At 55.4% G+C, this 134,447-nt stretch overlaps 7 protein-coding genes across 14 annotated transcripts; 4 read left to right on the top strand and 3 right to left on the bottom strand.

The window, feature by feature from the left end:
- Positions 1–21,562: 21,562 nt before the first annotated feature.
- Positions 21,563–32,482, bottom strand: MFNG (MFNG O-fucosylpeptide 3-beta-N-acetylglucosaminyltransferase). Its single transcript, XM_076338198.1, has 8 exons — positions 32,129–32,482; positions 26,690–26,738; positions 26,114–26,216; positions 25,868–26,021; positions 25,317–25,402; positions 23,788–23,953; positions 23,154–23,239; positions 21,563–22,305 (listed from the first exon to the last, which is right to left on the bottom strand). The coding sequence occupies exons 1-8, from the start codon at positions 32,474–32,476 to the stop codon at positions 22,239–22,241; spliced, it is 1,059 nt and encodes a 352-aa protein (XP_076194313.1). The 5' UTR covers positions 32,477–32,482; the 3' UTR covers positions 21,563–22,238.
- CARD10 (caspase recruitment domain family member 10) lies at positions 32,172–54,059 on the bottom strand. Of its 3 annotated transcripts, XR_012995384.1 has the most exons (22): positions 54,013–54,059; positions 51,862–52,080; positions 51,365–51,502; positions 50,719–51,044; positions 48,744–48,926; positions 48,258–48,413; positions 48,005–48,130; positions 47,637–47,831; positions 47,392–47,538; positions 46,500–46,612; positions 46,199–46,239; positions 45,377–45,497; positions 44,710–44,890; positions 43,771–43,894; positions 43,180–43,420; positions 42,804–42,873; positions 42,354–42,453; positions 41,723–41,881; positions 39,423–39,544; positions 38,665–38,780; positions 38,148–38,438; positions 32,172–32,208 (listed from the first exon to the last, which is right to left on the bottom strand). XR_012995384.1 is itself a non-coding variant. In XM_076338176.1 (21 exons), exons 1-21 carry the CDS (start codon positions 54,017–54,019, stop codon positions 38,231–38,233), a joined length of 3,093 nt encoding a protein of 1,030 aa, XP_076194291.1. In that variant the 5' UTR covers positions 54,020–54,059; the 3' UTR covers positions 37,578–38,230. The 3 variants fall into 3 exon arrangements, 2 of the variants coding, with proteins under 2 accessions (XP_076194291.1, XP_076194302.1); XM_076338176.1 differs by lacking the exon at positions 32,172–32,208 and having other exon boundaries at positions 37,578–38,438; XM_076338187.1 differs by lacking the exons at positions 32,172–32,208; positions 48,258–48,413 and having other exon boundaries at positions 37,578–38,438.
- Positions 54,060–69,342: 15,283 nt separating this feature from the next.
- On the top strand, positions 69,343–77,399 carry CDC42EP1 (CDC42 effector protein 1). 2 transcript variants are annotated; one of them, XM_076338160.1, is made up of 3 exons: positions 69,343–69,557; positions 72,988–73,894; positions 74,934–77,399. In XM_076338160.1, exons 2-3 carry the CDS (start codon positions 73,453–73,455, stop codon positions 75,734–75,736), a joined length of 1,245 nt encoding a protein of 414 aa, XP_076194275.1. In that variant the 5' UTR covers positions 69,343–69,557; positions 72,988–73,452; the 3' UTR covers positions 75,737–77,399. The 2 variants fall into 2 exon arrangements, with proteins under 2 accessions (XP_076194275.1, XP_076194283.1); XM_076338168.1 differs by lacking the exon at positions 69,343–69,557 and adding an exon at positions 70,960–71,012.
- Positions 77,400–78,709: 1,310 nt separating this feature from the next.
- On the bottom strand, positions 78,710–95,072 carry LGALS2 (galectin 2). Of its 3 annotated transcripts, XM_076338148.1 has the most exons (5): positions 85,298–85,417; positions 83,439–83,673; positions 80,466–80,548; positions 80,015–80,174; positions 78,710–78,918 (listed from the first exon to the last, which is right to left on the bottom strand). In XM_076338148.1, exons 2-5 carry the CDS (start codon positions 83,625–83,627, stop codon positions 78,772–78,774), a joined length of 579 nt encoding a protein of 192 aa, XP_076194263.1. In that variant the 5' UTR covers positions 83,628–83,673; positions 85,298–85,417; the 3' UTR covers positions 78,710–78,771. The 3 variants fall into 3 exon arrangements, with proteins under 3 accessions (XP_076194263.1, XP_076194255.1, XP_076194251.1); XM_076338140.1 differs by lacking the exons at positions 83,439–83,673; positions 85,298–85,417 and adding an exon at positions 95,055–95,072; XM_076338136.1 differs by lacking the exons at positions 83,439–83,673; positions 85,298–85,417 and adding an exon at positions 81,014–81,080.
- Positions 95,073–95,097: 25 nt separating this feature from the next.
- Positions 95,098–104,598, top strand: GGA1 (golgi associated, gamma adaptin ear containing, ARF binding protein 1). 3 transcript variants are annotated; one of them, XM_076338126.1, is made up of 17 exons: positions 95,098–95,172; positions 95,827–95,911; positions 96,218–96,293; positions 96,808–96,906; positions 98,208–98,331; positions 98,818–98,918; positions 100,013–100,093; positions 100,511–100,648; positions 100,791–100,872; positions 101,305–101,412; positions 101,715–101,870; positions 102,647–102,711; positions 102,854–103,032; positions 103,142–103,425; positions 103,711–103,880; positions 104,128–104,238; positions 104,428–104,598. In XM_076338126.1, exons 4-17 carry the CDS (start codon positions 96,823–96,825, stop codon positions 104,536–104,538), a joined length of 1,794 nt encoding a protein of 597 aa, XP_076194241.1. In that variant the 5' UTR covers positions 95,098–95,172; positions 95,827–95,911; positions 96,218–96,293; positions 96,808–96,822; the 3' UTR covers positions 104,539–104,598. The 3 variants fall into 3 exon arrangements, with proteins under 3 accessions (XP_076194241.1, XP_076194226.1, XP_076194233.1); XM_076338111.1 differs by lacking the exon at positions 95,098–95,172 and adding an exon at positions 95,293–95,312; XM_076338118.1 differs by lacking the exon at positions 95,098–95,172 and adding an exon at positions 95,373–95,488.
- A 3,767-nt stretch (positions 104,599–108,365) lies between these two features.
- SH3BP1 (SH3 domain binding protein 1) lies at positions 108,366–118,322 on the top strand. The gene is made up of 18 exons (XM_076338014.1): positions 108,366–108,549; positions 110,434–110,476; positions 110,859–110,963; positions 111,848–111,924; positions 112,220–112,331; positions 112,430–112,506; positions 113,196–113,331; positions 113,984–114,052; positions 114,449–114,539; positions 114,830–114,972; positions 115,057–115,168; positions 115,264–115,345; positions 116,047–116,127; positions 116,235–116,351; positions 116,789–116,886; positions 117,067–117,196; positions 117,364–117,479; positions 117,967–118,322. Exons 1-18 carry the CDS (start codon positions 108,488–108,490, stop codon positions 118,320–118,322), a joined length of 2,007 nt encoding a protein of 668 aa, XP_076194129.1. The 5' UTR covers positions 108,366–108,487.
- Positions 118,323–119,511: 1,189 nt separating this feature from the next.
- Positions 119,512–121,919, top strand: PDXP (pyridoxal phosphatase). Its single transcript, XM_076338067.1, has 2 exons — positions 119,512–120,100; positions 120,390–121,919. The coding sequence occupies exons 1-2, from the start codon at positions 119,515–119,517 to the stop codon at positions 120,713–120,715; spliced, it is 912 nt and encodes a 303-aa protein (XP_076194182.1). The 5' UTR covers positions 119,512–119,514; the 3' UTR covers positions 120,716–121,919.
- The last annotated feature ends 12,528 nt before the right edge of the window (positions 121,920–134,447 follow it).

The following is a 134,447-nucleotide window of genomic DNA, read 5'->3' as shown; positions in this document are numbered from 1 at the left end:
ATCAAGTCACCACATGAAAATATAACAGCTTCTAGGAACAACACAGGTACAAGCAAGAGCTCCCGAGGAGCTACATACACGCATGTATGCATGCAACAGCTATACGCCTACTGACACAGGTATGTGCAACAGCTGTGGGAAACTACACCTTGATACACGCCCCTGCAGTATTTGCTAAGAAAATCGACACATAAAAATGCAACAGGAGGTGGGGGAAACCTTTCATCCACACACAAACACACGCATGCGACTGCTCTGGAGAGACTGTCTTTCATACACCTCCTCAAATCACCACATAGAGATGCAACAGCTCCTCAGGAATCACCTGTAACCACACACCCTCACGTACATGCAACAGCTTACTGGAAGACCTTCCACCTCCCTATGCCCAAACCCACGCATGCCATCACTGATGGAGATGTTGCCTACAGTCAGAAACAAACATTCATGTGCACCAGGTGCTGGGGAGCCAGCCACAGCACAGCCCCCAAATATTGCACACAGGCAATAGCTGCTAGGAAACCACCTTACCAAACAGAGGGTGACTCTTAAGAAACTACTCCCCAGCCCCTTCACAGGAAGCACAGGCACACATGACAGCTGGACATAAATAATCCCTGCACAGACATGCAGACACACAGACCGCGACTGAAGGGACACGATGCATCCCTCTCACTCACCGCAGCTGTGGAGGTACTGCCTGTCTCACTCGGACACGCGCAGACATGCAACAGCTGCAAAGAAACTTGGGAACATAGGACATTGGATGGGAGCTGGCTTCCTGGGATGTGCAATCCAGTCTCCTGCTATTCCAGGCAACCACATCATATAATCTTGCTCAGAAATGTCTCAAGGTCCATCCTAGTGCTGTGAGACTATTTGCTCCCTGCTCGGAGGCTGTTCTGGCCCCTGGCTGCTCTGATGTTAGAAACCTGCCCCAACGCCTACATTTACTTATGACCAATTCACACCCACATGTTCCTGTGCCAGTTGACTCTGTCCTTCACATGGGCACACACAGAGGTTGCAACAACAAATTGTTCTGAAATGCTCTGAAACCTCCACTTGCAGCTGAACAGACACCATCTGCACCCCTGCCTCACACAAACATACACACACGCAACAGCTGGGTGAAGACATTTCCCTCAGCATAAAGATCAACATGCTTGCAACAGCTTGTAGGAAAATAGATACCTAACCCTGTCACCCGCAGCACTCACGTGCACACGGGTACAGACACAGAAACGCGTGTAACCTCTGATGGGAAACTGATGACTTTCTTCATGCAGTCCGAGAACAGTAGAGAAATTACTCTGCCACATACACCCCACTGCAAGCAGCACTATTATTAAATGTGTTATATTGTGATGTCCAGTTGCATCTAAAGAAGATCACCTGTGGCCCACCTCCCCAGCCTGCTAGTTATTGCTTAAGTACAGAACAATGTAATTACCCCATCTATCTCACACCTGCAGATCTATAGGGGGGTGGTGAGCTTCTTTGACCCCCCTGCACATTTTTCTCTCTGTTGGAAAAGAAATAACCTCACGCAAATCCAAACCCAGCAAGTACGGGACTGCCCCTAGCCTTCTCACATGCATACAACAGCCTCGGGGACAGGACACCAAACCCACACTGTACATGGCGGAGGGCAGGGGAACAAGTGCAAAGGACCCATCTACAAAACTAGCCCCAGGCATCACACACACCACTTAGATGGCACAAAGAAACAACTTGGTCCACCAGGTACAAACACACAAGGCCCTGTTGAAAATGACACATAGGAAGCTTGTATCTTCTTTTACTCCAAACCTGCAAACCCAAGTGGGAAAAAACACACACACACAGACGCGCACACACACTCCTCAGAGAGGCAAGAGGTGAGCAGCTCTGAGGACACCTCTGGATGTTCCCTGGACCATCCGTAGATGTCTGTTCCCAGTGGATTAAATGCCAAAGCTACTCACTCCACCTGGGATGAGAGGAGAAGGAAGTTTGTCTTGGCAACTACAGACTCTAGTTTCCTTGCCCTTATCACTTTGGGGGGTTATGACCATGGGTTTTTTCCTCCAAGCTCTTTTGGAGCTAAAAGCTAAAGGAACAGAGACTTGCTTCTATCTTGCTCTACCTCCTCCAAGGACAAACACTATCTAATCTTGGAGGGTGTTGAAGTAGGAGAAAAGGTTTCCAACTCCAAATTAATACAGGATTTGGTCCTGCTTTGGTCCTGTTCCTCCAGGATCATCTTGCAGTTTGTTTGGGATGAGTCTCCCAGAGGCTCTCCTGCTGGCACAGATCCGTTCTGGACTCAGAAGTGCTGGGGCAGGATCCTTGTGCTGCCAGGGCCCATGGGGTCAAACGGTACTTGCTCATACTCCCACTGACTCAAGAACAATACTTAAATCCAGCAGAACGGAACTGCCCTGAGAGACAAGCAGAAGCAAGCACCACATCCTAAGCGGTGTGGGACATTTGGGTCCTCAATCTGATTCGAAGCCAGGCCCCCAATGTTTATTCGTCCCATTGCAGATGATCATCCAGAGGGTACAGAAGCTCACCCCCATGTTTATTTTGCAGATGCTCTGACCTTGTCAAAAGCCCTGGAAAGACTCTGTTGTTTGTTACTTCACAAGTAAAAAAAAAACTTCACCAAGGAAAAAAACCTCCTAAGGACGTCATAGATACTTTAAGTCAGCTGCAGAGGCACCTCATTCTCTATGTCCAGCACTACAGAAGAAGAATCACCTTCTAATTCTTTTGTGCCAATGTCTCTGAGACCACCACCCTCCAGCGAGGCCTGACCTCTCTGCCCCCTTAGCAGGGATGGAAACAGCCCTGAGAACCACCTTGGTTTACACCTTTCTGCTCAGCTGCTGCTCTGTTGGGCTGCTACATCCTCTAAGACTGGAGATGCTCTTAGGGGTGAACAAGGGAGCTGACCTTATTAGAGCAATTCCCTAGTGTTATTCCAACATATGCCAGGGAGCTGTTAAGTCCCGGAATAGCCCAGAATCTGGGAGTCACAAAGGTGATGATAAAACTGATTTTTAACCCTCTGTGCTCAGACTGGGGAATACTGGAGGTGATGTTCAGCGTGGACGGTACCTCTAGGGAGTAGGGGCTGGGAGCACAGACAGCCATTCCCCCCGTCTCCCCAATCACCTGGCCCTTCACAAGGAGGGAAGAGTCAGGCAGGGAAGGCAGCCACGCAGTCTGCCTGCGCTGCCTTCGGTGTGTGCTGCCAGGGAAGGGAGTCTCGCTGGGAGCATTTCCAGCTCACGGAGCCAGCAGATCAGCCCTTCTCCCTCTCTGCCTCTTCCCTGCCCGTCTGCCCGTCTCCCCCAGGGGTACAACCGGGTCCCACGGCTGGGGAAAATGGGCCCCGGGAGGAGGCTGGGCTCTCCCCGAGCTGCAGTCAGAATCTCTCCGCTGATCTATACTGCGGTGAGCAGTGACAGATTGATTTTACAGCTCTGCTTGGAGCCGGCCGCTGGCCCTGGGCTGTGGATGAATCAGCTTTCTCTGGGCCTTGGCTTTTATTTCATTATTCCTGCAACTTCCCTCATAGGCAGCTAAAGAGAGAGTGAGAGGGAGAAAGACGAAATTGGCAGATTTCCTTCCCTGCTCGTGTGTTCCCAGCCTCCCAGCTTGGCTTTGGGACTCTGGGAGGAGGGAGGGAAGGGGTTGTTTTCCAGGGACTGACAGCTGTCAGGAATAAAGACGGGAGGCTCCTTCTACATGGGTAGCTGCACATTGCAATGGCTGTGGGAGACGGCAAGTACTGCGTAAGCGCTACGCAGCATGACTGGTTCCTGTACTGTTATGCCGATGCCACGTTCTTTGCTGAATGGAGGGGGGACCCATTTTTCATTACAAGGGGCAGCATGTTTGGAAATAACATCCCATGAGTGCATTGGACATTAACTTGCTTACAGCCTCCAGGGTGGAAGTGCTTCCAGGTTCTCCGCTAACAGCTGTGGACCTAGAGGAGGGGCAAGGGCTGTAAGCCGCTGTCTCCATCAGGCTGAGAGGTCTCTGAGCATGCCACAGCTAGGAGGTTCTCCTGGGATAAGGTAGCACCTCCAGGCAGGGAATCGACCTTCTTCCCTCTCCTGGCTGTGGATATTGTAGACATTGCCTGGAGGAGCCAGGCTAAGTCCTAACTCTGTTGGTTACTGTGCCACCAAGAAGATCAGCAGTGAACTCAACCAAGGAGGGAACAGTGAAATTAAAGGGCAGAAAGGCATTGGGTTTTCCAGCCAATGTCTGGAACCACAGTGGGACAGTTCAAGCCCTCAAAGGCGGATTAGCAGAAGGCAGTCTGGAGCAATTGGTGTCCCGAGGAAGAGCAGAGAACAGAGGGACCAACCCAAAGTGCAACAGACACGTTCCTCTCCACACCCCCAACATCTTGGGAGTGAACAGGAGCAAATGTCTGCTCTATCAGACTTGCTGCTGAAAAATCCCTTTGTCAGAGCTGAAGATCTACTCAGGGGTTCCCTCACCTGTGCTGGCACCTGCCCTGCAATAACCAAGGGAACCCACCGCCAGTTTGGTCTGCTCCAGCCTTCTTCCCACGCGCGCACCTCCCAAGAAGGGGTTCACATCACCATGAGTGGTACATTCATCGCAATGGGTGTAGGATGCCTTGGAGCTTTTTCCTGCCTTGTCACAGAGCCCTCCAACCATATAGACTGCCTGGGGTAGGAAGGTTCCTCAGAGAAGAATGCTAGATTTACTGAAGATGGACAGCTAGGACATTATGTCAGTGGCTCCCCCAGACTCACACATATCCTTTCTCTCTCCACCTGCCCTTGAACAAAGATCAGAGTGGCCTTGAAGATGGTCAGAAGGCAAAGGCCTTTTCATCTGTAAAGGTCAAGGGGTGGGAGGGGAAAATGAGGGGAAGGGAAGGAACATGGGAAAAGCAGGAGAGAGAGGTTTCCCAGAGGTCTGTCCCAGCAAGAGGGAGGGAGAAAGCAAAGTCCATCTCATCCACTTTGTGTAATCTTTTAATCTCTTGGGTTTTAATCATTCACATCAGGAATGAGAGACATCATTAAGAGTAGAAGAAATCCCAGTTGGAAGGGAGATGGGGATGGTGAAGGAGATAAAAAGGTCTCTTATTTCTAGGCCTTCCACCTTGTTCCTTTTCTCTAAGTCTCTCTCTCCCCCCCCTTCCTTTTTCCTCTCTGCTTACAAGCAATAATATAGGTAGTGACCTGACAGACACAGAAACACGCTGGGGGCCTTGGCACCTGGAGAAAGGTCAGTGCCATGGCCTTAGTGCGATGCAGGTCGAGCCCTCCCATAGTGACAGTCAACGGCAGCACAGAGGCACAAGGCTCAGTGCCCCAAGTCATCTTGAAAGGCTCTTTCAGAGCCAGAGATGAACATCAAACATTGCCAGCAAGGTCTCTTCTTGTTAGAGTCAGTGTGACCTGAAGAAGCCAGCCCACCCCTTACCGGGAGAGGAGAGACAAGTTTTTGGAGGGCAAGGGAGGACCTGGTGGCATCTGACTGCCTCGTCCCACAGCCTCAGGCTGGGCGCTCTGCATCTCAGCTTCCCCATCTGTCCAATCCTGTGGATAATAATCCTCACCTCGGAGGGTGATTGTGAGAGGTTAATGAATTAACATTCGTAAAAGCTTTAGATAAAGGGCTAAGGATTATTACTGTTGTTATGCATGGAAACAGCTCCTAACAAGCATTTCCCACCTCCTCCCTCCTGCGAGCCTGGGGGATCATCTGACACAGATCCTACCGCACAGGAACTCCCCCAGAGATGGAATTACAGGGAGAGTAACGGAGAGGGCTGCAGGCTGCCAGAGACACTACTCAGGGGAAGACAAATTGGGGGCACTCCATCAACCAGCAACCCACGCCGGGCTGTGGGGCCGAGAGCCCCTCCACTCACTCTCTAACAGCGACAGGTCCATCCCACTCCCATCAAAGTTCAGCAGAAAATGGGACGCTGATTTCTGACCATGGCAAGCCAGCCCCTCCTCTTGCCCTTTCAAGGCTGTCGACTGACCTGAGATAGTTGTGCAAGATACATTTGCTTTAAGGAAATCTTAATCCCAAAAGGAAACTTCTGTGCTGCTGGCTTGGGGCAAGATTCAGAAACAACCCAGACAGACACTCCCTTCATAGGCATAGGAAGAGGCTAGGGGGGATCAGATTTTGGTGTCTTAAATCTTGTGCAAAATGTTTTCCAGGCTGGGGATAGGAACTAATTCAAAGCAGGAGTCTTAACATTATACATCTCTCCCTTACACACAAGCATAACCTTGAGAGAGAAAAGCCCTCCCTAACTCACCTACTATAAATACACCAAACCACTTAAAATGGCTACGTTAAAAGAGAGCTGGTAATTTGATAGTGGTCTCCACTTAATTAGATTAGGCTCTTCTTGAACTCAAGGGCTGCAAGCAGCTGATCCTCCTTTCTTTTTCAGTATTATCCTGTCAGCTGCCATGCTGACGTGACCATCGAGCCTCTCTCCATGCTTGGTCCTCAAGGGATGCTGAAGAGGGAAACCCTGGGGGACCAAAAGCTGTTATCAGGCAGTGACCCGGCAGAGCATTTAAGTATGTGCCCCTAACCCTGCACTGAAGTGCCCACTTGATGGAGCAGGGGCAAAGTGTTCCCTCAGTCAGGGAGAAGCTTTGAGGCCTGCTCTACAACCGGGGTCCAGGGGATGCAGCTGGAACGAGGTTTCTGCTGAGACAAGCTCTTATTCAATGGTCAAGCAATGCTCTTCCTGGCTTTTCTTGCCATGTTCACATGCCTTTTGCCTTCACTTTCCGAAACCTGTTTATCTATGGCAAGAAAAAACGTGAACTGGAGTATAGCAATGAGTATGAAGGTCATGAGCACAGAGAGACCGACCAATTTTTGGCCAAGGTGACTGGCTGAGGGCCTTTACAGAACCACACGTGAATGCACATTTCCATGACATCCTATACGAACAAAGAGGGAATGGATGGGTTAAGGGCAAATCATGTGGTCACTGATGACTGGAGATGAAATAATGGTCCTGACCCATGGTCTGGGCAGTTGGATCACCAGCCCTGCCATGGACCACATCTGTGCCACACAGTGCAGAGCTTCAGATCCCAGAGCAGAGTAGCTGCACCCATACAGTGCCCTGCCCGGCCTGCTTAGCACTGCTGAAAATAAATAGTGCTGTGCACAGCTTGGTGACAAAGTTTTTCAATCACATCTGGGGTAAAAATCAGCCTCTCTACACTGCAATGCGTGGGAATTTGCACTTGAGCTAGGCAAATAGCAAACAGCACAGTTAGTCTCCCCTGCAGTGAGAGACCAGAGGACAGCACTGCCTTGGACTTCTCCTCAGGAGACTAGAGCAGATGTTAACAAACCATACACATAGCCAGAAGCTTTTTTGAAATAGCTTGTTTTCCTGATTTCTCACCTGGGGGGAAGTAAGTGACCTGTGTGTAGGTTACTGGGGCTAGCTGGCAGAGTCTGTAGCCTGAACATCATTGATAATGACAGGAAGTCACCTGGAAGGGAGAGATGAAGTTGTTCTGGTCTTGGGGCAGGGGACAGACTTGGTCAACTCTTGAGGGCCAAGAGCACTGCAAGTGCTGGTCTCCCTGGAGTCTGATCCAGTTCTCGCTCAAATCCAGGCTAATTGTGGCACTGCTCTTAAACTGCTGGATTGGATTGACACTCTTCCTACATCCCTGCTCAGTGAACTTTATTCTGTCGCTAGCAGGGCTGTATTCTGCACAAGTTGTCCCCTCCACAAAACATCCCCAGATTTGGAGAATTAAAATTCCCAGACCTTTTGCTCTCCATCAACAATGGAGGAAGTTGGCTTTAACAACAGACAATTTGCTATTCAATATTTTCTTAATTAATATTAAAAACTATGTCAGGTTGTTTTCTTGTGGTTTTTTTTTTTTAAATCCACTATCTCTTTGTTATTTATTCGTTTAGATTTTTTATTTTACCTCGTTAATGTAGTGGTGATTTAGATGCAGTTTCCTCTCTCTGCTGCACTTAATGAGTCGTCAGCTTTATTCACTCTCACCCACATCCTCATGGGAGCATGCTTTGATTTTCTAGTGGGTGCATGAAAACACAGATTAAAGCAATTAGACAGAAATAATCTTAGGGAAAGGGGAGAGAGATCCAGAGCGCCTAATTATACCATTTTAATCAAGACACAATTATGCAGAGACTTTTATAGATTAAAAATTAACCAAACTCCAAAGGCAGAAAAAATATCATTTTAAATATGGTGCATTACGCTTGTTGTTTCTGCCTTGTGATCTCTCCCAAACTGGACTTCAGGGTTCATTTAGAAAAAGTTCTGGACGGGGCTTTGCAGAAATGGAGGAGAAATAGACTCAGGAGACCCTGCTTTCTAGGACCAGGGTCTGGAAATGGTCTCTGGGAGAAGGTAGGGAACCACAGCTGCATTTCTCACTCACTGATCTCACCAGTCTTTTCCCAATGAACCGATTAAGTGCACCTGCTGGTATGTCAGGCTTGACTGAAGACCTCCAGCTGCCTGCATGGGTCAGGTAAGGAAAGACCCAGTTCAGAAGTCTGGGTTTTGCTTTGCCCTAACAGGCTACGTGGAGCTGCCAGCGAAGCACTGTGGGTACTGTAGTCTAAGAAGCAATTTCCCAAGCTACAAACATTCCAATTAGAAACGCAATGAGTGGGCAAACAAAACACATCAGGCTGGATGTGTTTTCTTCTGAACCCTGGAGGAACTTAAGCCAGCTGCTCCAGATTTATAGCTGCTCCAGATTTATTGCAGCAAAACCACAAGGTGCTCTCAGAGCACGTAGCAAGGTGCTCTGCTCCTGCGGTCTCTGCAGAGGAGCCAGGAGACACCCCCGCCCCCCAAGAGCTCCAGGGAATCCCTGTTTCCCATGTAGCTGTCATACTACTTTATGATGGGGAAGGTGTCCAGAGCTCAGGCAGAAACAGGCGGGCCAGTTCAGGCACCTCCGATTTTGTGGCTGCAGCCCAGCCATGTCTGTGAGGCATCGCGCTGCTGCCTTTTGCTGTGAGTGCAGCACTAGCAATCCCTCCTGCACCGGCATGCGGAACTTCTTGAGCTGTTTGCAAAGAGCTTCCAGGTGTTAAGGAGACAGGAGAGGGCTCACCGCAGCGATCCTCAGCTTCCTGCGAGGTTTGCCAGCAAGTCTCCTGAAAGGTTTTGCTGCACTGTGGCCTGCACAAAACTCTTCTCCAGAAGAGTCTGCTGCCAGGCACCTTTCACAAGGATGTCTCAACCCATCAGAGCTTCACCAGGCCGCTCTCCATTGCCATGGCCACCCCATGCCATGAGCAGCAGTGCTGAAATATCTGCTGTCCTCTCCGTTAAGGGCAATCCTCCCATCTGCCAAGGGACCAGCTTCACCATCTTCCACCTTCAAGTCAGTCCTGGTGACACTCATGCAGGTTGTCTGCAAGGTGGGGATGGCTGGGATATGCCCAGAGCTGGTCTATCCGAGCGACAGGGGCACCACCAGGATAGGCAGCTGGGGAAGGAGGGACAGTGTCAGCATTAGGCACGGGGGACCGATGGGCATGCAGCTATTGAGCCTGAGGCTCAGCAGTCCTTCCAAGGAGTGAAAGGCAGTGCCTTCCCTCAGCTGCCCTGTGCCAGAGCCACACTGCAGCCATCACCTCAGAGGAGAAAACACGGGGCTGTATGTACTTCATTCACCATCCATGTCTGAGCAGTGGGACTGCTGTGAGCTGATGGAGGTAGACATGGGTAGCAGGGAGATTCCTGGGACATCTCTCCCTTGCAGCCTCCTCACCCATTTTCTCCTTCCCCTTCCCACAGTGCAGAAAGCAGGGCTGCAGGCTGCTGTCCTTGATCCCCGTTGCCTTCTACACCCAAGGCAAAGCCAAGAAGGGCTGTAGGGCTTTGGGGGTGGCCCTGTTCCCCATCTGAGGGCTCGGTCCGGTGGGTGAGCGGTGGTATCGGAGTGCCCTCTGCTGGCCCCATTTCTGGACTATTTGGACTGTCCAAGCCTTGCACACCCCCAGTACCCCTGGAAAGTTGGGTCTTGGCTTGCCCACGCCAGGCCGTGGCACCCCCGCCATGGCAGGCACCACTCCAGCAGCAATATGAGCCAGCCCACAAGCAGCATGGAGTCCTGTCAGTGCTGGGTCACATCCCCAGAGGAGCCAGCATGATGGGGAAGTCAGGACAGAAACAATTGTAAGTCAGCGTTTGGCCCTGCGTACGTGGGTGGGTGGGTGTGAGGTGCAGGCATCGCTCTCACGCTTACCGAGTGTTGCTGCGGAGATGTGGCGGGGACTCCCAGGGGCTTTTTGGATATGTTCCCAATTCTGTGGGAGGAAAAGTCCACCCCCTGCTCCTTTGCTCCAAGTGGCAAGAAAATCAGAGGTGTGGTGAAAGGGGCCAAGGAGGAGCACAGTCTCTCCCTTGAGGCTTGGTGCCATTCAGATGGCTGACCCTGTGATGGGAGAGGGTGGTCTGGCCACTTTGAATGAGTGGCGCTCAGGGACATGGTTTAGTGGTGAACTTGGCAGTGTTAGGTTAACGGTTGGACTCGATGATCTTAAAGGTCCTTTCCAACATAAATGATTCTATGATTCCACAGAGCTGGGCCAAAATATCCTGGCCATTCACTGGCTCTGGGTGGCTGGGAGCCTCCATCACACTGGGATGTGCATGCCTTCATTCTTCATCCTGAATTTTCCTCCAGAGCTCCCTGTGTTTTGACTATCCCAATCTGCCATGGTGAAACCAGCAGGGAAGGCTGGGATCATTCTGCCTGGACCCAGGACACCCGGGTTCAGACCTGCTGGTGGATTCCCAGGTTGTGCTAAGAAATCTCCCAAGACGGTGCACACAGAGTGGGGGGTCTGAAGTCTCTGTGACCTATGCTGATTTACACCAGCAGAAAACCTGACACGCTATCTCTGGGCTCCAGAACTACAGAGGTGACCTTCTATTGCTGTCAGCAGAGGAGAGGAGACAGCGAGATTACAATCCGAGGAGTTCAGGTCCCTCTGTGGAGCTGGTCACTTTGTGCTTTGGTATCTAAGTCATTCAAGCAGGGGTAACACTGACCTGACAGATAAGATGTGAGCTAATTAGCAGTGCTCTCTTCGGGCTCCTTGAAAGCTCAAGTGCTGCAGAAATGCTGAATACCAGGTCTGGTTACTTTTCAGGGCAATTTTTAGTTGGAAAGAGTTAATGGAAACTGGATTATCCAGGAAGATGGCTTGGGTTTGAGACTGGGGTGCTGTGTTGAGGTATTTGGGGGCCTATGAGGGAGAGATGCAGTGAGGTGCTGGACATGCCAGTACCCAGGGGGCTGATGGAGCAGAGAGGAGTCCCAGACGAGTCCTGGAGGAGAGTCCCTGAGAAGAAACTTCCTCCCACATGTCATGGGTAGGCAGCTGAGCCCTGCGAGCACTTCCATCAGGAACTGCCTTTTGTAAATATTACAAAACAGCGACAACAAAAAAAAAAAAACTATGCAGGGGAAGGAGTTTGTTTTTAAAGGACCAAACAAAGGTGTCCTGCAGCCTCAGCAAGTGGAACAGTGCTGTGTCCTGCACTGGAAGAAGACATTGAAATTGCTTAGACATGCAGTCCATCAAAAGACTTCAGCATGGGACTAAAACATAGTGTAGTCACCCTCACTGGGATTGCTTGTGGTCTTCAAATGCCATGCATGGCAGCTCTCTGCCACGGAGGGAGCTATGAGTGAATATCATTCTTCCCTGGCCTTGGTTAGAGTAATGTAAAAAGTAAACTGAGAGCGTCCTATCAAAAAGAAGCAAAAACTTTACTTTCCCTCAGCTTTTCACTAAACACTGCTGAAACCACTGCCCTCTCTCCCCCTCTGACAGTCATCTAAATGTCGAGCCACAGACAATGCGGAGCCAGCCTCTGCTCCTATTAACCCAAAGTGCTGGAAGAATCGCAGGCCAGAAAAACTTTGTCTGGTAAAAATGTAAATGTCATTTTACAGAGGACAACTCCAGCTTGACAGAAAATCCAGTGCCTCTTCCAAACAGTTTGTGAGCTCTTCTGGATGCTATGCTGTGGCTTGTTGAGCAAGCAAGGTGGAACACAACTGCTGTTTTTCCAGACCCACCTACTCAATCCCCAGCTGCTGCAGTCCTTTAACTTGTGGATGGGCCTGTCACTGCCACAAGGGCTCCCATTTTAAAAGGCACCAAAAAAAGTGAAAGGCAGCCAAGACCTCCTTCCTTTCTCCTCACTGCTCAAATCCAGATGCATAAGGTGTTGGCATGGATCTCATTCTCCATGGTCCCCTGGCTAAATCCCAACCAAAGTGGTGTCAGACGGGGAGTTCCCTGGGCTCCTGTAATTGAAAATTATTTTCTGCAACTGAAACTGAGATCCCATTATCCCAAACTGGATCACTTCCAAGTATCACCAAAGCCCTCAGCCTGTTTTCTTGCCCGCTAGGTACCAGCTTCTACCAAATAAGTCAATGCACGTTACTGGTGTCCCGCAGCAGTGTTGGAGACCTGCTTCAGGGACCTCTCACGGTTTGCAAAGCTCCCAGGGGGAAGCCAGGGATGATTCCTGTGCCACCCAGGCTGGACTCTGAGGAGAATAGCGGACAGAGAGAAATCCTCATTGGATTCCTGGAACGAGCCTTGACTACAACTCTTCTTCTTTCCCTCCAGGTCTCTATGGCCTTCTGCCCCATTTCTAGGCTGGTTGTTCTGTGTGGGCACAGACCGTGAGGGAAACAAAGACCAGAGTTCTTCTGAGATATGGGAAATGTTTTTTATCAGAGCCCTACCCAATCCACCCATCCATCAGCTAGTGACTCCAACTCTCCTCCAGACTGCCTGTAGCTTTAATTCCTTCTCTGTGATTGCTTTCTGCCTCCACCACCCTGGAAGTTCCTCCTCAGGTCAGCCGGAAGGCAAGGGGCAGTGTGTGAAACAGTTAAGTCCCCTGCAGAGGATGCCAAACTCCATCAGCTGTAGCAGGGTCCCCAAAAAAAGCACCTACTAGGTATTTTGCACCTGCTGTCAACATGCAGAACTCCAGGGCAGAGAGGGCTCTCTGATAAACTCACAGCACTGTGGAAATGACCACAGAGGAACAACTAGTAGAGGGAGTGAAAAAAAGAGATACAGAAAGGAAAGCAGTAAAATACATACATTTAGGGGCAGCGGAGACGCGAAGAGTAATGTGGAGATGCAGAGATGCAGAAAGTGAGCAGATGAAATTATATTCACAGAGAGCTGGCTATAGGGAAAGAACAGGGGAGGGAGGCATATAGGGGGAAGGGCACAGATGCAAGGAAAGAGAACTCAGGGCAGGAACAAGAAGGGGGAAGTCAGACAAGGAGAAAGGGAGGGATCTGGAGGGATTGCCTGATGTCAAATCTGATAGAAAAGAGGATTTATCTGCAAAAAATAACCCAGATCTAAGCCACAGCTTCAGAGCAGCTGCGTACAGAGCCACAGCACTGTGTATTTGTTCTTAAGCAAGAGCAAAAAAGGGCTGATGCAGGTTGTAAGCCAAAGCAGGGTCATGCCATACCAGAAGGCTGCCCGCCAACCTGGACCAAGACAAAAGGAAGGAACGGGAAGGAAAGACAAGGCAAGGCGGAGGAAGGCAAGACGAGGCAAGGGAGGGGGAGGCAAGGCAGGGCAGAGGATGGCAAAGAAAGGCAGGGGAAGGCAAAGAAAGGCAAGGCAGGGCCAGGCAAGGCAAGGCAGGGGCGCGGCGGGCCCGTCCCTGTCCAGGGTGCTGACCGGAGCCTGCCGCCTCCCAGCCCCACAACCCCTCTCCTCCTCCCGCCCCCTTCCCGGCACAGAGGGCAGGGGCCATTCCGGGGGCTTCAGACAGTTACAAAAGCAGTGTGCTTCCTGGGGCGAGCTGAGCAAGGGAAAAAGAAACACGGACACCTAGATGTAAAAGACTTTTTTCCCCTTCCTTTCTCCTGCCAATAATTTCAGCAGCGGGGCTGGACTCCCTAAGGCCAGGACTGGATGACTGTTCGTGAAGTGTGTGCCCATGGCTGGGGAGCTGAATGAACATGAGTCATCTCCAGAGCTGCATTTCTGACCTGTCTGGATAGGTCATTGTAAGGATCAGCCATCCTCTTAGCCTCTCTGTGCAGGACAGACCTCACTCCTCCTCGGGCTAGGCTCTCAGTACTCCTAGCCTGTGTTGCCCTGGATGTGTCTGGGTGCTCTCTGTCCCCATTGCTGCTGGATCCCAGGCTTTCAGCATCCACACTGGAAAAGCAGAGATTGAGGTGGGAGGATGGATTTGGCTGTCCCACCTGCACTTGATCTGTCCAGATTGTGTGACCAGGAATTGCCAGTCACACAAGTGCCGTGTGAGTTGGGCCACATTCGCCACCAGGGAGCTTTTCATGAGGAGATTTCTCTCCACAGCCTTGAGGCTTACAAAAGGCTTAGTCTGAAAAGTGGTCTTAAAACCATGGTCCACCCACAGGGTGGACAGGTGCTCTGTCTCCACAGCAGCTCAAGCCCCTACTGTGGACTGCCAGGTCATTTTGCAAGATGAAAGGGCTGAAAAGGAGCTAGCCTCCTTTGTCCTCAGCTCTAGTATGTGTCTCTGCCTCTTTCCAAACGTGTCCTGTCCTCACCAGACCATTTTTGTTCCACAAAATTGCAAATCATCTGCCCTGCAGAGGAGAAAGCAGTGCCCAAGACCCTGACAGAATTGCTCCATGGGCAGCTACAAATCGGTGTTAGCACAGAGTTGCAGAACAAACCTGTCTTTCAACGATCAACCTGGTACCAGTGCTTTGTTACCAGCAACCCGGTTTTCCAATCTGATGCCAATAGTTGGTTGGAAAAACATCTGACAGAAGGGGTGTGAGGTGGCTGGCCCTGCTGCAGGACTAGATAACCTCCCGGCAGCTCAATAACACCATGTCCTTAACTCTCTGTGATTCTAATATGTGACCAAGTCAGAGGGCAAAGTCTCCAATCACACAGACCCTTGTGTTACCAGACTAGTAACAACACAAACAGTTCTTTCCAACACTGAAATCTTGCTCATACTTGACAGGTAGCAGGAACCCATAGTGATTCCTGCCACGACCATATAACAGCAAACACGACTTCATAATCACCATTCTCCAGATCACCATGGAAGGCAAAATGCCCTTCAGGGATGCAGATGCGGGGCAGCAGCTGGGCCCCAACTCTCCTGTCAACAGAGCAAATCAGGGAGCCTCTGATCAACTGGGCCCACATTTCATAGGGATGTGCTGCCTGCCAGCACACCAGCCCCATCTTTTGGGATGACTGAAGCAAGGAAAATGCATGAGGAAGAGTCAGAAGAGAACGGCACAGTCCCAGGCCAGCCAGGATGAACTACCTGCCTTATGGCATCTCCCCCAGTTCTGCTTTCCTTGGCTGTGCTGTGCCCAGCAGCTGGCTGGCTGAGTAGCTGTCCCTCTCCTGTGGGCCAGTGCCACGTGTCTAAGTTGGAACATTATTCTCCAGTTCTAGGAAATTGGATTAAGGGTCAGAGAATACCGACTGTTATTTACCTTTGATTAAAACCAGCCCTCCTCCCTCCTGGGCTGGAGAGGCCAATGTTGCTGTTATTTATTCTTCTGCCAAACCTGGAGTTCAATCCCTGCCCTGCGGCACTCAATAAAAGCCAACGTGGAGGGGGGGCGGGCACGGCAGGCAAGCAGGCAGGGCTGTGTGGGTGGAGGGGGAGTGATTATCCAGGCCACTAAGTCCAGTTTGTTTCTTTTGCAGTCAGGCTCTGGCTCAGCAAGGACAGGGGTGCTGGAAGTGCCTGCCCCTGTGGCTCGCAGCACTGACAGGGATCCAGCCAGGGTGATCCCAAGCAAGCCCTGCTTGCCCCCATGCCTGTCTTCTGGTCTTTTCCCCTCACCACAGCCCCACCTTCACACAGCTCCCCTTTTCCTTTACCTCCTTCTCTATATCTCTCCCCTCAGCCTCCACCTTCACCCTCCTCGCCCCGCCAATGACCTCCCTGCCTCCCCTTTCTGCCTTTTCCTCTCTTCTGCTCCCCCTCCTTCCCACCCTCTCCCCCTACCTCCATTTCTCATTCCCCTCATTCTCCTCCTTCCCTCTCCCCCCCCCTCCAAGCCGCTATTCCAGGACAATAGAGCAGATGGCAGGCTGTTTGTTTTATATGTCCCTTTGGAAAATCAGCTCAGCTGTTGATTCTGTGATTTTTTTTCTAAAAACAGACACCATCCAACACTAGCTGAATGCTGGGGGAAAGGGAGTGGGGTATGGAGGGGCCCTGCTCTCCCTACCAGCTGCACAGAGACTTTGTGTCTCTGCACCCCACACCATGCCTTTGGGAAACAGGCCTGTCTGAGAGCCCAGAGAGGAGTGCAGGAGCACTCTAGAAGAAACACCATCACAAGCAGAGAGAGCTTGGCCAGCTTCTGCAGTCAGCCTCTCTCCAGCCAAAGCTGATGGCAACATGGGGAAGGTGGGGCAGTGAGGAAGGGGCAGAGTCTTTTCAGCACATCCATCAGGCACATTGCCCCAGTCTGCTGCTTCTCTGAGTGTTCATGAAAGCCGAGTTACATGTGGTCTCCCCAGGCAGAAGACAGACAGCACAGAGTAGAGGTTGATGCTCCTTCCAAGCCCCACACCTCCTCCTATGCTACTGGGATAGCCATGAGTGAGAAGCCACAGGCCAGCGTTGAGTGTGTGGGTAGGGGAAGACAGTCTTTGCCTTTTTCTTTCCAGTTTTCCCCTCTTTTTGTTGAACCCCTAAGCCCCAAGGTACCAGTCCTCAGGCCAGCATTCATCAGTTGCTAACACAGCCATGAAGAGGATGTAGATTTTGTTCTGGTCCTTTCGCTTATCCAAACCACTTTCTTCATCCCTCACCTCTCCCTTTCCCACGTTCTTATATCAGCCATCCTTCAGATCTGCTGTTTCATGGTATTTCTGGGTGGAGAGGGATCTTTGCTTCTGAACTCTTCCCCTTACTGTCCCAAAGACCATCTTGTTCCCCCTCCTTAGATGTGACAATACTGTCCCACTGATCCTGTAAGCCCTTCCCTCCTTCCCCACCCTGTCTCTGCTTGTAAGTGCTTCGGGGTAGGCACCGTTTTTCTCTCTGACCAGCACCAAGCACAAGCTGGCCTTGGCTCACAACCGGGGCTGCTGGATTCTCTGCCAATGCAAATGCTGGATATTTCATGGCATATCCTTCACCTGATACACTGTGGCCAAAGGCACCAGCTGCAGATTCTCTCTGTGTCCCACTTCTAGGGGTGGGATGGGGAAAGCAGAGGTTCAGAATAGCAGCATCTCTCCCCATCCAATTGCCCTGTTTAGTTGTGCTTTTTCTTATGTTGCTAAAATCAACACTGTCTTCTTCTCAAGCAGTGGCAGAAGGGTCAGGGCCAGCAATCCATGTACAAAGCACTCAGTTTAATTTGTTTTCAAACTTCACTATGAATCAGATGCAGCTCCCAGCAAAACCAAGGGAGGCTTGACCAAGGCACAGTCAGATGTAACATCTGAAGAGGCTCCTTAGCCTTGCAAAATCCTGGAAGATAATTTAAACATGAGAGAGAGGCAAGGAGCCCATTCTAGGGGTCTGTAATTAATTACATACAGTTCAAACAGGGAGAGAGATGAGTTCCCAGCTTTCTTGGAGTCCAAGCTGGATCAGAGAGCGACAAAAATCTCAGGCTGTCAAGGAACAGCCTTAAAGAGGCAAAGCCAGCTGAGCAACAGCAGCTCAGCCCTGCACTCCTTTAACCTCCCAGGTAATTGGGCAAAAAGTCTAGAGGAAAAATTCCTGCATCAGCTGGTGAAAACAGACAGTTATTTGTACAGTTGTGATGCTGCTCTTCTTCCTGGCCTTGCTTATGCCTATGGTAATGCATCCTCTTCAGTGTAGCCATAAGCCCAGCAGTATTTGGGACAGAAGAAAGTCCCAGTCAGTATGAGATCCCATCTCTGGCACCAGCTGCTAGCAGGTGCCTTGAGGAAGAACATAAGGATGGTCCATGTCTCTCTCTGCCTATGCAGTTACCAAATGGAGGAGTCGGTCACTCTCCTTCGCCTTTGCATCCACCCCAGAAATGTGCTCAGGTGTGTACAGCCCTGGTAGCCAGTGGTGCAAAAGGGCAAGCTAGCTGTCTTGTAGGGTTTTTCAGGGATTGAAGACAAAAGAAATTAAATAAATGAATGACAAGAGCTGCTGATCCCACCCCTGGACTGTCTGAAGAGCCTGCATTGCAAGCAAGGGCAGAGGAAGCCCTGAAATTAAGAGGCCAAATCTGCTGTAAGGACTGAAGTATAACTGTCAGATGAAAACACATTGACTTCTCTGGAGTGTTATTAAAAAAAAAAAAAAAAAAGAAAAAGAAAAATAAGGTTTGGGGCCAACCAGCCTGATCTCACCTCTTCCAAGGTGAACTCTGACTCACAGGCTGGCATCTTCTCTGGCACTGGTGGGCTAAACTTGTCCTGATCACAAAAACATCCAGAGCTGGGGGTGCAGGCAACACCGCCTTTCCCACTGTTGCTGGGCAGCTCCCAAACAGCACTTTCAATGCACAGCTTAAATAACCCTGCTGTCCTCCAAGGCCCTGCTTGGTGGTTTCTTTCCTTCCAATCTCCTTTCTTCTTGTTCCTATTTCTCACCTTTTGGCTTCTGTTTAATAAACTGCTCATCTTTTGAAGGCTGCATCTTTAGCAAGAGGCCTGGGGAGAGAGCTGAAGGCTGCGATCTGAGTACGAGTCGGGTAAATCCCACAGTGGCTTAGAAATCTGTTTTTCTTTGGCAGCAGAGTTGCTAAGAGGAGTTGGCACCAGGGACAGAAGCATTGTCTAGCGTTGCTATTCTTCTCTCTCCCCTTCAAGCCTTTAGCAACAACTGCAGTTTCCCACCTATTTCAACTAACTTCTCTTTTCCCCCTAAAGAAAGGATAGTCATTAGCATTTTTTTGCACTGTCAAATAGGGGTTTCCTTAGAAAAATTCTTCACAGCTAAGGAGAAAGTGAAGAAAGGATATTGTTAACATGAAAGCCTCACTTAATACTTTACATTTCAAATACTGTAACTGCTTTTTTTCCCCTCCTTCTCCTTTTTCTGAATCTTCAGTATACAGCTTAAACATCATTAATAGTGTTGGTTGCTATGGTGTTGGTCAGGCGAAGGCCTCTGTACTTGAAACCTTGAACTACACTTAATGTTGTACAACAGCAGGGTCACACCAACACCTTTTGACTTTGACCCCATTTTTCCCAGTAAAATAAAAAGACCACTTCTCCATCCCTTTTCGTTCTTGGGATAGGGTTTTTTTCCTGCAATGAGAAAAGGGAGTGTGAGAGAGAGAAGGAGAGAGAGCGATATAAAAAAAGAAAAAGAGAAAAAAGAAAATTTAATAGACCCAGTGGAACCTTTCCAAAAACTTTAACACTTACATCGGAAAGTCCTGAAGGAGAATAAAAAAAGCCAGTCCCCTGAAAAGTTTCACGTGAGGTTGTTTCTCATTTTCCCCAGCAGCTAAACATTTTAATAAACTAGGAAAATGAGACTGTAAAACCACAACATCTGACAGCAAGCCCCAGGGGCAGGAACCATTCCTGAAACTAATTTTAACTCAGGTTTTAACGTTGATCAGATTTCATGTGGTGAATGTCCCCTTAAGCTGTCTCTCTGTTCTTAGAGAAAACCTGGTTTCTTTTGTCGACTCTGAGAAGCTATTTTCTTTCCAGCGCATTGTCGTCACAGGCATAACAGGACTTTTCTGTCATTCGTTTCTCTACAGCCCAAGAGATGCCCTGCCCCAGACATCTTCTCATCTGTTCTCGGTTTCCTTATGAGACAAGACATTTTCCACAGAAGTGGCACTTAACTGCTCCAGCAATGAAGCCCAGTCTTAAACCGGTCCCCATGCAGCCACTAAAGGACTCAACCCATTTAACATCTGATCTTCAGCCATGCAAAAGGCGCCAGGCCAGTTCAGACCAGCTGAGGCCAGGATCCGAAGCAGGCTTCCAGTTTCTGTGCCTTGCTTTTCCCCAGGGAAGGGAGTCCGCTCTGCCAGTTTCTTCTCCTCCTCCAGGCACATGAATCGCATTTTGCTTTGACTGCCACCAGGACATCTACAGATAGGACTGGCTTTTTAACTCAAAGACTCAATAAACAACAACAGCTGAGAATTTGAATGGGAAAAAAGAGAAGATATCCGGGTAGTGTAGATTTCTCTTGAAGACTCTCACTTCTCATGGAAGCATTTTTCATCTTCTGGTTAAGTACAAATCATTTGCCCTGTGGGGTAGGACTTCTTTATGCTGCACCTCCCTTCCAATAGTTGGGTGTCTCTGTTTTGAGCCGCATGGTTCCTAGGTTCGCATAGCTGTGTGAGCCAAGTGCTTTGCATGACCCAAGGGATGGTCATTGGCATTAGCTAGCTCCTGTCCCTGCTCAGGAAATTCTTCCTGTGCAAGAGAAGAAAGCAGGGCTCGCTGCTGCTTCACAAGCTGGTTAAATGCCGGTAAGAATGACCAGGCTGGAAAACAGCTCTACAGGCTCCTGCTTTCTGCTTCTCCAGAAATTAAAGTGCTCATTCATTTCTAGATCCCCCTTTGCAGATGTGGAAGGTCATTCTGATGCCTTTCCTTTAAACCTCGTGTGTGCTATGCTTGGGGGTCGAGGGGGAGGAGGCGACAGGGTGGCCAGTTTTCAAAATGGTAGAGGCACAGTGATAGTTGCCCTTGGCTCTTCCAGCCCACCAGCAGCAGGCTTAGTCACATCAGCAGCATCAAAGCTAAGCAGCTCTTCGGAGAAAGGGCATTTGTCCTTTCATCTGGAGATTACAGGAATCTTTCACAGATCCCAGCAGTGTGTTTTGAAAGGCTTTTTGAAGAGAAATACCTGTTTGTGGCACCACCTGCCATTTAAAAAAGCCTCTTTGCCTTCCAGCTTTCCCTGCAACGCTCTCCCCCAGCCATTTAACCATGTGTACAAGGATAAAATGGTGCCCAGATTCATTACCCAGCAATCAGAATTGCCCAGCTTTCATGCCAGGCTCTGTACTGAGAAAAGGACTCTCCACAAATGTGCCAGAAAGCTCATAACCTATTTGGGCCTGCTCCTTCCCCCTGTTGTGCTCAGCAGGGACAGCACGAAGGCAGAAAGCTGCTCTTAGCATCTGGAGGAAAGAAACGCAGAGATAAAAAGCTCTTTGCCTTGCTGTTTCCATTCCTTCATGACTTAATTTTTTGGTTGGGGCACAGAGAAGATTATAAAGCTGTAACCTCTAATCTGCTCCTGAGCGCTCCTTCTCCATCTCTTCTTTTCTCCTCTCTTTCAGCCAGTCCTAATCCTTTATGTCTCCTCTCTCACAGGTAGGAGTTGGAGTCTAATCTCAGATGACAGGTTGGTAATTAGAGCAAGAGATTATCCTGCGCCCGTATCAAGAAGGTAGAAAGAGAGGAATAATGCAGGGCAATACAAGATCAAGCCTTCAATGTTCAGTGCAGGAAGCATCCTCATCTCGGTCTGTCTTTTCCTGACTCCCCCACCCCACACCCACTCCTTTGTCCCAGCAGATGGGGGGATTCCTGATTCTTTGTACTTCCTGCCCATCTCCCCTCTGCCAGGCAAGGACTACGCTTTTCCAGCACTCATTCACCACAGAAATGGTTACATTTTCCATTTCTATAGACCTTGATGAAGCAGAAACTCAGCCAAAGGGTTGTGGCTGGGAAGAGTGGGCGGTGGGGAAAGCACAGGCAGACACGGAGGAAGAGGGCCTGCTCAGAGAGGCTGGAGCCACGACACGCTATCAGCCATCCTCAGTTGGGCACTGGTTACCCATATCCAGGGCCCTTCTAGTCCAGCAAGATGAATCCACAGCAAGGAGCAGCAGCAGGTCCCCATCTTTACCCAGATGCCCAGCAGTCACCACCCACTCCTTGATCTGCTCAGGAAGGCATACTGTTCCCATCCCTTGCATGTATCCCAGCACAGATGGGAAGCCCATCCATGTGTCCAGTCCATATTACCCATCTTTGGCAAAGATCCTGTCTCTTGTCCTGTGTCACCGGTATTCAGCAAGGACCAAAAAAGCCATCACACAGCCCCAAGACCACCACGGAAAAGGGAAAGTTGGGAGCACCCAGCTTCTTCAGTGTCCCAACCCCCACATGTACAAGGTGAATGAAGGTCACCAGGACCCACTGTAGCTGAGGCTCAGGCATCACCAGCTGACAGCCTGCAAGCACCAGGAGGTGTTGGGATAGAGATGGCAGTGGAGTGATCGAAACCTGCTGGGGAGAGAGCAAAGGAAGGTCAGGTGACAGTTTTTACACCAGTGCACAGCTGAAGAATGGAAGACCTCTCCCTCACGTCCCATCCCACATCAGGCACCCACCCTGCACTACAGAGCTCCAGGACTGGTTGTTCATCTCAAGATGTCTTTTCTCAGCAAAGCTAAGCAGCCAAGCCTCCCTCCGACACCTGAATCCAGCTCTGCCCATGTAGCCCAAGCCCATGGCTCACCCTGATCACAGGCAGGGAGATGGGTGCTGCACCAGCCCCCGCTACATGGTTCTGTTGATGCTCTTTTCGTTGCCTAGCTGCTTCCCACCCCTGCTATCTCAAGCCAGGAGCTTCCTACCCATGCTCTGCAAATAACAACTTTAGGTTTTTTCACTGAAAGCAGAGAAGGTAAATCAAAGAACACTTTTGTTTGCAGTCAGCCTGAAGTGAACCTTTTTCTTTTTTCCCTTCAGTTTTCTCAGCAAAACAAAAAATGAAAAAGCAAGCAGAATTTCCTTTCCTGAGTTTAAAAGAACATTTCTGCTCCTGTCCCAGAGTTAAAAGGTTAGCTTGTTCAGTCTCAAAATGTGAAATAAATGGCAATACTTTTGGCTCAGGAATTGTCCAAATAAAATGTTTTGATACTCCTTTTCTTCCCACTCATCCAAAAAGGTTTGCAAAGTTTGTAAGCGTTCACAAGCAGCTTAATGCTGGTGTGCTCCTCACCCAATAAGTCATGTGACTGCAAGGTTTCTGTCCCTCATTCTAGACCTCCTGCACCCCATTTGGCTGCCTCCCCCTCCCAGCCTATTGTCTGAGAGCCCGCAACACCGAGAGCACTCATGCCCCGTACCTTGAGGGATCCTCTTGGGGTGAGAAGGGGCCGCTGAGTTCAATAACGTTGAGCTTGTTCTCAAAGACACCATAGCTGAGGGTGACCTGCAAAGAGGGGTGGTGAGAAAGGAGCAGGGAGGGTGAAATGAGTTCAGGAGCAAGGAACTTGCTTTGGGCGACAGAAGGTGCCATTCTGGTTCCTTCTCTGCTGGCTTGGCCTCTGCCTTCCACCTCTCCTCTCTTCCTTCCCATGGTGGTCCACCATGCTAGTCCTTTGCCTCTCCAAGCCCCCTACACCCCTTGTTATCTCCCCCCGCAAGGCAGACATGGTGCCATGTCAAAGCCCCTTCCCCAATCAATCATCATTTCTGCTTGTCCTTGTGCCATGTTCCCCCAAGGATGCTCTCAATCCTCGCATCACTCCCCACACATGTGCTCCCCACCACTGACCCCAGGGGCATTGTGACAGGCATCCGTGCTGCTGGCAACATCTGCTCCTTATCTCAAAGAAGCATTTGTCGGGAAAGCCTCCCCAAAAGAGCAGACGATTGATTCAATCCACGTCAGTGCCACCAATGGGGCAATGTGCCTGTCAGCTCCCCTCCTTCACCTCTCCTCACACACCTCTCTCTTGCTCCATTTCCCCTCCTCACCTGCTGTGTGAGCCGAGATGGGGGGATGAGCTGCAGGTTCTCCAGGTGGGAGTGGAAGAGTGCGTTGGGCAGCAGCCGCCCACCGACTTTGCACTCAATGATGTAACCTATGGTGCAGTCGTCCGGCAGGCGGATGAGCTCTGAAGTGCTCAGGAAGTTCCTGCCACTGGGAGAGAATAGGGCTGCATGGGTTAGGACAAGGGTAGGGGGGAATATAGGCATCCACTTGGGTGGGAGATAAATGAAGGACTTAACTGAAAACCAGAGTAGATCTTGGAACTAGGCAAGAAATCCCTGAGTTCCACCTGCAAAGATTTGGGCATGTGTTTGCTCTTTGACCACTCCCAGCCATGCCGTCCCACCAATTGTCCGCTGCTGTCCCTGATATCCAGCTCCTTGGTGAGCTAATGCAGAGAGCTGGCAGACTTTGCCAAGTAACTTTTCCAGCTGTTAGCTGAGCTGCACTGAGCCCCTGAGGGGTCAGACAAGCCAGCACAAGAGAAACAGTGGGACCACATGGCCAGGACCAGGAGGAAGATGAAACAGGACAGTCTCTTGCAGCTTGAATAAGCCATCCATGCCTCCACTGTAATGTAACACTACACGCTTGGCCATCCTTTGATGACAGGCTAAACCCAATTTTAAGGCTCCTGTAACTGGAAGCAGCCACACAGCATGAAGCACTGTCTACTGTAACTCAGCTAGTTCAAATGTGTTTCAAGCATTTTAACAGTAGTGGCAGACTTTATGCCAGGTTAGGTGTTATCTATCCATGCTCCTTTCATTTCACCCTAGATCACAGATCATCCTCCTGTCTGGGTCTACCATAAAGTACATACCATGGGCTTCAGCTAAACCAGCCACCTGGTGTGGATCAGATCTGTCTTTCTGGGTATGCGCAGATCTGGTTAAGGCTGGCACAGCCATTGCCTATCAGAGTATGTGCATATAGCCTGTGATAGAACCTCGGACATCCTGGAAAACATCATCTTCTTGTAGGCTGGACTAACACAACACCCCAGGGCCTACCTCTGTTCTCCATGCACCAAGCTGAGGAAATGACAGCGGCCACTGTAAGAAGCTGAAGAGGGTTTGGGGTGGGGGAATGGGAAATCAACTCAGGAGGGAGGTACAGGAGGTTGGAAAGAGGCAGATTAAGGGGAGAGGAGATAGGCAGACAGGGAAAGCACTTAGGAAAAGAGTCAGAGGAAGCTGAAAAGGATGGGAAGGAGTCTGGGGGGATAACCAAGAGCTGAAGGGAGTTGGGGAGGGAGGATTGTGTCATCCTATGATCATGTTTGCTCTCGTGCCTGCTCTTGCCTCTTTTTAATCAGGTGGCAGACCCACCCACTACATCCTTCCTCCAGTCCCACATGCTCGCAGATGTGGAGCACATGGCACACTGCACCCTTGCAAACATCCTTGCAACAACCACATACACAAATCCAGATCTGACGCTGCCAAGAATTAATGTGCGTCCGAGTTTCTCGTCCCCAAAGGCTCCCGTACCCACCAGCTGCACAGCTCACCTGGCCCAAGGCACCATCTTGCTTGCCAGCTTGCGGCTGATGCAGAACCCAGCTCCTCCCGTGGCAAACCAGAAGTGCACAGATTTCTGGAGAGAAACAGCAGACAAAATCAATGGCAGAGGCTCAGACAATACCATACTTCCCGAGATGGCAATGCTGGAAACCCAGCTTTGATGCCAGGATAAACACAGCCCTATTGTCACCCCAGACCCCTGACTGCTGCCCAGAAGGAGTTGCCAGCAGTACAGCATGGATTTTGACCTCCTCATATTTGGAACGGCCAAGCTCCTGCAGGCAGCAGCGGGTGGGCTGCCCAAGGCAGGCTTATCTCCTGGCAGACAGGTACCCAAAGGTGCAGCAGCACCGTGGGACCCTCCCTAGGTAGATTGGATTGAGTCAACACCTACAACCGTGTTCAGACAAGACCAGCGAGTTTTCAGCTGTTGCCTGTTGCTCTTTGGACCTGTCTCTCCTTGGGGTACATCTACAGCCAGTGAGCCAGAGCACTAAAAACAACCCATTGGCCCCACCACCACCACTACAGGCTGTACCGTCTGGTTGTTTGGCAGTGTTTCGGAGGCCCAGATGGGTCGGTTCAGGCTGGGTTTCCCCAGGTAAACATCCCACGTCGCAGAGTAGGAGGACAAGAGCTTCAGGAGGGCCCGAGGGTTCAGGTAGTTGTCGTCATCCAAATGGCAAAACCAGCTGGGAGGAGAAGGGAATGAAGACACAAGAGGTTTGCAGCAAGGAGGGTGCCTCTTGCTCTTAGGGGTCCCTCCACGGCAGCCCTGTCTCACCTTCGGCCGCTGGCCAGGAAGGCATCGAACTCGGCAGCCATCTTGCAGGAGAGGGCCAGGTGGCTGTGCTCGGCAGAGCAGTTGGTGAAGACCGCGTGGTTGCCTGCCAGGAGAGAGAAGGCTGTGGCTTGGGGCTGACCTGCTTCACACGGTCACGGGGAGGACCTCTAGGTGGGAGGGAAGGGGTTTGTTCACAGCCAGCCTCCTCGCAGCCCCCCGAACAGGCATCCGAGCCCACGGTGACATGGGCTCCATCCTTCCCCCTACCAGCACATGAAACCTGGAGAAAGCCAAACACCTTGGCCAAGACTAGGACACCTGCCAACCATACTTTCACCCTGCCCACGGCCAGCCAGGGTGCAGGGGCTGAAGGGCTCTCTCTCGGGCTGCTTCCACCCATGGATGCTTTAAGGCAGACAGCGCCCTGCCTCCAGTCGGCTGCATGCCCTGGGTTAAGCTAACTAAAACTAATCATCACTTGGGGGCTTCGTGGGTGCCAGACCCCCTCCCAAGGCCGTGACAGTTCAGAGGCTGAAAGCAGGGAGGGGAAGGTGGTGTTATAGGACAGGTCATTACCCATTCTCCTTTTCAGGGCATCATCTTCTTCATCGGTGAAGACGTAGGTCTGGAGAAAGGAGGAAAGGAAGTTACTCTCAGGGCTGGAGCTGGTGCTGCTCCTGGCCACCCACCCCTTCCTTCCCGCAGCCAGACTCGCTCGCTGGGGTCACCCCACTCCATTCCCTGCTGCCGTGCCCCCTCCCAGGTGCCAGATGAGCAGAGGGACGGACGCGCTCCCCCTTCCCGCATGGCACTGTCATCAGCGCTTGTGTGGCTTCATTTCCCCTGCCCCACCGCCTTGGGAACAGGGAGAAGGGGACCCGTGGCACCGAGTGAGGGGGTGAGGGAGCCCTGGCTTAGATGTCAGCTGTAGAAAAATGAAAGCACCGTGGCTGAATGACGCTCGGGTTAAAAGGAGAACATCTGTTTGTGTATTAAGTGTGCACAGCCCCCTGCCACTTCCCACCTCCTCCTCCTCCTCTTCCTCCACCCCCATGCCTCTCTAATCCCCCTTGCTGCCATTATGTGGCACATCTCCCCCTTTTCAGGGCCAGGCGGGGATCAGGGCTGGTGGAAAAAAGCTTTCCTCAGCCAGAAAATGAGCTTTCATGAAATCAAAAAGGAGTCGCGAGCCGTAAACAGTCTCTCCACCAGCTGCCCACAGGCTGGTTAAACGCAGCACCTGGCCAGGGACAAAGGGGACGAGCCAGGCAGACAACAGCTCCAGGAGCCATCACTGGTCCCAAAGGCTCTGATGAGGAGATGAAAGTCTCTACTTCTCCCCACACCCACCCAGCATTTGGGAGATATGCCCCCATCAGGAGGATGTGGCACACGAAAGGAAGGCAATGAAGGACCCTCAGAGACCACCTGGCTTGAGCAGAGGCAGCAGGATGGTTTCATGATCTCAAATGTATGGGTAATTGGTGAATTACCCTCCAACAGCTGAGCTGCAGCAACGGGCCATGCACACATTCCTACCCCACCCCCCTGGTGAAGTCTCTTAGTTAAAACCACTTTCAAGGTGATCACGGGACAAGAAGCAATTAGCTAAGTCTCAGGTAAAGGAGTCGCTCTGGGTCAGGGGACCGTATCACAACCTTCAGGCAAGGCAGGGATTGTCAGTGGCACAGGATTTCCCTCGCTAGCGTGTCAGAGCCAGAAATTTCCACTATGACAAATATTTCATCTTAAGAAAAATGTTCTGAAACCATTGAAACTTTCTGACATTTTCAAAAAAACAGAAATGTTGTTGCTGGAAATGACTTGCTTACAGATATAAAATCAGCTAATAAACATCATATCTGATTGACTTAAAATGAGAATCTGTATCTTTTCCCAGATTTTCTACCTGTGAAAATATTCCAAGGTTCCCACTTTCCTCTTGATGCAAGGTGGGAAATGCTTTTTTGCAGACATCCGACATGTTTCTGTGGGAACCCACAGATGAAGGAGCATTGTCACCACAGGGAACGCCAGACTTCCCAAAAGAACTGGAAAAAGGGGCTATGAGTGTGGGGGCTAGGCAAATCTCATTTCTCTGGCTCTCCCAAACTCTGATCTCGGTGGTACACCTGGCTGCAGTACTCCAGAGATGCTGGGGGTGTGTGCCCTGGCTCTGTCCTGAAGGAGACCACAACAGCACAGGAAGCTGCCTGCATCCTCATCCCTCCATCCCTCATGCCTCCGAGAGCAGGAAATCTGGACCAGCAGCTGCTGCTGGAATCTGAGCGACTGCTGCCGTGTGTCCCTCAGCAAAGCCGCACTTGATGGCTGGGATGGGAGAGAGAGAGGAGGGCCCCGCCTAAAAACCTGCCTGAAAAGCATTTGGCCCCATTACACAGGTCTTTGTCAAGGAGACACCAGCTGCTGTTGTTCATATTAATGGAGCCTGGAAGAGACTCAGAAGGTCTCTCTGGCCATGCCAGACCTACTCTCCCCATTGGGGATGTGCAAGTAGGGAACACCCAGTGTCACTTGTGTCCCTGCAGGCAAATGGAGTGGACAGAAGCAGCCTCCCCACTATATCCATCCTCCTGTTCTCCACCAGACCATCTATGGGGCCATGCAGGATCTCCTGTCGTGGTGCCTCAGTGCTCACGGGCTGCCTACTCTGGCAGGCAGCCTGTGGGCTCGTGGAGCAGCCATTCAGCCACAGCTTCCCACTCGCCTCCTCCACCACGTCGCGCCCAGCACGGTTCCTCCTGCCAGGGGTGGGGAGAAATCACAGAGCCCGGCTCCCATCCACACTGAGAGCAGCCTGGGGTGGCTGTCACTGCTGCTGCAGGGCAGCTGATCTGGGCTTGAGGAGGGATGCAGCACGGAAGGCATCCCTCCATTCTAGAGCGAAGATGGCTGGATAGGAAAGGATGTCTGCTGGATGGCAGTGCCAGCAGTGATATGGAGCCACTCGTGTCCAACGGCTTTGCCTGGCAGTTCTCCACTAACATAAGTGCCCATGCAATTGGTAAACACTAGATGTTGAGGCCCCCTCACCCCAAACTGGGAAAGTAGCCTAGCAAGGCAAAACTAGGAAAAGGGAATAAAGATGTGGAATCTGACAAGCCACGACCACATTCATCTCCCAGGTTCCCAGGGTATCCCTCCTCCAGGAAGAAACAGCCTCCAAAATTGGTTATGGGTTATTGGTGCGGCTGGGCAGGAAGCTGTTCCCCTGCCCAGAGAAGAGATTCGAAATCTATGGTGTGTTCACAACACTGAAAAATGTGAAAGCCAGTTCAGGATGGGTCATTTAAAGGTTTCATTTCAATCGGTTGGATGTTTGAGTTTCTGAAAGGAGGGGAGGTGCTAGCATTAGTTTACATCACCAAACAAAATTTCAGACCAGAAACCTAGACTTATCTCCATCAAAACTACTGAGGCCAAGAATGTAAGCCACTCTAAGATGCTGTCCAGCCTAAACAGTCATCAAAACCGACACTCCAGTTTAGATGAAGCCTTTTCTGAGGAAAAGGCCTTTCGCTGAAATGACTTCCACATCAAGCTCCAGTGGAAAGTTTGTCATGGATCAGTTCTCAAGAGGCAGAGCATGGTCCAACTTCCAGTGAAGAGCACCCACCCCACACTTCCCCTTCCCCGTCTCCCACCAGCTGCATATCTTCTGTTTAAACAGTGCAGTTTCAGGGAAAAATGTCTCTTATTGTCTATCCCAACAGAGTCCAACATAGAGGATTTTTAATTTGGCTCCCATACAGTCTGTTCTAGCCATAAAAACCACAGCTGTCCTGCCTCCTGTTACAGTCACCGAAGCCTGACCTGTGAGGTCTGGGTTGCTTCCTCCGGGAGGACACCATGCAGGTAATCAGCTCTGAAACCAGGCTTGGCATCAGCAGCACGGCCAGCTGCTACAATTTCCCCGCTGGCCACCTGCAGAGAAGGACCCACTGAATCCGTCTCCAGCCATGAGTAAGGGCGAGTGAGACAGCAAGACGGTGGGTCAGCCCTAGGAGGAGGCAACCTCTGAGACCTGGATCTCTCTGAGACTGGCTCATAAAGCCTATGCCTCTCCATAAAGACTCAATAATAGGAGGTCTAGTGCCCTGTCCCTGTCCCCACAACAATTAAATGTCATTTGCAAATTGACAGCTCTCTTTTTTTTGCTAAGCGAGGTTTCTATCTTGTCAATTTTTCAAAACTAACCCTTTCCCCTACCTCCAGAAAACCCCTCCAGCAGCAGCATATTTAAAAAAAAAAAAAAGGCTTTTGACTTTCATGTACTTCTCTTTACCTCCCTCCCCACCCCCGCTCCCCTGCCCTCAAGGCCATTTAGTAAATAAAAGAGAAGAAAAACATGGGAAATTGAGGCGGTGGGGAGGAAAACACTGAGCTTGCAACAAAAATTGAGAACAATGAAAAAACAGTTTAAAAATGACTGATGCTCCCGCTCCTTCTTTCCTATTCTGCTCAGTCTGTGAAGCTTTCCTACAGGCTGGCAGCAGCATGGAAAATTCAACACCTCTTCCCAGCTTTGGACATCATTTGCCTGCCAAACAGAGAGGGTCAGATGAACCTGGGGAGCTGGTATCTAATTCCTGTCATCAGCAGAATGGCCAGGCACCTATTTCTTAAACACACGAGGAGGGAAAGGTGAGCTGCTCCTTAAAAACCCACTCCAAAAGCCCCAGTCACAATATCTTAATGCCAGTGCAGCCATGCGGTTGGGTTTGTTTTCTCCAAAGAGCTGCTGGGCTGAGGTCGGGCGGAGAGGAGAAGTGCATCTGGAGGAGGAAGCAGGGCATCTCAGATGCTGAGAGGGACGAACAGACAGGAGAGGAAGCGTGCTCAAAATAGGACATGGCTTCCTGTGACGACCGCAGCAGACCAGACACTTGCAGCACCATGAAGTGGAAAACCACCCTTACCCAGAAAACCCTGCATCGCTTCAAGCGCTCTCCTACCCAATACCTCCGCCCCCGTCCCCCTCCCTCGCTGAGGCCTGAATTTGTCTTCTAGGTGCCCATCACACACGGGCGCAGAGGCAAAAAAAAAAAAACCAACCCTTTGGGGGCAGCCACAGGATTTCTTCTTTCTTGAGGAGCAGCTCTGCGAGGGAGGGAGAGAAGTACCCAGGCTCTCGGGAGTACTTCTGCCCACCAGTAAGCCAGTCTGCACAGCACCATCAACGTGGTGCCCCACATCAGTTCCTCTAACAGGAAGGAAACTCTCCAAACTCTGCTTTAGCAAAGGCTGAGAACATCAGACCCCCAGTTAAAAAAAAAAATTTAAAAAGTCAAATACAGACGCACATCACTTCAAGATCGTGCACATGAGGGGATCTGCCCAAGAAAGCAAGGCATGGATTGTACTGATGTGCTGGGGAGTGAACAGGGCTGCAAACACCCCTCCTGCACCCACGTCCTGCAGCCTCGCTCTCCTGCCCGCTGCACCACACCGTCCCAGGGCGAAGGGTGCCCAGGCGCAATGTGGGCATCCTGACGGAGGGCCAGGGGGAGCCATTCAGCTCGAAACCTAGCTAACTCATAGGACTAGGGGGTAGAAACCCACCATTTCATACAGACCCAGGACAGTCTGCGCTCTCAGTCTGGCGTGGCCCAGGCAGTCTGTGGCCCCCAGTGTTACTGGATAAAAAAGGGAAATTAAATCCCCTCCACCTCAAGCTGAGTCAGGCTTAGGTTAGGGGCAGGTGATGCCTGCTAAGAGCACTGTCCTCCCAGCCTTCATGGGAATGGCCCACACAAGCTCTTCATCCTCTCTGCCAGCCTTTCCCATGAACCAGCTACCGGTGAAACATTTTGCTGGGTAGCATCCCCCTTTCAACGTGAACAGAAGCAAGAATTAGGGAAAACGAGGCAAAGTTCTGAGTGGGACTGCAGTGCCCAGCCTCCCCTTCCTTTGGCCTTTATCCCCCCCCCCCCAACACCCCGTTTCTGCCCCGTTACCAAACACCCCCTCTCTAGCCCAAATCCACGTGCTCACCTGCTCTCTTGCTCGGGATATCCACGTGTCCAGGAGCAGCTCCATCCTGCTCTGGTGAAATCTCTTGGTTGTCTTCACGGCTATGAAAATGTCGCCAAGAGTCAGGCTTCCCTCAGTCCTGTATCCCTCCGGAGGGTGGACTTGCAGGTCCTTCTGCCCCCTGCCACCTCCTCCCATGGCACCTTCTGGGCTCACTTTGCTCCATCGCTCCGGCTTCTCCCACATCCCCTCCCTGAGCCCTGGGTACTGAGCTGTTTCCTGAGCCCCACGGTGTCGCACGGAGAGGAGAGCCACGCTGACAAGGAAGACTGCGGCTCCAGAGAGACCATGGATGAGCCGACGGCCCATGGCTCCCAAATTGTTCCCGCTGCAGCCAGTATCCTATTAAACAAGGACAACCTCTGTCCCTACCTCCACGTGAAGCTGGCCACTCTCCTCAATGCCTCTGAAGGGGCAGGACAAGCCGAGGGCGAGGTCTGAATAGGATGTGGCCAAGGAATAGGGTGGGTGAAGACCAGAAAGCCAAAGAGACAGCAGCCCCGGAGGATACTGGTGAAGCCGGGGGAATTTTCACAGACTAAGAGGGCTCGACGACCCAGCGAGGCAGGGACACGTGATGGAAAGATACTCCGAGCCGACTGGCAGGTGGCTGGCACAGCCTTCCAGGAGGAAAGCGAGCATCCCCACTCCCGACAGAGAGGCCGAGGGTCCCAGGCTGGGGGTCAAGGGAGCAGCAAAGGAGATCAGAGCCATCGGTGGGGAGTCTGGACCGAAAGCATCAGTTCCTCAGAAGACACCAGACCGCACATCCAAGCCAGGGGCTGCGGGGCGAAGGCGAGTGGCCGGCGCAGGGCTGCAGGGAAGGGGCCGGGTGCCATGCATGCGGCGGGGGGCCTCTCCACCTGCTCCCTCCGTGCAGCTCCCTCTTGCTCCCTGCCAGCCCCGGCCCCGGCCCCGGCCCCGGCCCCGCCTCCAGGCACGGGGCGGGGCGCCAGCCCCGGGGGAGGAAGAGGATGGAGGGTGATGGAGATGGGGAGGAGATGGAGAGGGGGGAGCCCTGGGTCTGACGGTGGGTCTGCCTCACCAGGGCATGGCCGGGCTGGGACATCCCCGAGGTGACAAGCAGCTGATCTGGGAGGACAAACCTGTTGCTTGACAGTTTTTCCTGCTCCTCTGTGACAGTCCAGCCCGATCTCTGCAGCCCTGCTCAGCCCTGCGCTCTTGCAGGAGGGGAAGGTGGCACGGATGTGGGCTCGGGTGAAGTTAAGGCGCGGAGTCCTATATTGTTCTTGGGAAGAACGATGTTTCCCCAGGAATTCCCCCAGCCTCACTTTTCCTGTGGGCAGTGCTCTGAATTGCTGCCCCTGCCCTTTAACCCCACCCTGCCTCCCCAAAGCAGGACTGTGTGTCCCCTCCTGCCCCCCCCGATATGCTCCAGAGTCTCCCATCTCCCCAAACCATGACCGCAACCCTCTCACTCTTGAAGGTCCCTTTCTCTCTGCCTCCAGCCACCATCCCTCCACCCCCCATCTCATATCCCCAGCAGGGATGCCCAAGGACAGTCTGCTGCCCAGGTGGCTGCAGAGCCAGGGACACTCACAGGAACAGGTACACGGGCACCAGAGAGTGTGAGGGAGGGCCTGCCACCTCCCTTTCAGTGTCCATGGCTCAGCATCACCATTGGGTTTATATCCCACACAGGTCCTTGCCCCCTGCAGCAGGGCTGAGCTCAGCAACTTGTCCCTTGTGGCTCTTGTGCTGTCCAAGATGATGCTTCCTTTTCCCCTTCCCCGCGCAAGGAAGGGAGTGTCCTCTCCCTCTGTGGAGAACCCCAGAGAGTCCCACAGGCACAGTAGTGAACTGGCATCTCCAGCTCCTTCCCCACCACCACCACCTCCCACCGTTGGGCATGGCTGTACATCTTCCCTGTGCCACCTTCACTCCAGCCCCCTGGCTCCCAACAAGGCCAATGAGGCCAGGAGAGCAGTCTGGGGCCATGACACAGAACAAGTGAGCATAGCTGAGCAAGTCCTGCACAGAGAAGGCTTTCCCTGGGTAGGGGGATGTCAGAGACCCTGAAAGGCATGAAAGACCCCCCCAGGGCAAAGACCACTGCAGATGGGAAATTTTGGGGTCAGCACTGCAGATTGCTGCGTGCTGTTGCTGGTTCAGTCAGATACAGGGTGGATGACCATGAAGGTCCCCCTCACACTACCTCTAGGCCACTTTACAGAGCAGCCGGGGAGTACAGAGAGGCAACCAGCCCAGGAGGGGGATGACACCCGCACCCCCACCCCAGCTTCCCTGTGGCAGCGAGCGTGGGGACAGCAGATGGTAGTGCTCTACATAAGCTGCTGAAATCAGAGCGCCTCCTCAGGGAGCTGCAAGCTGTGGGCATCCAATCTCAGCATACCAAAAAAATAAAAAGTAATAAGATGGGGACCTGGGGGAAATGGGGGGGGACATGGCTCCATGTGGCAAAGGGCCCCCCCATGCACATGTCAGATTATGGGAACTTAGAAAAGGGGGTCAGGGAAGGGATCAGGGTCCCTCTGTTCCATACTCCCACCATGTGTCCGGACACTGACACTTTCCAGGCACACAGGGAAGACCTCCCTGCAGGGCTAAAACTGTGTGCTCATGCACACACGTTCACCCCACCCCAGCCCTGTCCCTTTCTCTTGTAAGGAAGAAACCACTGAATCCACTTCTCCTCCCTCCTCCCATGTATTTCTCCCAGTCTCCAAGACTCCTAGCCTTCCCCTGAAGCAAGAACACCTCCAGAGCGTCTCCCATATCCCTTTGGAGGGTCCCTGCAGGTTTTATATTTAGATGCCTTTGAATAGCAATGCTTTCTTACACTGATTTGGGGCAGGGCGGGGGGAGTCATTCACCTTCAGGCCTTACATTACTGCAGGGATGTGAAGCTGGTATGACTGATCAGCTGCCTTTGTGCTAAATACTGGGATTGCTCCCATGGCTAGCCACTGCTCCTGAAGCAGAAATTAACCTCTCCGAGTGCCTCAGCCACACGCCGGCAGCCCCAGGCAGCTGTAAAGGCAGCTTCCATGGCTCCCAGGCATCCTGCAGCACCTCCTAGCCCTGGCCTAGAAGATCAGCTGGGAGGGAAAGGGGGACATAGGCAGAGGATCCTTAGCGATGTCCCCAAAAGACATACAAATACGATTCAAAGCTGCCTTGTACAGAGCATGGCGCCGGGCAGCAGAACAGGTCAGACCCAACCATGTACAAACCAGAATATGCCCAACGCTAGAGGTGAGCACAGCCTGCTTCTTGTGCTGTGAGACACCTTTTTCTGCTGGGGTGCCAGGGATGGGGGGGGCCATTCAGTGCCCAGTCCTGTCCCGGGGCGAGCTGGCTGACCCATCCTCGGGGGGGGCGGTGCATGGGACAGAGACCCCAGACTGCTGCAGCTCTGCCAGGCCAGGGGGGCAGCGTGGAAAGGGCTGGTGACTTCCCAGGGTGACACACACGCCGCCTTGCCGATCCCCTCCCTGGAGGGAGAAATCTTGCTCTCAGTGACTCATTACAGGGGCTTGCACAAGGCTGTTACAGCTGGTAATTGGTGCCCAGGGCTGCTAATTGCATTCTGCCTGTTACCTAACCCGTGACTCATTCCTCCGAGCAGGCAGCCACCCCCCAAGAGGTACAAAAAAGGTGGGCTGGGGGGTGTGCAGGGCAGTGGGAGGGTCATTAATGTTTGCCTTGGAGCCCTCTGCCCTGCTTCTCACCCGTGTCCAGAACGATTTGAAGCTGGGTTTTGAAAGCCTCAGGGGAGACAAGACGGATAAAGAGAGGACCTGTAAGAAGCCTGGGAGCAGGCGAGGCAGTGCCGCCTGCTGCTTGGAGAGCTGGGTACTGCCAATCTGCCTCCCAGCAACCTTCCTCTGCGTCCCTTTCCCTCCTGACAACACCGATGGCCTAGGGAGGTGCTGAGGGACGTCTGTTTATTTGGGGGTGGGGGTTAGCAGGCACCAAGCTGGGAGCGCAGCCTGACTACCCAAAATGTGGGGGCTTGCTCTTAACCACCCTCAGCCTAGGCCATAAAGCTGGGGATGGTTCCCAGTGCCAGCAGGAGCAGGAGGAGTTGTCAGGCCCCGAATCAGAGTGCCTCACGTGGAATATTTTCCCTGGGTACTCAAGCGCTACTTTTTTCCCTACAAAGATGTGGGTTCTAATCTCCAAATCCAGCCCGGGGTGGATGGGAGCTTGCTTTGGGACTTGTCTTCTCATCAGCTCAACAAGAGTCCCACTTTGTTTGCCTGCAGGGCAAGCACCCTCCCAGGGCGCTGGCTGTGCCTGGATGCTCGGGCTGCATCCCCTGGAGTGGATGTCATTTGGGAGCTTTCATCTGGAGCCATGTGTTACACCAGTTCCCCCATCCCGGGAGCAGAGCTGCATTGCTCCAGGGCAGAGCTGGGTCTTTGCTCTACATTTGAGTGACTGCAGGTTAAAATCTTTTCATTTTCTTTCCTCCCCCCATTCACTCTCGTCCTCATAAAAGACACAGGCAACTGGTTTAGAGCCTGAAATAACACCACACAGGGGACCTGTGAAGATAACAAGTTAATCTTTGCTCAGAGCTTCGAATGTGCGTGGCACTAGCAGTGCCCTAATAGCAGGGGCAAGGAAGATACAGAGAGGACTTGACTCTCTGGGACTGGTTGCCCATCTTCTCCCATTGACCCCAGGAGCAGTGGGCTCAGCCGTCTGCCAGGGCTCGTGCCCCACGAAGCCTCCCAGAGCCACAGATTCCATTTTCCTCTTGCATGCCCCAGGAAAGACCATCTACCACCACAACCACCACCTCTCCATGGCGTGGGTATCCTGGACCCCCTTTCCCACAGCAGGGCTAATAACAGCAGTTGGTTAGGAGTCAGGACCGTGCCAGGGTGGGTGAGCACGGCTGCTGATACCCAAACCCTCCATCTTCCCTCTGCCAGAATCTGAACCCGCACTCGGCCCCATGTCACGGTGAGAACAGCCCCCATTGGAGGGGCAAGAGGATCTCCAATCTCTTGGCAGTGTGGCTGGGCTCAGTCTCACTACTGTCCCCCAGGAGGACAAGGTAGCTGGCTTGTCACTTCACGATAACCAGGGCATGGAAGGATGCGAAGCTCTAGGCACCTCAGCCAGACACATCAAGTGAGCTTTTCTCTGGCTTTCCCAGAGCAACCTGGCCAACATCAGCACTAGGGAGAGGCAAGGGACTGAAAAACAGGGGGCAAGTAGAAATGGGACGGAGCTAGGTCTGTGGCACAACCCACCTGCCCTCTCCCCACACCTCTTGCTGCCCTATAACAGCAAGAGCAGTGCTCCCTCCTTCCCCTGGAGGCCTGGGCCGTTGGGCCTCAGCTAGACGAGGAAGAAAAACACACTGTCGTGCATCGCCTGAATCCTCCCAGTAACACACAAGCCCATAGCCTGCCACCCATTCCCATGATGAATGGTATTTAATTCTCCTTTATATGTGGTTTGCCAATAAAAGGCTCCATTAATAATTTACAAGCAATAAGGAGTACAGCTCCTATAAAACGAGGGTTTGTTGCAAGCTTAGTGTCACTTCAGCCGCGGCAGGGTGTTGGCACATGAGCTGTGCTCCCTGCACCGTGGGGCTGGAGGCGAGGTAGACAGGGGAAGAGGGGACCCAGAGCACACAGTGCTGCAGGGCAGGAGAGACGGAGGTGATGGGGGAAGGGCTTAAAATGTTTGTGAGATATGCTCCTACACAGCCTGATCCTACACAGTTCCCCCACATTCCCCATCTGGTGATGTGACCACGTACCAGACAACGGCAGCCCAAGGTGATGGGGAACAGCTCACAAGGGTGGTTTCCACCATGATGGTGGAAGACATCTCTCCAATAAAATACAGAAAGCTCAGACTGGGGAGGCAGCATGTGTTATGCCCCGGCTCTTGGTGGCCTCAAAGGGACCAGAAAGGCTACCCCTGTGGGCCTTTGCTGCCGGCATCCCCTCGGGGAGGAAGGACACGCTACCTGGAGGAGCTTGGGGAGGCAGGGACCTCCGAGAATATCTCTTGGGGATGGTAGCTGGCAGTGCCCGCTCTGCTACCCCCAGCTCAGTCGTCGCCCTCCTCGATCCACAGTGGGCGGGTTTGCTCCTGGAAGATGCATCCCCGAACCACCTTGGGCAGCTCCTCAGCGTGGCTCCAGGCGTGGGGCTCCACGCGGGCCCACGAGCACGGCAGAGTGTGGAGAGCCTGCTCCGCACTGCGGCACACCTTCAGCACCTCCGAGTCCCGCTGTCCCACCTTCCCCAGCAAGCTCCTGGGGAAAACACAGGGACAAGTGTTACCCTTGGCATAGAGAGACGGCATGGCAAAAACACCCAGGAACTCCCTCACATGCACACAAAGCCAATTTTTCTGCCCTTTTTTCCCCTCACAGCGGCCCACCCCAACACACAGAGCTAGTGCTCCCACCCCAGTCCTTGTTTCTCCCTTCTCTCTCCTCCTGCAATACCCTTCATCCATGCCACTCTGTCTTTTCTTACCTGAGTCCTCTAACGTTCTTCTCTGTGACCTCGACATGGATAACGACGGGGTATATTTCACTTTTAATTAGATCCCTCACACTCTGAACTCCCAGCTCTAGCAGGCAGTGTTTATTCTGGAAGGGAAATTGAACAGATTTACTGATTTAAATGGAGAAAAAATAACCCCAGCCCCTGACAGTTACATTAAATCAAACCCCATACTGTGAAATATCATTGCTTTTCCAATAGTAATTCCATTAAATGTGGGATTTACAGACAGGGCCAAGAGGGAAGGGGAGAATGAAAGAGCAGGGTCACCCAATCCATCACCACCAACCCAAGAGCCCACCAGACCCCTCGCTCAGCCACAGCCCATCTTCACATCCCCTTTGTCACCGTTGTCACCTACAGCCCCATATTTCTCCATCTGCCCTGAGCAGAGCTGTTGCCGCTTTGGTGAAGATGAGGAATGTGAGAGCAGGGAAGTCAATTCTGTGTGTGGCATTTCCCACCACCTCCCCCATGAATCCCCAGTTGCCATTTCTTTCACCTGAGCTCAACAGAGACTCAGGGAAAAGTCCGTATCTGCTGCTCCACAACCCCACAGCACCTGGACCTAAAAAACCCTCCAAATTACACAGTCCCCAAGCAAGCAGCTCCTTCTCTATCACCACACCGCCCTCCCTCTTCCCCTGCTCCGCTGTCCCCTCCTCTCCTCCAATCTGAATGGGGTGCCCCACCCTGGCCCTCTCTCCCCACACCAAACAGCTCGGCACCTTCTCCATTGCCTCTCGGATCATGCGGATTTGCCTGCTCTCTCTCCAGTCCTGGGGGGCACTTCTAGACACAGGGTGCTCCTGAGCGTGGGTAGCGCTGGGATCCCCTTCTGTCAGCTTCTCTGCGAGCCAAGAGGAGATATGAAAAGGGAAACATCAGCCCCTTCTCCCTTTTGCATGCACTTTCTACCTCAGATCCTGCACGTTTGCTGCCGCGCTGATGCTTATCGAGTTCACTGTTTATGGATTCTGGAGAGTGAGTCTAATTATACAACATTACACATTGGCATGGATCTCCTGCACCTTTCTGTGTACAGAACAAGCAAGATATCACAGCTGAAGACACCTTGCAGGGCAAGAGCAGCACTTGTGTTGCGGTACCGCAGCAGCCTAAGCCAGCTCACAGCCATTATTCCCCCTTCCCCACTGCCACACTGTCCCACCCTCTTCATAACAGAGATGGCAAAAAAATAATCACTTTAATTTGCCAGGTAGGTTTTCTGCAGGGTTTGTGAGCTGCATGGGCTTGTAGATGGCTCCAGTGAGTGGCAGGGCTGGGGAAGCAAGGGGAGCACGCAGGAGAGTGAGAGGAAGATTGGGGGCAAGCTGAACCTCCTTTTGTCGGAGCCTGAGCCAGCTCCCCCCACTCAGAGGCAGAACGACAGCACCCAGCAGCCAAGGCAACACCAGGCAGGACAGGAGCAGAGGTGATGCTGAGGGAGAGAACTGGGGGCAGAGCTGGCAGGACAGCGAGGTCCGGCGTGGTCGAAGCAATGACTGCCAGGTGCCGCTGGTAACTCCCACCAGAAGACAAGACAATGCACGCACAGAGACCTCACTTGGCAGCCACAGGCTCTGCAGCCTGGCGTGGCTGAAGCAGGCGCCGGGCTCTACCTGCTGACCATGCTGCTCTAGGCAGCTGCCCACACTGCCACTGAAACACAAGCAGGGAACCTAACAAGGCTTTTAGGAGCTGCTCACCCCTAAGACAGAAACAAAGTAATGTATTTAGGAAAAGGCATGCCTGGAATTGGGTCCAGAGCATGTTCCAGCTCTCCCAAGCCCCAGGCTGAGTGGGCATCCTCTGCTACCTCTGCCTGGTGACAAAGGGTACTTCTCAGGTAGAGCTGGATACCACAAAGCCATCTGTCCTTTGGGAGCAGCAGGCTCTGCACTGGCTGGGGAGTTCTCCAAGGGAAAATACAGGCAGCGAAGAAAAGAGAAACAGCTCGGGGCTCCCAGATCACCTTCCTTCCCTCGCAACAGGCAAAACTGGCAGAGGAAAACAGAGTTTTTGCCCCCGGTGTAAAGTCCCCAGCCGCAGTAATGGCTTCAAAGCATGTCCCCATGCAATGTGAGGAGGACCCTGCAGAGGGCTCAGTAGGACAGGATATATGGCCAAGTCACTCAGATAAGGAGCCCAGTGGCCAAAATCTGCAGAGCCGTCCTTCTTCAGCAAACCAGAGATTTTTCACTACCTCCATCACCACCACCCCAAAAAAATATACCGACTCATTTTTCAGTCCTGCAGTTGGCAAAGGGAGAACTCTAAACACGGGGAAAGGAGACAGATGGAGAAGGGAGGAGGAAGGGGGAAAGAAGGAGTTGTCCTCTGTGAAAATTCCCTATGGGAAAAAAGCCCTTTCCCCAGCAGCCTCTGCAGCAGTGTGTCAGCCTCACGCTGCTGGCAGAAGGAAGGGGACAGCAGCACTAAGGCTGGGTCCTCTCATTCCTGGGAAGGAAGAACTGGTATGAAGTCAACCTGCAGATCCCACCTCAGCCAGGGGTTTCATCTCTGGGAAGAGCCACCCAGAGCAGCAAGGCAATGCCACCGCCACCCGCTCAAGGGAAGAGAGAGGATCCCCATGCCCCAGGAGACCAGAAGAGAGGGGTGGCTTCCCTGTGGGCCAAAGGGATAGGACACAGTTAAAAATAGGAGGGAACATCTTGAAGATACTCAGCCCAAAAAGGTGACCTGTCAACGGGTATTGTCTAGGAAGACTGAGAGACCCCCACACTTAGCCACTGAAGAGATGCCTCACGTCCTCTCCAAGAGTCCCATGAGACCACGTCTCATACTTCCGGGACTAAAAGCACCTCTTCCCTGAATTGGACTCACCAAGGCCTCCGCAGAAGTGACATACTTGAGCAACATCTTGGCTTTCCACCGTATGGCTAAGTGGCAGGAGGTAAAATGGGAAAGCAGCCCTGGGAAGTAGGAGGCTTGTGTACTCTACCTCATAGGTAGCCATAGGCTCCTGAAACAGCCTTGGACATGTCAACCACTCATTGCTGCCTACCTGCTGGGCACATGTGGAAGTCCAGGCGAGAGGTGGGCAAGTCCAGCAGGTTCCTGATGAGCCGTGGTGCAATGCAGTTAGGTGACAGCACCACAGGACGGGGTGTCTTGACCACCACAGGGCGCACCAGGCTGTAAGGCTTCAGGCTCATGTCCGGGTCTGGAAGACAGGAATGAAGAAGAGAAAGCCAAAGGTGAGAACATGGGAGATGAGGCTGCCACTAGCCCACAGACCATCCTGTTCTTCCTCTACCACCACCTCATCCTGACTCATGGAGGCACCTATCAACCATCTTATGTCCCAGGAGAGATCCTACCCTGGTTACAACACTCACCCACAGGCAGATACCCTGGCTGTAGTCCCCCTTGCCCATTTCCTGGGACTCCCTTGAGTTACACAGTGGTTTATTCTCCACAAAAAGTTAGATGACCCCAAGAACCACAGAAGCAATGCAAAGCCCCATAAAGCCTAGGAAAAGGAGCATGAGCTTCCCAAAATCCCATTAGTAGGGTTATTAGAGGGATCCTGGGCAAAGAGACTGAGGCATCCCAGATGCCAGCGTCCCTTCAGTGCTCACAGGGGACGACTGGGTCTCCAAAGGTGATGGGGCAGGTGCAGGGTAACAGCTCACCTGAGCAGGGGTCCAGCCACAGCTGCTGAGGGGGCTGTTCTGGGCTCCTCTGCGGTTTGGGTTTCACCAGGCGCAGTTGGTCCAAGGCCCGTTTCTTTAGCTGAGGAGAAAGTGAGGGCAATAAAGCTGAGAGCATAGACAATTTCAAACACACACACACAGAGCTGGCTGCAGAACACCCGCTGTCAAAGGGGATGGAGCACACATACAAAAAGCACGGGACCAGGTCTGCCGCCCATCAGGTTCAGTCTGGGAAGTGGGGAGGGGGTAGGAAAGCAGCCACAGAGCAGTAACACTGCCTGGGCTATAAGCCCCTGCTCTGCTTGCTAACCCAGCTGCCACCTCTATACGAGTCGATTTACCAACAGAGTGGGACAGATTGTGTGCCGAGGTGGTGGGGTGGCCATAGGCACACACACATGGTGCTCATTGCTGGCTTCTTTGGCTTACGTTATTTCTGTGGCCCCTCTGCTGCCCAGGCATCTGGCCCTTCTCCTGGATCTTCAAAAGCTGGTGAGCCCTGAAAAGACAGAGAGGTTGCACTCAAGCAACTCTAGAGCCCCCAGGGATCGTAGCCTGCTGTGACCTCTTCGCCAAACCAGACAGAGACGCGCTGAAACACAGGCATATCAAAGCCCTCACTCAACCTCCCAGTCTCTCAAAGGCACCCAAATACTACCACACTGGTCCCCCATACAAGGCTTGGGCAGCCCACACTATGAAGAGGCGAGTCTGCACCCCTCACGACTCCTAGGGGATGCTCACCACAGATAAATGGGGTAGGTACCCCAGGTACCCCTCCTGCCTTCCTCCTCGCCCTGGTTACCTGCTGTAGTTGGGCACAGTCCCCTTGTCCAGGTCACGCATGGTCAAGGGATCGACGCGGGAACAGTACCACTCCAGCCGCCCTTTGTGCATGGTGTCTGTGACATGGAGGATCTCCCGACACTTGACGCACAGTGCGTAAGGGTCTGATGGCTCCAGGAGGGACAGGTTGGTGCGTACATAGAACGAGTCTCCAGAAAACTTCTTCCCTTCTTCTAGGGCTTCCCGCAGAGGCTGGTATCCTGAAGCAGGAGATATAGGTCATCGGTGGGGACACAGGAGACAACCGTCACCGACAAGATAGGCAAGTCCCCAGCACAGCTGTGATGCTACAGATTGGGATGGGGGGTGCAGAGGAGGCAAACAGACAGAAGGTCTGTACCTCCATCCTGTAACTCAGAGGATGCACATGTCACACGAGACAGGGAAAGCTACCGGAGCTACGGCCAACCCCTGTGTCACACATGGTGGCCTAGGACCAAACAGGAAAGGAGAGAGAATAACTGAGATTTACCTCCAGGGCTGGGTGGAGGATCTGGAAAGGGAGGCAGAGAGCTCAGACTCAAAGGAGACCCAGCTGCCAGGGCCTTACCTTCCAGGTCCAGCTGGAAGACAAGACTGGAGGGCTCATCCCAATGCAGCAGGCTCAGGTAGGCGACCTCCCGCGTGCAGTTCTCCAGGGAAAGCACCTCTTCCTTCAACGACGGCACCCTCAGCTAGCAAGGACCTGATGCCGTTAGACCTAGGGGCTGGAAGAGCAGGCTCTGCCCCCAGCTACCTCACCCATCAGGGTTACCCAAGAGACGTTACAGAGCAAGGCAGGCCCAGGGAAAGCTCTACCTGAGGACAAGGCATCCTCAGTCTGCCTCTGGTTCCCTCCTCTGCCTCTGAAATACCTGCTGCCAGCCACCACCCAGTCCGGATGCCAGGCTGCTGTGAAAGCAAACGTGTGTGCATGAACACATGTGGGAGTGGGGGCGGGAGAGCTGGTTTATTTTCAGTTACAGGTGGGATATTAATTCAAGTAGCGTAGCTGAATTTCAAGTGGTGTCATTCTTCCCTCCCTCCAGGAGCTTACTTCAGAGCAATTATTCTCTATAGCTCAGAGAGGTCATGAAGGCCTGAGAAATGTCATTCTAGAATTGATCACTTCACAATGGACATGTGCAGGATGCAGGATGCAAACTGCTCTGAAATACTACAAGGTGACAGACAACTCCAGGGACATATAGCCACATTGCCATCTTAATCTGTGTGACTCCTTTTTGTTTGTCCCCCCCCCAGAGCAGAAAGAAGTGTTTCAGAAGGTCTCAGCATTTTTACATGCACAGGTACACTCGAGTGCCATGAGACCTGGATGGGTGTTTGTGCTGCATAAAGCTCTAGGCAGGGAGCAGTCCTGGGAAACAAGAGAAATGGAGCTGGACTTCAAGCTGGGTAGCTGCCAGCTTGCACTGGGGCTCGCTCCGCATTCCTTGCATCATCCCAGATGCCTTGCAAACCCACAAAGCGAGCCCATTCCCAGACTCACCTCAATGAGCCGGCACCCTTCCCTGAGTCCTGCATCTTCGGCCCGTGAGCTTGGCTTGACCCACTGGACGTAAATCCCTGTCCTGTTCCCTCCAAGGATGGAGATGTCTGCTCCAAGCCTCTTCTCCTGGGGTGGGGGGTTGCTGGGGTGACCCACACTAGTGAGCTGTACCACCAGTGACCTGGCAAAGAGAAACACCAAGTCTAGCAACTGAAGTTTGCTGCCTTTTCTAAGAACCGGTCCCCCACACCTTGTGTCAAGCTACAGGGTGTTTATTGTACTGAGGGCCATGAGGTACAGAGCTCACGATTCACAGCCATCACCAGGGCACACACACGGAGCTTATGAACCCCCATGACCCGTTCCACCTCACCAGCCCCAACACCAAAGCCAAGCTGGGCTCCCCTGGACCTCTCCCTACCTAGACAGATGTGTGTCCTGCCCAGGGCAACATCCCCACCCCTGCCATAACATATGGGACAGGACAAAAAAATGGCGTCCTGCTAGGAAGCAAGGACTATAGGATCGTCATTTCTCTCCTCTCCCACTAGCAATAAAGAGCCCGCAAAGCAGTAAGGAAAGACCTCCCAAGCGTGGTCCCCCAGCACCGCAAAACGTCCCCCCAAGCAGCCGGTTCAGAGTGCCTAGCTCAGAGAGCAGCAGTCACCTCCTGGTGACCTCCTCATGGCTGGGAAGCGTGGACAAGCAGATCTCCGACTTCACCCTGGCGTAGGTACTGCTGGAAGAAGAGGAGAAGGCCCCAAGCGAGGCGCTAGCAAAACCACTGCCTAGGAAAGAGAGCAAGAGGGAGAGAGGGGGCACATCACCTCTCCGAGCGCTGCAGGGAGCTCACGTTCTCGGGGTGGCAAGGGTCTGTCACACCCCTCCTGGGCATTTTCTAGCATCTGACTGGGAAATTGAGGCTGCAGGGAGGCTTTGAATGGTCACCCTCCTGGAAAGGGTTTCCTGTGTCTCCTGAGAACAAGCAAATCTTTGCTCCCTTCATTAGCGTTTCGGTCAGAAGGCAGCAGCAGCCACGGCCACCTGGATATGCCTGAAGGAGATCAGCCACCAGCACCCACCACAGGACCTGCCAGCACCAGGAGCTCTACTCCAGGAGATTTGCAACCCATCACCCAGGGTTGTACAACCCAATAACACGCCAGGGCAAAGGCATTTCTCTCTTCTGTTACCTACTCCCTCAACTCCACATCAAGTTCTCCATCAAACGCAGCTCTCCATGAATTAAACAGAGCTGATGTGAATAGCTACCTGTTCTGCAGAGGACAAGCCAGCTTTTCCAGCTGCTGTGCCTGGCATAGCAGCGGAGGGGACGTGTGGGTCCACAGCACCCTGCTACAGGTGCGGAGCCCTCGCAGTGAGCTGCACAAACCAAAGGCGCGAGGGAGGGTCAGTTGTCCAACCCCTCTCCCCACAGCCACCACTTCTTTTTAGCTAAGCCCTTTGGGGAAAGCCCCCACCCTGGTACCTGTTGCATCTTCAATGCTGCTAAAGGAGCCACAGGACAAGCTACAAAGGAGACACAAAGGTGAGCTGTGACGCAGCAGCTTTTCCAAAGCCTGTGTGCATCCTGTTCTCAACCCTATCCCCATAGCCTTCCCCCACTCCCCAGAAGCACCCCCCCAGCCAGCAGGCAGCTCCCAGCCAGTCTTCCCACTCTCAGTCCCAGTCCCCACTCCAGGCTCCCCCCTCCCCTGCCAGCCTGCTCTCCCTGGCCCCTAAACCCCGCCCCAGAGGAGACACAGCCTCAAGCAGCCCCCAGTAATCACCTTTTGTAGGGCATGCACCTGTCTTCCCGCTGCCGACGGAGGATGGAGCCGATACAAGGAGGAAAAGGGAAGGTGGAAAGGCGGTTGATATCCTTCTCACTGTCGGGAGTCACCTACTTGGGCAGAGTGAGAGAGAGATGCCTGCTAACACCAACACCCACCACCTCTCCCCTCCCTTTGGGAGAGGTTGCAAACAGCTCCTAGGGTACCACATGCCTCTTCAGGGATCATCCACCTCCCTCCAAACACCCAGGGGCATCTTGTTTTCCCAAGGAGAGAGCACGGATGGAGATGCACAACACTGCATCCCCATCTTTTTGCAATGTACAAGCTATAGGAGTAGTAGCAGATGAAAGGAATAGCCAACCTTGTAATTGTATTTCACTTTTAGCCACCGCACACCCTGAGGTGTGAGTAACCTGTAGGACTACCCACTTGAGAATGCTCTAGGATGAGGGCTCAAAGAGTCAAAGGGAAATTGCCAAGAACCTGACTCCATTAAAAACAATACGGTGCTGCTACAGGATTCAAAAGAGCTGGGATTTCTCCCCCAGCATGTGTAAACTAAACAGTTTTTTGGGGAGGATAACATCTTACATGGGGCTGTTGATCTCTAGGATGTCATATGAGATGAAGAGAGTTTCACTTCCCCCTCTTTCCCACCCAGCTGAGTGCTACATGCTTTGGTGCAGCGTTGGCCGGTTTGTTAGAGACTGAGAAGAAAGCTTCGCACCTGCGACCTGCTCCCACCTTACACACCACCCCATGCCCAGTCTTCCACCAAGTCACAGCCCCATGATGAGCCCACTCTGATGCCTCTGTGCCCTTCTTGAGCAGCGTGGGTCCCCACTGCCCTCAGCTGAGGGTCAGCCTCTCATGATCAAGTGCTCACCATGCTCTGAGTGGCCGAATCCCCTGGGAACGGGATAGCAGAAACCCCCAGTGCATCCACAAGTCCAGTTGTAAAGCTGGTAGGGTTGTCTACAAGGCTCCAGGTGCTGCTAAGGTTGGAGCAGAGGGAGTAGGAAGAGCTGCACATCTGGGAGAGAAGGGACTCCATCATCCCATTGCATCCCCCAGAAATCAGTCCTAACCCCTCTGCCTTCTCTGTTCTCCCTTCTTTCTAGCCACCCTCACCTTGCCCAGGCTGCGACTGCCTTGGCACCGCTGCAGTTGTGCCTGCAGCGTGCTGTTCAGCCCTTCTGCCTGGCTCAGCTTGCTTAGGAGCTCGTCCCTCTCCTCCTCCAGGGCCCGCACCCGTTTGCGGTACTGGTCCTTCTCGATCAAGCTCTGGGAGTATTGTAGCTGCACCCCATCGCGGCTCTGGATTGCCTGCAAGGAGCCAGGCTGAGAGTGAGAAAAGGCAGAGAACTGCACTACTAACCCCCACCTCCCACTCTGGCATGGATGGGGAAGATCCACTGGGGAAGGAGGGGGTATCCACGGCAGAGACAAAAGCCCTGGTCCTGCTGGGAAGTGGAGAACTGGCGGGGAGAGCAATTCACCTGGTCCCGCTCTTTTTCGATCTCCTCCAGCTGCAGCAGCACTGTGTTCATACGATGCTTGTAGAGATCACAGTCCTTCTGCAGCGTCTGGTATTTCAGCTGCAGATCTTCCACCTCCTGGAGGTACTGGCAACAGCGAGCAGCGAGCATTAGCCCTCCTGGAAGTGATTGCTGTGGCTTCCAGCCCCCTCCCTCCCCTCGCTTCCAGGCCCTGCTCAGTGTACAGGGACGGGGGCGGTGATGGATGCTCTACCTTATCCCTCAGCTCTTCGGCCCAATGCAGCTCGTTCTGGAGGGAGTTGAGTTTCTGGCAGAGATCCTGCCGGTCATCTTGGGCTTCCTTCCAGTCATGCTCCAGGATGTCCAGCAGGATCTGCTCAGAGCCTGGCACTGGGACCTCACTGGGTGTCTAGGAGGTGAGAGGGTACCCTCACTGCACCACAAGCACCAAGGGAGCACCAGACCAGGGCAGTGATGACTGCCATCATCACTCCTGCATTAATCTACTGTGCGCTCCAAGGCACAAAGTCACACTTGTGAGCACATCCAAGAGTGACAGAGCTGGAAACAAGGACCCATCACTGCCCAGACCCAGAAGCAATGGCAGCCACCACAGCCAAGCAATATGCTCAGAGGAAGGGACAGCGATGTCCCCCATCTTTCCAGTGCTCATGTCACCAGCACTGGGGGGTCACCAGGACAGGAGGTGACTTGGAGCCTGCCCTGCCCTGTCAGGTACCTGCAACATGCCCTGCAGCTCCTGCAGCGATGCCGTGAGCCGCTGGTTCTCAGCCCACAGCTCAGACACAGCATCAGGGTGGCCCCGCTCCTCCACCTCTCGCTGCGACGGCGGAGGCACCTGTTTCCGCAGCAGACTGCACTCCTCCTCTAGGCTGGTCACTTTGCATTTCAGCTGGTCCACCTGCAACCCAGGGAAGAAACATAGTCTGACACACACAGCCCTGCACCTCTGCCTTAGCGGGAGAGTGAAGCAGAGAAGACGCTGAGCAGAAAAAGGGTCTGGAGGCAAGGAAAGCGAGGGCTGGGCAACCACGCGAAGCCATTGGACCAAGGTTAGCACAGCTGCGCACAAAAGCTTTTCCCTGCAGGGCAACGGAGGAAGATGTACTTGCATAAGCGCATTCAGTCCCAGGATCCTCTCTTGGTGCAACAACTTTCTTGCTACCTTGGGGCATCCTCAGTGCCTTGACCCTGGGTGGACCAGGGACCTCTGGTGCGCTGCCAGGGCCAGCAGCTGTGAGTCTCTCAAAGGCTTCCCGGCTCCTAGAACAGCTGAGAAACAAATTTGCAGCAGAAAAATCCACTAGAGGCTATCCAGTGCGGAGGGGTCACCTCTGGCCTAGGAAGCATTTGAGGCTCAAGCTGCTGGAAGCGGCAGGGTACCACAGATGCATCATCACACCCTGGCCTGCTCTCACACTCCTCCACCAACATGTCACTGGAGACAGGGGAGGTCCATTACTTTTAGGAGTAAGGGAGGTCCTCACAGACCTGTAACAACTGATGGGGTTCATCAAGTGATCGGGGACCGGTCACTTCTGGACCCTGGAGCCAGGAGGGGAAGGCAGGCTGGGACCTGGTGGCCCACCCTGCTTCCAGCAGGATTCCTGCACCCCATAGTCACTCACAAGAGATTCACCTCCCTGCTCAGAGGAGGCCCAGGGGAGCTGGCATTGGCAGGAATACCGCATAAAAGGTAGGAATACCGCATAAAAGGTAGGAATACCGCATAAAAGGTAGGAATACCGCATAAAAGGTAGGAATACCGCATAAAAGGTAGGGGAGTATCCCAGGGCTGGCAGAGCAGGATGAGGAATGAAAGGTAACCACGGGGCTGCATGAGAGGTCCAGGCCCAGACTGGTGGGGGGAATGCCAGGAGGCAGCAGAGCACTGAGGAAACTGGGTTATTAATAGGTTCAAGGTGGGGCTGTCCTTGCCCAGGCAGGAAATGGGCGCATGTTTGCTGGAGGTGAGAACTTGGCAGCTGGAGTGCAGTGTCAGGAATTCCTTCAGGTATGCAGTATGATTCTCCCAAACATCATGAGAGAGACAAGGAGGCGGTGGGGAGCAGCGGGGGGGGTGGAGATGAAGGCTGGGCCAAAACGCTTCTATGAGCGGCAAGGTGGGCTGGGCAGCTCTAGGCAGCATGCACGCACCCAGTGCCCCGTGCGTGGGTGGCTGCACAGCCACCATCCTCACTAGAAAGAGGAAAATGCAAGCCCTTTCCCAGGGAAGGAGTAAATACAAACACACAGCTTGACAGAATCAGCTGCCTGCTGCGTGCCTGTGCTGCCCGGACACAGCGCAGGCGCCCATCAGCAGAGCAGGCTGTGCAGGGCAGCAAGAGCGTGCAGAAGCAGACAGGGCATCTCATGGTACCAACGGCCAGGCTGAGAGAGCTGAGAGATGCCGGGGAAGGCATCGCCCTGGCAGCTCCTCTGAGGAGTTGGTTCTGTTTCCTCTAGGTGATGTATCTTCAGCTGCCCCAGGGCAGCAGCGAGTCTCCCATGCCATGCCCATGACTTGGATGCTCTGCCCGGCTCAGGGGGCACGCACCCTGACACCCGTCCCACCTGCCATCAGCTCCTTCACGCTCACGGACCACCACGCATGGACATCTGCATGCATCTCCCTCGGCCGTCAGACCCCCACCACCTCCCACCACCAACCCCTGCACTCCCCGGGACCGTACCACCAGCTGCAGGTCCCGGCTCCGCAGCACGGCCATGTTCTTCTCCTCACAGAGCTGTGCGTAGCGCATGGCCATCATGTAGTTCTCGTCCTTCAGCCTCAGCAGCTCCATGCTGTTGGTGTCCCACTCCTCTCTCAGCCGCTGGCAACGTTCCTGCACCTTCAGGAGCTCCTGCAGCTGCTGCTTCAGCCGGGCCTGCTCTTGCTCCAATGCCTGGTTTTTCACCTGGAGCTGGTGCTCCTTCAGCAGGTGCTCCTTCCGTTGAGCCCTCACCTTCTTCACCTCCATCATCAGGAACTGAGTTAGTCCCTCAGGGCCTTCCTCATCTGGGGGAGACAAAGGAGAATCAGGTCCTGGCTGCTGAGACAGGTGTAACCCCAAAAAAAGCAACCCAATGCTCTGTTTTCCATCAAGGGGTGCCAAGCTCTCCTGTGGGTTTGCAGCCCTTCTTGTCCCAGGCTTACAGCACCATGGTCCATCACACATGTACATATGGTCCCCTCCCTTCCAGATCCAGTGCACAGAGCTGTCGGGGTTCCTCACACACAGGTAGCATGAACCAGGGATTTATACATGCACATGCACAGATTTCTGGCCCTTCTCATGTGAGCAGCGGCTGAAGGGAGGACGGAGCACCTGCCCCTACCCAGGATCATAGAGCAGCGCTGGGCTGGCTCCCTCCCTGTTAGCCGGGTGTAGTGCTCTGGGTAGTAAAACTCTAAAGACTCCAGGAAGGCTTCATAGCCTCGCTTCCCACGGCGCCGGAGGATGTCCATCAGGTAACCTGGAAGAAGGGATAAAGAGCTAGGATGAATTCCCTGCAAACCAGAGAGAAAACAGCATAGACCAGCTTCGTGATATGAAATAGCATCTCCACCAGTTCTGCTTGGTGGAATGGCTGGAGGAGGGAATGGGGTGGGAGCACTGCCCTCGTCTGTGTGCACCCAGGGGGAGGCCCACAGAGGATGAGAGGGACGTCTGGCTGCAGAGCATCTCAGAGAACAACAAAGCCGGGGTAGCACTGCAGTGGGAGGGACCAGGAGGCCACAACACCACATGCTGGGTAGCATCCACTGCATGTCAAAACCACACTGTCCCCCACAAACCAGGCCCATCTAAGTTCAAGTTTGTGCTTTCTCCCACCTGTCTGGTTGCTTTTGCAAGGGAATCGGCATGAATTCAGCACCTCCTCCTCATCCTGCTCATCTATCACGCGGCACTGGCGCAGGTATGGGGTGAGCTTCGCAGGGTTCAGGGAGCGGGTCAGCTGGTGCCGTGCACTCTCAATCTTCTCCCAGATGGTGTCTTCTTCCTCCTCCTGCTCTGAGAGGCTGCAGGCCTGGAGAGGGGCATTCTCCAGGGCTGGGAGGATAAAAGGAAAGAGAAGGTCTGAGGAATGATGGAGGAACACAGGGTAAAAGGCATGAGTGGGCATGGGAGAACATGAGTCGAGGTATGATCCTGCAAATGATTCAGTAGTCTTACAAATGGGACTCAGATACATCAGAAGCCATTTTACATACAAATCAGTCCAGCAGGATCTTGAGTGTCCACCCAGGGCCTTAGATATGCAGGAGGCAGAAGGCAGTGGTACATAAACGAGTGAGGAGCATACACAGTAGGAAGTCTAGGGAAGATGTCATCTTCATCCCTGAAGCATTCTTCAATCCCCCCGACTATCACACATCTTCCCTTTTTCCCCACCCCTGACAACGGGAAACTCTGAGGACCAAGAGTTTTCACAGCCCGGGACATGCTCTCTGATCCTGGGGTGGGAGAGGAGGGTTTCCCTGGGGATCCATTTGCCCTGTGCATGCCCCAAGCATCAGTGACCAAACTGAAGTTCTCAAGGGCACAATCCCATGGAGCACCTTGGCTACAGGTACTGGAGTCAAAGGGGAATCACAAAAGCGTATCTTCCATGTATCTTCCACACATCCATGTGGAGCCCTGAAAATACGTTAGCAACAAGGCAATCTCTCTGTCAACCAAATAAAGCAAGAGGGACCCCCCTGAAGTCAACGGACTGAAAACCCTTAGAGCAGTGGTGAACCTGCTCCATTAAGTCCTACAAGCTGTGATGGAGCAGGTATGTGCAAGGAGCTATCTTCCCAGCTGTGTATCAACTCAACCAGCGTTACCTATTTTCACTTGAGAAATAAAATCTGCTTCACAGGCCAGCACAAATCCTTTTAGCTGGCAAGGCAAAGCACAGCAAAAGATCTTCCGAGACCTAGAAGCCATCTCTCCTCCCCAGTGTGCACCGTTACCTGCCGCTCTGGTGCTGGCATAAAGTCCAGCTTTCCTACCCCAGCCACACAAACATTCCCAGGGGCAGCGTAGAGGTTCATGTTGCATGAAGGCAGAGGGAAGGAAATCTCCCACTCTTTTTACCTTCCTTTGCATTTTGGTTTTTTTTTTTTCTTTCTTGTGGCGAGAATGATATCATGCGATTTCAGACAGCCAACTAGCACAGCAAGGAGGATGGCTGAGAGAGCTGTGCAGAAGTTAATCCTCCAAGCAGAAATATGGGAGGCTCAGGGTCTGCTGAATGAAGGATAACAGGAAAAGAGAATTGTTGAATCCACAAGAGATACTCAAGTGTCTGATTTCCAGCACCAAAGGTCTTAGGAGCCTAAATACCAATACAGATCTGGATCGTGCTAGGTTGAATAAAGAAAACAAACCGCATTTCTTGCAGAAACTGATCTCTCTCATTTGGGACTGGCTTGCTTGCCACAGGGACACAAGTATGCAGATGAAAGACGCAACAGCAGGTCACAGAAGTTGCGCTGTTTTGAGCTCTGCTCCTCGGCAGCAGATTTATGCCTTTAAATCAAAGTGTTTCCCCAAGGAACCCAAGCCGGCTGTGCAAGCTGCAACCAGCTTCTCGGCAGGCAGGCTCGGCAGAGAGAGAAAGAGAGGGCGAAGGGGTCTGGGAGCCGGTACCCCTCCTCCCGCCCGCCTCGGCCCCTCCAGGCCGGAGGGCCAGGGGGGAGGCAGCGCTTCCCCTTTCGGCCAGCCGAAAGGCGCTCTTCGAGGAATGGCGAGCCAGAGGCCAGCCCCGAGGAGGTGGCTGGGAAAAGAGGAGGAGAAGAGGAGCAAACACCCCACCACCACCCCCAGAGCCCGTGCGAAACCCACGCCCCCGGCCGCCCCGGGGCGATGCCGACGGGCGCGGCAGCAGCCTCCGCGGGAGAGAGGGCACAGCGGGGCTGCGCCGCCCCCGAGGGCTCCGCAAGGCCCGGGGAGAAGCGCCCGTCCCCCGCTCCCGGCCGGGGGCTCGCCCCTTACCCGCCATCCCCGCCTCCGGGCGGGCTGCGCCCCGCTCCGCGCCCCGCTCCGCGCCGCCGCCGTCTCGCCGCCCCGGCAGGTGTGTCTGAAGCGCTCTCCCCACCCCGCTGCACCTTCCCTCCCTCCTTCCCTCCCTCCGCTCCCTCCTCCAGCCGGCTGGGAGGGAACCGGCAAGCCCCCGGGCAATGGGGAGCCCAGCCCTGCCCGCCCCCGGGGGTCGCGGTGGCACTCACCGGCGGGGCGGGGGCGGCCCCCTCCCCCGGCCTCTCACGGTTTATGAGACCCTCCGGCTGCTTCTCACCTGGGCGAGCCGGGGAAGGGTTTTTCTCTGCGTGTGTCCCGTCTTTCTCCCCCCACTCCCCAGCCCCGGGGTGGATCTGCTTTCCGGAAGGATGTGGCTCGCCAGCGACTTCTCTTCCGAAACGCACCCGGCTTCCCCTCCCGACAGACCGGCGGGGGAAGGGGGTGCCCGGCTTGGCCTCCCAGCCGGAGCCCTGCCCCGGGAGGGGGGGGTCCTCTCCTGGCAGGGCGCAGCCTCCCCAGCTTTGCCTGCAGAGAAGAGGTGCATAAGGAGGAGCTTTTTTGGTTTAAGGGCTCCAGAAATTGTAGCCTGGCCACCCCAGGTGTAGGGCTGGTTCTGGATGGAGGGAGGTTTAAGCAAGGGAAGAAAATGAGGGTGGTGGAAAGAAGCACTCTCCAGGCCAAGAAGAGGTCCCACAGGCTTAATTTTGGCCCCCAGTCCTCAGTAGTGTCTGTGGGTGGAGCTGGGTGTGGAGGCACCCTTGGGGCAGCAGCATGAGTGAGCCATACCCCAGGGCATGCAGGGGCTTGCACCAGCCGGCCTGACCAAGCGCTGAGTCCCCCGGCCCAAGGGCAGATGCTGGGAAGCCTTCCTCCTCCCCCGGTCCAAGTGGCCACAGCAATCCCAGGAGTGGATCTGTGTGTCCACACAGCATCCCAAAGAGCCTGCATAGGGTAACCTCCACCCCTGCCATGTACCCAATTGCCCAAATCTGTGCATACCGCTGGGACTAGGAGGGGTCTGGGAGAGATGGAATTGGACACCATGGTTTGGTCCCAACATCATATGTCTCCCCCTCCAAGGCTAAGGTGTTTTTCATTTTCTCTAGCAACCCCATTTCACTCTCATTTCATCACTCTCAACTGTGTCAAACCTCAGACCTCAGTGGCCAGGATAGACAGCGCAGGCTCTGTACAAGAGATTCCCAGTGCAATATCAAGCTCATAAGAAATTGGAGTTCATCTCATTCCCCCCAGCCTTGGGGTCAGCCCACAGGGTAGCCCAGAGTAGTGCTGTGCATCCCTCCAGGGCTCTGGACACAACATGAAGGAGCCCTACATTGCTCCTGCCCCTGCCAACACGTTCCCAAAAGGGAGATGCCCTCAGCATCCCACCACTGCAGCTTCTAGACCCCACCTCTGCATGGAAACCTTTCTCTCCTCCCTCGGACAAGTGAAGAAACCAAAGTGGGGGGACTATGAAACAATCTTGAGGTATGAACTGGGCCCCCTGCCCTAAAGGATTCCCGCTACACTGAAAATGAACATCTTCGTTTGTTTCTTCTCTAGGGCCAATGGCAAACGCATCCCCTCTGGTCCCTACAGGGCTCCTGCACTGGCGTCAGCAAGGTGGTTTGAGGGAAGGGAGGCTTTAGCAAGACCCTTTCCCTGTGCTGCTATGTTCTCTTCAAGATCAAGCACAACCACTACCTGGGAATTGAGACTGTATCTGTGTGATGCACAGAGCATCAGCATCGTGCCACCGCGACCCCCGGGGGCAGGCAGGGCTGGGCTCTCCATTGCCCAGGGGCTTGCCGGTTCCCTCCCAGCCGGCTGGAGGAGGGAGCAGAGGGAGGAAAGGAGGGAGGGAAGGTGCACAGAGCATCACACAGATACATAGCCTTTTTGTTGCAAAATATACACAGGTATTGAGCAAACACCAGGCACTCGTGCGCACGCAGGGCTTTCAGCAAACACCACCTCCTCTTGCATGGCATCTGTCCCAACAGGCACCGGTTGACACCTCGAGCGTATGAATTTGCTGCTGACTCACACTCCCTGCAAGGGGTCCCCACTGCCGCCTTCCCCTCCCTTGCAAGCCCAGCACTGGACGGTTCCCTCCCAAAGGGTACGTGCTGACCCAGGACCACCAGCAGCAGGGTGCAGTTCCCATCTCCAGCCCTTACCTCCAGCCAGAGGCATCAAGTTGAGTGATCAAAAGTACAAGTACAAGCAAGGCTGCCTGCAGGGAACCCGTTCTGACTCAAGCCATGTCAATTTTTGCCTGCTAGTTATTCTCTTGCAAACAACCCAGGTCTCTCTCTCTAGTGAAAAGATTTCCTGAGCAGGATATTATGTGGTGATAGAAGATAAGATCTTCACAGTCACAACAAAAGCCCCAAAACAAGGGTTGGTTTCTCTCATTCACCCAGAGAGAGACAAACTCAAGGCTGATGTCAAGGAAACCTCTGCCTCCACCTGCCCTGACCCCACAGGCAATGGCTGTGGTGCTTTGTGACTCAGAGTGCGCAGACATGAGACAGGGCAAGACCCACATCAAGCACCATCAGTCGCTCTCCTTCATGGAGGGTCTCTTCTGAGCTCAGCAGGTACGCCAGGTGCAGGCAGACCACCCCTGAAGGCTCTGGGCTGGGCAGATGATCCCAACAGATCAGGCAGACAGCTCCTGAGAGGAAGGAGATGGTCTGTCCCTGTTTTTTTGCTAGGGTATGGAGGCACAGAGATGAAGAGCTTGCCTTTAGGAGGGAAGCTGCGGTTGTACAAGGCACCCCCAGTTCATCTCAGATGCACAGTCCCACCGGACTGCACATGCTCACAGCCAGGCATTACATTTCCAAAATAGCTTTACCGGTAGCAGCTACTTTTGTGCTGGCACACTTGAGTTCACACTAGGAATGACATTGGGGTGTTTGGGTGGGGTTTTTTGTGTGGGGTTGTTGGCTTGTTTGGTTTTTTTTTCCAAATCCTAACCAAAATAGTCGCACTGGTAAAACTTTCCAAGCCACACCGGCTCGCACAGGAAACCTATGACAGGCCAGCAAATGGTGAGCCACGCGTTGTTTCCACCACTGGAGGAAGGGCTTAGCACACATGGCCCACAGAGCGTGACAGGCAGCTGGGTCTTCTGCAGGACCTTGCGATGTGGGTCCAACCAACGGTGCTAAGAGGTCGGCGGGATCCCTCAGAGGCAAGTGAGCCTGTGCTGCCTGGGCTGGGTATGCCACAGCACTGCATCATTTGCCCCCTCCTGGAACCAGCTTTAGGAAGGTCTGAGGCAGGGAAGGAATTTGTTAAATTCCCGATCATGTGGCTAAAACGCCATCAGTATAAAGCTCAAGCTGCGGTTACAGATGGTGAGCTTAGATGTTTTGTAAAGTCCTGCCCTATGTTTTGGGAAGTGCGGTATCTTTACAAACCTGCCCTGAAACCTCCTACCCATGCAGCGTCAGTAATGTGAGCTGGTCTTCAATAATATATTTCTTGCTTGGTCCTTTTTTTTTCCAATCAAAACAGGCGATTCTTCTCGCAGCCCAGTGATTTGCAAAGACCTACAGCTTCCAATGAAATTTTAGAGAGGAGGTATGCTAAGGTCCAGGGTGGTCTCCCTAGTCAGGTCAAGGAAGAGAGTTCGAAATAACCCCCCTAATAATAACTTCCACCCTGCAATAGTTGTCCCAACATGATTTGGTGCCGTGAAAAAACTCTCCAGTTTTTGTTCCTGTGTGGAACAAAAACAAATGCTGAAAACGTGAAAGAGGTTGTGAAACAGAATTATCGACTCCAGTCTGATCTAATCGGCTCATACTCTGGTTCACACCAGATTAGTTAACACACACAGAAAAAAACCCCACTTTTATTTTCCTAATGACACTCATCAAACTCGGTGTTTATATTAACAACCTTTGCAAGGACTTTGACTATCTGCTCATCTCCCCGACGCTTTTCATAGCGGATATAAGACTGCCCCGGCACGCTGACAGTGGTTTGTTCCCTTCACGGTGGTGGTGATGACTGCAGAAGTGGAGCAGGAACGAGCCCCCCCCAAAAAAAAGGGACGAGTGGCCTTCATGGCAGGAAGGAAATGCATGTATCTGTGTGTGGAGATAGCAAAACAAGTGAGTATTTCCTTCAGCATTCCTCCCCCTCACGCACACACCCATTGCCTGGAGCTACAGGAGGCAAAAGCGTGTGGGAGCCTTTTGGTAAGGTATTGGCAACACATCTCCATCCTTGTTTAGGGCATTGAGGTGTGCAGGGTGGTAAGGAAGACCACAATTAGAGCAGACTCACGGGATTCGAGTCACGGGCATTGGGCTTCCTCACTCCAAAGCTGCCCCTGGCAAAGAGGCTCCACCTCAACAGGGCTGAGCCTGGAAATCTCCTCACGCTTGGCTCCCACCTCAGCCTTGCTCACAGTTGCCTTATTCTTAAAGCATTATCCCTGTGAGATCGGACCTAGCTCTTTTTTTCCTCTCCAGAAAACACACCAGCTGAGACTCCATCTTGCTGCTCATTTTGAATGCAATTTGGTCGGCTGCTTCTGCATCAGACTTTGCAAGGGGACCATTAAAGTCTACCCTCCGCTGCATAAGAAGGGTCCAAACACTGACTGTACAGAGGTTATAGTGAATTCAGGGGAGCAGTATCTGCTCTCCCCAGGTATGACCCACTCTGTCTAGAAACTGGGAGTGAATTCAGCTCTCCAACAAAGGATCCACCTTTGGTTTTTACCTGTGTACGTGCAAACAGAATTTGACTCTAAGGGAGGAGAACCACATGGACTGAAGATGTACACACAAAGAGGGGGTAGATCACACCTGCTTTGGGCAGAGAAGAAATGACTGTCCAAGAGGCAAGGCGATGGGGGAGGGAGCCCCAGGAAGGAAAAAACCCGACTGCATTTTCATTGCAGCAGGCAACAGCTCACCAAACCCACCTGCTTTTCCTTAGTGCTTCCTTGCACTCTGAGGCTGCAGCCACCAGAGGTCAATGTGACCACGTCAACCTCAACCAGCTGTTGTTGGGTGCTGCACAGAGTGCCCTTGAAACTCTGGGACGGCAAACAGCAATATGAAGTAGGTAGTTTTTTCCACCTCTCAGGGCATAACTTTGGGGTAGATTTGCATGTAAACCAACATTCAAAGCATTAATCACAATGTGACCTCAGCACTATCCTGGAAAAAAGGGCTTGAGAATGACAATGTCCCCAATTAGCATCCTGCAAACACTCTTAATTGAGACCCTGTTACTTGCCCATGGTCCTACAGGACCTCACAAGTGCTCCAGTCACTCTGGACATCTCATACTGCTGGTTTCAGTGTCACTCAGGTGTTTTCATGAGTCCCAGACCTGCCCTGTTAGCAACAAGTGGAAATGGGCTATCTGTCCTCCCCTGAGTCCCATTTCTGCTCCCTGGGGCGTAAGGTCTGTCACAGTGAAGGAGGTCTGCCACAGATCCAGGCTGGCTGAATAAAACGAGTAGCTGACCTGCAGCCAGAGGAAGGCAAATGGGTTAAATGAGCAGGGTCATCAACCTAGATTAGAAGTCAGACAGGGAAGATGGCACTGTGCAGAATGGAAATCAGTATGTCTAGATAGCTCTGTAGCATCCAGCCATTCCTCTGCACTCCCACATATACCAGTTACCTTCTCCTCTCCATCCCACCTATGTCTTCCCCTAGACCTCCTCAAATAGTCACAGAGAGGCCATTTCCACCCTAGCCTCCCAACCCCTTTATCATCTATGTGGACACCCACCTAGTCAGAGCAAACAAAACACTCCTATTCCCGCTCCAGCAGAGCTCCAGCCTCATCTCAAGCTTTGTGGAATGTCAGGTTTCCCTAGATGAGAGACATCTTCTTCTCCAAGAAGACTCTACTGGACTACAGGATCATCAGTGGTCCTCTGCCCAAAGCTAGCCAGCTGCCCAGACCAAGCATGTTTCCACCATCTCGTATAAGCTCTAGCTTAGGATGGGAGCAAAGACAGACCAGAAGGCAAACCCCGCCTTGTGTTTGCAGGACAGCTGAAGTCGAAGACACTGAGACAGTGAGATTCACCAGCACCAGCTCAGATGCCATCATATAGAAAAGCAAACTGACTGTGAGCAGTTTGAATTCAGAAGAATATATTGCCACCAAGAGATTAGCTACTTAGCTGGGAGCCCTGCTCTGCCCACTTCAGAAATGCCCTGGTCCCTCATGCAGCTTTGACAGGAGGGAAGGAAGGAGCTTAGATGGAAAACACCACTTCCATCTTCCCTTCCTCCTCCCCAAGATGATGAAAGTCCTATATGGCTCCTCTCCTGAGCTGGTACACAAGCATGGTCCAGGGTCTCTGGCAGCCAGAGTCCCTAAGAGTCGCTGTCAGGCTGAGACTGGCCAGATGCTGATGGAAGAGGAGCAGGAGAGGGTGATACTGTCCCCTAACACCCATGACACTGAACATGTGCCGTATCAGGGAAAGGAACAGAGTTCATGTGTTGGGGAAGGAAGACGCTGCCCACCGGCCAGTTTGCTCCATAAAGCAACACACAACATAAATTAGGTCCCAAAAAACCCTCTTCTGCTACAATAGTTGGGGCTTTGAGGGCACGGCTGGTGATGTACATGGAAAGGCATGTTGGCCTTTCAGCCTGCAACCCATCAAAGCTCCAGCAGCAACTGTCAGAGGACAGATCCTGGTTTACCTGTGCACCTGGCCTTGCAGTTCATGGTTTGGGCAACAAATCCCAGCCTGGTAGTTTTCTAGACCCAGGAATACCTGTCTGTCCTAGGGAGGGCAATGCAACTGCAAGAGAGGGAGGCATGCTGAGACTTTGCTGGGGTTTCAGTAGGCCAGGACCAGGCCAGGACCTTTTCCCCATGGCTGGAGAGCAAACCTGTCCAGGACACAGGCAGGGAAAAGAGCTGAGCTCATGCTAACAGGGGCAAAGTCTCTCTGGAGAGGGCAGTGAACAGCCGAGTGTCACCAGCACTTGTAACACTGCTCCAGAGCCATAGGGTGGCACCACCCCACTGTCCAACCCCTTGGGGATGGAGGTGGCTGGGGAAGTGCCAGGGCAAAGCCCAAAAGCTTTGGGTCAGCGTGGCCTTCTGCTGGAGCCCTTGCGAAGGGAAGGATGTGGGGAGCCAAGGGCTGTGCCTGTTCCTGCGACACAGACCTGCCAGGGCTCCTTGCTCCTGACTGCTGAGGCCCTTCCCAAGCCTTTCCACTCTGAAGATGCTGGACCCACACCAACACGCACCCACTCCCCTCCATCTGCCCTGATCTACGCTGGGCCCAGCTATTCTCATCCTACAGCTGATTGGAGATTGCTGCTGCACTGAGCCAGGCCCAAGCTTACCTGCAGGGCAGCGAAGGGGCCATTACTCCCCTCTGCTCCCATTAATGGTGCCTAATGGGGTGTGCTCCAGGGTGTCTGTCAGAGGTGGGTCCGCACAGAGCACCCCTCAACCCATGTTCAGCGTGGGCCAAGGGCTACAAACCAAAGCTGAGACCCGACAAGCTTGGTACAGATGTGACCTCAGCCAGAGCGGTTAGGTGCCGGAGGTGAAGGCAAGAGCACATCATGGACCTCATTTCCTTCTCTGCATACCACCATGGCCACACCAGATGCCCTGCAGGATGTGACCCTAGATAACACGGGAGGTCTTGCAGCCCTTCTGCCTGCTGCACGGGCTCTGTGCTGGAGCTGTCGTGGCTGAGCGTGGTGTGATTTGTAACCTTCCCCTAAGCACTCCTCCATGCCTGGCATTCCCAGAGCGCCCCGTTCCTGTGTCCCAAAGCCAATATACTGAGCTACCTCCTCGGCTCAGCCCCAGTGGCCCTTTACCCTTCAGACCATCCCACAGAGACCAGCATCAGCCAAAGACAGAGACAACCATGGGAGGAATCAAAGCCTGGGGTGCAGCAGGAGCCATGCCTCACTTTGCAGGAAGCCAACCCCAGCCTCCCAGCTAGACCAGACCTTAGCAAGCCCCGAGAACATAACCCCAGCCCCACTGGAAGGTGGATGCCCATTTCCCCCGGGAAGGAGTCGCGCCTTGCCCCAGGGATGTGTTCCCTGGGGTTGAGAGCTGCAGACAGACGCTAGCTGGAGCCTGCCCAAGAGCAACGAGCTTTCCAAGTCCTTTCCCTTTCTTGGGGGTCTGGTAGTCACATAAACAGGAAAAGCCTGGCCCTCTCCACCCCCCTCCATGGCTCTGCCTCCCTCCCCTCCTCTCCGGCGCGCGCCGGCGTGATACAAGCCCCAGCGTTGGGCTGCTTGGCCCCCACGGGAGGAGCTGCCGACTGGCCCCTGACCTCCAGGCTCCGCATTTCCTGTGGCAGCCGAGGAGGGAGACGAGGCCCCTTCTTCCAGACGCTGGGGCTGGGCGTAAAGGGGCCTCTGCGGGCCAGCCCGGGGGGGAGGAAAGGTCATGGTGGTCCTTCGCCAGCAACCCGAGGTCCAAGGAGGCAAAGATGCCAGCTGCCCAGGGAGAGGTGGGAGCATCACTGGGACGGGGAGCCTCTGGCCGAAATGACAGGGCAAGGGCCACTCTCCCGCCCCGGCCCTGCAGCCAGCTCTCCAAACCCTTCTTTATCTCCTGGCGCTTATTTTTAAAAGCTTTGTGGCCTTCCCTCCTAAAACCAAAGGCAGCCGCACCAACCAGAGCGGGTGCCTGCAGGAGAAGGGTGCAGCTCATCCTCCAGCTCATAGTTGCCCTTGCAGAGCCCAGCGCTGTTAACCCTCAGCAAGCTAAGCCCAGCTGCAGGAATAGGCGCCCGTCCTAAATTGAAAAAACCGGGATTACTGCCTAGGAGGCTGTTACCCCTTTCCCCCTGGTCCCTTTAGGGAGGACTAAGCTAAGACAAGCATCCCCTGCCCCTCTGCACGTCCCCCATGGGTCATCATGGGGAGCAGGATGGAGATCTCCGGAGGGGAGCAGGGAGAAGAACCGAGCCTTACTGAAGGCATTCGGCTTGAGAGGCAGATCCCCGTCCCCAGGGTCCCGGTCCATGCTTAGGCTCTGTGCCAGCCCTTGCTTGTAAAAGCCCAGGACGCCAGCCGGATGTGATGCCCGCTCTTCACAGCCTGGCAGGAAGTGCCGGATGCCCAGGGACAGCAGGGATCGGGGATGGCATCCCGGATGGAAACCTCTGGCATGCCTCTGCGCTGATCTCCACTCTGCCCTGGAATGCGCCCGCCAGCAGCATGTGGGAAAGTGGAGTCAGCAGAGACCTTGGATATGTCAGCTCCCCAGCTGAGTAAACAAGAGGAGCCCTGGCAAGCATTCAGCTCCAAGCATCCGAGACCTTGAAAAAAGGGGGCTGGAGACGGGGAGGTTCTTCTGTCCCCTCTTTGCTCAACCCCTGCAAAATATCTCCTAACCTCTCCCCTACCTCAGGTGCTAACGCCACCTCCTCTCACCCCTACCACATCTGGAGAAGTACGAGGAGAGACTATCCCTGAGGCGTTTCCAGCACCTGGTTGTCAGATCTAACATCCCGGGAGGAAACAGCCCCTGGGAGAGAGAGTGCCATGAGAAGAAAAGGGGGGTCTGGAAAAGAAAGAGGCAGGATAAAAGGGTTTATCACCCCCCGCCATGCACACCCGTCCAATGCCCCTTGGCTGTCTCCCAGACAGCAGGGAGCACAGAGCATGGAGAGAGCTTCCACCAGCAGTACCGGCTCTGCTTCGGCGAGTGCAGTGATGGCCGGGACAGAGAGGCATGCTACAGCTCCCAAATAAATACCTCCCTGGCCCCAGCTGGGGACATTCCCACCAGGGGATGCCAGCTCCAGCCACCCTCCCTGCAGGCTTCACAGGCTCAAGGAGAGGCTGCAAATCAACAGGTTTTCCCAGTGCCGGTTGGAGACATGCTCCCACCGCTCTTTGGGTTGCCGGTGTTGCCTCCCTCACCTCCTCCGTAAAGCGCACCCACATGAAATGGCTCTTCATCCCCTCTCCGCCCAGGCACAGGAGCCTGGTTTTGGGTCTGGGGAAGAGGGATGGGCTGGGGAAGGTCCCCCCACATCCCACCGGTGAACCCCGTCATCTCCTGGGGGGCGAGCTCCTCTGGCGGTGGCGCTGGGAGGCTGTGCCCGCCTTCTGGCCACCGTCCCGCGTCCCCTATCGCTCCTCGGCAGGCGTGGACTCCCAGAGAATGAGCCATTGTTCCCCGGCCCCGCGGCCTCTTCCTGTCCCTGTAGGGCTGCGAGACAAACAAAAGCAGAGCCAGATGCAGTGGGGAGGAGGCTGGGCCTGCTCCCCTCCTCCAGATCCCGCAGCAACCCCGCAGGCAGGCAGGCAGGCAGACAGACGGATGCCCGCCTTGGGGGAATGGGCAGGGACACCCCTATTTTTAGCTGCCTCTGCATCCCCACCCCCTTCCTTCCGTGGGCCAAAAATACATGGTCTGGATGGACAGGCAAAATCATTACGATAAAAAGAGTTGTCCAGGCCTTGTGTCCAACCACTCCCCTGGCTTTCACATCTTCCTTTTGACCAGGACAGGTTCCTCACGAATGGTCTCCCTCTCCCCCCATGGGTGACTTATGTTTTCATCCCCATCCCTCATTCCCTATATCCCCACATCCTCTCTCCACACATCACACCCTTCCTCATCCCCGCTCCCCATCTGCTCCATGGATGCATCCCCCATCCCTTGATGGTCCCCTCTCCCATGCCACGCCAACCCTGGGGACCTACTCCCTTCTCTTGAGAACCCCCAGCTCCTCCTTTCCCCAAAGCACCTTCCCCCACTTCCTCACACAATTCAACTCCAAAAGGCTTTCCCGCCAGAGCTCCCCAGTTTCCTGCTCCTTGCCCCCATCCCCTGTGCACCCTCCCTCCCTGCTGCATCCCTCCTACCCTCCCTATCTCCGCACCCCAGCAACCTCCATCCCAGCTCCCTGCAGCCTGCACAGGCTTTAAACTCCAGCAGATGTGCTCCCCCTCCTTATCCTGCTGAGGGAATGTATTTGGGGGAGGGCAAACAGACCCACAGATGCCCCCGCACACAGAAAGCTGCTTCTCCAAGCAGCAGATTGATATCTGAGCCCCCCCAGCCCCGGTCCCTCCTGCACCTCCTTAAATGAAAAGGAACCGGAGAATCAAGTGGTGTTTGGGGGTGTTGTTCTGGGGAGACTTAATGTACATACATACATATATACATTTACATCTCCTTTCCCAGTGCCTGGAATCTCAGAGGTGTTTCCAGGCCACAGGCAGCTGTTCCTGGATTGCTTCTGGTTTATGCAACATCCTCTCTCCCCTCCCAGCCATGTCCCAAACCACCCCTTCCCTCTTTTCTGTGCCAAGCGGAAAGTCGGGAGAGCATGGACCAGGGTCTGTCCTTCCATCCTCCTTCCCACAACAGCCCCCCAAAACCCCTACAGCACCCCACTTCCCCGGCCCACAAACAGGACTAGAATATGAGGAGGAAGCCGGGGAGGGTGGGAGGAGGAAGAAGGATGAAAACATTTGGGATAGGAGGAGATGGGCAGAGGGAGGGAGTCAGCCTGCCAGCAAGCCTGGGAACTCATCCCTACCTCCTCCTGGGCTTTGGCAAACCCTGAGGCTTTGAGTTCCCGGCCCAGCTCCCCGGGGGAAAAGTATCCCCCACCCCCCCTTTGCAAACCCCACAAGCGGGAGGTGGTCAATCCCATTCCTTCAGCTTCCTGCTGCTCCAGGGAGGGGAGCTGGAGGAATCAGTGGGGAAAATTAGAAATGGGCTTTTACAGAGGTTGACCCACCCTCTTCTAGTATGAGTGGGTCTGACCTGATGCTGCTGCCTGCCCGGTGGTGCTCACTGCAACCCGCCTGCTTTCCTTCCCCGGTGCAGCACAAGGATGCCGGGAACTGCACCGGTCTCATCCCTCTCCCCAGTTATCACAAAGGCTACAGGCACAGAGCAGGGGACCCGCAGCACAGCCCCAAAAATGGGCTGAGCCTGGCCCAGTACATCCCTGGAGGTGCTGCCGGTGGAGAAATCATCCTGGTGAAGAAACTACAGGGCATGAGGGATCTGGTGCGCACAAAGCCAGCGTTGGCATCAGACCAGGGAAGCGCTGGGCAGACGCTGGGTGCCTCGCACCTACCCCTCACCCCAGGGTATCACCTCCTGCCACCACCCCAGCTCGCTCATCCTAAAACCGGCTCTGCCTCCAGCTCAGCCCCAGGGCAGCAAGACGCAGGCTGGAGGCAGCACCGAGGGCCATGGGCTGGGAGCCGGGAGAAGGGACCTGACAGCACCAGGATGAGGGGGAGCTGGATGAGGCCATGCTGGGATGCGTGGTGGGGCAGGGGGCCCTATGGACACCACCACCCCCCCCATCATGGCAGGGGTCTGTCCCCCACCCCGCTGCCAGCAGTAATTCCCATACCCGTGCGGTATGCGCCCTCGCAGCCGCCACGAGAATGGAAACATCTGGAAGTCACCCACAAACGAGCAGCGCTCCCAGTTAATGAGGAAATATGAGTCGGAGACCCTGGGCAGCAACAGGATATCAGCTTCTTGTGCGCCGAGCGAGGCACCCCCTTCCCACCGAGCCCCCTGCCTGCCCTCCTTCCCCTGGAAATTTCCCGGGATGGGGCTCCAGCGGCGCTCCCAGAGCCCCATCCCTGGAAATTTCCCAGGAAAGGACGACAGGCGGGAAGGCAACAAACAGAAATAGCAGGGGCAAGCGCCCCGTCCTCAAACTGGGATGCCCCCATCACCTTCCCTTGGTTCCCCCCAGGAGCTGGGGAAAGGAAGAAGAGTGATTTTTCTTCTCCGGAGGGAGTCTTGCATCAGCCTCTTTTGGGCATCAGGTCTGTGAGCAGCAGGGGCTGCAAAGCAAGATGGGAGGAAGGACCGAGCACTTGGAGGTGTGGGGTAGAGACTTCAGACCCCCACAGCACCCCTCCATCCCTCTCTCCATCCCTGTCACACTCAGCCACCCATAAGACCTCCTGAGGCAGGAGCACCAGGAAGAAGGGGGGGACACTTTGCACAGCCCCGTCTTTGATGTTGTAGGAATCAAAGCAAATCCTCAGCTGGGAAGGCTGCGGGGCCACTTGTCTGCTCCCATGATAAGCCCAGTGGCCAGTCTCTCTGTAATGGTGAGACTGGTACCTCTGCCTGGGGCACAGGGTTACAGATGGGATGAAAGGCTGGGGTGACTGAAGGTAAATGAGGTAGCCAGGTGTCTGTGGTGATAAGGCTGGGAGGGGTCCAGGTATTACCTCCTGCCCAGGGCACCTATAGATGGTACAGTGGCTCTGCAGCACCATCCAGCCCCACAGCCACCTCTCATTTATCAGCTGAGGTGGATAAACAGGCTGGGAGGCAGGATTGTACGGATTCACTTTCCAGGCAGCTGTATATGAAAGAAGGGGGTCTCGGGAGGGTGCAACCCCTGCTAGGGTACAGCCGGAGGGGCCGCACCGCCTCTGCTCATACCCAGGCAGCCAGAGGCCAGGATGGGTACTGAGTCCTGGAGCTGGCACATACCCTGGAGGTCTCCAAAGCACTTCAGCACCAGCCCCAGAAGGACAAAAGTCACAGCCTGGCTGGCATGGCCACAAGACCACAAGGTTTGGGGAGGGAAGCTGAAGAGGGGGGATTTCCAGCTGCTTTCCTGGAAACAGGGCCAGTCCTGGCCTGGAGCACAAAGATGCTTGGAGCAGGGGCGAAGAGGAGGAGGTGGTGGAGAGCCGGCCACCCCGCGAGGACTGGAGCGTGGCCCCTGTCCCATCTGGAAGAGATTTGTTCTGCATTCCCCAGCGGAGGCGGCTGCCGTCGCCCAGGCTCCGCTTCCCACTGCAGCCCCCACTGCAGGGCACGGGGACAGGAGTGAGGGAGAGCCCCTCAGGCTCGGGGGGGGAGATGCCCTGACAGGCCATGCAGTTGGAGAAGATCCAAATAAATGGTCTTTTCCTGCCTCTCCCACCACCCCCATTGGCTTCCTCTGAGCCTGACATGTGGGAAGAGATGCCTACCATACCTCTGGCAAGCAGGGAGGATGCAGGTCAGGATTTCTCCTCCTTTCCCCACTGGTAGCACAGCTCACCCCTCCTCAGACCTGAACTCCTGCCTCCCTCCGAGACATAGACCCACTAGAAGTACCACCAACACACACGGTCCATGTGCTCTTAATCCCTAATGGAGAAGACCACCACAGAAGGCAGAAAACCTGACTATCCCATTTCACAGAGGAGAAGCCTGAGGCTGAGACCTGTGTCAAAATCCTACTGCTGCTTAGCAAACCTCTGAGCAATGACTAAGGTGCTCCTGCCCAGGCACCCCAGCACGGGCCACCTGAGCCTAGTGAGAAGCCAGGCTCTATTTTGACATCTCCTCTGCAGACATCTTGTCATCCCTTCAGCCAGGCCCTGCTTAACCCCAACAAGTCTCATCTCGCCTTTGCCAGCGGAGACACCTCCCTTCTCCTCCACAGGGCCCTGAATAGGTGCTTGTGCCTGGCCAAGTGTTCCCCAGCAGAGCCACCGAGTCTCACCTGGAGGCCATGAGTGTCACCGTGGCACTGGTGATGCTGTGCCCACCAGCAGGTTGCCCCTCATCAGCAATGATAGGGTCTTCTGCCCTGTGATCATCAAGGGAGAAAGCAATGAAGCACGATGCCAGAGGGATGAAATGTCCCATGTGTGGGCAGAAACCCTCCCTGGTGCCACCAAGGAGCACCTCCTTGAATTTACCCACTGCCACGCCCTCACCCTGGTCTGATGATGTGCTGCTGATATGACGCTTGTCCTGACCCCGTAACACTTGTCCTGACCCCATAATGCCCATCTGGCCCACACGGCCTTCAGGGAGTCTGTTATCCTGCTAACATTCAACCCAACGCTACCCACAGGCCCTGGCATGACCAGGTACCCCCAGACCCCATTCCTAGTTGGCAGCGCTACACAGCAGGCACTGGGGACTTCCCATCCAACGCAGGACGGGATGACCCCCATCTGATACATTCGGGGTCACACACACAGGGGGCAAACTCCTTTCCTTTGCCTCCCGGCCAGGCTCCCCTAACCAAGTTAGCCAGCAACCTGGGCTTCCCCCTTCCCCCAAATCCATTGAAGCGGGTGCCCGCGAGCGGGAGGCAGCCGATGCTGGAGGACGGGAAATGGCACTGGGGAAGCGGGGGGGTGGGGGCGCGCGGCAGAGAAGTTCCTGAAGTTTTCTGTCCTGGATAGTTGGAATAAATCTCATTTTCTCTGGTCTCCTTGCTGAGGCGAGGATTGGCTCGGCGGTGCTGCAGCCCGCCCTCCTCCTTCCCACGTCCCCTCCCCGCCAGCTTCGCTCCCTCTCTCCCGTGGCATCGGGGCGTCAGCCTGGGAGAGCCAGCCTTGGGGGGACAGTCGTGGGAAAAGGGGGGGCACACCTCCCTTCTCTCCCCCCCTGCTCCAGGACGCAGAGCCGGTAACCCTCAGAGAAAGTTGCAGGGGCCCACGGGAAGCATCTCCGAACTTTTCGGCCGGAGGACGGGAAAAAAAAATAACAACCGTGGTTTGGAAGAGGTAAATCCTGAAAGTTTTGATTCCTCAGTTTGTAGAGCTGGGGGAGTTTCGGGAGCAGAAGGAAAAGGGTGGAGAGGGTGGTAGGAGAGGGGAGAAGCGGGAGGGGTGGCATGGCGATGGAGACGGGGAGGGTGGCAAAAAAGAAAGGGAGAAGAAGGCAAGAATGCAACAGGAAACCGGGAGGAAGGAAAGCGAGAGCAAAGAGAGGGGAGACAGGCCGGGGGGGGAGCCAGGAGAGAAAGGGGGTGAGGAGGGGGTTCCAAGGATGGGGGAAGGCAGCGGGGTACCCCCTTCCCACACCCCACTCTGGATACCCCTCGAAGCCCCGCAGGCTCTCAGCACCTCGATTTTGGGGGTTTGGAGGGGGCAGGGAGTTTTGGGCAAGGGGGCAGGGAGAGAATGGCTGGAAACCACCCGCCTTTGGAGCCCCAGCCTCCCTCCACGTACCAGCTCGTCTGCTTGGAAAAATACCGTTGTTATATGGAGAGATATAACTATATATATATATATATATATCAGCCAGCAGCACGGGAGTCAGACTCAGGCTTGTCCGCCTACTGCCCAGCACTGCTCCAGGGGAGCTGAAAGAGGCCCAGCCCAGCCAGCCGAGCCCCTTTCCCCCTTCCCCAAAAGCCTATCCCTGCCAGCTTTCCCCATCTCAGACCAGTGACCCAACGGGGGAGCCTCTGCCTCCCTTCCTCCAGGGAAAGGGAGGTTTTTCGGCACTCAGGAAGGCTGGGAAAGCCTTCCTGGCCGCCCACAGCCTTTTCCATCTGCTCTTCCCCCTGTTGAGACCACCCCAAACATCTCCTCGCCCTCTTTTGGAGTATGTCCCCTTTGGGGGGGGGGGGTGTAAGGAGAAGAGGAGGAGGGAAGAGGCTGCTTTCAGCAGCTCCAGCCAACTAGACATCTGGATTATTTTCCCCCCCTTCTGGTTTCCGCTCTTCCCAGCAAGCAGAACAGCTCTGGCCATTCCTGACGAGTGGAAAACCAGTGGAAACCAGCTGAACTCGGGGGGGAAACGGGGGAGGCCAGGCTGGGAGGAGGAGGAGGAGGTGCCAGGGGTTGGTCTTTGAGGGCAAAGGGGGCTTCCCAGAGGAGGCGAGGAGGGAGCCAGGGAGAGGATGCCGGGGAAGGGGAGGTTGGGATGGGCTGCGGGCTCGCCATGCCAGGGGCTGGCGAATGCAGCGGGCTGCCAGACGGAAGTGGTGTCCAGACGGACGGGTGGCCAGACGGGGGGTCCCCTTGCCCAGTGGAGGAAAGGAGAGCACGCAGGTCACCCTTTGCCCGCAGAATCACGAGTTTCCCTGGCGTGGAGGAGTTCGCTTGGGCAGAGGGGAGGGCTCAAAGGGGCACAGCCGGCAGGGAGACGCACTGGGGCAGAGGGAAGGAGGAAAATGGGGGAGATTGGAGAGAGAAAAAGCCCAACAGGCCTGCCAGAAACTTGCCATCCAGGTAGGGTTGGGCACCAGCTGCCTCCCTCCCTCCGTCCCTCCCTCCCTCCTCTCCCAGTGCCTGCTGCCTGCCAGCAGGCAGGGAGAGCCGGGGGCCAGGAGGTGCTGGCTTGCGTCCCTGTGGTGGCCAAGGGACAAGGAAGGAGAAATACTTTCCTCCTCCTGGCTCCCAGCTCAATAGTTCTCCAGACAGGGAGCAGGGGATGCTCTCCTCCCGCATCCCCCCTTCCCTCGCCTCCCCACCCCATCCCTGGGGCCTGCAGGGCAGCTACGCTGTGCGGGGGACCTGAGGTGGGGTGAGGGGGGTCTACCCCTCAGATTAGCCCTAGCCAGTGCAGCATATGCCCCACATCATATGGGCACCACCGCCGAAGGGCACAGTCCCCACTTTGGGCCCTGAGAGCCCTGTTGTGCTGCAAGGACCACGCCAGTGGCTTTTCTTGCACCCCAGCAGAGCCCTGACCCAGTGTCTATGGGTGGGCTTCTGCCAGAGAGAGCAAATTGCTCCCCATTTGTCCTCCCACTCCAAATCTGCCACGTGCCTGACCTGTCCCAGCTGCAAGGCAGCACCGCACAGCCTCCGTGAGCAGGAGGCAGACGTGGGCAGCATGAGCCAGGGAGCTGGGGGCCAGCAGGAAGCCAACCTGCCACAGTCTCCACTGCCATGGCCACTGCCACCCCAGGAGGCAGCCAATGGTGCTGGGAGCTGCCGGGGGAGGTTTGTTTTCCCTTCCCCAGGCATTAACCCCTGGCAGATAAGAGGGGCCCCGGGTGAGCAAACAAGGCCAGGGCACAGTGAAAACATGTGTAGCCAGCCAGGAAAGCAACTCCATACCCAGGGCTCCCCCTCACCAGTGGCTTTGCCTCCCTGGCACCAGCCATCGGCTCCGAGGTGACCCGGGGACAGACGGGGGAGGCAGGCAGCGTGGCAGAGGGGGAGACGGCGGAGCCATGCAGTGATGGGGGTCCCAGCACGCAGGGAGTGAGGGATGCAAGGCTCCTGCATCGCCTCTTGGCATGCTGCCGTCAGTAACCAGCCCTTCTGAAAGGACCCAGCTCCATCCTGTTCCCCCGGCCCCTGAGTGGGGACAGAGCCCAGGGAGGGTCACATCCCTAGGCAGGCACCTGGACCACTGATGCTCCGAGGTGCCCTGCGCCCCAAATCCTCTCCTTTCCCCAGCCTGCCCTCTCCCTCTTGCCACACACACCGACAGGGGATCTGCTGATCTGAGTGATCTCCCCACTGGCCAGAGAGGTCATCACCCTGCTGTCATGCACCAAGCCACTGCCTCCCCTCTTGTCCCCCAGCACCTCCGGGACCTGCCTGAGCACAGGGACCCGTCCCGCCTTCTCCTCCAACCTCGAGCCATCACCTCCTTTGGCCTGCCTCAGTTTCCCCTGCCTGCAAAGCAGCTGCCCTCTTCACACCCCCGGCTCCCTGCTGCTCCGACGTGTCTGCTCAGCATCTGGGGATCCAGCCAGGGGAGGACAAACAAACCAGTATATAAATATTGCATTTTCCCTCCCTACCGCCCCTCCTCCCCGAGAAGCACACGGTCCCCAGGCCTCACCCTCTCCTGAAGTGTTCATATGAATAGCAAAAAGAAGGGAGAGGTTTCTTGCCCTGGGAGCCCGGACAGCCGGGCAGGGTACTGCTCCAGGAGGAGGTGCTGCCTGAGAGGGAAATCCTCAGTCTGGGTTGCAGCATGGATCCAGCAAAGCTGCTTTGCAGGCAGGGGAAACTGGGAGGAAACGCCAAGGGAGTTCAGAGGGGTGAGGGAGAGCACATGTTTTGGGGGGAAAGCCTATTTCTTCCTCCTCAAGAGGAGGGCCAGGCGAGGGGGACAGCAGGTAGCAACCTCCCCACCGTTGCTCATGCACCAGCTTTAACCTCCCCAGCCAGTCCTGGGGATACAGCCGGCATGGTTGGGAAAAATCCTCTCCAAGGGCTTCACCGTTCCTCTCGTCTTGTTTAGGTGGCCAACGAGGGGACTGAGACGTTTGCCCTGCCAGCCCACCCCAAACTCCCGTCACCCCCTGCCCCATCTGTGACCAGCTCCCGCGCATGCGGCAGCGGCAGAAGAAGTCGGCGGATTAAGCCCTAAGCCTGTGGCCAGACACAGCTTCCAGCAGCCGCCGCAGCACCGGGAGTGACCCCGGACCCCCCGCCCCGGGGACACCTCCATGCCGCCACCATCCTAAACACTGGGGACGTACCCGCTGCAGGTCATCTCATGAGAACAACGTAGTGCAGGGAAGCAGGGCAACAAGCACCGTTCCCACCCACTGAAAGCCAAGGTGACGTGAGCCGTTCCCCTGAGAGCATCGGAGCAGGAGCAATGGGGAGGCCAGGGATGTGACAGGCCACCCCGGTGCTGGAAGCCTGGTGAGGGCTGGTTTTTGGGGCTTTTGCAGGGGCAAGGTGAGGTGAGGGGTGCAACATGAGCCTGGGGAAGCTGCCAATGCTCAGCTGGGTGTCGGGCTCCCATGGCAAGCGGCGGCTGAAGTCAGAGCTGACACCGGACATGATCAGCCCACCGCTGGGGGACTTTCGGCACACCATGCATGTGGGGCGTGGTGGGGATGTCTTCGGGGACACCTCCTTCCTCAGCAACCACGGTGGGGCCGATACGGCCAAAGCCAACAACTTCTTTGCCCGGACACTGCGGCACGTCCGCCGGACACCACTGAGGAGCCGGGGCAGCGGGGGCCAAGTCGGGGCATCACCTGCCCCCCCAGCCATCTCACCCATCATCAAGAATGCTGTCTCACTGCCGCAGCTCAACGAGGGGACATATGACGGCAGCGGTGGCCGGGGCTTGACCAGCAAGTTCTCCTTCAAAAGTGCCTCCAACAGCTTCTCCAAAACACACCAGGCCTACGGTGAGTGAAGCTCAGGGTAGGGGCTGGCACCCAGGCACAGCACGTCCTCTGCAGGCCCTCTCCATTGCTCGTGCCTCAGTTTCCCCACTGAGGGACTTGAGGCTCTCAGCAGAGACAGGACATTTAAGAGTCCCTGTGAGGAGATAACCCTAACCTTGCTTTCAACTGCTGTCCTTCCTCCTGCCCTTGGAGGGTCTCCTCCCAGGGTACCCCCCAAAGTGGGGCAGGGATGGTTTCTCTTCCTTCCCTCCCTCATAGCCCCACGCAGCTTACAGCCTGTGTGGAGCAGTTGTAAGGGGGTGTCCCCCATCTCCCCCCAGCCCTACGCCTTCCCCATGAGCAGCCTTCCCGAGGAAGCCAAGAGGGTGCTGGGACAACGGGGCAATGCCACACCAAGGTAGCAAGGTCAAGGGGGCCTCACAACATGGCCTTTCCCACCTCCATGCCGATGGCCCAACCCTGTCCCTAGCTGTGCAAGCCCCTCCATCTCCATGTGCTCCTCAAAGATGTTGTTCCCCACCTCCCCCATTGCACTCACATCCCTGCCAGCCGGGGTCTAGGAGGGACCTTTGGGGAAGGATTGTGGGAAGAATGGGATGGGACGGCTGGGTGGCTCTTCTCCGGCCTCACAGCACTGGGCTGTGGCTCAGCTTTTCCCCAGGGAGGGATGTCTGGGGCAGAGGTCTCGGGGGGTGGGGATGGGGGTGGATCTGGGGGGCCTGCAGCAGCCGAGGGAGGTGGCTGAGCTCAGAGGGAAAGGCAAGCTGAGGCAATGCTGCCATCTCCTGGTCCCACCTGCCTGGCTCAGCCCCCACCAGCATCTTACCAGGCCAAGGCCACCTTGAGACCCTCTGCTGTAACTCTGGGCTTTGGCGATGTCCACACAGACACTGGCCTGTCTTTTAGAGGCCAGTGCCACCAATGGAAGTGTGACCTGCCCCACTTCGGTGGCAGTGTCCCTTGTCCCCCGCAGATGTAAGGCAGGCTTCCTCCCACCTAGCTGTACCCCCTCTCACCAGCCATTGCTTCTGCCTCACAGGGCTGGAGTCTGGGTTTTGCACCATCCCTCGCGTCCCTCGCTTGGAAAAGGCCCAAGAAAGCGCCTTCCCTGGGGAAGCAGAGCTGAAGCGCTCGGACTCCCTGCTCTCCTTCCGCCTGGACCTGGGGCCCTCCCTGATGAGCGAGCTCCTCCAGGTGATGAGCTTCTCCGAAACCAATGGGAGCGAGGTGGGGGACGATGGCCCAGACCTCCCGTGTGGTGAGGGGACCAAGGACGAGGTCTCTCCAGCGTTAGGAGCATCCCACGGAGAGGACAAGGCAGCTTCCAGCTTCTGGGACCACTCTGGGCAAAGCAGCCTGTCGGGGGCCAGCTCGCTGCCAGGACTGTCAGTCCGTGCCAATGGAGAGGCACATGCCATCGAGGGCGCTGGAGAGGACCCTGTCTGGGCTTCGGGGCTGGGGGCAGCACCCAGAGGGACCCCGTGGCAGGGGCACTGGAACGACTGCACCATCGAGGCGGGAGAGTTTGACCGGGCAGCCCAGGTCCTGGCCCGCCATTACGGTGGGACCAGCACCCCGCGGAGCTCGGAGAAGGGCGAGGGTCCCCGGCAGGCCCGGACGCAGACCCTGTGGGAGAGCCCCAGCAGCAGCTTGTGGCGGTCACAAGTGACAGGGGAGAACCAGTCCCCTGAGGTCACCTGGAACCAAGGAGAAGAGGAGGAGGAGGCAGCAGCCGAGCTCTCCAGCCTGCAGGAGGGGTATGCTGGTGCCCGGGGGGTGCGCAGCAATTCCTTCGAGTACGCGGACGACGATGAGGAGGAGGATGATGAAGTCAAGGTGTGAACGGCCATCCCTCCTGTCACGGCCCCCCACCAGAGGCACCGGTGCCAGGGTCTTCACCCTCCTCCCTGTCCCCCACCCTCAGGCGCCAGCATTGCCAGTGGACCCAGTGGGCGACCTCCTTGCCAAGCTGGGGGCACTGGGGGGCAGGAGGAGAGCCCATCTCCCAGGGGGCTCCCCAGGGCTGGGTCAGGCTGCTGCGGGGGACCGGTGAGGGCTGTGCATCGCAGCGCCGGGCATCGCAGCCCTTCCCTGGCCTCACTGCTGTTAGACGCCAAAGGGACATTCCCATGTGCCAAAGAAACCCCAAACCCCTTCCTACCCCATCCCATTCCCCCCAGTGCCCTCTCTCCCATCCCTCAGCCTGGCTCCATCAGCATGTCTGGGGACGTGCCCCGTCCTCCCACTGAAGCCCCCAAACACCCTCTGCGCTGGCACGGGTGGCCTCCTGGAGATATTCCCACTGATAGCTCTGGCATATAGGGGATGGGGGTCTCCCCAGCTCCAGATGGTGCAAGACCTTCCTCTATAGCACATCTGTCTACTGGGGGAGGTCAGCTGGGGGCTCAAGGGGCAGGCAAACCCCACAGAGCTGGGCTTTCCCTTTTCCCCTCCCCCCAGAAAAAGCCGTGAGCTCAGCGTTCAGGAGGTAAGAGCACACACAGAGATAATTGCAGGGGTCTTTCCACTTGCCTCCTGCTGCTGAGCATCACTTAAGACTGCTCCTTTTCCAACCCCTACCCCCTCGCAGCAGGGAGGGGAGAAACTTCTTGGCTGGCTGGAGGCAGAGGCGAGGTTGTCAGGTCACCAAATTCTGCAGTTTAGGCCCCAAAAATCCCTTCCCTTCCCCCCACCTCAGAACAAGGAGACTCCCGCTCTGCAGCCACTCAGTCTGTGCCACCTCTTCTCCATCCTTGCCCCCTCTCCTCATTCCCCACGTGCGCGCCCCTCTTTCCAGCATGCCCCTTCCCAGGGGTACGCATGGAGGACAGCTAATGCCCCTCGCCGAGTGGCCCTGGGCGATGTGGCCGCCCTGCAACGAGCTGTCCCCCACGCTGCCCCGCGTGCAAACTGGCCCTCACAAAAGCACCTTTGTGCTGCAGCGTGGAGCCGAGATGCTCGGGGGCTGAGGTCACCAGAGGGACCCTCACAGGACCCCCCTTGTTCTCCAGGACAGGAGGGGGTGTGCAGCAGGGGGAGATGCCAGGCTGTGGCCGCAGGGCTCTGCTCCCACACAGCTCACCCACCGCCCGGCTGCTTCTGGCAGGGAGCTCTTCAGAGCGGAATAAAGAGGCTCCGGCATGCACGTGTGTTGTACATGGGAGTGCCACTCGCAGTCATGCCATCGAGGTTACGGGCAAGCCCATCTCCCCCAGCTTCCCTGGGTGGCTGCCTCGTGCTGGCCAGCAGCAGCAAGCCAGGGCAGGCAGCAGCTTCAAGGAGTCCCCAGCTCTGGCCACTGGCACCCAGCAGGATCAGCCTTATCACCCCTGCACTCTCTGGGGCAGGGACCCTGGCTCTCAGGACGAGCTCACCCCGCCCTCCGCTTCCCAGACAGTAACACAAGCTCCGGACCAAAGACCCACATCTGTGGAATATCCTTTCTGCCTCCACTCTGTATCCCATGCACTTATTATTGTCCTTATTAAAGCAGTTTTGATACTAACTTCTCCTCTGGTGCCTCCCCTCAGCTGCAGCAACCTTATTGTCTTCCTTGCTATGTCTGCCAGTGCCCCAGCCACAAAATCCCATCCTCTCCACTCTCAGCAGGCTTTTCCAGCACCTCTGGGATCCCTGGATTAACTAGCCTGGTACTTTGCCACTCGCCATGGCTAACACACAAAGCAACCTCCTATCCACCCGGCTCCGCGTAGCATGCAGGAGGGTGCAAAGCTTCCTCTCCAGCCCGGCAACAATTCATTTGCAGCCTGAAGGAGATCGGTACCCCTCCCAAAGCTGGCTTGGCTACAGCCCTTCCAGCCCATCAGACATCCTCTGCCTGTGCACTCAGGCAGCAGCAAGTCCTGCGGGTTGGGCAGTGAGGAAGTGGAGAGGGAGGGCAGGGGCACTGCCACCTTGCCTTGGACCAGGCTCTCCGTAAGATGCTCTTCTACTCTGCTCTCCTCCCACCCAGCCTGAAGTGCCCCGATGTTTGCTGTCACACATCGGTCTTACTTAAAGCTAGCGAGACGCTTTTTAATTAGAACAGCAGCATCTGATAATCAGCACTAATTGCCTGTGGTCCCGTGCGAGGGGGACAGACTGGTAGGTGCTGAGCCACATAACCCAGCCCAAACCCTGTCCTGCCTCCCCACTGCCTTCCCCTGCCTCACTTTCGCTGAGTAGGGTTCGGTGTGGAAATGTCAGAGTAATGGGTAACCCGGCTGGAATGTGCCAGCAGATAAGTGAGGTGAGATAAGGGGGAAAGTCAGATGCTGGCTCAGGGGCACACCTGTGCTGCCTTCCCCATGCCACCACTTCTCATGGTACTGCTCCTGCAGGAGGGCAAGGCACCCCTTCCTCCTGCCTGCTGGCTGCGAGAGCAGCCAAGAGGAACCTGTCAAACCCATGCCCTGAGGTTCCCAAACCTAACATTTAATAATGTGCTTTTGTGGCACCGAATGCCACATCAAATACCACATCACTCACGTCAACAGTTTTCTTCCCCTTCCTCCCTCCCTCCCTCCCTCTCAAAAACTCGGGTGCAGGAAGAAATGGTGCATTGTGAAGAGATTACACAACCATTCCCCGAGCAATCACATAGTGTCCTCCTCCTCCTGAACTCCACCTACAGCCTGCTTTGCCCTACCTACTCTCCGTTCAACCCCACATCCTGGTCTGACCTGGAAAAGCACCTGGCATTATCTGGGAGCTATTTCCACCCAACAAGGGCTCCTTTCCTGTTGGTGGAAAAACCTTGGGCTTTGTCGGTGTCTCACACAGAGCCACGGAGCCAGAGACCTCACAGAAGCCATATTAGCTGGAGCAAGCAGTCTCTCACTGCTTGGGTTTTTATTAGAGCTAGGAAGCAGCACCCATCAGTTCAGCTTGAAGGAGGTGACCCTGAAGCCTCCCCTGATGCTCATGTAGCTGATCATCTGGTAGCAGTGCCGGTTGGGGAACTCCACTTTATGCCCATCTGGTAGTTTCACTTGGAATTTCTCTGCCAGCATTTCAATGATGATCTGGGAGAAGAGAGGGGAGGAAAGGCAGGGATTGGGGACAAGGAGGAGATTAGGAGGTGACCGTCAGGTGAAAGTCCTGACTGTTACACGTGAGGGTCAGACCTGGTCCTGACAGCTTTAAGCAAGGTGCTGGAGGTTGAGTTGAGGGTGATGCAGAAAATGTGCAGTTGATATCAAGGGTCTGAGCTGGTATCTAGACTATGACCTGGGGACAGGATCTCTCCTGGGACTGTTTCAGCTACTCAGATTGTAAACTCACAGCAGTTAAAGCCAAGTGTGTCTTTATACGCCACATGGCCTAGATCCGCTCTGAATAGGGCAGAATAAACCTGACAGCCCAATGCCCTCAGCAGCTCACCAGGACCTGGAAAAAGGAACTTTGCTGATAAACATGCACAAGCAGACAGGACGGGAATGTATCACTGATCACTGCAAATTAAAGGGATCATTCCCCAAAGCCGTCACCCCTTCCCCAAGAGCCAGCCATGACTGAGGAAACAAGCTTCCTCTCCACAGCAATAGGAACAGGACTGCTCCTAAATGCAGCCCTGTTAACATCTTGGGACATCAGGTGGGGTGAGGCAGCAACTAGGACAGCATCCCCGGCAAGAGGAGAGGGAGGGCAAATTGGCAGCATGGATCCAGGAGTAGTGAGGACAGAAGAGCTGAGGGAGAGGTTTTTGGACATTGCTCCAAACTCTGGGTTGCCTTAAAGCCTGTGTTTGCATAGGAGGGAATTAGGGAGAGAAATAAGGTAGAGAGCAGCAAGCTCCTGCTTCTTGGAGACCCCCTTTACCTTCGTATGTGCCCCTGGTGCACTCACCTGCTGGGCAGGTATGGGGGGCAGGAAGCACTTACAAAGCCTGAGGCAGACAGGGCTCGTGCAAAGTTCCCAGAGGAAGCATTGGGGTTTTGAAGGAGGAGTAGAAATGGCAATCAGGACCAAAAACTCAGAGGATGAGGATAAGGGGCTGTTGGGAGGGAGCAGGAGGCATTGGATGGGACTGGGAGGACTAGGGTATGGGAATCTGCTAACCAGGGGCTTCCCCCCACCACACACACACCCCACAACCCCATGCCGGCACAGACCCCTCACCTTGATAGTGGAGCCCCTAGAGAAACAGAGGAGGTTATCACGATGCTCTGCCTGCCAGGCATTGGAGCACCTGGAGTTGCAGACAATGACAGACTCATTGAAGCGGGGATTGAAGTGAAGTGCCAGATCTGAGGATCTGCAGCCGAGATTGATGCTGAAGCTGTGGGTGAATAGGAGGAAGGTCAGCTGCATGGGCAGGACAGGGTCTTGGAAGACCTGAGATCCAACACATGGCTCTGCACTCAGTTCCTCCATCAGCATTGCAGGTGCTTAATGCCTCCTGTTTCCTCATTCTGCTTGGGAACAGAGGGAGTTTGCACAGTGGTGGTGCAGGGGCTCCCCTAACACTGAGCTACGCTCACGCTTTTTGTACCTGGCGACCTTGGAAAACCACTTCCCTCTGCAGCGCATCTTCAATCCTGGCAAGTCAAGGTGTTTTCTTTGTACTTACCCGTCAGAATCATCAGATATCTTGCCCTTGACCTTCAGGGTGTCCCCAGTCTTCATATCCAGGTTGAAGATTTCAAGTTTTTCCTAAGGCAGAGAGAAAAATAGTCTGTGGGGCTCCTTCAGCCATTCTTCCCCTGCCACCGCAAGTGAGAGGGTGCTGCTTGGAGAAGGTGCCCCAGCCAGGAGAACATCTACTGCTTTCAGCTGGTGTTCCTCTCATGGCCAAAAACCTTCCGTGCTGGAGGTCTTGCATGGGCTTCTCACTCAGTGAGGGAAGAGCGGGCTGAGTAAAGCCAGCGAGAAAAGATATCAGAGAGAGAGGAGGTGAAAACAGGCTTGTCCTCAGCAGAAGAAAGGGAAAGCACGACAGCAGAGGTACAAAGAGGGTTAAAGCAGTGGGGAACAACCCAGGGTTTGGTGGGTAGCATCGCCTGCAGCTCAAGAAATGCAAGTGGAGAGAGCAGAGGTGGCTGTGGCTTGCCGGTCCCTCGCTCAGCCTTGCTGAGCTGGGGACCCTGGGTGACAGAGGACAGGAGCAGGAGCCCTTACAGCCATCTTCCTCAGAGGGCAGAGTAACCAGGCAGGGAGCCACCAGCAGTTTAGCTCAGAAACACTTTGCACGGAGGACCTTACATCCCTAGACTTCCTTGTGGCTTACACATTAACAGCACCGCTGCCTCTGCAAGGTCCCACCGACTGCTATTAAGCCAGGAGACTTTGATCCGAAGAAATAGCTTTCCTATGTACACTTCCTCTCATTAGGGACTTCAGGAGATTTAACCAATTCCCAGCCTCCTCAGTGGGTCCCAGTGGAGGGACCACCACACACAGCCCTTAGGGGTGCTACTCCAGCCACCACATAGGACAAGCATCTTCCCAGCTGGCCATGGAAGTGTGACCACCGTGTTCACTTCTTTTCTGTGTGTAACAGCTCAGCCAAAAGAAGCATCCCAGCTCCTTCCTTTTGTGGCAGGGGGGCAGCCCCCAAAATCCACACCAGCACACCAAAATGGTCCCCACCATCCCTTCCCACGGTGCTCTGAGAAAGGGCTCCCAAGGGGCTCCGAGGACAGGGCAGCCAACACATCCCCTCTAGATGACACGAGCTATGAACAGTCCTTTGCAGGAGTGACATGAGTGGCATCCCAGCTCCTTCCCTTCTCATGGCTCTAGATTCAGCCCCAGCTGCACAGATTGCACTAGCAATACGTGGGAGCTCTCTGCAACCTCCCATCCAAGCTCCATCAAGACCCAATCCTTTTAGCTTGAGGAGCCATGCACATCAGGTTCAATAGCCCCATCCTCCCTAACCCTGAGACACGGGAATGTTGTCCTCACAGGGGAGCATCACCCCTGCTGTCTTCTTCCCAGGTAAGAGCTACGAGTCAGCAGACAGTGTCCCAGGTTTGGTTGAACAAATTGGTAGTGTTTTGCCAGACTCCAGAAGTCAGTGGGAAAGCAAGAGGGAGGAGGAGGCCAAGGCTTAGGAGACCAGCAGTCCCTCAGCCCCGCTCCCAAGCCCTGCAGAGAGCAGCTGAGTGCAGTCATCCTGCTGCTGCACAGCCAGCTGGGAGACAGCTTCTGCCCTTCCCCAAAACACTCCTGAAGCAAGCAGAGGTAAGTGCTGATAAGCACTCCTTCCCGGGAGGTGTTTCCTATTAGCAGGGGGTCAGAAAGCCCAGCAGGCTTGGGATATTTGTTTGCTGTTGAGGTCACTGAAGCTGTTGGTGAAACCTCCCCGGGCTGAGCATGGAGCGAGCAGGAGCAGGTGCTGGTGGTTTCTGGCATTGGGTCTGTTTCCTCATCACGCTGCTGTGTCCCACCCACACACACCTTCACATCACCCTGCTCCCCTGCAGCTATCCTAGGGACAACACAGAGTCCCCCTCTCAAAATATCGGAGCATTCCACTGGCTACGAGAGGTTTCTTTTTCCAGCAACTCACGTTGTCCCTTTACAGGGACAAGGGCAGTACAAAGACACTGTCTGCATAGCCACCATCAGGGTCAGTTATCTGAACTCACTTTAAGCCAGCGGAGAGAAACAAACACTTCTAGGGCTCAAGAGACTACATCCTAAGACAGACCCTAAACTCGGTCAGAAAAATCCTGTCCTACGTGGCTGGCCAAGGTGACACAGGAATGTTGCGACAGAGACAAGACCCAGGTCCCGGGCCAGCAACACAGAGGAGCCTTCCCCCCACTTCCCACACAGACCAGACAGAAACATCACTCTCACTCAGATTTATCCACCAATCCCACTGGCAGAGCGTGAGGCTGCCCAGGAGGGAGAGCAGCATATGTCCGAGGGATGGGGAAAACTACCCATGCAGAGAGTTATGTGCGGAGCCACAAGTACCACAGATATGAGAATATGCAGGGATGGAGACGGGCAGGAAAGAAGCATGAGCTGCTCAGAGAGGGGCTGTGAGATTTTATCGAGATAACATTAAACGCCCCCCCTACAATGCTCAGCAGGGGCGTTCACCCCCCTTTTATTTGCCACTGGGAACAATAGTGGGAAACCAGGCAGCAACTCTGCCAGCACTGGCGACTTCCTTCATCTGCAGAGCTGAGCCTCCGCATGGTCAGACACCAGCCCTACGCAGATGGCCTCTCTCATGCGGGGGTATGTGCTCCCCACATACGAAGGGGCTGAGATTTTAGGGACCCTAGAAGAGCCAAAATTCTCCAGTGCAACTGGAGGTGGCGATTGGGATGATGAAAGGAGGGTGAAAGGGGCAGGCTGATACTCCCCTGCAGACACTGCAAAGCAGAAAGCCTGGGGAAACGGTGATATGATGGGAACGTAAATCCCAAAGAAAGAGGAAATCCGGCTAATGTGCATCTGCAAAGGAGGTGGAGGGTCTGTGCAGTGAGGAAAATACAAGCAATGGTTGTAGAAGCTGGCAGCCACCAGTGCAAGGGATCCAGGAACCCTTCACCCCCAGAGAGATGATCCAATAATAGGGTACCTGCCTGGGAGTGCCTCTCCAGGGCCCCATATAGAATTTCATCCTGGCCAGAGGGTAGTTGGCCTGTACTGGTGTGAGACACCCATGTTCACACCGCTGGCACCAGAGGAGGCTTTGCTGCATTCCCAGAGGGTGCCTTGGAACAGCAGAGACCCGACAAGCAGTCACTGGCGCGAGGGTAGGGCCCATGGCCAACCCGAGAGCGAGGCGAGCTTCCAACAGGGAGCAGGCAGGCCTGCAATTTTGCATAGAGAAAACCAAAAAAATCGTATTTTAAGGATGGAAGAGACCAAATGCAACCACGTCGGCTTTCAGCCAGAAAGGTGGCAGGGCAGGTCCTCTGCAGAGTGCTTTCACGCCATGAAATGTGGCAGCTCCATTTGCAGAGGTCCCATAAGGTAGGTTTTGGGGTTAACAGTCCTTCCCAGCCTTCCTGCTAGTTCTAGGGAGATCTCAGGCAACCAGGAGCACCCACGGGATCTCAGGACCCTCAGGGTGGCTCCAGACAGCAGGACCTCATATACCATAGCCTAGAGCTGCCACTGCTACCACAGGGCACCCACACAGCTGTTGAGAACAGACTGAATGCCACCCTCCCCAGCAGGCTGCCAAGATCCTCGGCAGCATCATTGCTGGCAGCAGCATTTATTTTGTTTTCTTACTCGGGCAGGAGATAAGCCAGCTAGGTGTGAAGCCCTGAGGAAAACCACAGGCTTCCCCACTTCCCAGCCAAAGTAGCCTAACCGCCCTAGCTGTGAGAGGTTTCTCAGGGCCTTTTGTGGCAGGGGGGAGACCCCAAAATCCACACCAGCACACCAAAATGGTCCCCACCATCCCTCCCAACGGTGCTCTGAGGAAGGGCTTCAAGGGTCTCAGAGGACAGGGCAGCCAACACGTTCTCTCTAGATGACACGAGCTATGAATAGTCCCTCACAGGAGTGACATGGGTCTTCACCAGACACGATGCTCAGCCCAGAGGGAAGAGGGAGAGAGGGGAAGGCGAGGTGGCCGTGCCGGCTGCAGGAATGCCTCAGACCAAGCCCTGTGAGAAGAGGCAAGAGATCCCCTTAGCACCCTAACGAAAAGCTGCGGTTGCAGCTTGGCACTAATTAGTGGCACCGGAGGAGGACACTGTGGGGGGAAAAGGCACCTGTCCCATTTTGCACTCAAGGCACCAGGGAGCCTGTGCTGTGGACCAGGCATCAGCGTCCGCTCAAGGCAAAGGGAGCTGGAGAGAGCAACCGTGCATTCTTTCTCGGAGTAGCAGCTGCTCACTCTGCTATTATTTCCTACTGCTTCATATAATTTGTACTCCACAGCAAGCTATTGTCCGTTTCCACTGGCTATTTATTTCCTTGAATAGCCTCTGGGGAAGGATTTCAGTGCGGGAGTAAAGAAAAAAGAAAAACTCCACACAATAAATATCGAGCGGTGACCTGATTTAAACTGTGTTCTCTGACCTCATCTGGGCCCTGGTTGCGGTTCCTCCCGGCAGTTGCGATTAAGCCACGTTTCTGACTCGGTCTCCCCCTTTTATGAAGCCTAGTGGGGAATGCTCCCTGCCTTAGAGGGCTGTGGGGTGGATTTCAAGAAGCTGAGCTCTGCATTTTCAGAGGCCAGGGCTCAGGACAGGACCAAGAAGAGGCTTCCATCCCCTTCTGATGGAGCTGCTCAGTCCTCTTCCTGCCAGCCCCAAAAATCCCCAGATAGGTTTGACAGGACCGGTTTCCCCTTTAGTCGAGAGGCATTAGTTTGCTTCTCAGCAGATAGTGCTGCAACCTTCACCCACCCGATCCCTAAGCTCTGAAAGCCAGCCAGCTTCCTAACAGAGGAGGACCGAGAGAACAAAAAGTACTTACCTCAGCCAAACACTGAGGTAAGCAGGAGACTGGATAAGCAGGTCTGTGAATCTGGAGGGCGTGTACAGGAGAGGAATGTCCAGGAGATGCAGGAGAAACCAAGGCAATGATGAGCACAAGGAAACTGGTGCCCATGAGCACTAACCTCCTACCTAAGAGGTTAACCAGAGCGGGACGGCTCCTCTAGGGAAGGCGTTGAAGTCTCCACATTCGGATCAACTAAAATGGGAAGGAACAAAGGAGTGAAGATGAATCCCCTGCCACCCCTCATGCCCCAGCTCCCTGACAGTGCGTCATCCAGAGCCCCTGTGGGAAGTATGGAAGTAGCATCCATGCTCTGAACCTGGGGGCAAGGGATTAGAGGCCATCAGCCTCCGGTAGGCTCTCCACCAGCATCACTGCCCTTCATCTGTAGGGTGCAATTTCTCTTCCTTAGTATGTGGGGAATAAGGAGGAGGAAGGACAAAGCTAGCTGAAGAGCTAAAATGTGGGAAAAAACCACCTTTCTTCAGGGCTAGAGGCAGCAGTGGAGGGAATCTGCACCAAGCAGTGGGCCAGATCAAGGGGAGGGGTGTAGCTTCAGACTCCATCTCTCTCCCTACCCTATCAGAAAGGTGGTGGTGCCACAGTGACTGGCATCTCCCATCTCCATGGGGAGCTCAAATGAGCTCTGATGGATGGTTTACATCCCCAGGGCCAAGTTATGTCCTTATACCTTTGCAGGGGACATCTCTCTCGGGCAGCTCTGAAGTCTGTGGCAACACTTTTGTGTGCTACGAGTTGTGCACAGACAGGGGAGGAAGGTAGTTCATGTGCACAGGAGCTGGCTCATAAGGCATCAGGGCCATTTCATCAACCCAAGCAGCCAGGTGAGTCACATCTTATGGGCCCTCAGCTTGCCCGAGGGGCAGGAGAACCAACCGAACCGGCAAAGGGTGGGGAAGGGAGGTCAGAGGACTGATTACATGCCACCCAGTTCCATTTCCAGCCTTCATTTCTCTCTTTCCCTCATGGGGGCATGCCAGGAATGTGGGTTGTGGGAAAGGCTTTCAAACACACGCCTGGAGATAAAAATGCACGTGTTGAAAGCTTCCTTACTGGCAAAGAGAAGATGCATAGAAGGCTCATGGCTTCCCCCTCTCCTGGACTTTTGGGATCTCCCAGCTTTACCCAGACTTGCTGGATGAGATATTATTAGTTTAATGGGAAAAGGATCTTCCAGAGAGCTCTCCATAAAGGATCAGCTTCATGAGGTCTTATGCTCCACTTGCATCTTGCACCAAAAGATTAACATCTCCAACAGCTTTATCTTACCATTGAGTAAGGAAGATGGCAGCCCCCTCATCTTGCACATAGGGAAACTGAGGCACAGATATCCAAGTTCACATCCAAAAAAACCTCTTCTTGTTTAGATTCTCATCTTAAAGCTCCCATGGACAGATTTAAAAAAAAAAAAAAATTAAAAAATCCAGCTTTGCAAACCTGTCCTAGAAGCTAAAAGGAAGCTGGGCTCCCTTGGCTAATGCAGCTCGAGTATCAGAGATGCTGATCTCTCACCACACCATCTACTATCAGTAGGAGGTACTGAGGCATTCAGTGCCTCTGAAAAAATTTAGCCTTTGGGTGGGTCCAATTAAGTCCAAAAACCAGAGGCATTCAAAATGAACAGATGCCTTCCAACAGTGGAAGCCAGGGGACTTCCGAGACGCCCCAAGCCCAACTCCCCTGACTTCAAGGGGACCATTTCCCACAACAAAGACAGCGTGAGGCCAACTGGCTGGAACTCAAATAAGCAAAAAAGAAACGCAGCATTGCGCTATACACAAAAGGTCCACGGGGACCTCCCTCCACTGAGCTCCGAGCAGCCATCCCGGATTCAACCCCACAGGACAGCAAGGTCATGCAGCGAGAGCGACTGCCGAGTCCCCGTGTGCAGCGGTCCATCCTGCACAGGGAGAACAAGGCCGCTGGCACTGCGTGACTCGCTTTGAGTGTGTTTCTCACGGGCTCCAGCGGGTTGGACAACTCTGAGGACTTGCAGGAATCCTTCAGACAAGCAGAATCCATCTGAGTCACACGCACGAGGCGTGATGCCAAGGGTGGTTCATCCACTGGAAAAAAAAAAAAAAGAAAAAAAGAGAAAGAAATGCTAAGGGAGAAATAACAAGTTTTGAAAAGCCACAAGAATTAACAGCTCATGGACTGGAAAGAAGGGGAGCAAAAAAACCAGGTCTGTTCTCCCATGCTCACGTCACTAAAGCCAAGTATTCTTCACCCCTGCTGGGAAGCAGCAAGCCACCTTACCACCCATCAGCTTTGAGAGGGTCTGAAGGGGTGACCCACCCTGGATCTAAGGCCATGGCTGAGGTCTGCAGAGGAAGGGGTTGTCAAATCAAAACTATCTCTTGCTCCAAAATCAGCTTGAACAAACTCTCTTTGATGGCCCTGCAAAATGAAACGGTAAAAACCAAACCAGATAGAAATGGGAAAGAAAAGCTGCCAAAAAAAAGGGAATCCAAATCCCAAAATGACTGACTCGGTGCGGGAAATGGGCATCTAAAGAGGCAACTGGAGGCATCTGAAGGAGACCTAAGAAAAGACCAGGCCCACACAACCAACTCTCCTTGTTCCTCTCCTCCCCCCTTCCAGAGGGAAGGGCAACAGAAATATATGAACCTATGGACCTTCAGAGCGAACCACAGGGAAAAGAGCTGAGCCTGACCTGCTGCAGGAGCTCCCAGGACGACCAAAGTGCAGAGGAGGTCCCAACTCTCACCGGCACGAGGAGTGCTAAATTACTTTTTCCCCGCTTCTCAGTGAGAAGCTACAGCCACAGCCTTGCTTAGAGTTGCCACCAGGGTGAAGGAGCTTTTGAAGCCAGCACCTGAGCCTTGCTGGGTCACGGCGCTGCGCAGAGATGTTTCACCTCCACACGGTACTGCAGGGAGCAGGGCAGCAGCTGCTTGCAGCTGCTTTGCACTGCTGGGACACCTTGTCTCCCTTTCCAGTACTATACCGGGCACTAAGGGACACCCCGTGCATTTGAGGACACCCTGTTTTGCCGACCAGTCCCATATGGGCATCCTGTCCTTCCTCTGGACTGCTCCTGTGAGCCTCTACTCCTGTTTCTGACCCATCCCACGTAGCCAATAGTACATAAGCACTCACTTGACCACAGTGGATGTTTATTTTGCGTTCCCAGCAGTCACGCTAGGCTGTTTGTTCACTCTGGCTCTCTTTCCCTTCCCTCCAGTTTGTGCCTCTTCCTGCCGTCCTTATTTTCCCCACCACTGGCAACACACCCCGGCCAGAACCTGGCTGTGTCTCTCTGGCTGACCCCAGGTTTCTTTGCGCTGCTCCCCCCAAGAGCCCCCACAGCAGCAAAGCAGACACCTGGCTTTAATTGCAGTCAGATTCCTGGATGGAGAATCCTTGCTCCCGAGAGGGGAAAAGGGTATTGCAAACTAAATGCTTTGAACACGACTCACACCAGACAAATCTTATCATATCCCAGGCTGAATAGCCCCAAACCCGTTGCCATTCACAGCGCAACAAACAGACTTGCCAAGCCAGAAGATCTGATAAGAACAATTCGAGGAGGACGTGGCTGCAACTGCCAGGCAAGTTCCCATCCACACGCAGATAGCTTATCTCTTCTGTCAAGATGGGACACGCATCAACATCTGCTGCACAACAGCAGGGAAAAGCTAGTGGAGACCTGCTCTCTGGTCCTGAACACGCACGTAGCACTCCTTACAACACCGTCCCTGAGGAACATCTCTATTACTCACTCAGTCTCATTAGGAAAGGGGTGGAAATCTTTCCTGAACAGCTCTGACAGAGACACAGCTCCCCAGGGACCCGGGTCAGGATGAGCTGAAGAGCGCCTAGCGCCTGCTCTGGACACCAGCAAGTGGCTGGCCAGCTGCAGGAGCAGCACGGCAGCTAGAGGATGGCTGGAGGGAAGAGGTCTCATAGCCTACTCTTAAGCCATGCTGTGACACTGTTGCTTTTAACCCCATCGACTCCCAGCATGCATCCTCCTCCCAAAATTCAGCCAGAGTACCGCTACGGGGAGGCAAGCTACTGAAGATGCAAAGCTACTCTGTGCGAGGAGGGAGGTGGAAAGAGGAGCAGCCTCTGCTGGGAGCATCTCCCCCTCCTGCACAGAGGAGGGGGACTTGGGCTTGCAAATTGGGGACGGCAAAGATGCAACGTGGTTGCAGTGAGACCCAGAACGTGGACACTGCCTTTGAAATGCCCGCCGGGCTGAGGGGAACAGCAGCGTGCCACTTGAACACAGCCCCTCCAGGCACAGGCAAGGCAGAGGCCGTTTGGATGCACCCGGAGGTGTGCGCCTGATCTTTCTCCTGGCTGGAGGACTCATCTGTCAGCAGCACATTAAATGGGGGATACGCAAGCTCTGCCCCCATTCTGCTCCCCGAGTGAGTTTCCAAACCTAATGTAGTTTGGGGTGGCGGGGGAAACAGGACAGAGTTGTGCGTGCATGGGAAGCCCTTGCAGAATCATGTGCTCCGTGGGCAACATGATGGGCTTCTCGTTCTGCCTGCCCGAGGCAGGAGAGCCAGAGGGGCAAATTCAACATGTCTGTGTGCCCAGGCCTGTCTGATCCCCTGCATCCAGGAGCTGGCCCCCACACCCCCATGACTTCATGCAGTCAGGCAATGTTTCCTCATAGCATTTCTCCCACCCCACAAGGCAGGCGGTCAAACGCAGCCAGTGATCCATAGCATGGGGTGTAGGACACTGAGTCACAACCCTGTGTTCGGCAATGCCCAGCAGACAGAGCGTTTCCCAGTTTCAGTCTGGCGCGTGCACTCCCACCCCACACACTCACCTACAACCTGTTGCGTGACATTCCCCATCTTCGGAGAGGGAAAAAATGGAAAATCAGGGAGTAAATATGCAGGCTGCAGGGGACTGCACTTCAAAAGCCTGCCTTCGGAGGGACCTGGGCTTACAGGGTGTAACTGTTTCACTCTTGGCCCCGGGGAGCAAGGAGAGGGGCACAGCTCCCATCCATGGCATTAAACGCTTGCTGACACCAAGGCTCTGTTGGCAACAGTCCCCAGCCCGCCCTGTCCCCCAGCCGTGCCTGGGCGCTGCAGCACTGCTAGCTGGCACAGCCCAAAACCACGCCAGGGAGGGTGCTAACAACCACACGGTGTGAGCCATCGTCCCGAAGCAGCGCTTGGGCCTGGCCCTGCTCCTGTTGCATTTACTAAGACAGACAAAGCCAGAGGGACCAGCAAGGAGCCTGCGAAAGGCCAGATCCACCCTCAGGAAATCTGCGTACGCAGACTCTGTCTTTCCCTCCTCCTCCTCCTGGGCCACAGTTTTCTTGATAGTCCTAACCCTACGTCTGACATGCCCCGGCACTGAGTTCACTCCGCCCTGCTGCTCCTCGCCACTGCCAAGAGTGGGGCTGAAGCTGGCTGCGGTGCCAAGCGGCAGAGGCCGAGCAGCCAGGCTGGAGGGGAGAGAGCCGCCGGACTGCCTCCTCCTGCCATTTCACAGTCCGGACTTAAGCCAGCACTTAAGTTTCCTAGGGAACCTGAGGCAGTTGCAGCCAAAGCAGGATTGCTGGCAATGGGGGATTTCCAAGCCCGGGCCAAAAACCATCTATTCAAGCTCACCAGCTGCCAAACCTAAGCCAGCTGCACAGTCAAAAGCATGTGCATTCAGCGCCAGGGTACCCTGCAGCGGCAATGCCTCCTCCCTGTGCTGTGTTGTAAAAGGGAGGCTGCACACGGCTGCGTCTCTGAGCTCCCCAGGCGGCTGCTACGCTAAACATCCCCGGCAAATGCTTCACTAAGTCACACTTCCTTGTTGTCGCCGCAATGCAGGGATGTAGTCATCATCCAGGCTTGGGGAGGATTTGCTGCAGCTGGGCTCCCTGATTTGCTCCAGGATGCCTAGTTTCGTGTCGCTGATCTCAGCTCGGATCATGCTTGGTTGCCCATGAAAAATGCCTTTGCAATAGGATTTTTCTCCTTCTCCCTCCTGCTGTTCTTTAGAGCCAAACTGTATCTCAGCAAAATCCAGGCTCTTAAACCATTTTTTCCCCCCCAATGCTTGTGCTTTCCAGTGACACCCCTTCCATCTGCTAGCGATAACACAGCAAGTCAGGGCTAAAGCGAGAACGGGTGAATCTGTCCACCTTTTCAAGTCCCTCTCTCCACACCTGAATCCCGAGTGCACTGTATCGGTAACAGATCTGTTCCAGCTTGGAGCTGATCTCACCAGCAGTGCGGTGAATGACTTCATCGAGGCTCCCCCTTGCGGGCTCAGGGCCTTCGATGCTCGCTTCAGCCCCATAAAATTAAGCAGCACCCTCTAACCTGGCAGGTCTTCCTCTCCCCGGTCTGTTTTTGGCTTACCCAGATACATAACCTATCAGCCCCCAAGCCATAGCTATGCCTAGGGCTTCTGTCCTGTCGGTTTTCTTTCATCTTTGCCTGCTGCTGATACTGTTCCTCAGCAGCAAGAGCGTTCCCGTGTTCTCAGAGCATCCCCTGACTGTCCTGGACTCTCTTGAGAAGACACTATCGGCAACAGCAAATCCAGCTGAGCCTGCTCCAGGGGGTAACGAGGCACTGCCACTCCCTACGCTGGCCAGGAGGGCACTGCCGCCCACTCGGCCGAGGGATCAAGACACCCCCGGGGTTGCCCAGTCTGGAAGGAGGGCTCGAACACAAGGAAGCAGCAAGCTGCACAGCTCACCTCTAACTCTGATATTTGCTTCTCTCGCTTGCTTGTCTCGCTGAGCCAGTTGCTCTAATGACAGAACCAACGTGGAAAAGAAATTCAGTATACAGAGGTCAAGGCAATTCCCCAAAGGAAGCAAGTGCAATTATGCCCACGCTAATGACCAGGGAAACTGAGGCAGTAAGCATAAATATGCCTTTCCTTTAGTCTTGCTCCGAGATGTTTAATTGCAGAGATCTAACCAGCAGGTTTTCTGATCCCTTATCCAGCATCCTGTTTCCTCATTCTGCTCCTGTAGTTGTAGAAGGATGCCTTTGATCACCAGGGACAGGTCTTCCTACAGCGAAGAGGGAAACGCTGAAAGAAATGGAAGGGAGCAATCCTGGTGGATGACTGCATACAACAAGAAAGTGCTGAATATGAAAGTGAAGGAGACATTTCCTACTAGATTAAAGGAGCTCAAACCTGCTCTCCCTCTAGAGAAGTATGCAACTCTATACTTGCCTCTCTAATTGCAACCCTCCGCTGGGAAAGGTGCTTAGAAGTATTGCAAAAGGAAGGAGATTAGCCAAGGTCAGGGAATAGCAGGGCTGCAAATCCAGAGGATTGTGTAAGAGGTGCGTGATCCAAGGTGATGTCAGGAGAGGTGCTGCCAGCCCTGTTCTAAGAGAAAGTAACAGAGGTAAAGCTGAGCCAAAAACCCAGGAACTGGCTGCTGTGGTCAGCCGGAGCAGGAAAACAAGAAAAGGGAACAAAAGACCGCAGTACCAAGCTTCAGGAAAGTGAAGGTCTCCAGCAGAACGCCTTGCCAAGGAAAGAGGAATGTGACAGGGGAAAGGGAACCTCACGTCACAGGCCAGAGCCGACAACCCAGCAGGAAGTGTGCAAAAGCTCTCGCTGCCGCACACAAGCGCATCTGAAAAACGTTGCAGGGTTCACATAAACACACAAGGCAGAGAAACCAAACGCTGGGACAGAGCGAGTGTGACGGGGAGGTTCTGGCTGGCTGAAGACGACCTGGTGGGTGGAAGACCCCTCTCCCAGGCAACACGGCCACGCCTGCAAGGCTGCCTTCCCTCCCCCGCTGAGGGGGACTTTGCCTGTTTTGCGATTCACCTGGACGGTACAGGCAGCAAGAGCATTTGCTAAGGCCAGGTTGATCAGGCAGGAGCTCTCCTGCCTGCTGCTGCCCTCTGCGGGACAGCCTGCTGCAGGGCCTGCCAAACCTGGGATCCTGCACCCCTCTGCCAGCACAAGCTTCCCTTTCGCCAGCACGCCAATTACCCAGGCCTCCGGCTTGCACGTAATCACTTTCTTCTGCAACTGGCTATGAGCTAATTATAGTTCCAGTACTTTCATTCTGGAGCGGTGTTACTTACAACATGGAGCGTCTCACTCCATCCAAACCTAGTTTGGGATTCCAGCTGCCGGTCAAAAAAATAAATCGAGGGAAGGTTTTTCCTCACACGTCATCTAACCACTGTTACAGGGAGCAAAACTCAGACTCAGACCTCTTTTTTTCGTTGCAGTTGGGGCCCTTGTTATATGGAAAGCAGATGTAACCAAAGGGGAAAGAGACTCCTAAATCTATGAGAAAAAAAAGCAGGGTTTGAAAGGCCGCTGCTGACACAACTGTTATGCATGAGTTCACTCACCATTGTTTGCAACCAGCTGAAAAGAGGTGCAGCCTTCCATTCATCCTAGACTTGCTAACCACTGGGTGTTGCCAAAGAGAGGAAAATAAACAACCTCCAGACTCAGACAGATCGAAACCTGAGCAAAAGGGGGCTGTGAAGCACCAGGCTGAAAAACCACTCCTTCAGAGGCATCGCTTTGTGGGTTGGAGGGGAGAGATGCATGCCTTCTACGCAGCTCATACATGACCTAGAAGACCAGTATCTAGGCCTCGGTCTTCTAAAGATGACTTAAGGATTCTCAGAAAAAAATCAAAGAGGTAGTAGTGACAGGCAAGGTTGACTCATAAGATTAAAATAACTCACGTTAAAACGTGCCTGAACACAGCAGAGGGAAGGATGTGGCAATTTTCTATGAAAGGCACTTAAAAAAGGCTTTGTGATGCAAGGCTGTAAGAATTACATTCAAGTGCCAAAAAGTACCTTTTAATGGCCAAAAAATCCCCCCCAAAACAATGGCTATACATAAGGAAAAGACATTAGGTGTGACATCAGGGCAGTTCCCTCGCCTGCCACCTGCGGGATTAGCTCTGTAAATGAGTAACCCAACACAGGACCGCTCCGACTCAGACCTCCGTCTCCAGGACTAGGCGCTTTAAGGCTGAACAGGCTGTACCACGCGCGCGCTCTTATCGCGGAGGCTCTGGCAGGGCCAGCCCCAGCCGGCGGCTTTGAGCACCACCGCTGATGCGGCGCACCGGGCTCTTCAAAAGGGTGGAGGCCTGCGCTCCCCAAAGGCCATCGGGTTGGCACCTCTCACCGGCATTATTTAAAAAGGAGGAGGGAAAAAAAAAAACCAAACCAAAACGAAAGCGACAGATTACCACAAGGAGAACACACACAGTTCCTCCCAAGACCACTGGAGCACAGAGAAAAACAAGCCATCTTAAGTGTCGCGGTTAGGGCTGGCCTAGATTGCCAGAGCTGCAAGGAGAACGAGGACAAATGGAGTTTATATTCCTGGAGCCCTTCGTTATTTCCAGGGCTTCGCGCACCCGCACCCCCTGGGCTGCTCAGCCAAGCAGGAGAAGGCCCGGCCCGGCCAGGAGAAGGCCAGCTGCTATTTAAAGATGACCCCGACCAGGGCACGGGAGCTTGCTTATTAGCATTTATAATTGTCTCCTAAAACACCCGCTCCCGCCCCGAGGCCCCGTCCGCACAGCCGCGAAGGCCTGACGAGAGGCACCGAGCTCGGGCCGGGGCCGGGGCCGGGGCCGGGGCCGGGCGCGCACCGCGCATGCGCCGGGGCCGGCGGGCTCGTGTCCTTTTTAAAGGACACGCCGCTCCCCCGCAAAGGCGGAAGTGCCCCGTCTCCGTACCGGAAGTGGCCTCACCTGCCGGTACGAGTGTTCTTCCGGGAAGGGCTAGGCCGGCTTGTTTCCGTGAGGCGGCTGGTTTCCGGCGCTCTGGCCTGCCCTGCTCTCACTCGCTCTCTGTGCCCTTCTCCTGGAGGTCTTCCGCTTCCTTCCCCATCCCGCGCCTTTCTTTCCCCTGCGCGGTGAACTCTATGGTGGATCGGGGGTGCGCTTCGGCAGGGGGCGCGCTGGGTAGCGGCGGCGGCGCTCTGCGCCGCCGGCTTCCGGCGCTCTATGGTGAGGCTGTCGGAGCGGCGCTCTAGAGGGTTCGGTCCGCTCTCGATGGCTCGGCGGCGCCGGGCCGGGTGGCTGGGTGGGGGCGCGGCGCTGCCCCGCTGAGGAGCCGGCGGGGCGGGCGGGCGGGCGGACGGGGCCCTCCGCCATGGAGCCCGAGACGCTGGAGGCGCGCATCAGTGAGTGCGGCCGGGACCTCCCCTCCCCCTGACACGACACGGCCCGGCCGCGCCGCCAGCGGGCCCCGGCCGCCGCTGCTTGGGGGGGGAGGGGGGGCATTGGGGGGGGAGGGAACGGGGGGGTGCTCAAGGGGGGGGGGTGGGGGGCTGGGAAAGGACTGGGGGTCGCGCGTAGCGAGGTGTCGGGGCGGGCCCGCCTGCCTGTGGAGGGGGCGGCTTCGGGCAAACGGTGGGGGAGCGGGAGTTGGCGGGGAGGGAGCGGGAGCAACATTGCCCCTCACCTCCGCGGGGTGGGAGCCCGGGGAGGCTTTCTCACCGTCCCCTTCTCCCGCCCGCAGACAAAGCGACAAACCCTCTGAACAAGGACCTGGACTGGGATGGTATCAATGCTTTCTGTGAGCAGCTCAATAAGGAGCTAGAGGGGTAAGTGCTTCTTCCTTCCCCCCCGGGCTGCTCCGGGTCATGGGCCTGGGTTACGGTTGCCCACCCGGTAAGATTCAGTGGGGTTGTCCTGAGAGGCGAATAGGCATGAAGCCCCTCAGAGTGGGGGCGAGTGGGGGGTCCTGGTCCACTAACAGAAGGTTCCCACACGGTTTTAGTGCCTTATTAGTGCCTTAAACTTGCAATATGCTTTTCAACCCTGGATGCCCAGAGAGAAACACAGGTACCGCACAGGTACTTTAAATCAATAACCAGCTAGCTTTTTTTTTTTCCCCTCACTCCTTCCAGTCCTCCGCTTGCTACCCGACTTCTTGCCCACAAGATCCAGTCTCCACAGGAATGGGAAGCTATCCAGGCCCTCACGGTAAGGGCATCTGCAGGCTGGTAAAACTAGATGGAGGACCAGGGTGTGGGGTTGCTCCAGTTTGACTGGAGGAGCATGGGAAGCTTTGAACTCCCTCTGAGAAGGAGCACCTGAGCCCTTGGGTGGGAGAGGGGCTGAAGGTGGTTCCACAAGAGGGGAGGGGTGACTGGTAGGAAAGGTCTTGTTCCTAGGAAGGATCATAGCCTATTGAAGTCGATGGGAAGCTTTTTGTTCCCTTAATGTCATTGTGGATCCACGCTGTGAAACCCCAGTATTTGCGAACTCTCTAAGGATATCCCCTTCCGTGGGCTGTTGTTGTTTCCTCCAAAGAGGAAAATCTTCTTGCTTCCCTTTGGGAGGGTGATTGGCCACCTGGGAGGGAAAGGTGGTGTCCATCCACGCTGCTGTGAGGATAGCTACAGGCTCCATGCCTGGCGAGGGGGGAGCAGGAGGGAGCTGGCTCTTGAACCTGCTGCTGATCCTGTGCCGGGGCTCACCCGGCCCCTGTCCCCAGGTGCTGGAGTCCTGCATGAAAAGCTGTGGCAAACGCTTCCACGACGAGGTGGGCAAGTTCCGCTTCCTCAATGAGCTCATCAAAGTGGTGTCACCCAAGGTGGGTCCCAGGGGATCGTGGATCGAGGGGACCAGAGCCTGGTGGCAGGAACGCTTTGGGAAGAAGTAGTGGCTGAGCAGAAAGGCCAAGCACCCACTGGGATGTGGGGGAAACGGGACAGTGCTAGTAGGAGGTTTAGTCCTCATTCCCTGGTGAGTTTTCCAGTGGGAAGGTGAGCTTTCACCCCTCTGGTCCCAGCTGGTTCTTGATGCAGGAAGCTAAGGACCAGCTAGACATGATGCAACCAGCACTTGTGAGACTACTGAGCTCATCTGCATGCCTGGAGTCAGCTTCCCAGCATCTCTGTTAGGCTCTCTCTGTACTGCATGTGCTCAGGAACCTCCCCCAGCTTTGACATCGTGACCATGTCTCTCTAGGGTGTCCCAGCTTGGTTGAGACACTCTCAGAGGGCAGGCCCAGGCCTGGTCAATGGTGCTCTGGCAAGTCCATCTGAAGCACCAAGTCATTGCCTGCTCCTCTGCTGATGCTGCTGTTCCTGCAGCAGAACAAGCTGTGTGTGCTCTCCTGTGCAGTCAAGGCAGTTAACACCAGCAAGTATGGAGTTAAGGGAGCACAGATTAAATATGACTAAGGAAAACCTTCATCTGCCAGTCACAGCTTGTGATCTGTGATCCAGGGACAGTGACAGCAGCATCCTAAAGTCCTCTTGCTAGACACCCTAGAGAATGTCCTCTACCTTAAGCCACTGGCAGCACATGCACTGTTTCTACCACCGGTGCCCCCAGCAGACCCACGGGAGAAGAGTGAAGGATGATTGTGTGGCAGGGGGAGAGCTGTAACGTTTGGAGATCTCACCGCTGGGTGCTGGTCATCTGGGGCTCGCCTAGCCGTAAAGGGTGCCAAGCGCTTTGTGCTGGAGAGTGCCCCTGAGAGAGAGGGCTGGGTCCTGCCCCAGGGACCGTTACCCACAGTCCTTCCCCTCCCAGCCCTGCTGTCCCCTCCTTCCTGAAGGGCTGCCTTGCCCAGCAGCTTCTGTTAGCAGTACCCTTTCCTTCACAAGGCAACAGAGACCTGCCTGAGCCTTCCCACCTGTCCCTGTGTGTCGTTGAGGGGCTGCTGGTGCAGCATTTCTCCCACCTCTCGTGTTTCCTGTGGTGGAAACTGAGCGCAGCGTAGGACGTGTTGTAAGGGCCTCGTGAGCTTTCCTGCTTGCTTCCTCTTTCCTCCTCCTTGTGCCGTTGGGAACGGTCTCACTTCTCCTGGGGGAGGGGAGGAGAGGAACCAGCCAGGCTTACAACGGCTCAGAGCAGCTTCAAGCCACCTCTTCTCTCTTCCTCTAGTATCTTGGCAGCAGGACACCAGAAAAAGTGAAGTCAAAGATCCTGGAGTTGATGTACAGCTGGACATTAGGGCTGCCTCACGAGGTGAAGATCTCAGAAGCCTACCAGATGCTGAAGAAACAAGGTGAGAGGCAGTGCTCTGGAAGGGGAAGGTGGATGGACGGTTTGCCCTCTCTCCTTTTTTTGTCTGGACAGAATCCGAAACAGACTCTCCCTTTCCTGTGCCCAGACCCAGCACATCCATCAGTCTGCCTGCAGGGGCAGGCGAAGGAGCGGCTGCCTTGTGGCTCCTAGCTGGGCAGAGGGAGTTGCTGGTCTGAGTTGTTTGTTGGGTTGGAGGAGACATCTGCTTGCTCCTGCAGGAGATGGGGCGCTGGAAGGGGCTGGGGCTGGAGGGCTGTGAGTGCTTTGGCAGTCAATGCTGGATTTTTCTAAGATAGGATATTGGTGGAGAGCGGGGGACAGTTCTTGCATGAAAACACAATCCAGGATCATGGGTAGTGGGAGCAGACCCAAACGCCCTCAGTCCCAGCTGGGTTTGGTGGCTAGGTGGCAGTGCCCTCCCGCAGTGGGTGAGGCTTCCTGACCTCTCCATTGATCTCTGCTGCAGGGATCGTGAAATGTGACCCAAAACTGCCTGACGATGCTCCTTTTCTGCCTCCTCCCCCTCGACCCAAGAACATCATCTTTGATGATGAAGAGAAATCCAAGGTAAAGGCTCTGTGCAAAAGGAGAGGGATAGCGGACCACATCTTCCCAGCTCCAGGGTCTCCTGTCCTCCTGGGGTGCAGAAAGAGTCAAGGCCCCTGCTCCACATGCTGTGCCTCAGAAAATGCATCACAGGAATGCTGAGGCCCCGCTCCAAAATCATGAGAAAGGAAAAAGCCAGAGGTGGGGTGTGTGGGTCTGTTTGACCTTTGGAACGCTTAGCTGCAGGATGGTGCAAAGGGTGAAGCGCTGCCAGTAGCCCAGCAGATTCTGGGAGGTTTGCTGCTGTGCGGTCTCCAGGCTTCTGAGTTATCTGGCCATGAGGTTCAAATCCCAGCCCCAGATGCTGCTGCTGTTATCTCTTCCCCACCCCCAGCACTGCAATCTGCTTATTGCCCAACTACTTATACCTTCCTGGACCCATCCTATATTGCCTTTCCATCAGAATTGTGTCACCACTCAGGCAAACCTCTGCTTTATCAGTGCTGATGCATTTAAGCAAGTATTAGGCTCCTCTGGGTCTACTCCTGCAGCCGAAGTGTGATGCCGGTTTGCTGCAGGGGATATATTTTGCCTCCATGGGTCACAGTGTGCAAATGAGGATTTGTAGGTGGCCAGTGGGACTGCTCACTGACTACAGAACGGGAGAGAAAGTGGGAGCTCTCCCTCTTCACCAGTTGCACCTGTGAAGAGGCGTGTGAAGAGGTCTGAGTAGGAGTCCGTTGCAATCATATGGCAATTGCTGTGTAAACCAGGCTTTCTCTCTTTCTCGGTACTAGTGCTGTTGTGCTCCAGGGTCTCCATGGTGCATAACGGGCAAGCAGGAGCAAGTTTTGAATGCAGGGGATCTTTGGGGAAAGACCTATCTTGCATAACCAGAACCACAACGGGAAAAGGAAGACCAGTTGTACTTCTTCTGTCCCTGGTCTCTGATAGCCCACAGGCTCTTGTGGCTGGGTTTTCAAACGGCTGGCTTTGTCCACTGCCTCTGCCAGAAAGGGGTTTGGGCAGGGGTACCTCCACTGGCTCTAGTGGTGCAAGAGTGACTCTGGCTGCCACCCCTCAGCTTGGGCTCAGAGGTGCCTTCTCTTTTGCAGATACTGGCTCGTCTCCTGAAAAGTTCCCATCCTGAGGACCTCCGGGCTGCCAACAAGCTCATCAAGGAGATGGTTCAGGAGGTGCGGCTGAGGAGAAGGGGGCCTGGGGGGGGGGTCATTGTCTGGTTGGCACCAAGGGAGCAGTGGCTCTCTGTCCTCATGCAGACATACAGAGCTTCTGCCCAAAATTTTGCAGCAGCAGCTGCTGAAGAGACCTTGTGTGATTTCTGCCATCCGTTGGCTACTTGGAGGAATGGCTCTGGGCACTTTCTGTGGCCCAGGCCCTGCTGCAGCACTAGATCTGTGGCAATTCCATCCCTGTTTGGCAAGTGCTGGCCCAGAGATGATCTGGAGTTTTCCACTGGAGTGGGAGCTGTTTTGAGGGCAGCGTTGCTGTGCCTTAGTCCAGGGAGTTGGTGTGTTGGCTGGCCCAGCCTTCCTCCTCTCCACGTTGCAGACAAGAGCAAGGACATCCTTCCCCATGTGTTTCCCCTCCAGGACCAGAAGCGCATGGAGAAGATCTCCAAGAGGGTGAATGCCATCGAGGAGGTGAACAACAATGTGAAGCTGCTGACAGAGATGGTGACAAACTACAGCAGGGGGGAGACAACGGAGAGCAATGAGGACCTAATGAAGGTGAGGAAAAGCCATCCCAGCATCCTCCCCGAGCTTAGCAGAGATGGGTGACCCTTATCTCCTCAAGTTCCTCCTGCCTGTTTTGCACCCCCAGCTGAGCATCCTGCTGCTCACCTCAGCACCCCTTTCTCCTCTCCCTCAGGAGCTGTATCAGCGCTGCGAGCGCATGAGGCCCATGCTTTTCCGGCTCGCCAGTGACACAGAAGACAATGATGAAGCTCTGGGTAAGCATACCTGGCCTTCCTCATTCTGTCCCCTTCTCCCTCAATCTTCTTTCAGGGAGCTTGTGCTTGGACTGCCCACGGCATGGCGTATATCAGCAGCCACTGCTCTGGTTGGGGTGGCTGCTCGCTGTAGGTTAGTTAGTCTATGGCTTGGCACTAGGCAGGGACATGTGGCAGCAATCAGCAGTGTTACAGGCTTCCTCCACTTCGCTGTAGGAACAACGCTTGTGCTTCTCCTTGCTGAGACTGCCATGGAGGTGTCAATGTACCCTGGTACAGTTTGCAGCAACAATTGCAAAAATGCTATCTGCAGTGGGCTGCTGTCGGCTCCTTGGGCCTTGCTTTGAAGGATTAGACAGAGTTGGGGTATAAAAGTCACTGTCTTTGTTTCTTCACGATTTTCAAACTTACTTCCCACTTATTCCATTTCAGCGGAGATTCTGCAAGCCAATGACAATCTGACACAGGTGATCAATCTCTACAAACAGCTCGTGCGGGGAGAAGAGATCAATGGGGAGATAGTGGCCGGTCCTCTTCGAGGTGAGGAGACTTGGGGAATGGAGACAGGAAGGTCAAGCAGAGGGACCCTGTTGCTGATTTCTTGCAATGTAAGAGAAGATGGAGAGAAGTGGAAAGGTGAAACCTGCAGGAGGTCAGAGTAGGGTTGGTGAGATGAGGAAACGGCTTGTGGAGATGACTGATGCATGAAGAGAACGAATTGGAAGGGAGAGCAGAGGGGGAATTCCTTCTCCCAGGTGTGAGGAAGGATGGGAACTGGCCTCAGCACACTGGATAAGGACTGGGTAAGGTTTTCTGTCTCTCAGCTTGTTCCTTCTTTGCAGGCAGCACCTCAGCGCTTCTGGATCTGTCGGGCCTGGATCTTCCGGCAACAGGCCCTTCCTACCCAGCCTTGCCCACCCTTTCAGGAGGCTCAGCAGTCCCCGTGCCTGACCAAGCTGGCTCTGTCTCCTTGCTGGATGATGAACTCATGTCTTTAGGTGAGAAGGCCAGAGCAAAAGCTCTTTATTCTCTCCTTGGCTCTGGACAGTCTGCGTGGATGGTTCTCCTTGTGGCAGGAGCACGAATGAGGGAAAGCTCTGGGAGAGGTGAATAATGAAAGACCAAGGGGTGCCCTTCACTTAGTGTGAGGGAGAAGGAGGGAAAGACCCTGCTATGATTCCGAACTTCAGTCCCGTGGTGTTTTTCTGACTAGTCAGAGAGAGCCTGCAGGGATGTGCCCTCTGATTTGCTCTGGGAAAACTGACCTGGCAGGTAAATCAAGAGTGATGCAATGGCCATCCCCAGATGGGATCACAAGGGTGGATCACCCCCAGCTCCTCATGTTTACTCCTTGCAGTTGAAGTCACGAGCTAACAACAGATGCATGGGACTTCCAGAACTGTTCACATGGAAGTCTTGTGAGGTGCCAATCCTAGAAGGCTCTAGAATCCTGCTTTTTCCATCAAAGTGTCTGTTTCCTAAGATAGGTGCTTTGAGTACAACAGCATGAAGTAGACAACGTGGTCAGTGGGTCTTGTCAGCCCAGTAGTATTCACTTCTCTGCCAATTGCAGTGAGAACTAGACTGTAAATTAGGATCTCTGGGCAGAAAAAACACTATCACCCTCCCAGCTCTCCCCCATGCAAGGATGGGAGCCAGAGATGGGGACCACATTGGTGGTTCTGCCTTGCTGCTTCTGTGTCTTATTCAGGCCTCGTTTAATGCTCTTACCCACTTGGTAGCTAAGCTTCATGTTTGCTTTTACCCCCGGCAGGCCTGAATGACCCAGCACCGCATCCTGCCCAAGCTGGTGACAGCAGCGGCTGGAACAGCTTCCAGGTAATGTGCTGGGAGCCAGGGCAGAAGGTGGGGAGGGTGGTGAAAGCAACAAATGGAGTAGGTAGGGAAGTGTGCCATGTCTGATGGTTGGTGCTGATATGCAACCCTGCTTGGGGGGCTCTCCTGTGCACTCTTTTTGCAGTCATCAGATAGCAACGAGCTCAATATCACCCCTATCACGGCAACGCCACCAGTCAAAGCAGATGCAGGAGCGTCCTCCCCCAAACCTTCTCCTTTCACCAGTGGCCTGGATGACCTGGACCTCCTGGGCAAGACTCTGCTGCAACAGTCTTTGCCTCCAGAGTCTCAACAAGTGCGATGGTAAGCAGGAGTAGTGCAATCCCGCATCTCTCCCCATCACTTCCATTTCTGGGGTGCTGGACATGACATTTCAGTGCCCCGTTCCACTCCTTGCTCTCTCTCCCTACAGGGAGAAGCAGCAGCCACCCCCCCGGCTCACCCTGAGGGATCTTCAGAACAGGAGCGGCTCTGGCACCACGGCCCACAATCCCAGCGCTCTGCCCGTGCTCCAGAGCGTTTCCCCTAATCCCACGCTGCCCCTGACCTCAGAGCTGCCTGCCCCTGCTACACTTCCAAAAGCTGCCGCCACACCAGCAGGAAGTACTGCGGTCCCACCACAGCCTCCTGCCACCGCGCTGCCCCAGGAGATCTCACTGGCCAACATCACTGTGCCTCTGGAGTCAATCAAACCCAGTGAGCCGGGGCGAAAGAGTGGGGCAAGCTTGGGGGGGTGGACTGTTTGGAAGGGAGCCAGACAAATAAGGGAAGAAACAACCGGACAGGGTATGAAGAAGGTGGAACAAACCATGCACACATGGAAGGGAAGAATGTGAGGAAACTTCTTGCTTGTTGGGTTTTGTGGAGGTTGAGGAGGAGTGGTACCTCTGTCACTTGTATGAAGTTTGGGTGATGGGGAGAAGTTGCTGCAGGGCCAATTCCCTCCTGGCTGACTGCTGCCTGTCCCTGCCTTTTCCACAGGCAGCATCCTCCCTGTGACAGTGTATGATCAGCACGGCTTCCGCATCCTCTTCCACTTTGCTAAGGATGCCCTGCCCGAGAGGCCAGATGTGCTTGTCGTGGTGATTTCTATGCTTAGCACGGCCCCGCAACCCATCCGCAACATTGTCTTTCAGTCTGCTGTCCCCAAGGTAAGGTGGCTGCTGGGGCTGAGGTCCCCAGACTGGGCTGAAGTGTGATTCTCCCTTTGCAGGAAAGGCAGGGTGGGTGGAGAGAGCTCTGTGGGGCTGAGAGCGAGTTGTGTTGCCTTCAGATTAGCAGGAACCGGCACAATGTTTTTCCCTTTGACTAGACAGTGGAAGCTCCCCAAATACAGGAGCAGGGCCTCTGGCTGCCAAGTCCCCCTCAGGAATGTGGGATGCTCTTCTCTCTCCCTAGGTGATGAAGGTGAAGCTGCAGCCTCCCTCAGGCACAGAGCTGCCAGCGTTCAACCCCATCGTCCACCCCAGTGCCATCACACAAGTCCTGCTGCTTGCTAACCCACAGAAGGTAACGGCACCATCCCTGGGGCATGAGCAGGCTGGTCTTGCTGCCTGGGCAAAGCCTGGTTACCCTGTCCCTATTCCCTCTGCTCTCTGCGGCTTCCTAGAGACCTGAATGGTTTGTGCCTCATGACTTTCTCCACCCCCCCACCCCCCCACCCCTTCTGACTCCTTATCCTTTCTCCCCTGTCTCCAGGAGAAAGTGAGGCTACGGTACAAGCTGACTTTCACCATGGGAGAGCAAACCTACAATGAAATGGGGGATGTGGACCAGTTCCCCCCGCCGGAGTCCTGGGGAAACCTCTAGGGCCACATGTTGCAGGCACTACGCTGCAGCGTCCTTGGGAAGCCAGCCCTGCAGGGCTGGAGCAACCTGAGGAGATGGGGAGGGCGGGTGGGGGGCTGCTGCTCACGCTCTATTCTCCAGATGGCCGGGCGAGGGCCAGAGGGAGCGTGCCTCGAGGAGGAGAGCAGAGACGCCAGGAGATGTTCATCCCACAAGACTAGGAGTGGAGTGGAAAGCTTCGTGTGGGTGAACAGTTGCCTTCCCTGCTCTTCCGAAGGCGTCACTCCCTCCCCAGTCTGCCCAGCTTCTCTTCTAACCCTGCTTTCCCCCTAGGTGCAGTGGGGAACGAGGATGGGGAGCTTTAACAGCCTCAGCCTGGGGCAAGGCCTAGCAAAGGAAGATCCTTTTCCTTGTCTATCCCCTTCACGCTTCCCAGCCCTTCAGCTGCTTCGTGCTCTGCAGTGCTCCCTTTTGTGCCCCTTGCCCCCTCCTTGGAGCTGGGCCCCAGCAGTTCCCTGTCTGGCGGGATTACATTGGAGCTGGTGCGGAACAAGGCTGGACAGAGACCGGGTGTTTTTCCAGCACCAGAGAGCAGGCAGCTGCCCTTGCTTTGGAGGGGATCAGGGGAGAGATCTTTCCATATCCCCTTCCTTCCAGCTGCCAGCAGAGCTGTTGGCGTGAGGTGGGCCCTGGGGTGGGAGCCCAGGGGCTGGGAAGGTCTTGCTCTGTGCCTCCCTGACACCTTCAGCTGGAGCTCCTGGGCACCGAACCCCTGCAACGAGAAAGCCCACACCCTTCCCACATGCTTTATCTACCGCAGCGAGCTTTGGGGACTGCCGCCGGACTTTGTCCCGCGTGCCAACCCTGAGAGGGGCGTGCTGTGGGGGGGTGAGTCTCCCCGCAGCCTCCTGCCAGACAGGGAGAGGAAGCAGCACATGGTCTTCCTCCCCCCTGGCTGGGCTGGAGAGCTTGGTGGGGCGGGGGGCTTCCTCAGCTCTTCAATATTGGTCTTCGCGCGGTGGGGTAGGTGATGGGCTGGGAGTCGGGGAGCGGCTGGAGCCCAGCCCATCACCAGGGGGCACCACTAAGCTCTGCACTGGGAGCCCGCTGCAGTACCCACTGCACTGAGGGGGTACAGGGTGGGGGGGGGTGGGGGGGACAGCTGTGCCTTGCGCACCTTTGCCCGCAGCCGTAGGCAGGCCTGACTCCCTGTGGCGGGGAGGGGGCTTGCCCCAGCCGCCTGATCACTGTGACACAAGAGCGGGGATCTGCAGGCACGGAGGAGACCAGGGGGTGGCACCATCCCAAGCGATCCCCATCCCGACCACGGGAGCTGCTTCCCATCCCTAAGCTGGTTTTGACAGGGCCTGATCTTAAAAGCAGGGGCAAGCTGCGCCCTGCATTGGCTTGCCCGAGATAGAAGGAGCCCTTTGCAAGATGGAGGCAAGCGGGGTGCCGTGTGCTCTTGGCTTGGGGGCAGTGAAGGTGAGGTGTTGGAGCTGGGCGCAGTGGGTGGTAGAGGAGAGGGGGAAGCAAGGTGTTTGTGCTGGGGTTCTGTGTCTTACTTCCCTTTCTGGTCTCTTTTCAGGGTTTTCTATGGGTTTTTTCTTTTCAGATCTTGTTTGGTTCTTGAACAGACTTGTATATATTTTCAGTGCAAAATTCTGTAAATGGAAGAAAACAAACAAACAAAAAGATTTAAAACGAAACGCCCGGCGCGAAGAATCTGCTGTATTTATGGGAAATAAAGAGTTCTTTCCTGATTCTGTCCCTCTGCCTTTTGACCCAAGAAATGCATTTTCCCCTGACCTTCCCTGATCACAGAGGAGCTGATTCCACCCTGCGGGGGGTCATTTCCAGCTCAGATCCTGCCCCTGCAATCCTGTAACTCATCCCCCCCCCCCCCCCCCCCCCATCACCTGGGGCCTTGCCACAATGATTTCTCTGCTCCCGTGAGCAGGGAGAGGGGATGGTGGAAGTCCCCCAGCTGCTCTCAATTCCTGATTGAGAGCAGAGTCACTTCCAGGCTGTGAGCTGGCTGCTGCCTGCTTCCCTCCCTCCCTGGGGAGAGGCGGTGGGCAGGGGTTGGTGACCCGCAGCCCACGGGGAGCAGGGCTTGAGCTTGCTCTTGTGCCCCACGAGGCTGTTTGCAGCTTCACCGCTGCCTGTGGTGTGGCACTTCCTCCTCTTTCCTGGGGCTGCCTCTCGGAAGCAGCTCCCCAGGGCAGTTTTGGTGCAGGGGTGCAGGGAGGGGGATCTGCTCCAGCAAGCAGCAGCCCAGGGCTGGGAGAGGGTCTTTGACATTGCATGGGTGGAAAGAGACCACAGCTTGGCCACCACCTGATGCAGCCAGCGGGGACCTGGGGGAGCTTTTCTGTGTCTTTGCAATAGGTGCTTGAAGCCCTTGCCTGTTTTCAGTGACCACAACGCCTGTTAGGAGCACCCCCAGGGCTCGTGGCTGGGGGATCAGGCATGCTTGGCCACAGATTTAGAGCAACCCGGTGTTCAGGCGGGGAGAATGGTGCTCGCTTGCTCGGTCCCTGCTTGAAAACAGAGGTCCAGCACTGCTTTGCTGTGCACTCACTGGAGGCTCGCCCCCCCACCAAGAAGGAGCAGAGCCCGGCAGCTCCCAAATTATTGCTCCTCAGGCTTCGGGGCACAGGTGGAGTGGCCCTTCTGCCTCTTTTTCTTTTGCTGCTTGTCTCATCTGCCCACAAGCTGACCGCTTCCTGTCTGGGCTCGGGTGCTAGTTCCTTTGCCAGCCACATAATCCAGCCAACAGCAACCTCCACTTAGTGCAGGAGGAAAGGCCCAGCTGCAGGTAGCCCAGAGATAAGGCGAGGTTTACATCTCGTAGAGCCAGGAGCAAAGGTGGTGGTGGTGGTGTGAGGGGGATGTTTTTAGACCAAAAAAAAAAAAAAAGCAAGCTGAGCCCTGGTGCAGCTCTGCAGAGAGCAGGCAGCACCCAAGCCTGGGAACCGGGAGTTTGTGGTCCCCGTGCAACTGTGCGCAGGCGCTGTTGCTCTGTGCTTGGCCCAGCGGCCCCGCTCGGAGGAGCCCTGCCAGCGGTAGGGGAGCGGGGAGGAAGGGGGCCTCCCCAGGGCACGAGGCAACAGCCCTTGGCTGCAGCTTTGCAGTGGCTCTGGAGAGCCTTGGTGACGGCAGGGAGGGAAAGCGGGGTGGGGGGACGCGGAAGGGGTTGCAGGGGTGGCTTTGCTGCTTGCCCTCCCGCTTTTGTCCCGACGAGGGGGACATGTCACTGGGGGGGAAGAGGTTGGAGCTTCACCCACGAGCACGGAGAGGTGCCCAAAGGGTGTTGGCAGAGTTTGGGTGACAAGGTAGGGCAGAGTGTACATCAGGCACCCCGTATGCGCCACACGGCCAGCTGGCATGGCCACAGGCTGCCCTGCGGCACAGCTGGTGGTGGGCAAGGCAAGGCAGGGGAAAACCACCCTGGCGGAGACAGAGAGCAAGAAACAGAGCGTGGGCCCTTCGCTCGGGCTCGGCAGCGGCGTGTGCTTGTCCTGCCTTGTTACGTGCTTGCTGTAATAATATTTCCCCTTTAAGGCTGGGCTGAAGTTATTTATACTTGTGGGGTGGTGACAGGAACACAGAGCGGAGCAGGAGCCCTGAACTGCTCTTACCTGATCTGCGGCGGAGGGGCGGCCAGAGGAGGAAGGAAGCTCAGAAAAAGAGAGGGAGCAAGAGAAGGGAGTCGAAGGGAGGGGAAGAGAAAGCAGGCAGGGCATCCCCGGGGAGGGACGAGGGAGGGGACCAGACGGGGAAACAGAAAAAGGGGGGAGGAGGAAAGAGAGGAGTAAGGAGGGAGAGGTCCTCAGGGAAAAGTAAGGGGCAGAGCGGCTCCAGGGAGCCAAGGGGCCGCCGGCGTCTGATGCCAAGCATCGCCAAGGGGTGCTGAGCGGGTACAGCCAAGCAGAGCGGCTCTTGTGGTCTCCTCCCGGCTCTCAAGATGATGAAGAGGCAGTTTAATCGGATGCGGCAGCAGCTGTCCCATCCCAACATCACCAGCCGGTAAGGACTTCTCCGCTACCTGTACCGGAGGGTTGGGTGGGAGCGGGATGAGTGTCCTGGAGGGCTTGCGCCGGGACTGCACTGACCTCCCAGAGCCAGTGGCCAGGCAAAAGGGGAATGACCCTGGGTTTAGAGCATCTTCAGTGTAAGCCAAGGGGCTGTGGCTCCCCAGCTCCCCGGGGAGCTGCACCGGGGAGCAGTGGGAAGGCTGCACTGGTGCTGCTCAGCAGGGACATGATCCCCAAGCATGGCTACCTCTCCCAGGGCCCACAGACGCTGCGTCCACCTGGAAACAGGCCTTTCCCGAGCTTGGCTTCCCCAGGATGTGAGGGCAATGGAGAGGGACCTTCCAGCCACATGCCCGTGGCTGTGCAGTGACCAGGAGGGTGTTAGGAGCTGGGACCTGCCCTCCCCGCTGAGCCTGGGGTGCCCCACGGGAGCCAGATGCCCTGCATAGCTCTAGCTGGCCTGGCAGTACAGGAGACCCAGGATACCCTTCGAGGAGAGGACCGAGGATCCTCGGAGGACCCATGGAGGACTTACAGCTTCACACAAATCCCTCCGGACCCATCCTACCTCCACCGCTTCCTTATTTTTCTCTCTGGCTTTCCAAAGCTCTCCCCTTGCAAAACCCAGAACTGAAATTACAGGGCTGGGCCCTCCCTTCCCAGCCCCCTCACTCCCTCTTTCCTACAGCCACCTCCACAGGTTCCCCAGCGCTGGGAAGCTGAGCGGGACCAGCCGCGTCCCCTGGACCACTGAGGTCCTTCAGCCAGCCCAGCAGACCAGCCACAGGGAAGCAGCTCCTACATCCTGGTGGCCTCTTGCTCTTCTTGCGTTCCCTGGAGGGGAGTATGATTCCCTTTCCTATCCCCCTTCCTCAAGATGTCTCATCTCCATGTTGGATGCACCTCCCTTTCATTTAATGCTTGGCAGGCAGGAGGTCTCAAGCAGCTCGTGCAGCCCAAGAGCAAGCTCTTCACCCGCTGCAGAGCCTCTCCTCTGCGGGCTGCGATCTCACGTGATTTTGCTTGCCTTCAACCAAGCCGCCCCCGTTTCCTGCGGCTCCACGGCCTCGTCCCGCGTCGGCTCTGGCGGATGGTGAAAAGAGAGAAACATGAAAAAGCAGCAGCAGCAGAGGGAAAGCAAACGGGGTTCCCGGGGCATAGCAATGGCAGCAGACCATGAAGCCAGGTCTCCTTTATGGGAGGCATCAGGGAGGTTTGGTGGTGATGGCAGCTGGCAGGTTTTGAATTTGCTTTTGAGCAGAATTTGCTGCAAACCAGAAGTTTCCTTTGCCAGATTTGCTCCTAATACCTGCTGCAAAACTGAGCAGACAGCTGGTTTCATGTAGGCATTTCTGGAGGGGCTGGTGTTGGTCTCAGTCCCCAGCTTGACCAAAAAAGATATCCTCGCTCCGGCACCGGTGGCCCCACACCTTCTGGCTACCCTGGCCTGCAAAGACACCTGCCGGGCTCCAACAGCACTGCCCTGGATTTGCCTTCAGGGGAGAGGCAGGCAGTCAGGGGTAGAAGGTTTCACCAGCAAACATCCCACCCCTGCCATGGCCCCGCTAGACACCCTGTCTCCAAAAAACAGGCCACATCTGGATGTTTTGACTGTGGTGCTCTGAACTGGAAGCCCTGCCTGATGGGGTGTCCGCCAGCCAGCAAGGTTGGCTGCCTTGCCGTGCTCCTGCTGCTTTCATCCCCCTGGGCTCATTCTGCCCATAGGCTTGTGTACAATGGTCCAGGCCTTAGCCAGTGTCTTCTGCTCCCCGGAGCCCAAAGAGAGGCGGGTGGGATGCATACGGGCCTGCCTTCTCGAGGAGGCTGGGTGGAGGTCACCCCCATCTGCTGATGGCTCTTTCTCCTTCCTCCGCAGAGCCCAAGAAGCAACCGAGCTTCTGCCGGAAGATTTGCTGCAGGTGAGGGGCGGGCTGGGCCGGCAGACGTGTGCCTGCTTGTGCCTGGGTGTGGGAACCTGCCCTGTTCCTGCCTGTGATTTGCCCTGCCGGCACATCCCAGTCACGGGGCTGGGATCTGCCCGTGTGCCAGAGGGTGACTCCAGGACCACGGCGTTAAGGGAATGGCAGGCTCCTGCCACGGGAAAGGGCTTCCCCAGCTGCTCACAGAGGGATGAATCCTGACCAGGAGCTGTGCTCCCTTTTCCCTGGACCAAGGATGCTCTGGGCTGTGGCAGGATGCTGGGTGGGCTCACCCATGCCCAGAGCTGGGTAGTGGGGAGATGGCCTCAGGGTGCCCACGGTTAGTGAAAGGTCTCCCCCAGTCCCACCCTTCTGCCCCCAGATCGAGCAGAGGATCGAGCCGGCCAAGCGAGCAGCTCACAGCGTGTCCAAGAGGCTCCAAGCCTGCCTGCAGGGGCAATGCGGCTCCGAGATGGACAAGCGAGTGGTGAGTGGAGTCCTCCCTCCACAGTCCGCGCTTGCCCTGGCTCTGTCCCCCACCAGCAAAGGGAACGCCAGGCCCCTGCTTTGCAGGCTTTGCCAAAGGGTGGCCCAAAGCTCAGCCCACGTTCCATCTCCAGCAGTGGCCACCAGCAGGTGCCCAGGTAGAGCAGAGCAGGACAGCCTTCTCAACCATCACTAACTTGAGGCCTCCTGGGACAGAGAGATGGTGTTTTTGCGTTGAATAACCCTCCAAAGCACTGTTGCTCGTGTCCCTTCCTGAACCCCTGTGAACCTCTGGCACCCATGGTGCCCTGCAGTGAGGAGCACCACAGCACAGCTGGGCACACTGGTGCCACCACTTCCTCCTCCTTGGTTTGAACCTGCCACCCTCTTCCCGGCTGGTGCTCACCAGCCCTCATCTGGGAAGCAAACAGTGGATCCCCCTGCACTTTCCTTAGCCCCCCCCATCATTTTGTGGGCTTCTCTCTTCTTGGCAGCCTGACAAGCCCCAGCTTGGCTTAATTATTCTAGGTCATTAAACTGCTCCATACATTTGAAGCCGTGGCAGGGCTGGGCTTGGTGACGGCCTCCATCAGTGTCACAGTCCACCACAGGAGACTATTTTAGAGAAGACCAGAGGTTTTCTAACCAACTATGGAGCCTCGGTGCCTTGTTTAGCTAACTGGATCCTGGCTTTGGCTGAAGGGACATCCAAAGGGCCCTGCCTCAGGCCCCAGGGCCAACGGGGTTGGGTGGGCCAGGGGAAGATGTGGGGACCCACCACAGGATTTGGCCACTTGCTCCCATGCCATGGTGGCATGCTTCACAGGGAGGGAGCTGCCACATGCCAGCTCACCATCCCTTTCCTGAATCCTTGGCTCTGTGCAGAAGAAGCTGCCCTTGATGGCTCTGTCCACGACGATGGCTGAGAGCTTCAAGGAACTGGACACAGAGTCCAGCCTTGGGTAAGTGCCAGTGGGACAAAGGGACGGGGGCAACCCCGAAAGATGCCAGACCCTGGCAGAGCCACTGTCTTGGCTCAGGGGCTCCCACAGCCAAGCTGAGCTGTCAAACCCTGTCCTCAGAGCAAACGTTGGTGTTGCAGGAGGAGAAGGAACAGCCAGCGCCTTCAGCCTCCAATTGTAGAGGGGGCCAGGGGCTGGCTCAGGGTCCCACATGGATATGGGTATGGTGGGGGTTGTTGGGTCGAGGGTAGCATGGCTCCAGCCTGCAGTCATTTCATCTCTGTCCCCCACACAGGAAAGCCCTGGAGATGGGCTGCTGCATACAGAGCTCACTGGCCAAAATCCTGGCCGAGTTCGAGATCACCCTGGAGCACGACGTCCTGCAGCCGCTCAACAAGCTCAGCGAGGTAGCCCTAGCTGCCCTCCCGGCTCCGCTCTCCCATCCCACCTCCCCTTCCCACATCCCCAAGCCTCTGCAACTCCCTCTGGCCCCTCTCTCCCACAGGAGGAGCTTCCCATCATCCTGAAGCGCAAGAAGACCCTCCAGAAGTTGATCTCTGACTGGAACACTATCAAGAGCCGGTACGGGGCACACCACGGCTGGGGGGGTGGGCAGGGCACATGGGGCTCAGCCCCCAGCCAGGCTGGGGGAGAGAGGAAGATGACTGCCCTGGGGAGCAAATTTCCCAGGGCTGGAGGTGAAGTCAAAGAGGCAACAGGTCTTCGGGAGCGCCCAGCCAGTCCCTCTCTGCAGGTGCATCCTGCTCTGGGCTGAGCTGCTGACTCCATGGCACAGGAGAGAAGGGCAGTGCCATCGCTGAAGGCAGCAAAGTGCCCTGGCACTGCTCGGTGCCACTGAGATCGCCCCACTCTGACTTTTGCGGGGTAGCCCGTGCCATGCCGGGTTTCTCTGGGAGAACGGAGCAGCCATGGGTCGCTGGTGGCTCGTTTCCACGCTGCCTTCCCTTTGGCTGGAGGGAGGAGAGGAGGGAACATCTCAGGAACAGGGCTCGGGAAGGGTCCTACAGACCCTGGGTGTTTCAGGCAGCCGTGCTGAGTGCTCCCTGTCTTGACCAGGTCACACCCACTGGTGCGGCAGCGTCTTCCTCTGGGGGAGGGAAGTGAGAGGTGCTGGCCAAGGAAAGCCACCACAGGGCAGTACTGTGACTTGCCGTCCCCCCTGCAGTCCCCATACCCCTTCCACACACCAGTCCCACCCCGTGTCCCTGGCGCTGAGGCTGTGGGTGTGCCTCTTCTCTCCCACCCCAAAGGCTGAACCAAGCTGCCAAGAGCTCCAGTAACAGCTCTGGTGCTGGTGCTGGCCCCGGGGCGTCTTCTGCTGCCAACAAACTGGAGATCTTGAAGGAAGAGGAGGAGGAGGTGAAGAGGAAGGTGGAGCAGTGCAAGGTGAGAACGTCACTCAGTCTCCCCGACGGGGCAGCTCCAGGGCTGGAGACCTACTCCCATCCAGAAGCTCCATCTGAGGTGACCCCACGCCAAGACATGCAGCCAGCTGGCACGTCCTGCCCTCTGCAAGCAAACTGGTCCCTCAAGGACCAAAAATAGGGAGATTCCCCAAGCCCAGGGAAGAAGAGTAGTAAAGGATTCAAAGCTGCTGCAGGGAGGAGGCTCCAGGGGCTAGAGCAGGGAGATTATGAGGTGCCCTCGGACTGGGAGCCAGCCAAGATGGGGTCTGTGCTGGGTGGCAGGGGACTTTCACATCAGCTTTCTCCACCTCTGCCCTGTTTCCCTGAAAAGCCCGGCGCCTTGTCTGGCAGATCCCATGGATCAGCTGGAGCTGGAGGTGCAGGGACCTCTTGTCCCTGAGCCTCTTGTGCCAGGACCCTGAGCATAGGGCAGGTCACTGATGCTACCCAAATGCAAGCGATGAGGGCAAGGAGGAATCCCCATGTGGTCCCAGCCTGCCTCCCCACTGCACCCCAGACACCCTGTCTGGGCTACTCATGGCCCAGATGGGGGGCTTTGTGAAGACATCCCCTCTTCCTTGGGTGCCAGGGAGGAGGTGGAAGGTTGCTTTTCCCTGTGTCTCCCTTCTCAGGACGAGTACATGGCTGACCTCTACCACTTCTCCACCAAAGAGGACAGCTACGCCAGCTACTTCATCAGAGTAAGTCCTCTCTCGCATTCCTCCTCCACATGTGAACACCCCCTGGGGTATGTGTGAGCCCAGCCTTGTCCCCATCTGCACCGAGCCCTCTGGCCAGGGCAGGGGACAGCCCCAGGCACGAGTAGATGCCCAAATCTGGCCTTGCTCCATGCACTGCGGATGCATGTCTCTGCTAGCACCAACTACAAACGGAGCAGCTTGTTCCGATGACCCCCCCCATCTCCAATCTGCCCTCTACCCCTCACTATAGCGACAGTCCCACGAACCCCGGGGGGTTCCCCTTGCAGCTCCCCCTTCGCCCTGTCTCCATGTGGCTGCGATGTCCTGGGGATGGGGGTATCTCCAAGAAGGGCCAGTGCTGAACTGAGTGCTGTTTGTGTGTTCCCTGTCCGGCAGCTGCTGGAAATCCAAGCCCAGTACCACCGGCAGTCTCTGGGATCGCTGGACTCGGCTCTGGCGGAGCTGAAGGAAAGCCACAGCCAGACAGGTACCCGCCGGCTCTCCACACAGCCTGGGGAGAGCCACAGCCGAGCCCGGGGGATGTGAGCATGGCTGGTGAGGCTGGGAAAGGCAGGTTTTCCCTCCTTGTGCCTGCTGCTGCCTCCCACATTGGGCTGATGGGATGGGGACTGCAGTGTGAGGCGGGCTGGGGATGCTGCCTGCCTTGCCTCTGCTTCCACCCAGCCAGCCCTGGCTTGGAGCGAGATGTTGGCGTGGCTAGATGCCAGATGGCCCCAGCAGTCGCTGTCTCTCCTGACATTCACCTCCCTCTTCCAGAGCCCTCCTTTGCTGCAGACACCCCGGTGGCAGGGTACTACGGCGTGCCCCTAGAGATGCACCTCAAGAGCTTGGGCCGGGAGATTGCGCTGCCCATCGAAGCCTGTGTCATGATGCTGCTGGCTTCCGGCATGAGGGAGGAGGTAGGCAGTGCTCCTGACCCCCCCGCCACCCTCCCCCCCAAAATGCAGCCCCCTGCATCCCTTCCATCTTCACCCCATCCCCAGGGACTCTTCCGGCTGGCAGCGGGTGCCTCGGTGCTGAGGAAGCTGAAGAGCAGTTTGGCCAGCGGCTCCAATGCCCTGGAGGAGTTTTACTCAGACCCCCACGCCGTGGCCGGTGGGTACCGGCGAGATGGGATGGGAGGACACGATCGAGCAGTCCCTGCCATCCCCCAACCACCATCACCCCCGCCACTCCCCCTCCCCTCCCAGGTGCGCTGAAATCCTACCTGCGAGAGCTGCCTCAGCCTTTGATGACCTTCGAGCTCTACAACGAATGGGTCAAAGTGGCCAGGTGGGTCTGGGTGTTGGGGCGGAAAAGCCTGGTGGGGCTCAAAAAGCTCTCCCGCCACCCTCCCTCCGTCCCTTCCAGCAATCGGAGCAGGGCTGCTCGGCCTCGTTTGCCATGTGGAGAGATAAGAATGCAGCACCTGGTTTGTCCCATGCTCGGCAGAAATCCAGATGGCCCAAAATCTCAGAGAATAGCAATAAAAAACACAGCAGGGTGAGGGGGAAGGCTGCAGCCTTTTTGATTGCAAGAAGAGCTTAGCCTATGAAGACCTGCTTGGTCTCAATGTCGTGAGCCCCATCTCACTGGCCCACCAGCCCAGATTGGCCTCTTGCTTTCGGGATGGAAGGGGTGGCGGAGGAGGCACAGCAAAGAGCCTGGGGTAAAGGGGAGAGCACCTTTCTAAAGGGATCGGCTCAGTGCCATTGACCCCTGCAGTCATGGTGAAATAGGGTTGTTGCTTGTGGCAAGGCAGTGCTCGCCCCCAGGCCCACCCATAAGCTATATTCCTATCATATTAAATCCCTTTGAGCCTTTGGGGTGCAGTTTTATCGATGGCTGGCTCAGCTGCACAGTAAAGGCGGCAGCAGGGCATTTCCATCCCCGCACGGGGCGGCTGACACTGGCCTTCCTCCCTTGCACGCCATGTCCCTCTCTGCCACAGGGAGTGGGCTGAGCTCTCCGCTCCTCCCTCTTCTCTCTCGCAGCTTAAAGGACGTTGACAGCCGTGTGCAGAGCCTGCAAGACACCTGCAGCCGCCTGCCCCGGGAGAGCTACAACAATCTGAGGTGTTTTGCAGGGAAGGGGCTTCTTCGGCCCCAAGCAATCACCAGGGGCAGCCGTTCCCTCCCTGAATCCGTACTTACTGCCCCCTCGCCCTCCTTTTACCCCACAGGTATCTGATCAAGTTTTTAGCCAAGCTGGCCGAACACCAGGAGTTGAATAAAATGACCCCCAGCAACATTGCCATCGTGCTGGGCCCCAACCTGCTGTGGACGCAGCAGAGCACAGGGTAAGGCCTGGCTTGGTGGCGTGGGAAGCAGCTCAGGGTGCCCTGAGCACTAACGCCATGGGGAAGGCTGATCCTGCAGCCTTCAGGCTGGTCTAAAGCGCCTGCGCCTCTTCCATCCTCAAGCCCCGTCCCTTGTCCACGCGCTCCCTGAGTGGCACGTCCCCTCGCCAAGCACGTGTCCGCTTAGCCACTCTGCAATGTAGCAGAGGAAGAGGCTGAGACCCGGAGCACTTGTGACACAGATGACCTCCAACACCATTGGCCTCCAACACCAAACTAGGGTTTCCAGGACAGGGAAGAAGGTCCACCTCCCATCCTACCACCCCGCCTCAGCTGGGCTGTCTCCCCTTTGGGCTCTGCCCCCTCAGGAATGAACACCAAAAGGGTTAATGCCCCCCAAACCCTTTTCTGATGCCTCCCTCACCCCTGTCTCTCAGAGACCCTGTGCAACTGGACTTGGCCTCGGTCTCCTCCATCCAGGTGGTGGGTGTGGTGGAAGCCCTCATCCAGAATGCGGACACCCTCTTCCCTGGAGGTAGGGCGAGGGCCTCACTCCGGGGGCAGAGTGAAGGGGGGGAGGAAGGGAAAGGGACATTTCTCCATCACAGGAGGAGGGAAGTGGGGGGCTGCTCCGGTTCCCCACCGTGGGGTCACTGGGGGAAGCTCTGCACGGCAAGTGCTTCCTTGCGGGGTCTCCTCCTTGCTCTCCACCCAGAGGTAGATTTCAATGTCTCGGGCATGTTCATGCCGCCTGCAAACAGCGGACTTGGCGAGGCTGCCCCAGTGGAAGAGCCATCCCCTGAGCCCCCTCCAGCTGGCATCCCTGCTCTCCTGGATGGAGAGGCGTAAGTCCAGCGGGAGCTGGGGGCTCTGGCTGTCCCAGCTCTCCCCATGTCCTCCCCTCATCCCACCCCACACCATGGGCCATATCCTTGCCAGATGGATGCAAGGTGCCTTGCAGCCAGGACCACCATGCCCAACCAAAGCTTGACTTGCCCCATTCTCTGTGCAGCACCTCGAGGGACCCCGAGGCCAGGTCCCAGCCAGCATCCCCAGTGGTGACCAGACCGTCTCCTGAAGCCGCAGGGCCACCGGCTCCACAGATGACCGACGACACCGCCCGCAAAGGTTAGGGTGCCCCAGATGGCACAGTGCTTGGGAGATGACAGCCCCCAATGCCACCTCCTCTGCTTTGCCTTCCTCCTGCCGTTCCCCACAAGAAAGGGTGCTGGAGACGTCCCTGCCACCAAATGAGAGGAAGGGCCTCTGGCCGGGGCAGCATAGCTGGGATCTGGCCCTGCATTTTGTGCTCCACCCCCAGCTGAGGTGGGACCACAGGGGTGGATGTGGCCGGTCCTCCAGTGTGGGGGTGAACACCCCCCCCCCGTGAAGAGGTGTCAAAGCTCACGGCCCCTTGTGAAGGGAAGAGGGTGGGAAAAGCCCCCAAAGGCTGTCCTGCGCTTGGGTCTCCAGTATGGGAGCCGGGCAAGGGGCGGCTTGTCTGTCAATCTGCCTGCAGCCCCCTGCCTGACCCACGGCCGGCACCGCAGCCCCTTCTGCCCTGGGGGGAGACCCCGGCAGAGGGGACCCCAGCCCACCCCAGCTTTCCTTCCAGGCAAGCGCCTGGCTCCAGCCCGACCCACGATGCCGCCGCCGCCCGTGGCCCAGCCCTGGAGCACGGCTCCCGCCCCGGCAGCCCCTGAGCACGCAGCCAGCCCCAAAGCCCGGCCTCGACGGATGGCCGGGGCGCCCAGCCGAGCCCCCTCTGTCCCGCCACCACTCCCCCCCCAGCCGGCACGCCGCCACAGCCGAGATGCCCCACCGTCCCCCAGGCCTCCCGCCGGCAAGGCCGACGTGGTGGCTGCCGTGGACTGTGCCCCGGGAGCCACAGATGAGGGGCAGCCACTGCCTGCAGAAGGAGGGAGCCCCTTGGCCACATCGCCGCCAGCAGGACAGCCCATGGAGAACTGAGGAAGCAGTGGGGGGGGGGGCGTGGGGGCACTGCAGGGCTGGGGAGATGGGGTCCGGTGCCCCTCTGGGACCCAGCAGGCACTGTGGAAATGCTGGGGTGGCCTGAGGGACAGCACGCCCCTCCAGCTCCTCCATCTTGCTCCCTTGGCTTGCACCAGCTGGTGCAAGCCCTCTGCCCGCCTCCCCTTCCTCTCCCATCTCCACAGCGCCTTCCTCCCCGCACCGCCATGTCCCTGCTGGGGAGCCGGGCTGGGCTTCAGGCCCTGCCACCCCTAAGGGACCTGGCTCCTGGCCCAGGATCCCCTGGCCCAGGATCCCCCGATCCCAGGTGAGCCACCCCGTCGGGTCCCCGTGGGGTCCTCCCACGCCCGGAGGGCAGGAGGGGGCGAGGCGGGGCGGCTCCCAGGCACTGCCTGCAGTTTTTGGGCCAGCATGGGCAGGCTGGCCCCATAGGGCCATTTGCGGGCACACAGCCGCAATCCCAGCTCCTTCTGCCCCATTTTGCCTTAGCATGTGTTGCCCCAGGAACACACAGACGGATATATATGAATATATATATATATATTTTGCAACTAAATTATTTAAAGAGCTGGTGTCACAGTCGCAGGCAGGTGTGAACAGGGCACGCTTGGCAGCCTGAGGTGCTGGAGGCCACCCGCCCCGCAGGCTACAGCCAGGAGGAGGGAAGGGGAGTTCCCCGGGGACGGCAACGCGGAGAGGCACCCCTCAGCCCTAGGGCGGGAGGACCGGAGGGCAGCCGGCTCCCCCGACCGGCGGAGAGACAACGCTGAGGGGTAATGGCGGCTCCGCTGCCCCCAGGCCCCGCCGGGCAGCAGGGGGCGCCCTGGCGCCGCCCGTTCACCCGGGGGAGGAGGTGGCTGGGGAGGGTAGCTTTAGCCAATCGGCAAGCGCGCTCGGGCTCTGTCCCGCCTCCTCGCCGCCTCCCTCAGCAGCCAACAGGGCGGCGCGGCTGCCACTTTGGGAGCCGGCCTCCCGCCGCTCGGCCCCGCCCCTTCCCCTCGAGGGCGACAGGGCAGCGCGGCTGCCACTCGCTACGCTCCCCGCCTCCCATTGGTGGCGACCGGCGGGCGGGGGGCGGTGATTGGCGGGGCGGCGGGGCGGCGGGGCGGGACGGGACGCGGCGGGCGGCCGGCCGGCCGGCGGGCGGGAGGGCTGCAGCGGCGGCGGCGGCATGGCGAGCTGCCGGCGGCTGAGCGGCGCGGGGCTGCGGGAGGTGCTGGGCCCGGCGCAGGGGCTGCTCTTCGACTGCGACGGCGTGCTGTGGGCGGGCGAGCGCGCCGTCCCCGGCGCCCCCGAGCTGCTGGAGCGGCTGCGGCGCAGCGGCAAGGCTGCCCTCTTCGTCAGCAACAACAGCCGCCGCTCCGTGGCCGAGCTAGAGCGGCGCTTCAGCCGCCTCGGCTTCCGCGGCGTCCGCGCCGAGCACGTCTTCAGCTCCGCGCTCTGCTCCGCGCTCTTCCTCCGCCAGCGCCTCCTCGGCGGCGGCGGGGGGAACGGGAACGGGGGCGGCCGCGTCTTCGTGCTGGGCGGCGAGGGGCTGCGCGGCGAGGTGCGCGACGCCGGCCTGCGCCTGGCGGGCGAGGGCGAGCCGGCGCCCGGCGCCGCCGAGCCGGTGCGGGCCGTCCTGGTGGGCTACGACGATCAGTTCACCTTCGCCAAGCTGGCGCAGGCCTGCGGCTACCTGCGCGACCCGCAGTGCCTCCTGGTGGCCACCGACCCCGACCCCTGGCACCCGCTCAGCGACGGCCAGCGCACCCCCGGTGAGCCCGCGCCCCCTCCCCTGCTGCCCCGGGGGGGGGTGCGGGGGACGGGGTCGGCCTCGGTTGGAATTCGCCGTCCCAAGCCTGGGCGAGGTGTTTCCCTGAGCGTCGGGAGGGGCAGGGCTGCCCTCACGCGTCCCTGCCGGCTCCTGAAGCCGTGTTGCCAGCACCCCGCTTGCTCATCCTCTGGCGGGACCCAGGGCGCTGAGCTGCCCGCAGCCAGCACCCCGTTAGCCCACAGCTACTTCATTTTCTCCTCCTCCCCGCCCCCCTCCCCCCCCCCCTCCAGGGACTGGCAGCCTCACAGCTGCGGTGGAAACCGCTTCGGGCCGCAAGGCGCTGGTGGTGGGGAAGCCGAACACCTACATGTTTGATTGCATCGTGGAGCGTTTCGGCGTTGACCCGTCCCGCACCCTCATGGTGGGAGACCGTCTGGAGACAGATATCCTCTTCGGCAAGAACTGCGGCCTCTCTACCATCCTCACCCTGACGGGTGTCTCCCGCCTGGAAGAGGCGCAGGCCTACATGGCCAGCGACAGTGCCGCTGCCAAGGATTTGGTGCCCAATTACTATGTGGACAGCATTGCAGACTTGATACCGGGCCTGGATGAGTAGCAGTCTGCACATGTGAGGGCAGAGGGGTCGGGTTCCCCATCCCAGATCTCCATCTGTTCCCATTTTTCTCTCACTGCCCTATTCCCTCAATTCCCGGTTTCTTCACATTCCAACGCCCTTCTTTGGGGGTAAAGTGGGGGTTGGCAGGAGGGGGCAGGGTTCAAGTTGTCTCCTGCTGAGAGCTATCCATGATGGACAGAGTCCTTCTCTCCCTCATATGCCAGCTGCCAGCATCTCTGGGAGAAAGCTGGAGGCCTTGAGGCTGACGGGGAGGTCAAATGAGTGTGTACGTGTGGCCTTTCCTCCTGCAGGAATTAGGGACAGGCTGTCTTACTATTATAACCATTACTATAGATAACCAGTGGCGGCCTTTTACTGCTGTCCCTTCACTCGTAACTCTCGACTTCTGAGCTGCATCTCTGCAGTCCTTGTGGTAATCCCCTCCTTGCCAGGGGACTGGCTGGCATTGTCACCCACCCGGTCTCCATTGGTGCCAGGGCATGTGGAAGGAGCGTTCTGGAGCGATGAATGAGAGCATGGCTGCCTCCCACGAGTGAAAGGGAGCATTGCCTCATCTCATCTCTCCCCCATTCCTTGGAGATGTTTCCCCCACCACCCCCTGCCCTGACTCAGTTAATAACTGTGCCAGTGTCCGTCTGAAGGACCATAGAAAGGGAAGAGACTGGTTTGAGGGGTTTTTTTGTGCCAAACAGACAAGCTGTGACTGCACGGCGGGTCTGCGGTTCTACCTTGTTTTCAAGCACCCTTTCCAAAGGGGCTTGTGAAGAAGAGAGGGCTCCTGGGCCACAACAGCACAGCAGTAGTGAACTATACGACTCTCCCCGGTTCCCCCTCGGTGGATTTTGCCATAGTACGGTGAGAGAAAAGGGCTGATGGGGGTCTGTTCTCCAGCTGCTGGTGTGCAGGTGAGGTGTTGGTGGTATTGTCACTGCTGTGAATGTGTCACAGCCCTCAGTCATTCCTTGCTGCTTTGTCTTTCTACGTTTTTTTAATTTCTTGATCTTATTTATCAAACTTATTTATTGTTCAAATACTGTATTATTTGTATAAACTATGCTGACTGGTTGCACCAAGGGGACAGGGGGCAGTGCCTTTGGGCCTCCCTCACTGTCCATGTCCCATGTTGATGTTCTTACACTCACCGTGTCTCTGTATATAATAAAGTGTGAGCGTAGGCTGGAAATGGTCTCCTTTTTTTGCCTGTGGTCCCATCAAGATGAGAACGGCACGGGTATCTTTGAGCCCTCGAAGATGAGGACATGGCAAGACCTTTCCTTACTCAAGGGGGTGCTGCTGGGTAGACAAGAGAGGGCTGGACAGTGTCTTGTGGATGGTGTCTGCGTGCTGCTGTTTGCTGCTGTCTCTTACTGGGGGTGTCAGAACTGGAGTTGAGGTGGAGGTGACCGGTGGGGCTACGGTGTTAGGGCATGGGGTCCAGCCAGGTGAATTGGAGCAGTGAGCGATGTGATCTTTGCCAGCTGCCTTTGCATTTCACAGCATGGGTGATTCCTCGCTGGGGAACGATGACTTCTTGTGCTGCAGCTGATGTCTGCCCGCTGCTAGTCAGGTGGACCCCGATGCAGCGGTGTCCTGCTCTGCTAGGGGTAGGGGTGAGGTGCAATCTGTCACACGCATCTAGCTTGCAGAGGGCTAAGAACTGCCCAGGTAAGGTTTTGCTGTGGACCTTCTTGACTGCGCTAAGCTTTGAATGAAGGAGAGGTGGGTGTCACTGTACCCCTGGAAGTGATCTTCATTGCACTGTAGCTTGCCATGCCCTGCGTCCTCTCCCTGAGTTTGGCTGTGGTCCCAGGCCGGAGGGAGAAAACAGATTGGGTAAGAAAAGCATTTGAAATTGCTTGAAGGTACTTTGCCTCCCTTCCTCATATGGGAGCCAAATCCTTCAGCCCCTTTAACAGCTGTTGGTGGTAACCAAGCATCACATCTTCCACTTGAGAGATCAGCTGTTCAGCTGAATAACCAGCCTCGGTGTAAGTTAGTGCTGTGTCAGCTCATGTGGCAGAACTAGATGCAACTTACTGGCCCTAGGATAATTCCAGGTGCTGAGTGTCTTTCCCCCCCTCCCCCCTGCCTCCAAAATAACTTAGGAAATGGCCCTCCAAAACAAAGAACACCAAAGAGCTCTCTAAAGACTGCCTGTCATCTTAATCAGTCCCCTTGGTATGCATCTGTCTCTCCCTTTTGTCTGTTCCTTCTCCAATTACACAACTAGAGGACTGGTACTCCCTTAATGAGTGCCTGACCAACACTTGCATCATCAAGCAGAGGCAAGATCAAGACCTAATGTGTCTGCTAACTCCGGCTGCCTAATTAGAGATACCCAGACCCTGACTTACTTTTCAGAGCTCTCAGTTCTTGTATCAGGCTGAAACTCGGGAGCGCTGTTGTTGTGACTTGGGGCCACAGCTGGGAATGCTCAGTATGGCTGCAAATTGCATAGGCTGAGTTGGTTACATGTGTGTGTACAGAGGAGATGGTGCACAGCAAGAGCATCCCCGGCAGGTGTCCCCTTTTTTTCTAGGGTGCTTTGAGGGTGAGTCCTTCTCGTGCTCTCTGCCTTGTTTGCTCTGTCCTTTCCAGCTCTCCCAGCCAGCAGATGGGAGTTTGGAGGCTGTGGTCTCCCAGGCTGGCACACCAGGAAACAGAAGGGAATCCAGTAGCTAATCGGATCATAACAGCCTGTGTTTGGGCCCTCTCCAAAGAGACTTTGGAGTTCATCCTTTGGATCCCAAATGGTGAGCCTGCAGAGTAGGTTTTCTTTTTCATGCCGCTGCAGCTGAAAACAAGAGCTCAGCAGAGGCCATGGTTAATCCCTATCTCTTATGACCATGTAACTTCTTTTGATCTGGTGCACCTCTCCCTGAGGGCTTTGCTATGAAGCAGAGGTGGACTTGGAGCAGAAGGGGAATAGGCTTTACCTGGCCTTCCCTTGGTTCTTCATGTAGCTGAGGGCACCAGGCAGGGGTGACCTGCGTCCTGTAAATGCTTCCTCTCCCCAGCCATGGAAGCAGAGGGATAAGTGCTGCCTCTAGCCACGGGGCTGCTCTTGCCTTGAATGGGGATGAGAGCAGCACTACAGGGGTCCATAAGGTCTGCCAGGCTTTGGTTTTGTGTGGCTTCCCTCTGCTACTATCGCTCCTGCACGTAACAAAGGTGAGTGTGAGCAGATCTTATTAGAAACTAGACTGCAAGGGTCCCTGAGAGCCGGTGAGTTCTCCATCCAAGCCCTTCAGACATCCGTTCAGCCACTGACACTAAGGGGTCTGTGATCCTCATGGGGGTCAGGCCTTGGTTCCCTGTGGGGTGGGTCTGGTGGGCCTGCAGAGCACACCTGCTGTTGAAACTGGAAAAAATGATGGCTCCTGCCTCGGTAAGCTGATTTCTTCTTGTCTAAAGCAGTTTTTCTTCTTGGGTTGAGTGTTCAAGGAAGCAGTGCAGTTGCCAGGGAGCACAGGGCTGTGGAGGGTGGAGCTGCGGCAGCGCATCAGAGGATGGAGTGGATGGGAAGCCCGGCCTGGTGTAGTGTAGGGAAGGGTATTTATTTTCTCACCTTAAGAAAACTGTATCATCCTTTCCTGCCATGCAATAGAGACAACACCCAGGCGGGTGGCAGTCGTTCCGTTACCCCAGGAACCTCGTATCCTTCATCCATAACTGCAGTTACTGTGGCAACTGCTGGCTGGATGATGTAAGCAGCAACCTGCCGAGCATTGCCTGTGTTGGGTGAGGCCCAGGGAGAGGCTAAGGATGCCTGCGTTCCCCTGGCTGGGGGAGAGGCAACTTCATCTTGTCTCCCGGACTCCAGCCATCCTTAGGCACAGACAGGTGGACGAGGCAGAGAGCTGCGAGAAGTCTCTCTGGGCTCTTGGGAGCTTGGGGCAATATGGAAAAGGGTCAGATATACGAGTAGGTGAGCCTGCTTCCATAGGAAACTATCCCTTGAGCCAGAGTGGACTGAGCTATACTGCTCCCATTTGTGTGCAGCGTTCATGGTTTGATGGCAGGTAACCTGGAAGCAGTCTGTGTGTGCTCCTCCATGGCCGTCTGCTGCTTTCCTCTACTGCTTTGTGACCTCTGGCTAGATTGCTCTCACCGGCCTGACTTCTAGGGCACTGAGGCTTTGGCAACCTGACGTCCCCTGGTTTGAAATGTTCATCATGCTCCTGTTTTCCTGGCATTGGCATATTAACAGGTGCTTCCTATGTTCCTTCTCAAGCATACTGCTTTCTTCCCTTTCACAGAATCACAGAATGGCTGAGGTTGGAAGGGACCTCTGGAGGTCATCTGGTCCAACTCCCCTGCTCAAGCAGCGCTCCCTGCGCCAGCAGGCCAGGACCGTGTCCAGATGGCTTTTGACTATCTCCAAGGATGGAGACTCCACAACCTCTCTGGGCAGCTGGACCATTGCTCAGTCACCCTCACAGTAAAAAAGCATTTCCTGATGTTCAGAGGAACACAGTGTCCTGTGTTTCAGTTTGTGCCCATTGCCTCTGGTCCTGTCGCTGGGCACCACTGAGAAGATCCTGGCTCCATCTTCTCTGCACCCTCCCTTCAGGTATTTATACACATTGACAAGGTCCCCCCTGAGCCTTCGTTTCTCCAGGCTGAACAGTCCCAGCACTCTCAGCCTTTCCTCATAGAAGAGGTGCTCCCTTAATCACCTTTGTGACCCTTCCCTGGACTCTCTCCAGTGTGTCCCTGTTTCTCTTATACTGGGGAGCCCAGAACTGGACACAGCACTCCAGGTGAGGCCTCACCAGTGCTGAGTAGAAGGGAAGGATAACATCCCTTGACCTGCTGGCAACACTCGTCCGAAGGCAGCCCAGGATACTGTTAATGTCCTTTGCTGCAAGGGCACATTGATGGTTCATGTTCAACTTGGTGTCCAAGAGGACCCCAGGTCCTTTTCTGCCAAGGTGCTTTCCAGCTGGGTGGTCCCCAGCATTTATTGGTGCCTGGGGTTATTCCTTCCCAGGTGCAGGATTTTGCACTTCTCCGCGTTAAACTTCACAAGGTTCCTGCCAGCCCATTTCTCCAGCCTGTCAAGGTCCCTCTGGATGGCAGCATGACCCTCTGGTGTATCGGCCACTCCTCCCAGTTTTGTATCATCAGCAAACTTGCTGAGGGTACACTCTGCCTCATCATCCAAATTATTAATGAAGATGCTAAACAGGATCAGACCCAGTATTGACCCCTGGGGTACACCACTAGTTACTGGCCTCCAGCTAGACTTTATGCCACTGATCACCACCCTCTGGGCCTGGCCATTCAGCCAGCTTTCAGTCCACCTCGCTGTTTCCTCACCCAGCCCGTACTTCCACTGGATTCTCTATGAGGATCTTATGGGAGACAGTGTCAAAGGCCTTATTAAAGTCAGGGTAGACAATGTCCACTGCTCTCCCCTCATCTACCAAACCAGCCATTTCATCATAGAAGTTTATCAAGTTGGTCAAGTGACTGGCACTTCAGGAAGACAATAAATGGGCCCAAAGATGTTAATTGGTGAGTAGATGCCTTTAATATGAGGAACTAATGATCATCCTGGCTGGGAATTTGTTAGTGTTCAGCCACATGACACGGTAAGAGAACTGGGAGGATCTGGAAAGTGTTGGGACTGGCAGGACAGAGGAGGTTTTTTTGCATGGGAAAGTGCCTCCAGAGCCAAGAAAGGATCATGATCCTAGGAACTTGCTCGATACTTGCCCAACCTGATGTGAGAGTCCCCCTTTGCCAAGGCAGGCACCTCTGGCGCCACCCTGTCCCGCAGCAGCTGGAGCAGAGAGGAGGAGGAGGAGGAGGAGGAGAAGGCGAGGAGCAGCAGCCTGTTACTGCCTGCCTTGGGGAGGCAGCCAGCGTTTGCTCTTCCTCCAGCAGCGGTGTGGGTAGAAGTCCCTCCTCCGCAGCATAGCTTCCTTCTCCTCACTCCTTACACAAGGCATTGCCCCCTCCACCCCATAACATGGGCTTTCGGGTACCCCTTTGCCATCCCTGTGTCATTATCCATTTTTTCCTTCCTTCCCGCTGCCTCGTTCGCTCTACGGACTCTGACCCCAGCAAACTCGCCAACCAGCCCAGGAAACTCGCGTGGCTATGCACGCCCAGGAATTGCTGCTGTGTGGTTGGACTCTGCCTGCCTGGGAATTGTGCGTGGATAATGTATTGGAAGTGCTCCTGGCAGGCAAGCTATTCTGGTGCTCCATATAATCCCTGGGAGACACTGAACAGCTGAACCTGCTGAGAGCAATTAAAAGCCATTAATAACTCCACCAACTTAGAGAGTTATACTGGTCTTTGTAGCTTCAGTATACCCCCACAGCAAAGCACTGTCAGCTTTGTAAGCCTTCAGCATCGAGGCAAGGGAGGCTTGATGCCAGAAACGTTCCCAGATCACAGGGCAGCTGCCTGCAACCATCCAGGTTGTTCTGCCTCGTGATTTAGTCTGCTAGATGTGCAGCTCCAGCAAATAGCAGTTTCTGTTCTGTAAATAGGATATTGCTGAGCACTGAGATGCTCTCTTGTTATGGGTGAGAGAAATCTGTCCTTTAAATGGACACCGTTGTCCACTAGGCCGTAAATCAGGTTGCCCAAAGCCCTGTGCCAGCCTTTTTGCTCACCAGCCCTTGCTGAACCTCTAGCCTGGCTCCCACAGAAGCTGCACAGAAAGTGGTACCTGGTTAAAATCCGGGGGCAGGTATTACTTCCCTACTTCACCTGTTTCAAGTAACCTGAAACAACTCAGATACTGTTTTCTGTTTCCTCCAGTTGCACTCCACTGTTGTACTACAGCTGCCTGTGTGCAGGTTAAGTGGTTTATTCCTGCAGCATGGATGCCAGAGAAAATTGAGTCTTCATGGGCTGTAGATGAGAGATTTCCCACCTGCTAAGACAACATTGATTGTGGCCCTGGCAAGGTGCCCTTTCCTCACGAAACAGAGGTGTTCCTGACTTGGTGTCCTTCTCTGGCCTAATGCATGGAAGTTGCTGATTCGGCTAACTTTGAGCAGAGCCTAGGAGCAGTGCGGAGCAGTGCCAGTCCCTATTTATGCACCCACAAAATTCGGGGGTGGAGGTGTGAAAAATGGTACAACTAGGGGACCATGTGTCTGCCACAGCCTTGGTAACCTGGAGACTGACACGTCTCATGAGATGGAGTGGCCGTACTCCTCCAGTGGAGAGCATAGGCTGTGTTTAGGGTGAGCTTCCCGATGCTCACTGCCTTGTAATCCACCACAGTCTCATTAGTTGCCTTCCCTCAGCAATTTCAGGGATGAAAGGACCTGTGTCATTGAGCAATCCCATACAGTGTTTGACTCCTGTTTGGCCACAGGCAACTCTGAATGCCCTTGAGCCAATGTTGCTGGAAATCTACCTGTTGGTGCAGGTTTTTGAGCTGCTTTCTTCTTGGTTATCTGTTCGGGCAGCCTGATGTTAAGGATGCTCAAGCGGACTCTCTACAAAAGTGGTCTTCCGCATCCCAAAGGTCACTTGTCACTTGCTGATGGCCTGGCAGCAGCAGCACAGTCTTTCCTACCAGAGCACACTTGTTCCTCAGGTCAAGCCAGGGATGGAAGTGGCTGGTCATTGCAAATAGCACATGGTCCTGGCTAGCAAATCTTTTAAGTGGCAGGACCTGAGGCTGACCCCCGGTGCTGCTTGCTGACGCAGTACAAAACTCTGCCATTACTACTTGTAGGTGTGACGTAAGCTTTCCAGAACAGCGTCTCCAGCAATGGGACACAAACAGCAGCAGGAAAATCTGTCTCATCTCTGTTAGTGACTTAGGAAGAAACACAACTCCCTGGAAAAGGAGCCTGTGAGTTACTTTGGGACAACTTCTGGCAGCAAACCTCTAAGCTCAGCAACGGGGAAGCATCCTATTCACTATCCACATTTCCTCCTCCTGCCCTGGCAATGTTCTGCAATGCAGAAGAGTAAGGCATCTGCAAAGGATCATCCTTATCCGCTCCTTGTATCTTGAACTTGGATGCTGTGCCAGGTGCAATAAGTAAATTAGACATCCCTAGTAAGTCATCTGTCTAGGGCTTTCATTCTCTCATCTCCTGGACTGTTGTTCTCTAGGCTGAAAATAGATCTAGAAGTAGGAGGCTTCTGCCTTGTGTTCCCATTATGCTGGCTGGAGTGAATTGACACCAGATTTTTTCTTTCATTTCATAATATTCATGTCAAATGTTCTCTTTCCTTTTTCCTTTCTATTGCAACTACCAGGGGCTCCACTGCCTGTCAGTTCCTTGTACAAACGGAGTGTGAGTTGTGCATCCCTGCCACCATCCATCCCACCAAGACCAGTTACTACCCTGTCCTTTAACACACAGCTGGGTGATACCTAGAGGCCTCGGTGCTGGGCATGGTAAGAGGAAAAAATGCAACTGGATAGAAAGAAGTGCAGCTGAAATTGCTTTCCAGCAGACCTCACTTCCGCTGTTGCCCGAGACTCCTGTCTGTCTGTCTGTCTGTCTCAGTAGAAGGGAAGGAGTGGGAGGTTCCACATCAGAGTTGCTCCGTAGCTCTGCAAACCCAACGTAAGCTGGTGCTGCAAAAAACTCAGTTATTTTCACATTGGTCTGATGCTCAGCAACAGGAATGCTTTCACCACAAGAGAGGAGGCTGTGCCAGGCAGGGGCAAACAGCTGGAGGTTGGAAAGTGGGATGAGATGGGGTGTCATTCTGGCCGATGTGAGCTTACTCACAGAAATATGGGTTGATAAGTGGCAGCTGGCTGGGAAAAGAGTGTGAAGTCCTGTCCCTTCACACATTCAAAACTTGCGTTCCTCCAAGTTGTTGAACAAGCCCCCTTCCCAATAGCTGAAAAGCCAGATTTATAACCACAGACAATTTTTGCCCTTCTTCGGGCGTCAGCTTTTTTCACTGGCTGTTGTCGACACTGCAGGGCCCCTAACTACTGCTGGCACCCTGGGTGCAGCCAGCTACTCTGCAGCTGCAGCTCTCTGCTCTGGAGCTGTTTCTCATCACAGCTCATCCCTACTTCCCCCCACAGCTCCAGTTGGCAGCGGCTCAGTCACGCAAGCGTCTCTGCTTGGGAGAGCCTGGTTGCTGGTGACCAAAGGCTGTGTCCTGGAGAGCAAACGGCGCACAATGTGGCTGACAGCCCTACAGTCTGCATCCAAGTCACAGCTCCCTTTTGTGCGTGCTTAATCAGCTCCTTCTGTGCCGGGCTGCGCCACACTGTTGCTTGGCATCTTCTGTCATGCTTCCAGTTGCTCTTAGCGGGACCATGCCCTCCATCTATGCGCTATAGTTTCAATGCTATAGATGTATGTTTTCCAGCCTGCACATCATCCTCCCTTCAATAGTTGTCTTACACAGTTCTTTATCCTCCCTTGATGAACGCCAGACACCCTGCTTGCTGCTTTACTCACTACTCCATTGGCTGCACCGCCACAGGAATCATATTTTCTTTTATCCAGGCCCGTAGCAAATTTTCTTGCCTATCCAAGTCAAAGTGAAGGAGGACCCAATCTCTTCAGGCACTGCTGTAAAACCCTTAGCAGCAGTTTCAGGTACCTAAATCTCTATGAATCAGTCTTGAAGTCTGGACCAGCGGGATGGGGAAAAGGGCCAGACTGGCTCTTGCGAGCCATCCGCAACCCCTTCCAAGGGGTGCAGCAGTCCCAAAGCCATGTGCGGTGCCCGTTTCCAGACCTATGTGGAGGGCAGTTATTGATGCGGGCTGGGTGAGCAGCCAGATTTCACAGCACAGCCGGGCAGTGCCCCTTCTCTGCAGCTGCACAGGCCTGGCCAGGCAGGGGGAAGGAGAGCACCTGGGACTGTGGTTGCATGATGCTGGGAAGCTGCACGTACGCAGCCTTGCTGTTGTAATGGCAGCCCTCACCTTCATCCCAGCTCATCCGCTGTGCCCGGCTGGTTTGGCCCGAGGGATGATGTTTCAACAGGAGGAGGCCACAGACACTCAGCTGGAGCGGGGCAGCCACCACACCAGAGAGGCTGCCACCATGGCATGCTCAGGCAGCCCAGCCCCGGGAGAGCCAGGGCTGCAGTCAGATGGCCCGCAGGCACAGCTGGTAGCAAAGTTGGGCTTGCACCCTGGTGCAATGCAGAGAGGGATCTCTCTGCTCCTCTGCAGGCAGAGCTGAAACACACCGGCTGGGCAAAGGCGTGCTGGGGAGCTGGGGCCTGTCGGTGCTTGTCCTGGTTGCAGATGGAGGAGGCCAGGGACTTGGTCCACCTGCAGCTGGTGCGGCATTGAGGTGCTACCAGCGGTGGGAGCCTGGGGAGCCACCTTCACGAGGTGCCAGGGCAAGGCAGGCCTTCCTCCAGGCACTCAGTTTTGCTGTGACAACAGTCGGTGTGCCAGCACTCTGCAAAACATCCACTCAAAACCACTCTGGGGGGTGATGCAGGGACCCAGAGCTGGGGAGGGTGCTGTGGCTACCGAAAAGGAGTGGTTGGTGTTGGCGTGCCCTGAGCATCCTCCTCCCTCAGCTCGGTGAAGGCAAGAGCAGTGCAGTATGGTACATCCCCCAGGAAGAGATGCCTTGAGAGGTCTCAGGATCCCCATTCTCATCCCCAAGGCACTGCTTGCTCAGCTACCATCTTCCTTCCCTCTGGCCAGGCCAGCTCTGCCTCTGCCTCTTGTGCCACACACCTAAGCTCATGTTCCCATCAGCTCTGCTGGTGCTACTGAGGTTTGGTCCATGGTTTTACAGCATTGGGTGATTCTCCTTAGTGGAAGTCATGGTGTTCCCAGAAATGTGTGCATACAACCCAGAAGGCTAAAAGACATTGCATTAAAAAATAAAGTAAGAAAGAAAAGCAGTGAATTTCATGTTTCAGCCTCTTGGAGGGACCAAAGAGTAACTTGTCTTCAGAAACACCCCCAGAAAGTAAAAAAAAAAAAAAAAAAAAAGATAAGCTTGGCTGTGAACCATAGTGCTTGTCCAGCTTTCTGCCTTCCCTTGGGATTCATCCTTCCCTGCCCACTGCAGGTACCTGCACCCTGGCGTGGTGCTGGGGCTCTGTGGGGCTGGGCTGAGACACCCTTCCCTGGGCACTCAGGACAGAGGGAGGCCCTGCAAACACACAGGGGTGTTATTCTGCCTTGGGCAGACCTGTGTTGGGCCAAAAAAATGAAAAAGCAAACCTTTCTGAGCCGTTTGTGAGTCTCCCCTGAAAAGGGTGAGCACATGCCAGCAAACCAGGCCACCCCTTCTCTGGCAGCTCTCGCCCCTGCCCAGAGAGTGCTGCTGGCACGCTGCTTGCTGAGAGCCTGCCTTTCTCGGAAAGCATCCCGTTTCCCCACAGGGAGTATCGCTCTGAGCCAGCGGCCACCCTCCTGCCTGCAAGAGGGACAGCTGGCTCATGGCACAGCCGGGCATCCTCACCCACTTCTGCTTCTGGGAATAGCAGTGCAGAGCCCAGCGTCTCGGTTTCACTCTGAGGAGTAAAACTGTCTGTCCCCCAAGTAAGCTGAGACGCAGCCACGTACTGGGCATAGCCTGACCTTTCTGCAGCGGGAGAGTGCTGGTTTTCCAAGGGAGAAATGACAGCTCAGCGGGGAGTGGGTCAGCATCCAAGGCCAGTCCTCGAGAGTGTCCCCCAGGCAGCTGCAGCTCACCAGCTTTGATCAGTCATGCTCTTAGGTTTCCTGCTTTCAAGAAGGCTGAGCCCGGCATTTTTGAGGCTGGCCTGACCCAAACCGCAGCAACCCTGTGATCCCCAAGGGTGGGTATGTGTGCGGAGAGGTTAGGTTTCCTCTGGCAGGGATGCTCCAGCTGGCCCAGTGCCCTAGGCTTCACCGCAGAGCTCTAGAGACACACTTTGGGACTACCCTTGCTCGACTGGGGGCTTATTATTAGGTTGGAAGGAGAAGGCCTTGGCTCTGGGGACAAGGTTTTACTCCCATTTCCATGGACCTTTTTCTCCAGGGCTGAATGGCACCTCCCTTCGTCCCCCATTCCTATGTCCCAAAGCAGGGGGTGTGATGGCTTCTCAGCATTAGACATCGCTTTTTGGGGAGATACAGTCTTTCTGCAAGCCATCTCCTTCACATGACAGCTAGCAGCTTTACACGTGGAGTAGTCTTCATCCCAAATCCCCTTATGTGCCCAACAGGCCTGAGGAGCTATGGCAGCAGATGGTCAGAAACACCTGACAGCTGCCCCTCCAGCATCCCACCGCCCCATGCAGCTGGATCCAGTCTAACCAAGTGATTGCAGCAACCTGGCCTGCCTCTTCCCCTGGCCAGGTGTTTGACAACCCTGAAGTCACCTGTCCAGCCCCATCGCATTGAGTGAACCGGTCCCAGCACAGATCCTGACCTTGGTCAGGCCACAATACATGCAGGGCCCAGGAACAACAGGTTGGCTGTTCTCAAAAGACAGAGTTGCTCCAAAGCAAGAAAGGCTGCTGTTGGTTGATCCCCTCTTGTGTCTTTGCAAATTCTTTAACAGCTTGCGGTACCTAAAGATCCTCTCAGTCCAGGCTCAGCTCACAGGGCTTCCCTGGCTGGTCTTGAGAACTTGAGGAGGTGTTTTTCAGGAAGCCTCAGCCTGATGGACATTGCACAATGCAAAAAGAGATGAAGGTTGGTGTTCGGTGAGACCAGATCCCTGTAGCACAGCACCCTGCTCTGCCAGAGGGCTGCCCCAGACATCTGGGGATGAACATCATCAGTCCTGGGCTCTCTGCTCCTTTCTCTCTGATTCAGCCTCAGGGCTGTGCTTGGAGGATCTGAGCAGCAAAGACAGACGCACTGGCCTCGGTGGTGCTCCTTGGAGGGTCCTGCCTGGGCCCAGGGATGTCAACCTGCTCGCTTGCCCTGAGGGGTCCCTGCAGGCAATCAGTAATCCCAAGGCAGAGGGACAGGGAACAGCTAGCCCAGGACATGTAACTAGGTGGCCTGGTGCCAGAGTGGGGGGCTCAGCCCCATTGCCCAGCAAGAGATAGTGTTGGCAGTGGTGTGACAGGCTCCCAGCACAGCCAGACAGCAGGAGGAGATGGGAGCACAGCAGCAGCAGCAGATGTCCTGCATGAGCCCCCATCTCCTCCCCAACCCACCAGCCACATCACAAGGGTGCTGCATGGTTCAGTCTACGTGGAAGTTGTAACAAAGCTCAGTAGATGGTGTTTTGGCCAGAAAGATTTCTGGGAGGTGCCAGGTGCCGTCTGTGGTTTCCCTGCCCTGCACAGGGTCCGTGCAGGGCTGGGGGAAGGAAGAGAGTGCATAGTGATGAAGCAATGGAGAGTTTGAAGGAAGCCCAACTGAGACACACTGAGAAATGAAGCAAGTAATAAAATCCCGGAGAAAAACAGTGCTCTGCACCCAGCTGAGCCCACTCCTGGAGCTGCCAAAAAGTCATCCTTGGCTCAGAGGCAGGCAGTCGTAAACGCAGGTAGACACTTCACGGGGAGGAAAGGTTTTACCTCTCAAGCAAGTCCCAGCCTACCTTCGCCCACCAGCTGGGAGTGTTGAGCACCGTGGGGAGGCGAGGCGGGCAGTCCTCCGGCTGCAGCCTTCAGCACAGCAGAAGGAGGAGGAGGAGGAGGAGAGGGGAGCAGCAGCTCTGGTTTCTCTGTGGCATCCAAGCTTGGCCATTTGGAGAGGGGACCATCCCCTAGGGAAGGTGGGGTGAGTGCCTGGGCCAAGTGGGGTAACCACTTACCATTGGTGGGGAACCAGCTAGGGAAGGCTGAG

This window comes from Aptenodytes patagonicus, chromosome 1 (genome assembly GCF_965638725.1).
Source record: "Aptenodytes patagonicus chromosome 1, bAptPat1.pri.cur, whole genome shotgun sequence".
In the NCBI taxonomy this organism is placed as follows: Eukaryota; Metazoa; Chordata; class Aves; order Sphenisciformes; family Spheniscidae; genus Aptenodytes; species Aptenodytes patagonicus.
The sequence above is the reverse complement of the archived record's forward strand: the minus strand, read 5'-3'. Positions and strand labels throughout refer to the sequence as shown.

What these genes read in the sequence shown, in the direction of transcription:
- GGA1 (XM_076338118.1), top strand. Translation starts at nt 95,458, where the DNA reads ATGGAGCCCGAGACGCTGGAGGCGCGCATCA. An exon ending in CCAGATGCTGAAGAAACAAG is followed by an intron (nt 98,332 to 98,817) that starts GTGAGAGGCAGT and finishes TCTCTGCTGCAG; the next exon opens with GGATCGTGAAATGTGACCCA. An exon ending in TGCTTGCTAACCCACAGAAG is followed by an intron (nt 104,239 to 104,427) that starts GTAACGGCACCA and finishes CCCTGTCTCCAG; the next exon opens with GAGAAAGTGAGGCTACGGTA.
- SH3BP1 (XM_076338014.1), top strand. Translation starts at nt 108,488, where the DNA reads ATGATGAAGAGGCAGTTTAATCGGATGCGGCAGCAGCTGTCCCATCCC. An exon ending in GAGAGCTACAACAATCTGAG is followed by an intron (nt 116,128 to 116,234) that starts GTGTTTTGCAGG and finishes TTTACCCCACAG; the next exon opens with GTATCTGATCAAGTTTTTAG. An exon ending in TGGACGCAGCAGAGCACAGG is followed by an intron (nt 116,352 to 116,788) that starts GTAAGGCCTGGC and finishes CCTGTCTCTCAG; the next exon opens with AGACCCTGTGCAACTGGACT.
- MFNG (XM_076338198.1), bottom strand. Translation starts at nt 32,476, where the DNA reads ATGGGCCGTCGGCTCATCCATGGTCTCTCTGGAGCCGCAGTCTTCCTT. An exon ending in CACTGCCAAACAACCAGACG is followed by an intron (nt 25,403 to 25,867) that starts GTACAGCCTGTA and finishes GTTTCTCTCCAG; the next exon opens with AAATCTGTGCACTTCTGGTT. An exon ending in CATCTCGGCTCACACAGCAG is followed by an intron (nt 23,240 to 23,787) that starts GTGAGGAGGGGA and finishes CCCTCTTTGCAG; the next exon opens with GTCACCCTCAGCTATGGTGT.
- CARD10 (XM_076338176.1), bottom strand. An exon ending in TCGAAAAAGAGCGGGACCAG is followed by an intron (nt 47,832 to 48,004) that starts GTGAATTGCTCT and finishes GGCTCCTTGCAG; the next exon opens with GCAATCCAGAGCCGCGATGG. An exon ending in GCAGTCGCAGCCTGGGCAAG is followed by an intron (nt 47,539 to 47,636) that starts GTGAGGGTGGCT and finishes CTTCTCTCCCAG; the next exon opens with ATGTGCAGCTCTTCCTACTC.
- CDC42EP1 (XM_076338160.1), top strand. Translation starts at nt 73,453, where the DNA reads ATGAGCCTGGGGAAGCTGCCAATGCTCAGCTGGGTGTCGGGCTCCCAT. An exon ending in CAAAACACACCAGGCCTACG is followed by an intron (nt 73,895 to 74,933) that starts GTGAGTGAAGCT and finishes TCTGCCTCACAG; the next exon opens with GGCTGGAGTCTGGGTTTTGC.
- LGALS2 (XM_076338148.1), bottom strand. Translation starts at nt 83,627, where the DNA reads ATGGGCCCTACCCTCGCGCCAGTGACTGCTTGTCGGGTCTCTGCTGTT. An exon ending in GGAGAGGCACTCCCAGGCAG is followed by an intron (nt 80,549 to 83,438) that starts GTACCCTATTAT and finishes TCTCTGCCTTAG; the next exon opens with GAAAAACTTGAAATCTTCAA. An exon ending in CTAGGGGCTCCACTATCAAG is followed by an intron (nt 78,919 to 80,014) that starts GTGAGGGGTCTG and finishes CTCTTCTCCCAG; the next exon opens with ATCATCATTGAAATGCTGGC.
- PDXP (XM_076338067.1), top strand. Translation starts at nt 119,515, where the DNA reads ATGGCGAGCTGCCGGCGGCTGAGCGGCGCGGGGCTGCGGGAGGTGCTG. An exon ending in CGACGGCCAGCGCACCCCCG is followed by an intron (nt 120,101 to 120,389) that starts GTGAGCCCGCGC and finishes CCCCCCCTCCAG; the next exon opens with GGACTGGCAGCCTCACAGCT.